Raw genomic sequence first — 122,098 nt, 5'->3', positions numbered from 1 at the left:
CCGCTTCGTCAGGAAATGTGGCTGAGTCACCTATATCATGCATCTTCTTCGCTGAATTCGATCCAAAGGTTGGACCAAAAATTACATTCCAGTATCCAGAGAACTATGTGCAAAAAGAAGCCTTTGATTTACTCAAATTGCGTTTTCGTAATATATAGAGAGCAATAATCGTTTCGTATATAATAAGAACTGTACAATTATTGTTAGGGTTGATAGGATAACAGTCAAACAGTTGAAGCCATTATCTTACCATGTGTGCTCGAACAATCTGCTCACCACAACTCTTCTTGTGACTTCATTAAAGCGAAACCTGTATTTGGCATACATCCAAATACGCCATCTGCATATATGTTTAGTAAGAACTATTTATTATTTACGATTAGCAATAAATAAGATGAAATTAACAAAGCCAAGGGTGCATTGAACTTCGTATATTTGCAGGCTATCGGTCATTCACAATCGATTTGTCTTTGTGTTGAATAATGCTAATAACCAGTATTGGCAACAATATTCGAAGGAGCTTTTAACGTAGACGATAACACATTTAAAACAGACTGCCCCAAAATGCGAACGACACATGAAAAAATATTATATAACAATGATATCTTTGTCGCTACGAAAATTAATAGCTAATTCCGATTTCTTGCAGATCGCCAGCAACTAAGACCCGACCTGTTGATCTCAGCTGTATGAACTAAAAACTAAGAGCTTTTGTTTCGCTGTGCAGAAATACTCAAGTTCAGCGTGAATATTTCGAAATAAAGATGATTGAAAACTCATCGATATTTTGATTGCTATTGTAATAAAAAGAAAAATATAATCTCGATAGACACTCACGTACACTATTTAATTCAGCATCTTCCTATTCAACTCAACACCAACGGGTGTTGGCTACTGTGGTGTTTGTTTGGGTTCTATTTTTCCGGCTACTTATGTTCTATAATTTAACGCCGGTATTTGTTTTTGTCGGGCTCTTTCTTTCAGAAGAAAGACTTAATGAATCACCACCACTACATTAGGATTTATTGTTAGTATCATTGTTATAACTAGTGTTATTATTCTCTGTTAATTAGATATTTTTTGAGAAATGTCGTTTGTATCTTTCTTTTACTCCCTCCCTAAATTACCGAGACATCACACTCAATACTACCTTGTGAGTGCATATGATCATTTTTAATTTTTTTTAAAAAAGGACGAGATTTCATATGCGTTTTTAGCATTAACTATCCAGAAGCATTCTTCAATTTGCTTGCCGTCGTTTGTTTGCTTAAGGATAAAAAGAAACGCGCGAAAAGATATCGAAGCATAAAATAGGAATCATCGGGAAAAACAGTTGTCCACTAATGTTTATATCAGTATGTACCTGCGTAAAACTTGAGATGTCAGAAGTAGTTACCAAGCCATAATAACCAGAAATCACATTTGACACGGCATTTCATCATACACATGTTTACGCCGGGCTTAGACACCAGAAATTTCCCTGACAAGGAAGCCTTCGTTGGGTAAATTTGTTTACCTTTACGCCATTCCAACTAAAATGTGAGATATTTCGTCATCTTTTTCTTGAATTATTGAGTCAAGCTGGTCAACTATTGTCCTTTATAATACGATATTTAGCTTGCCCTATTCCGGTCAAAAAAAAATTGGGACAGATTGGAGCCTTAATTTCGCACGTATATTCTTCATTTTTTTTCGATTGCCTTCATTTAAATCTAACATTTTAGCGATTTGAGTCTTCTTCATCACTTGCTTCTTTAGAAGTCTCCTGAATGCATATGTTTTTCATCTGCCCCTGTCTGAGTGGGTGTTTATGCAAATAGCTTCTCAGGTCCTTTTCTTTTTCTCCCTTGTTTTTCTTATTTTGAACATTTTCGCTCAGACTGGTATCATCATCATCAACATTAATAATTATATATCAGTCCATTTGTAGTAGGTTAATATTAGTTAAATTTATTATCGATTTTCGATTACTTTTGAGAAAAACCGTTTGTGCATGAGTTAGGTGTGTCCTTGTTTCGTTATATATATACTAACAGATAAAATCTAAAGGCATGGCAAGACAGTTCCGTTCCAGGGAGGGAACCGGAGCAAAGTGACCAATTCGGCTCTCTCTTACCACTACACACAGCAAGCGCCGTCCTAGACACTTACAATAGTGTATGCCTATTCACGCGTTTTCCCCTATAAAACGCCTACGCACCCCAGTTGCTGGTAATATTGTCAGTTTTCCTATCGTAGTTTAAAAAACACTTGCTTGTTTTCTTTTCACGAAAAGCATACATAGCATACACGACAGCGAAACACTTAGCCGGTACTTTTCCGTCAGGCGAGTGCGATTCGATCATGGGAACAGCAGGCGCATTTATAGAGAAGCTCTAATTGTTGTTGCTGCTGCTGTTGATTCCGCTGCTGCGATAAATTTTCAACCGAATGCATTCACCTGTACTGTGATCGCATTCTGTAAGATGACACCGAAGATCGATTTTGTGTGTGTTTTTGAACAGAGCTTGCTTTTCCATTGTGCTGCATCTACTTTCTCTTCTCCGCGCTGCTCGGATGACTGTACATGGCGGACTCAAGGTGATAAAGGTTCATCGAACAACTGGCGAACGCTGTGGGGCTTTGCTTTGTCTCCCGGTCGAACGGCTTACTGGAGCACAGTAGAGCGGCAATAGACCAGGCTGGCGGGCAACAGTGCCCGAGGATGATTGCCTCTTCCTGTATTTGTTTTTGTAATGGAATGTACCTGCCTCCGTCGTAGCAGTAAAGTTGGCTTTTGCAGTATGTGTGAAACCGCAAAATTTGTGAGTCTAGTCAAGGTAGAGTCACAAGCAAGGTCCAAGTAAATTCTACTGTTTCTGACGCTGCCAACGAACCGCTAATGGGTTCGTTATCATCATTATGGATTGATTTGCCAATGCTTCGAAGGCTAGGGGCAGATCATCATCAGAAATACGATTGTTTTTCTTCTATGCGAAGAACTTCACTCGCTGAACCCCGTCCCTTCTCGACACCCCGACCCCGTCTTGCCCGACCAGCTAGCAAGCTAGTCCAAAAGAGGTCAGAGGCGGAAGTCGTTTCAATCCACGATTGACAGCTGCGCGAAGCCCATTAAAGTTCGCTGGTCGGGGACAGGCATTGACTCCGAACCCGTTGTCTGCAATATGAACGGCACGAAAAAGTGAGTCTTCTTGTCGGAGCGATATATAGTTTAATTAATAATTGGCTAGTTAATCAGTTAGTCACGTTTCTCACGTTAAAAGCATCTAAGCTGAACCGTTTTCAAAACTAAAGACGCTTTCATCTGTTTTTTTTTGACGACAGCAGTAATATGTTAAGTAGTATGTATATGTAGTGGCCCTCGTTCGAAGTGGTACTTAGCAGGATCCTTGGGGATCATACAATATATACTCGTTTTTGTCCTTAGAGAATTGAGTGCTTACCTATCTCGTTATGCATTAGCTCTTTAATCACTTACCAGCGGGAAAATAAGCGACCTGACGTTAGCGGTTCCGTCTATGAGCTTCTGGAGATTGGCGGCCACAATGACCTTATCCCTTCCGTCCACGAGTCCCGCACCGACTAATTCGGCTGCAATACCTTCCGAGGTATCCTACAAGATAGAAGAAAAATAACAGAAAGCACATTATATATATATATATATATATAAAATATAATTTAGTCACAAATTATGTTCAACGATATAAAAGAAGCGGCAGTCTTATACATTTATTTATCTTATTACATCACCGTAAGAATAACAAATGAGCAAATTCGTCCGGCTAATCCGGCTAGTGTTGCAAGCAAATACATAGAAGAATGAACATTTCTAATTTTCAAACATTTCCTGCTTCGCTTACGCGTAACTATGGCTATTAAATTAACTTGGCGCATGCATATATATACGCACATACCTTATCCCTCGTGAATTCGAACTTAATATCGTTGAGTTCTTTCTTGCCGTTTCGTATTCTGAGCGCGAGCTCGACGACGGGAAGATGGGCTATCGAAGAGGAAGCTATGCCTTCTTGGGCCAAGGCGGCTGAGGGGAGGTTTGAATTTGCGCCCAGTAACGTCGCAGGTCCAGGGCCAGCGGGATTCTGCCATATAAGTTGATACCGACAACATGCAAAAAATAGTCACTAGTTTGAAATTATTTCGATATTAGACTCAACTCGCAAAGGAAAAATTTTTGATAAATACCTTAAGTTATGATTGTCAAATGGAGCAGTATATTTCAGCACTCATTTGACAATATATCAATTTATTCCCAAGGGATAAAGTCCGACAAACTTCACATATTGTCGCAAATTGACGCTTTACTTACGGATCCGTTAGTAGGTCCAAGAGTCGTCGATGACACGGGTTGTTGATTTGTGGGCAATTGGCTATTGAATTGCTGTGATTGCGTGAGTCCAGCTGTCATCTCTATACCGAGTGAAGGTGGGCCTGTCGTGCCCGAATCAGACGACGATGTACTTTGGTTGGCCCGAGAAATGGCCTCTTGTCGGGCAGCCAGCTCTTCGGCGGAGACACCTCCGACACTGCCGGTAGATGCCCCAGCTCGTCCACTGCCCGCGCCGCTCTCCAATTCCTCCCCACTGCTGCCCTCCTCCCCATCCGACCAAACCCAGTCTCCCGTCTCTGTTCTGAAAAACCGATCGTGAAAACCGATAATGATGTCAATTAGCGCCAGTTCCAGTTGAATTTGGCATAGCCATTTGATTCATGACAAATGCTATGGATAAGCAGTTCATAGACAAGAAAAATAAAAACAACTCAGAGATGACAGTGATTCGCAATATTACAAGCTTCGTATAGAAACGATGGAATTTTTTGTGCCTATTTCGATACTAATATTTTTAAGATTTTTAAGACTAATATTTTTGCTTATTGTTCATATTTTCAAATAACAATGTAGAAGAAAAAAATCACAAAAAAACAAACGTTTAACATAGCAGAGTACCACATAGAATAAAGAATATTTTTCTTAATATTCTGCTCTAAATATTAGCTGGCTAGTCATATGGCTAGAAATTAAATTATATAAAAAATCATCAACGTAGCATCAGGTAGAGTTTAGAAACAAAACCGTAATGATAAACTCCTGTCATGCATGGTATTTGATGTTAGTCGACAACATGGCTCAATGTGGACCTATGTCATATGTCTATTACACACTAGAAAACACTAAAAAAATTAACGTTAATTTTCTTTTATGTAATCGATCTTGAAGTAACTGAAATTACCTGAAAGTGACTCTAGAAAAATCAATGGTGAAAATCACATGTTGAGAAACAGGTTATTGAATACATTTACACTATTCTTGCAAACATTCTAGATGCTAGAAACGGAAATGCACCTCCAAGTTAACATGGTTTACATAACCTTCTACACATGGAACTGCGTCATGCACTACCAAAGGCACCTATTTCGCCGCTCTGAATACATGTGTCGCCGTTCGTCTTGCCGCTAAAAAAATTTTGACAAATTTGAACGAGGTGAGAACTAACGTTGATTCGCGCAAAGAGAGGTCTCAGAGTGAACTCGTCGGCGGTGGCCTTGAAAAAGAGCCATTGTACATACATCTGTTGAGGCCCAAAGCCCTTCGAATGACACTACTAATCAGCTTAAATGCACGACCAGTTAATCGTATACCTTTTAGAGCAGTCCTTTATACTATATAACGCACTCATAATACATAGCATGTCCGTACGCATACTGCTGCAAACTCTGAAGTAACGGAAAAGCTAGAAGATTTATTATAAAACTAAAAATGACAATTACTGCACCATCCGGAAGTACATTATAAGGCTAGGCTCGTAAATTCTGGCGAAAACCACGAGCCCTTGCTAAAACTGCCGGTAGTGGCCACATTAAAAATCGTTGCTTTTCCTAATATGCGTTACACTGCAGACGTAAGGGACCCATCGACATACTGGCCGGGGTCCGCACTTATAGACCCAGGGCAACTGAATAAGGCAACGGCAGGTCACCAGCAGACCCAGCGGAGTTCTCAAAAGGATATCTTCAGCGAAAAGCAGTAGCAGCTGAAGCTGTTGCAAGAAACCCGAAGAGAATAGACTGCAACTAAAAGCCATCAACTATGTGCGACAGCCAAGCTCGTCCACTGATGACGACAGATTCTGCTACGCTGATAAGATAGAGTGGCTTTAGGTGCAGAGCCGCTGTTCATCTGAGCTCTCATTTTGAACGGAATGCAGTACTCGTCAAAGAACCCTATACTCATACTGGTAGCAATAAATGCCGCAACGCATATGAAAACGTTTAATTGTTCTTCTTCTAATTCTGTACAATAAGAAACGATTTTACGCTTGACCCAATATTGCTTTTTCTTTCTCAGTAGATTGCTCTTCATTTCATACGGATGGTGCGCGAACCAATGCCAGGGCCTTAAGAGGCCACACGTTTCTTTAAAGTTATTAATCGCGATCGTGAACGGCCAAGGAGCGCAGTTCTGTCGATGCTTATGACCTCATAGGTAAACTAGCAGACAGCTAAGCTGTATCCCAGTAGCTTGTGACAGTCGTAAATAAACACCTGCGTATTTCTACAATTGTTTTTGATTAGCAGGATTTTAGGTTTACGGATAGTCAATTCGATTATCTGGTGGGCTAGTTCGCTTTTTTGAGAACCAGTTAGGACGGAAACGACTAACATCTCATCGGGACTTATCTTACTGAACGGTAATACACGTGCTTGCGCTCGTGGTCGAAGCGACTTACCTAGCTTTAACTTCTCAGAACAGACAAGCACTACATTCCGCCTGAGTAAGTGACGTTAAGGTTACTGGGTAGTGTGTGACTGCAGTGAAAAAACGACCACATATAACTGGTAATACAGACCCACAGATGTTAACATCTGTGGGTCTGTATTACAAACGCTGGCTGAGCGTCTAGATAGTGAGTTGATCATAGACAAAGAGCAGAACCTAAAGATAGCTCTACTACAGGAAAATAAGGGTAGATCAAAATAAGTAAAGGTGACGGGGCTAGACGACAGTTACAAGATGCGATCATTCCCTGCGAAGTGTTTTTAGAAACACAGGCACTCCCAGTGGGTTGACTATGAGTCGGCTGATGGTGTCTTGACTATGAATTTCATTCAACCTTTTCTATGAGACTAGAAACTATTGCTTGGCGAACTGAGTATTTGATGCCTATTGAGGAGTGAACTAAGTTTCTTATAATATAAATGAGTGAATTAAGATTCTTCCGCAGCAGGGTAGTCAACGGTATCGACTATCAGAACGAATACTCAAAGACATTTGTTTGTGTTTAATGCATTTGCATAGAGAACTTTCTCTTTTTTTTTTTTATAAAGTAACGGCACATGTATTTTTCGGAACGGCAGGACACCCGTTGCACATCTATTGCATGACAGTCTTCTTGGATAAGGGATACTTTTTCAGAGCGAATGGCATATTTTTGCCGGATTTAAGTTCAAAGAAACAAAGCGTGAAGCATATGACATACGACATTCACGTGAACAACCCTTGTGCAGGTTTCTAAACATGAAAAAGTCGTAGCTTAGAAACTTAGTGAAAGAGACTGAAAAGAGCAACAGCTGCTCAGGTATGTAGAACGCACAAGATAGGCGGGAAAATAACTACCTAATTAAGTAACTTATCTAGTGTATAAAATAAAGTGTGGAGAAGTCGCTCACGAAAAATCATGCTTGTGAAGAAAGGCCTCCATGCATAAGAACATTGTGCTATTCAGAAAAAAATGGGTGCAACGTGAGCTTACCTGAAAGACCCTACATGACTTTGTATAAACAATAAGCCGTATAATAAATATGGCACAAACCGCGGAATCTAACCTTCAATTTCACTATACTGAGACGGTATAAAATAATTGATCTAATATTATTAATAAAATGACCAAAACATCATCAACATTAAGATTTTTAAATGCAAATACCTGTGCAGTCTCCCTGAGGCTCCGGGGTTTCTTTTACTGTGCTTAAGTCGCTGTGCTCTGTGCTCTATCGTGGGTGCACACGACAATAGCGTTTGAACAAGGTAACGTTTATCTTTACTTTTACGGAAGAAGGGATGTTTTAATAACTCTGAGGCAGTTGGCCGTTTCGTAGGGTCTTTTTGCAGGCACTCCGAGACCATCTTCCTGATTGTCTTGCCATAAGCCTTGAAAAGAAGTAACTATTAGAGTTGAAAAGAACTTCTTGAATTAAAAAACAAAGCCAGAAATATCTCTACAAATTTTTATTTTAGTGAAATTCTCTAAAGGAAAATTCTACGCATTATGCAAATTTGTAACAAAACTGAGCCAATAAAATCATATTATCGTTTCTTTTTTCTCATAGGAGAGGAACAATACTGCTATCAAGATAAGAAGCATGCTAAAAAGCTAGTAAAAGGAAAAACTGTACCAGGAAATATGGCTTGGGTGGCACTTTAACGAAGTCAATGCGTACCTTGTATTGGTCCTTATCATCCCCAACAGTTTCAAGTGTTGGGGGGTCGTTCTGTAACGTCAGCATGAGAACTTTCATAGGAGGATACTTATGGTACGGCGCAGTTCCCGTAACAAGCTCCATCGCAGTAATACCTGTAGCAGCAAAAAAAGCATCTTCTTGGTTCAGCACTCGAAATATATGTCTATATTCTGTAGCCTTACGAAATTTCAATAATGACCCTGAAAGCTCGTGTCTTGTTGACTAACCAAAACTCCAAATGTCGGCTTTGAAGTCGTATCCGGTAATTTGTTCCATCACTTCCGGCGCCATCCAGCAGGGCGTTCCCACAAACGTGTGTCGGGATTTCTGTCGAGAAAGATCTCCGCCTGTTGCTAGCCACGAACTGACGCCAAAATCTGTGAACGACACATCCGCGCATATATTGGCACGTTTGTCAGCATCAGCTACAATTAATTCAACTTAATTATTACAACGAAAGCAAAGTAAGTGTCTACCATACTATAGCGCGCAACAGCCACAAGCGACTAAATGTAAAATGAGACATTTTCGATTTCGTAGCCTCGCTTCTGCTACTGTATACCATTCTGAGCAGATGTGTAACGATAATCACGCGACAAATGATAACTGCTAAATGTAGATAATGTATTGCTACGAACCTGCAATTTGTACGGTGCCATCTTCTCCAAGGAGGATGTTTCCGGCCTTTATATCCCTGTGGATTTGCCCGTTGTTATGGAAATATTCCAGTCCCTTAAGCACTTCCCGAAGCACCGTGGCAATTGTCGCTTCATCGAAAACACCCTGTCGGCAGTCTTCAGTCTTCATACGATGCTGTAAAAATAAAGCGATATTGTCAATTTGATAGCCAATATCCTGTAACATTTTTACGACAGTAACTATCAACAACAGACCAGTCCAGGTTCGATGATGAAACTAATGTATGTGTTTCGACTATCTGTTGTTTTTTTTGCAGACTTTGTCAGCCGTGCTATGAATAGAGAATGTTCTATTAAATTGTAAATAAATGTCAACGTTTTTATATCATCATCGAATTATTTACCTTAATTATGTCAAGCAGGCTTCCGCCAGCTAGAAGCCGTATGACGAGCCATAATTCGTCTTTGACCACAAATGAAGTGTAGTACGATACCACATTTTCGTGGTTGCAAGCCCGCATGGCCTGAATCTCTTTCTACAAAAATAAGAGAAAGGGTAAAAACGAGTCATGCAAGTGATCTATTTTTCCTTTGAATATACCATGATTACACGATTTCAAGGTTAATTCTTATCATAGAAAAATGCTAATACTCACGAGCAGCTCGTCCATAGAAGTATTCCATTTTTCGAGGTTGATTCGTTTGATGGCGCATCGTTCCCTGCGCGGAAGGCATAACGCAGCATGGACAATCGCGGTTGCGCCAACACCTAGCCAAACGGGACCATGTACGAAGACACTGTGTGAGAAAAAGGTACTTTTGGGCCAAAGAAATCAAATCTAAAGGCGAGGCAGGTCCTATGGACAAATCGCGTGACGGTTCCTATACGTGTTCGTAGAGCTGGTCGCTTTTCGACTGAGTGTCAGGTAGAGCTATGGCTGCTTGCGAGAAAAACCTGTATGATAGCATGTAATAGTAAATCCTGCTCGTCGGTTTTTCGAGGGTCTGACTACTTTCTTAGATCTGCTAAGGCTAATTAAGACAACTTGTTCAGAAACTGGTACACAACATATTTTAACCATGTAGCTAGAATCCCCGGTAGGCAACAAGAGGCCAGGCATTTGCATAACTTTTTGTTTAATAATATTTAAGGAGCTTCGTCACCTGCTTTTAACTGATACGTCCATTGACGTGAGTTTACACACTATAGCATTGTTTTTTAGTATTGTAAGAACATGTGTACTAAGAAAAAGGCTCAACAATACAATTTATGACGTATCAGCGTAATATCGACAAACACTTGATATTGCTGTGATTGTGTTGTTCAACCAGCCATACTAAAATCTTCATCTAAATTCGCTTTTGATCATATCTACGGGCAAATTTCTGTGCAGCTGTTTGTATAGCTCTCCACAACTCGTTTGTAGTATTCTGATACGCGGCTGGGTTTTGATAAACAGCTGTATAAAAAAAGCCTTGACAAGGCCATAGTGACGCTAGGATCGATAATTACACAACGATGAAGTAGTTACGCTATTGGGCGGATAAAGCTGAAAACAATGGGAATGTTTAAGAGAGAAAGTAAGCACAGCTGATACCTGTGTTAGAGTCGGGCTACCGAGATAAGGTAGAACTATGCCAAGAACATCAAAAACACACGTCATCTCGATCTGATTACAGATCTGAAGCTGATTAAGATATTGTGTGTAGACGTACCAGTAGTGAATACCAAGTAAAGACTGCACTAACATTGAAATAGGGATTCGCAATGTCGGTTTCGGTAGGCTCAGAAATGTAGATAGGCTAACAATTAGATCGATCAGTAAACAATTAGCTAACAATCATTATTATTGCTATGAAAATATGCATAACAGAATTTTATTAGACTTTTATCCAGATCATACACACAAGCCTTCAGGCAATTGTTCCACTGAATGCATCTGTTATATTGATGAATCCGAATAGAAAGAAATAGCTGCAAAAGCGAATGGCAACGACAACCCTTGACATTAGCATAGAGATACAATAGAAAGCCTTAAATATTTTTAGACTATGTATTGTAAATGGAGCTGACTGAGCTATGGAGGAGCGTCCATGTCAAAGTCAACAAAACCTATTTATTATTTTGTATCAGTTGCTAGAGACAATATGTAAATTCTAACGTACACCGCACCTGCCTTTTGTGGACGCGGAAGCTTAGGCCTAAATTTAATTTAAATTGCTTTAATTTATAATGAATATTTTATTTGCCACTACCAACGTCGCATCAGACCGTTTGAACGAATATCAATGACAGAACATATACTATTACGTAATAGAAATACTTGAGCAGAAACTTTCATGTCTGCGTCTCGGTGTTTTTCGTTTTTACATCCGGTTTGGCGAACCGGCTGGCTCTGAAGTCTGCCTATGGCCGGGTTTGAACCTGTCCCAAAGGTTAGCAGGTGAATACATTACTAACTAAGCTATCACGGGATGATCGCTCAGTCTACTACAAAGCACGTTAATTTGGAGTTTCTGTTTTTTTTGGAATTTTGTCCATATGCAGCATGCAGTGTATAAAAGCTGCATAATGTAAACCATTATCCTATACAAATTTTTTGCCATAGTAGTTATTTTGATTGTTAATGTAAATATAGTATAACATAAAGCTTACAGCTTTTGGGTTAGTATAGGCTATACAACGATTTTCGTTTCATTTCAATAATATTACACTCCTAGGAAATTGCCTAAATGTAAGCCCCAGAAAAAAAGCTCCCATGACGTGTATCAACGAAAGCACGACTTTTTTTTTCAAATCCTCACCACATTTCGTACGAACGAATATGTCTATTTTAACCTCTATTCACAATTAACATAGTCATAACATTGCCAACGTTCATTATTCACACAACTATGTGAATTAATTGTTTTAAAATGTTGCAGTAATGCACGTTGCAATGAACACAGCTGTGAGCATTACTATTAAGTTATAACCTGTAATATCCTAGAACAATGCTAATTAGACGTACGTGTGCAAAATAAAACGTTTGTTTTATTTGTTTATAAAGCGAAACCATAAGTAAAATTACGAACGGCACAAAAACGTATGATAGCACTTGACCGCTAACTGTATTAAAAAAAAAAGTCTTGAGCAGACACTTTAAAAAGCTCTTGCTGAAGTTGATTTCGTTTTTGAGCACAATGTTTGATGATGATGATGATGATTTATGCTGACCAAAATGCAAATGATACTGCAGCATAATCAATAGCATTGCATTCAACTTACTGCCAACTTCTGTAATCATAACAACAGTTACAAACCTTTTCAGATCTGTTCGAGATGATATGCTCACACACGAGTATTTCTCTAACAGCTACACGCTAACCCAGTGGAAGATTCGTATAAATGAAAACTCTGGAACCCCCACCCAATGCCCTGCAGCGACAATTATTTATCCAAATTTAATCCAAATAAGGCTTTACGACCTTAATATAGAATATACCTTCCTACACCTCAGAACAAATATGAGTACACCGCAGTTACCACCGCATTAGAAGGTTCAATACATTTCTTCTTTCTGCAGAGACCGAAACCTCTGTTGAAAGTTATTTCCGTCATGCCGTACGGTATTTGCCTATGTTACGTGCCGGAACACTGAATCAAAGCAGCATGGAGAAGTCAACTAGGATTTCGTAAACTAGATCACTATTTACTAACACGGGCGATTATCATTATATCTAGTAAATTATTTTGAAATAATATACGAAGATCAGAGGGGCGTCTCTACCGCATTCACTGCACATGTGCAGAATTTCCGGTTGTCTTACACAAAGCAACATTTGTGAAACAATTTATTTCGAGAAAGTCATGCCATTTGCTGACATAGTATCTAAAATACAAAAAAAAAATGTATTACCAATGTTTTTATTAAGTTCCAAGATAAGTATGCAATAACTTCCCTGACTCGCTTTGTTCTACGATATCTAGCTGAGCTGCATATTAAATCAGTTCTCACTGAAAACTTGCTTCCCCAGCATCCGAACATTACCTAATCAATATTTGTTGAGCCGCTGAGTTGACTTGGCAATTGTCAGTAGACTGTGCTCTTTCTACAAGGTCTACAGCATCTACACCTATTTCATTAGTATTGAGGTTGCCCGTCTCTGAAAATTACATCAAGGAATATACCCTATTCTTTTCGTAAATCAAATATCAACACAGGCAACAGCGTAGTGTTTACGTATGACTGTCTATATAGAGATCAATGAGCTTTTACGTCAGGTATGTACATACGAAGCCGCAGTCGGGGAGGCTTTCTAGCGAGATCAGGGCCAAGTAAGGCTAAGCCAAACTCAGCAGAGTATACTAGCAACGCTACACTGCAATTTCTCGCACGCAGAAGATGCTTTTGTTGGCAATAACAGCCTACAGACAAATTCTTACGAGGTTACCGTACACACATACCGGCGATAGCACGAAGTTTTGCTGTCACCTAAAAAATGTTCATAGCTCATAGAAGCCCTATGGAGGCTCCCACTGAAGACTGGCGATAGTCCGTCGTCGATTCTCCTATGCCAACCAAACCGGCGCTTCTGTGGCCTATTTATTTTTCCTCACGCTTATACAAAGTGGATAAATACACAAACACATATGTAATGACAGGATATATTTTGACCATATTTGACGAGCAGACTTGCCTCACAAAGAATCTCTTGCCTAGAAAAAATTAATTTTTGGAAGAGTATGCCAAAAATTCAAATGTCGTGCGCTAGTAAACAACCCACCCTGCTAAGCTGGGTAGATTTGTTTGACACCGGACAGCAAAATGACATTATAAAGTGGGGAATCAGCGCGATTACAAAATCGAATCTTCCTCGTTCCTTTCTAGAATAGACTGCTTCTGTAAGTTATCCTCATTGCAGATTTCGATAGCAAGTATATCTGAGTGTAAATACGTCCACCTAGGACATTTGCTCGTGCTGTGAGAAATATTTCTACACCCGGTAGATATACTATGGTGAGAGCAAATAGTTACATTTAGTAATAGGGTATTTATACGAGTGGCTCTATCCACTCAGTAGTAGTCACTAAAAGTGAATCTATTTACAATTGCGTCACATAATGAATGCTGCTAGTATAGCGAAAAGCTCTATTATTACATATGAAGAAGGCTGTCCTCGTTGAGTCCTACTCATCATTGTCCATGTTTCCATGGTGAAAAATATAATGCGTGTTTTTCGATCGCGTCACAGCAACTATTTTTAAAAGAAAGCGTTCTAATTTTTTTTCATACGCGCTTCTTTTAGATGAAGCTCGAGTTTCATTCATTGATACGTACACCAATACGAAGAGCTTAACATAGAGTTACTGAGCAAACATACAGCCAGACAATTGTAAAATATCAACAGGCCAGTAAAATAGTAATGAATTAATTTATATATTAACGAGTAGTGCGGTCAATAAATTAACCTCATTTTTTGACGGTTTCCTTTACAGTAACAGTGTGGTAGGGCTAAGAAAGCGTGTGCGGTATCTGTTCGATATAAAAGGTCGACACAATTCAGGTTGCACAGAGAAATGGTCTGAATGAGAAATGCGTTGCCATGACAACCATGAGTATGCCGCCCTGACTGGTTCAAAGTTGAGTATTATTTAGCAAATGGTTACCATGCTGTTTTATAGATGTGTTAGAGAAATCCTGAACAAATCTAGCAAGACCCACCCCGGCTAGACCACTAAATGCAGGCCTACACCGAATAGGTGACTTGTTTACGCAAAAGCCGAAACCGTTACAATAAAATAATCAGGCAACGCAGTCATCACCGGTTGCAAAATGGGTAAATGAAAAAAACGCAGACATATTCTATTTCAGCTTGGCTGCGCGAACAAACCAGATAGCACTTCATAGCATCTGTCGATCACTTTGTTCATCCCTGTACCTTGTACTACTCTCTCTTCAGTTATTGTATTGCTGTTTGCTGTATATCGTGACTCATGATTTTGCGCACTGGGCCTAAATGTACTTCCAGTAAAACGGCTTTATCTTCTGATCTGGGGTACGATCTGACCGCTTCGTTATTCGACAAACTATATGCCTGAACACAGATCGCTGCATCAGATCTTTGTTCTACTACTGAAAGAGCATCGCTTTGAGCCACGACCGATGGCTGGCCAGGCACAAAAAAAGGAAAAAGTGTAACCGTACTGGGCCTTTACGATTTTATCATTCCGAAACAAATTTAAACGTACAGACTACTTTTTAAAAAACCTTCCGGGCCATAATCACAACGAGGCCAGTACCTTTTGTTTGTACACCCAAACAATGATAGCCGCGTAACTATCATACTGTTTCATAGTTTTGACAAGTCCAGAAGGATCTTCCACGATTAAACTTCTAATTAAAGCAAGTTTTTGATGGCATACCTAAACGAAGTGACTCCAACAACTTGTTTACATAGAAAAAATATAGCTGAGTACGTCAAGAAGAAAAAACGAAAAACAAACAATACTTATTATGTCAACTCTCCCACTTGATAGATCCATTCAATCCCAATCAAATATGCTTTTTTTGCAGCGGCGACATCGGGGCAGACAAGGATGCTGAAATTTCTCAATCCGACCGACAATCTCATCAATGTCAGACTCAATTTACCTAGTGCATTCGGTGTTGATAGGTTAATAATGGCGTCATTGATGATTACACAGACTTGGCTGGCGTAATGGAGACTACTCGCGTTGTTCTTACTATCCTCAGCATCGTCATCAGTAGTGCCAAGTTAGGATGAGTGAGACTTCTCATTTCGTTAATGTCTGCGTACCTATAGTGCGCCTACACTGACGAAGGCCATTTCATTACTCGGTGCTTAGTCCGGCGATGCCGCCTCCATCATTAAAGCAATATCCCACGTTGGCTACGTACACATTTACGGACAACAACGCTAAATTACAATATAATCGTCCTTGGCCGGTGTACCCTATGGGCAGGCGCAAAGTATGCCGCTAGGTGCGAATTCATTTTTCGTGTATTCCCGTTGCACCCTTGTCCAGTATAGATACTGCTTGCAGACGAGTTTCTCTGAAGTAAGCACTGGCAAACTCGACCGAAGGTTTAGGAAAATGATCGATTGTTAATGACCCTTATACAATTTCTGTGGTGCACTCACATTCAGTTAAAGAACGATTTATCGACTGCTATTAAATCGGTCTGATAAATTATTTGAATTGAAAGCGAACAAATTCCGGTGCAGTCTTTATTCTCTGTGTATATATTGTAATAAGAGCCTGATACATTGCATAGACATTGTATGTGTTTTTAACTTGTTAAGCCAAAAGTGAAAACAAAACCTAAAGCTTGACCGAGCCATAAAAACGATGTTTTTACGTAGTTGCTAAATCGATGCTTTGTCTAACAATTCGTCCTGCTTTAGCTAATCTTTTAGTCAGGAAGGCCCTCTCAATCGACCGTAATACCAGTTCAATGTTACTAGTTTCCTTGATACTTTACAGATGAAAAAAATAGTGAGAGAGATACTCTTAGTCATTCGGGCAATGCCCTGGTAAAAAAAAACTTGACTGAAATGTTTGCGGCAGCTTAAGATACGGCACGTACTTATAAACACACTAAGGGATGGATCTAAACAGATTGGCACACACGCACGCAAAGATGCCACCCACCCAGAACTAAACAGGACGACCCTTACCGCAGTCGCTTAAGCACAAGGACGCAATACAGGCGTTACATATGCAGCAAAGCTCGACGTTACCAGTTATCCGTTCGATTGGTCATGTAACCACTACACTACGAACACCAATGTATAGACCCATACCGTAACGTTGTCGACCGGATAATAGCTCGTTGCATACTAATGGCTAGGGAACTATTATACAGAAACTAATCGTTCATAGAACAAATCATTTGGCATTCGAGAAGCAGTCAGCAAATCCGTATTTCAAACCTACTTGCCGGTTACTGTTGTTCTAGTAAAACTAGGTGGCGCTTTACCACCACCTTTTTTGTGTGTTTTGACCACCACTTCTAGGCCCTTCTGCTAATTAATTAGCTTTATGGTGAATCGGCAAATGACCATCCTTCCTAGAACCATCCTAGGAGTGCTATCACGTTTGCCTTCTTCGTTGGCAGCTGCCAGACAAATATTATTGCCCTTTACTTTGTATACACTGTTATAGTATGCAGGGGCAGAGCAAATCACACAAGTCTCAATGAGACTAAACGATTCCAATTGCGACGCTGTCGCCCGCCGGCACCCGCTGACTCCACTTGCGTCGCTTCCCTCACGAGGTGAGCATTACCATTTTTGTTGGGCACAACATCGTATTATAATATGATTTTACAACATTGGCGAATGGAATGAATGCTAAAGTCATCGTTACATTGCACTACAGTAAATAACGATTGCAGTTTGCACCGGAGCTCGCCCATAAGAGCCTTTGGCTGAGGCTGCCTGGTCATACCAACAATTAGAACGTGTCTAACGACATAGTGTCGGCCAAGATACGCCACATCATCATCATAGGCTTATGGTTGTTGCGACGCAAACGAGCCGAGTGGAACTGACACATAATGGCCATGTCCCGGTCGTGCAGCTGCTGCCGACGCCAGCGTATTAACGTGTTACCATCGCAGCTGGCACTGATCTCATCAAGCTATAGAAGCACCCAGTGCCGTCGCCAGCTACCGAGCACAATACTGCGTAACGAAACTCTAATACTATTAACCTATTTGAGAATAACACACGGTCATGGGTAACAGAGCGCGTTTACAACAAGTCTATCAGCATTAGAGAAAGGCTTGTTTGCTCTGTCAAGGTTTATAAAAAAAGTTGTAACTTTCATAAAGGTCAAGCGAAGATACAAAAGATATATCTATTTTTAGTGCACTTGAGAGTAAATGGCATAGCGATCCGGAAATATATTATCTAATCAGTAGCTATTCAAGGACATCGATCAGCTCGATAATTTACGCGAACCTACTTATCTACATAAGTGGTAACCGTTGCTAATGAACACAGCCTAAAGTAGAAGCTAGAATGTCGTGCAGAACGTATTTTGATTTGGGCGTAACCTTTAAAAAGTCCGGCGTAATAGGTCATGTGGAGCCTAAATGCCACAGATGGGCGGTACTCGATTCATTTTTAGGTATAACAATGTATCGGTAAATAGGGCGTTACTTGACGAAATCCTCGTCAATTTTCGACAAACAGTTTAGCGTCATTCAGGGCTTGCTAGTGCGGCCACACATGCGACAACAAGCTCCTCAATGCTACATGTGATACACAGAGTGAACCCGGGCAGCAAAAATGGAGTGGGGTAATCGAACAAGCGTCTCACACCGTTTCATCCTGTATATTTCGTTGTTAAGGTCCGTCTTAGTGTATCGGAAAAAAGCTAGCGCCTCCAACAAACTGCTACAATGCTATCCATTAGCGCGAGAATTGCAGGTTGTAATTAGTATTTTAATTACATGAAATCATATATCCAAGACGCGCGAGCCGAAGCCGATGGAGGACGACTACGCGCAGCATTCGGCTGATTGTTGTCGTTCTACTCCTGACGTAGAATACCACTTGGGAGTGCTACACATCGTTTTGTCTTGTGGACACTGACAATTAGAGGGAGAGACAAAATAAACAAGGGTTAAAATTGGACCGATTCTATTGTTTCACTACGACATCGTGTAAAACTGCCGTATATGAAGATCCTCGAAACATGGGTGTCTGTTTGTCCATTAGTTTTCACTAGCTCTTTCATTTTATCCTTTGCCGCACAGGGCTATCTAATCGTTCTATGAGCTACAAAGCGTTACAACACATACATTGAGGCGTCATTGAATGGCTGCTCGAACCGCGCATCGCTAACTGGTCCGGTCAGAACTGCCTGACTTCTACAGACCACTAATATTACTGTAAAGGCACTTAATCACAAACTATATCCGTTATTTTCCTACCAGGACCATAACGCTAATACTTACCGATTACCTCGCCCAGCTCATAATCGTCCTTTGATGCTGGCCACTTAACGGGCTGCTGTTTATCCTCGGTCATCTTCTGACCAGCCGCCACTGTTGCAAGCAAAGCTTGCTGCTGTTGTTGCTGCAACTGATGATGGTGCAGCAACAGTTGTTGTTGTTGTTGTTGATGCTGAGCCGTGCCGCTGTTAGTGACTGATCCGACGGCCGCAGCACCTCCACCACTCACTCCTCCACCCACACCACTAGATGACGGTAATCCGCTGGCGCCGTAATCCAATGAGCCGCGTGCCGCTCCCGCACAAATACTGCGACCACACAGACTGACAGCAGCACTAGCACATGCAGTGCCACTTACGGCGGCTACACCACCACTAATCTCGTGCGCAAGCAGATGTCCCTGCTGCTGCTGCTGCTGCTGCTGCTGTTGTTGTTGTTGTTGTTGTTGCTGCTGCTGCTGCTGCTGTTGTTGCTGTTGCTGCTGCTGTTGTAGTAAAGGATGATGTCCTCCTGCTGCTGCTGACTGAGATGAGGGTGCTACCGCTGCTCCCGTTGCTGCTGCTGCTGTTAGCGATGATGTCGTGTTCGAGTCGTCTGCTCCGTGTAGTAGAGCGGGCGCGGCCGCTGAACCAGCGATTGATATAGCCTGTTTGGCGCTACCTTTTCCTTTTTCCCTGCTACTGCAGCTGCTATTGTTTTGATGTTGCTGATGTGTTTGGTGATAATGGTGGTCAACGGCGCTTGGACCACCGGCCCCGACTCTCTCCTTTTCCGCTAGCGAGCCACTGCTGTGATGCGAGGACGAGCCACCCGGCTTGCCAATCAGTTTCACGTGCGAATTCAGCAGGGCAGCGGTAGCTGATAGACGACGCAGCATGGGATTGCCACCGCCGCCACTGCCGCCGCCCATGGGATTATCGTCGGATATGCGAACCTCACTGGAAGTCAAGAATACAGGAGACAAACAGGTTATATGGAAATTCGTAAAGAGAAAAAGTATTATAGGATTTATGCGCTTACTAAATAAATAATAAAGCTACTAGTACGATTTCTACACAACGAATCAAACAACGAGGGGGAATGTTGCGGCAGTTTGCAAGCCAGCTAGCTCATCATGTCATCTTCCTTTGTAGTACCAGTGATCCTACAGACAAAATCAATTAGATGGTTCTTGTTGTTGCTGCTTAATAATCTCATGCAGTACATGTTTTCTCGTGCTTTGCGTCCGGTACTTGATAAATGACTTAAAATGTTTTATGTGTAAAAATTTGGGTATTTGAATCGCCCGCGTCCACCCGATAAAATTAATCGAGCATCATTACTGCAGCCTTCCACGGGTTGCAAACAGGAGAAGGAGACACGATACGCGTTCGAAAATTCGGGGTAAGGGACAAACGTGAGAAGCTGTGCCGGGAGCGAAAGGGCAGGTTATCGCAAACGCTACAACATGGGCATAAAAAAGGGTGTTACCTAAAGGACGACGCAAACTAGACCCAGATGTAGAGAGCGATGTTTTTTAGTTACATCGTTGGTTTCTTGCAGTGCTTCGCGTTCTTGTTTGCGATTACGAGTGCGCGCGCGTCCAAATCAAACCAACGTTGCGGTGAGAGAGGGATTCGACGAGTTTTCTTTCTCAATGGGAAAGAACGAAAAATGGGGACTGCGCGCGAATTTTTGAATCTGAGATCGTGCCATCGAACTCACGTTTGCAGTAAAAGTTTCTGTTTGTTACTGCTAAGATAGCTTCTCAGTGATACAGTGTGAGTTAAGAAACATCGCATGTTACAGTAGGCCATTAGTAACACAGATCGTTCAAGCTAATCACGAGTTTGAATAAATGCACGTCTCGATCAGTTCGCGTAGATATGTTAGTTTGCGCCTAAAACACATGTACACGCTCTCAATTTTCTATCGCTACCGATTTGCCAGCGTTCTAAATAGTATCGGTTTGAAATCTAGATGGAATCTATTGAAATGGCTCACATTTATGCATCAGTATTATTTCTAACTAGATGATTTAACTTGCCACCGAGAAGTATGCTTAGTTATTACCCACCTTGCATCCTTGAGGCTGCCCCTTCTCTCGAAAAAAAGCTTTCCGACGTTCATATTTGATAGTCCTTCGTTGACACTCTTCTTTGTCCACACACGTTTATCACAGTGTAGATATCACAACAGTAGCAATATGTCTCGAAGTTCAATAAACTTTCTTAAAGTTCAACCTGGATTTCAGTGGGTCGGTTGTGTGTTTTCGTATGCACGACGACTTACTGGTTATGCCCAATCTCGTTCGTTCCGCTTCTCAACTGCAAAAAAAAAAAGGACCAAATTCACTAAACCTGCTGTTCGTCAAATACAGGGCCTGTTGTTTTGAATATTTTTAAAGTGCCTTATTGCCTGGCCTGAACGATCGGGCTTCTGATCGAAGGTGACGAGGGCCCTCGGCTTTGAATCGCGCAAATAACATCATACGCATATGACGCAGTTTGCAAGAACAGAGAAACTTATTGACTCATTCATGAAAATTAGCCTTATTACAGTAATCTCTGAATATTGCAGGGGTTAAACATAAAAATGTACTGCGGAAGCAGACGTAAATGACAACGACTCGTATAAAAGAAGATACAATCCAGTTTAACAAGTATTTACCTATAGCATTTAAAAAAAAAGGATCCGATATAAAAGAGTTTGAGGTTAGAAACAGTCCAATTTGCTTCACAGTTAAATGAGTTAAATAGATAATGAAATTTAATATCTATCAATTTGGAGCTTATTACAATACAGTTATAAAATCAGTGACTATCTAGATTACTAACTATATTATCGTTTCTGGATTCCAACCACAAGTACACTCCATATAATAACAAAATCTCAAGTTATTTATTAACAAAAAACACCAATTAAAACTAATTACATCTGCATCAAAGCAATTCCACACTGGATTCCTCAAGATAACCTCTGAACGATCCTTTCCTTTCATTTCATCAAAGCAGATTTCTATATGTACATAAAATCTGTATGTATGTATTTCAAGTGTTTGCATGTTATTTGACGAAGGCGAAGGAGTTTGATTAATTAAAAACGCAAAATGTATGGCGAATATAAAGTCACGAGGCATGAGGATTTCCTGCTGCACCTTTCAATGAAAACCATCACCTTTTCTGCATTTTCAACTTCGAACATAATAATGCACTCTTTGTACACGAAAAAGTAGTGGGCTAAACTTTCCGAATAACGGCTTTCAATCTGGGATTTGCAATCAAAGCAGTTTTAAGACAAAGTGTGAGGCCTATTTCTACAAATTCAGGACCACTCATATTTTAGGTCCCTAGTAATCACTGCTATGCTATGATGTAGTGTGTAAATGTGTTCCTTCCACCTGAAACTATTACCAATTCGCTGTTAGACGCCCGTTTATTTCACCCCGCTCCTGTGTTTACCTATCCACTCAAGTCTTATGCAGTAGTTAACCATAACCTTCCTTACTTTGTTATGGGGTCGCATTATGCTGCTGACACTTAATGCGATGCATATAAAAATGGCGAGACAAAATACTACTGTTTAGTCCTGGTACTCTTGTGTTTAATACTACTTATAAAGTATGCCACTAGTAACTATTTGAACATATTCAGAAAAGTGGTTTGTGGTTTTTGGCTAATAGTGAAACCATCTGTAGGCTAGTCACTACTGGACCTATGTGATAACAATAACGAAAGACTCGATGGCCCTGAGAGAGGCCGTGTATGGTGTTTTTCCTACCGCTTGGTGTGGTACGTTCCACGCCGCAAGAGTACCACGAGTCGTTAGTTTTGAGTATGAAAGTAAATTATTTTAGGCGTGGGGTTTTCTCGCAGGAACTCACCAAAATACGTGCAAAATAGCAACTGTGAGAATCCATCATGCTAATTTCATGTGCATTACATTTTTCTTGTGTAAATTTTACGCTCCAGGACAGGTGTGGCTAAATAAATGCAACACAAACTATATTCGCTTTAAATAAACGTAATATAATTATAAGATATATACATTCCTTATAAGTCAATTAGCGAAGTTGTTGTTCTTGGATTGTGTGCCACGTGAACTTATGACTGCAACAATTAAGTGGTCGAACTAGGAGATCCGATTGAACATTTCTTTAACTTCCTGGAACCTAACAGCATTAAACAAAAGCCGACACTTAAGTCGGAATTATTCATCGTTCCAAACTGAGGGTTGGGCAAAAAATAAGTCTACGGCCCAACTTAAAAGGGTTAATACTTTATGCTTTCAAAAACGCAATTCAAAGCCGGATTTAATATCCAATTACGACGCAACCACGAAATGGCGCGACCACCGCGAAAACACAGCTGAGTAAGATTTTCTTATGTTACTATTTATACCCGATAGAATTCGACGCAGAAATTAGATCCAGCTGTAGTTGCGCCTTGAAAAGCATCGTTGGACAATAGCATGTGCTTCAAGCTCGTAACATATCGTTATAAAGACAATATTATATTCAAACACGTGTTTATCCGAGATGCAGCACTTACTTGAATATACCTAAAAATTATACCTACCCAATGTGTCTGATTTGTATTCATCGTGGGAACTTCATTTCAAAATCTATCGGTAGCAATGAGCTGCGGTAATTAGATAATGAAGAAGACGTTACTTATGCAACACGAACATTGAATTATAGAACGACCTGAGTGCTGTAGACATCAGTGCAGGCTCCTTTTTAGCAAAATCCATTTAATCCATGTAGTCTTTGATGGCACTTCCCTACCATTCAGCATAGCCATACGTGAGAGGTTTTCAAAAACTTCGCTCACGAATTCAAGATGATTTTAGCACTCAAATAACTATTTTTTTTCACTGGCCTGAACTGAGTGATTAACGCATGCCTCTCGTTGCCATAAAACAGTACTTTGAAAAGCATTCATAGTTTTTTCTCTCATCAAACTCGCCTTATTACAGGTTATACAGAGCATGTTTTACAAAGCTCACGCAGTTTCATGTTTGACTTTTGCGTAACCAAGTATTGGCTGAACTTATGGGTATATCTATGTAACTCACGGCCTATCATCAATCGGAACTGGTCGCTTGCTTCTTTAAGACACTGTGTCACTGAATACATTTTTTTGCCTCAACATTGTACTTGTGCCGAGATGGAGACGCGTGGACAAATTACGGCTCTCTTTTCAAGTACTTTCACGTCTTTGTTATTTACTTTCTTGCTCCGGCTCCACTCAGGCTTGGCCAAAGTAAGGGTTTGCCCTGAGTCCTTGCCAACAGTAGGTAGATTCTACGATCTAGTAAGTCGAGCAGCAAGCTCATCAAAATACTTCATTCACAAGCATTGTTCCGGTTTTCTTACAGGAAAATGGCGGAGATATCTTGATCATAAACGGCGATGCCATAGGGGCGGTTGTATCAATATCGTTCTCAATATCGATCTAAATGACATCATCGAGATATTTTGTCCGTTGTTTTTTCTCGGGTAGCAAAAAATGAAATAACGATGTAGCTATGTTAATAGGACATTTTGACGCCAGTGCCATTAGTGGCAATGTTGCAAGAAGCATGTTGACGTCTGCTCCATCGGTCCGTAATATTGTAGGTCTTGTCTTATGGTTTGAAATAGGTTGTTTATTGTGAGAGTCGAATGATACTGTTGATAGCTACCGATTGTTATAGATCGTAGCGAATGCAAAGGTGCGTTTACATTAATCGAACACGAGAAAATTGCCTCTAAATTTCATAGACTTTTCAGGTTACGTTCTCGAATCGCTCTGTGTACCAGGCTTTCTGTAACGTAACACGCTCCCACGCGTGACGCGATAGCTAGCGGCCTGTGCATCATCAATCAGTGGGCATTGTAAATAGAGCTCTGGGTAGAAAACACAATCCAATTTATTGATGCCATAGTTCGTTTGAAAATTCACCCAAGCGTACCTAATTCTAGTAGTCCCAGGTTTTCGACATGACAGCAACGAAAATTAGTGAGTGATATATATTTTCTGTTGACTGCCACGTTTACTGAACAGACACAGTTCAGTGATTCATGATTACAGCGACTCGTGGCGTCGAGATAAGGAAATGAATCACGCCGATGTCGCTGCATATAAATTAAGACTTTTATGCTTTTTCCTTTGAGACTATCTAAACAAAGGCAGATATCTCAAGGATAGTGTTTGCGCGGAATCGGTGTGTGATTCTCGATCGTGACGATTATTTAATAGAATTAAAATTCAGCGCGATTACAGTTCCAATTCAAATCCTAGGCCGTTACAAAAATTATTTAATGTATTCCTTCCTTAATACGCAAGTGACTTTTTAGTAACAGTGTGTCAAGTGCTATTGGTAGGTTTAAGCTTGTGGAGAAGTCGCTTAAATGCTGCATGCAGTAATTTAAGCAGGATTAAGTTTTGAGTGGATAGCAGGGCAAAGGTCTCAAAAAAGCAAAAATCCAAAGCTGTCGATAAGTGTAACAGATGTAGAGGGTCTTAAACTGTATTTTTAGCGCTTCGCTGAACGATACAGGTAGTTATTAAGATTATCCTTTCTAAAGCGGCCATTAATTTTCGTATAAAAAGCCCAGATGTATTAGAAATCATTTTTCTAGCCATAATTTTGATGAGCTTTTCAAATCTAAATTCTATTGCAGATCTTAGGGTTTATCCTACGAAAATCTTAATCGGATTTTTCTCAAGCCGCCTGAAAACTAGCAATAGCGTACACCGTAGATAGTTTTTCATTTCGTTGACGGTTCATCAGGCGCGAACAGATTGGATGATGGCTTATCTTTGCTCGAATTGAGGAAATGAAATTCTGTTTTTCGCTATTACGGATGTCTTGTTTTGTTCCAGAAAAAAGATGCCCTTCGTCTGGTAACAGTAATGGATGAACGCAACCCTGTGCGTGCAGTTACGTACGCAAACACTGGCAAAGCGTTTTGTCAATGACTATACGATGCAATTTTGCACAGCCAAGGTTTTGTAGAGACGCGTCGATGAATATGCATCTCCGAGCGTTAAAGTATATAACAAATGTATACATAGGTACTACGCCCGATTCAGTTTGTTCTCACGCCAGTCTCTCGTCACCCAGTTCGTCATGCCTTCAACGGTAAGTGAAGTTCAGCGATAATATATTTTAGTACTCGCCTATGCGATGTGCTCTATGCCGCTTCATTATGTCCCCTTTTCCGATTGGATTCAATGACGATGCAATCCCGTGGATACAATTGCGTTGGGATCTAACTAGCTATTAATTTTATTGAAGTTCTACTCGATAACTTGCACCGAAAATAAAGGCGAAATTCCGTTATTGTTGAGTTGTCATGTTTCACAACTAATTAGTCTTTGCCATATGTTAAATGGATCACGCCAATTGGTAGATCGACCATAAGAATTTGCCATTGATATAACCTTATCTTGCATTGAAGTCTCGCATCTTTGGCCAGTGTACCGACACAGCGTCCGCATAGGCCAACTACAAATGAATAAGTTATCGCATCTACAGTCCGCGACCGTTTTCGTGTGAATGTGGAAAAATGTATATACGCCGCACGTAAAACAGATGCTTTGCGGCCATACCTATATGAGTATCTGCGTCTGAAAGAGCACAAAGTTTGAGAAAGCTAAATAGATATTTCCGAAAATTCGTATCGAGTGGAAATGATCAGGTATACACAACGAACTCTTTCAAACCTTACGAACGAACCCTGTTACAATAGGCGTTTCTTTGCTGTTTTCTGTTGTCTACTGCAATCTAGCTCCCTACTATTTTGAGGGATATAGTGTCCATTCGAATGACGTGTGAGGCGCTGTAATGCTGCAAACATTTGTTAATGTCCAATACGAAATCCTAATCTGTAGTTGTATTGCATAACATCAAGAAAGTCAGAGGTATTTTCGAAATGAATCGCGTACAGGCTCAACTTTGCAATATATATGAATCAAGATTTGTCATCAGTGGCAACTATGACCAATGAAGTAACGTGTTGATCCTATAAAGCGGGCTGTATTTGTTCAAAACCAACCGAATTATTCGAGCTCTTCATGAGCGAGGAACTTGGCAATTTGCGTTGGTTCTCAAATCATTTTCTCGTCTCTATGTAGTTTAACGCCGTTTAACCATTCATGAAGGTTAGAGCCATTACACGTAGGCACCTCCTACCAAAAAGTTACCAAAACTTTTGACAGTAGAACAACATACATGTGCCCATACTAAAACGAACTCGCGTTAGCAGGCAGTGTCAGGCCGAGAGCACACTTTAAGGACAAGCTAGCAATTGGTAAGACACCGCTCTGGCAATAACAGCATAAGACCTTTTGTTATACCGTGAAAGAGTTTGTATGTTAAATATAGTACAAAAACTCTCATAATGCCTGGCCCTCCCACCCACGAAATACCTAGCCATAATGCCAGCTATGAGTACCTTGAGCAAATAAGGCACGACTGAGTAGGCGTCGCCAACCAGATCAGACCATCTTGAAGAGGTTTTTATAGTAGAAGCAGTAACCGAGACAGTTGACTGATGGTGACGCAGTGGTGACGAGGACGCCACTTCAAACATGTTCCAGTGTTGCGCGCGGTGGCTATTTATATCGTAAGTGATTTAGTGACGATTGGTTGCATCAGAGACTTCAGTTATGATCGAGAGACTCGTCAAGAACCAGATAATAAAACGAGATATTTTGCTTGTACGAATTTCTATGTGGCTGTACTGAGCAGAAGTAACCATGGACCCAAATAACGCGAAAGGCTGACAGGGTACTGGAACAATTTACGAGGACCATTTGATAATAACGAGATAAACAATTCAATTGATAATAAGACTATAGCGAAGCCAGCCGCGCTCATTGCGTACGGAACAATATCCAATTATGTAAAGGCGCTGAGGATGACTTTTTATTAAATTAGTTAATTTGTCATTCCATTTAACAATATATCTGTGACTATAGGAGATTTGTACTTACAAATTGCTAGCCGTAATATATGACTCATGTGTCAATGTTTAAAGCTGTTATATCAGTAAAATGTAGGCGTTACGAGTGAAAAAAAAAAGTATAAATTGATAAAATCTAGAGCACAGAAAGAATCACACTTATTATTTAGGCACTGTTACCGACCGTCATCTCTGGTGACGATTTGTTGGAAGTATCTGGATGATATGCATACATTATCATCAAACTCATACTTCAGCCTATGCATTTTACAAAACTATGCCCATTAATTGAATAATAGCTATTTTATTTTTATTTGTTCTTGTAAAGCACACTTCTTTAAGAAGTGTGCTTTACAAGTCGTAGAATGTTTTACGATACTGTGACTATCCGTCTACGCATGTAACGTCTCGGGTTCTCGTCTTATAAACCCATTGACTGCGATACGCCACCAAATCTGATTCTAGGCCAATGTTTTGTCCAGTCAACAGTTCCATTGATTCCTGCTCCATCGCCCTTATCTATTATTAGCATAAAGATATGACTGCCAGTATACCATCTGCGCTAGCGCAACTATATCTTCTATTAAATGTCAGCGGAGCGTCGATTAATTCGTCGTCGAGTATGATACCAGTCACTATCCAATTAGTAGCTATTTCTACTTTGTCTATAGTACGAAACACGCAACCCTTATTAATTTGCTTGACGGACGAATCATTCGATGGTAGCCCTATGTGGTAAGATAGATCACAGGAAGAGACTGGTCTGCCAGGATTAATGGTGGAGCCGCCTGCCGGTGGCGGTAAACGTGGGTGCTTGGTTTAGGGTTAACAATACTTTGTAGCTGATATCCAAAGACAAAATTAAAAAAGCCCATTCAGAGCTCCCCGCAGGCCAACGAACACTGGCCTGATGATCGGAGAGAATGTTTTCTTAGGTGCCATGGATATTTATCGAAATATCCCGAGTAGGCAAACTGTGAATCGCGACCTTACTAGATCCTACCAAGATCGCAAACAGCTCACAGCGAGTACCAAGTTCTTATAGTATATTTGAATCTTTGAACTTGAATGATTTACTAGTGCTTGGAATCATGCACGTCTTCAACTGAATATAGCTTATAGATACTGCTATCCGATACAACAATATGAAAAGTCACGCTTGAAAAGTTCTATATGGATTGTTTTTACTTCGATTTCTGGCCTTGTTTTGTCGACTGACGTCAACGGCAATCATTCTCTAGCAACAAATACAATGACATTGCTCAAGCTCCCGTTACTCTAAAGGCAAGAATTCGTGAAATTTATAACTTTTAGTGTCCTAGGCCCTAATTGTAACGCTTACTGCTCTATTTTAAACGAAAGCGACTAGACACACGAGCGCTTCACTGACACAGGCCCCCAAAGGCGATCCTCGTCCGGGTCCTTGCAAAGCAGGCCGGAAACTAAAATCGCGTCACTGCAAAATTAGTTGCTCTACATCGAATGGTGCCACCGCCAATGGATTTCACGTGTGCTAAAACTGTATGTAATAATAGCTAATTCAAGCCTTTAGCGCAAGAAAAAAGTAATCTGCCAGCACCAGGGTGAGGCAGTGAGCAGACGTACTAAAAGATAGATTATCTCTGTATAAGGACTGGTTGAAAAGAGCCACTTTTTATGGTGATCCTGCTTTGTTCAATTAAACTACTGTTAAATAAAGGAAACATTTAAAAGGCTAGCTTTAGTCATTAACGATTGCATTTGAAGTCGCTTCTATTTTGTTGTAATTATCTGTTTGTACAAATTATCTTTAGACTGCTGACTTTGCTGGCTGTAGAAAGTTAGAGATAATTTTCCAGAACCTTTATGTTCTAGATCAGTTATATAGTACGAAGTTATGATTATTCTTTCTAAAACGATCGTTCATTGAAAACCCGTCTATTGGGTTGTTATAGTCTACTGATTTTGTTTTTTAATTCTTTGAAAAAATGTACGGGGTACGTAGAATATTTGTAAATACTGGTGACGAGTTGGCAGTTGGTTGGATGGTAGCGAAAGATTTATAACGAGATAGCGCCATATATTGTCTATGGACATCGTCAACACAAACAGTTCTGTAAAAGGAGCAGCCATAGAATTTTCCGAAAGGTATAGAAAATTTATAAGTAACTGACGTAACCTGACTAATAAAAGTTCTCTAGAAGAAATTCTAGAAAAGGATCGACGTTCTCTAATATGTTGTGTTTCTCTTTTTTTTCGTTTAGAATTACGATCTTACCGTCCCTATATAAACATTTATTTGCAGAGAAAATAAGGGAAAAATACCGTCGCACGTCTCTACATAGAGCGAATCTACAGAAAACATCTTTAATTTTTGGAAAGCGTTCACCCTGCCAGAACATTTAGCATACGTAAGCATAACTGTACCTCATATAGGATAATGAGATTCTCCCAATACGAACTTGGGATACGATATGTCTAGATCTTATGAAACTAAGAATTGACAACTAGAAACGATTATTACTTTAAGGCATTAATACCTACGAGAACCACAGTATTTTATGGAAAAAAAATTCCACTAACAGCTCACGCCATATTAAATTAGCACGAAAGTTTAGGAAATGACTGATAACGGCCAAATGTATGCTATATTTATTGAGCGCGCAACCTGGAAATGCGTAGCTTACCTTAGCTGAATTAAATACAAGTAACCTACCTTCTACGTAAATTTATTATAGACTCGAAGGTAGTCGTCGACCGTATAAGGCCTGATGCTATTTGTTTAGTATCTGTCGAAGTTCAGCGCACCGTTATGTTGACCTTTCAAAACAATGCCGAGTCAAGTTTCATTTAGTAAAGGAACATATGAGGTTAGGCTTTCAAATGAACCTGTTGTCAGCCTGGGCTCATGGGGTGACCCAGAGGGAGGCAGTCTCCTATCGGCAGAAAGGATAAGCTATACGAGTCTCGGTGATAGGTAGCCTGTGTCTATCACTGGGGTAGAATTTTTGTTGCGGCAGCACGAAATGTACTAGATGAACTGAGAACATGCTATACAGCGAGCGCAACGGAGTTATACAGTAAGGACTTTTCCCCTAAGATGAAGCAGAGTTCTCTCAGCACCGCTTGTTACCGTAAATGGTATCACAGAAACCCGGTTCGGTGACTTGCCATCAGTTAACACTGTTGTTGAACGCGCACGCCAAGGGTACGTTTACCTCTGTGATATTAATACTCCGGTTGCGTTAAGCTCATTTAAGAAAACTAGAAAAGGTGCACTGTTTTTTTGCCAGATGTCAAACCTGTAGGATATTAACATAAGACAGTGAAATGCTGGCATAGTGCGTTCTCTATTTATCTTCATGAAGCCGATTCGACTGCGAATCCGCGAAGGGGATCGAGCGACGAAATTACAGACTTACTCCATTCATTTTGACCTATTTATCCCAGCTAGCTAGTGTCACGTCATAGAAATAGACGCACTCACTAACGTAAATTCACCCTTGCCAATTATTTTGCGTATAGTTGTGTTCTGTAGCTTCTCGAAGAGACATGAAGAAAGTCGTACCGAAAAGACTACTCGAGGTACTCAAATGGAACACGATGCGACCCGGCGGACGTGTGACAATACGTGCCTCTTTCTTTCTAGGTTCGATTTCCGGTGCTTCTTGTACGAAGGAACATTTAATGTTTTGCCAGGAGTTAAGATGCCGTTTTTAACGGTATTAAACCGTATGGGATACAAGATTTAGGCCGTGATATGATAGCTAAACTCATGCTTGATGGAGCCGCGTTTTGAATTAGATAATCGCATAAAAAAATTAGCAGTGAAAATTAATTTTAGCCTTTTCTACACAGGGGTGGTACGTTCACCACATAGTGGCTATCATATATGCTACAGTGAAGTTCAGGTCAATCTAACAACAGGCGATCAATTGCACAGAGCAAGGCACGTTCTTCCAGACGGATGACTCATAGTTGCTATATAAGACAAACATTTGTGATCGTTCGTACTAATGCTTGAATCTTCGATGTTTAGGCCAACGTTAAACATGACTATAATGTTATGTGCCTCTACACGTAAAGATCTGAATCACAACAGATCTAATTAAGTAACGCGTTTTGTTTAAGGATTGGTGAACATGCCTAGGCAGACAGCATGGCGAGAAAGTTCTTTGCTACCAACCTGATTGCATCAGCTTAGAGAATTACAGCTGTATGTGAATGTACGTGCACACGTGCTTGCTCTATGGCTGTCTCGTACATTCGGCCCAGCTACAATAGAAATGTTGTCCAGTTATTATACTGAATGGAAGATTTGCATCGTTAGGGTGATTTAATCATGTTTATTGATTATCGCCTCGTACGAATACTGCCACAGACAGAAACTGGATGTCCGACTGCGGGTCAACGAGTTTTCAATAGATAAAGTAGTTGTGCTCTAGATCACTTACCGTGCGTTTTAGATACCCTTTTTACCATCTTTACGCTTTGTAAGAAACGGACTAAATATGGGTCGTCTATTGCAAGCACTATAGCGTATCGTGTCAATATATACGATAGGCAAATATACGTGCGAAATCGAGTGATAAAACACACAGGCTCCAAGAGCAACGTTCAGTCTCATAATCGTAAGTATTAGAACAAAGCCTTTTAGAAGAGTCTGGACTTACTGAGAGCTTTCCGTGAACTTCTAACAATCAACTGAGTTAGCTATCAAAATTTTTCCCATTCACATGTACGTGTAAACTTTATATTATGCTTGCAATTGTACGTTTTACATACAATACTCCGTGGATGCTTACACAGTCGCTATTCTGTCGGTCTTCGGTAGTAAAAGCCGGGAATAGACAAACAGCGTCCAGGAGAGTTTTCTGCCATAGTAGGACAATAGCTACTGGTGCTGCCGCAAACTAAAATCGTCAAAAACTTAATCATTATTACATAATAACAATTACTAATTATCAAACTATACGTGGACTGACAATATTCAGTGATCTATGAAACTCGTGCGGTCAGATTTATAATCCTATTGTACTGTAGCTATAACAGAGCAAAGCGTCGTTCGGAATAGACGATGTTGCTACCGATAAAATTCGCCGTGTCGTATCAGTGAACCCCATATTAATTGACCGCTAAGATTTGCTGATCCTTTCTCAGAAATATGACGATCGTAAACGGCCTTGAGTATTGTAGTACTTGAGCTGGGTACAAGATATTTCACTTTCGGAACATGCATGTTGGTGGTAAACATTTGTACGCTTTGCATGTATGTTTGCACGTAGACGAAATTAAAGCGCTTCTAGTAATCAGCAACATCCTGCTAAAGTAAAGCACGACAGAATTTTTTTCATACACGTTTAACTCGCCCATCGTATCGAGAACAGTTGAGCTGCACTTCGAACGACCTGGCTATTCCCAAATAGTCAAGAATAGGTCAATATTATAAATAAACTTACTTACAGAGTTTGTTGCTGCTCCTTCAGTTTAATTTGTCTAGAGATGAGAAACTCTGTTGATTCAGATCCGTTGCCATGTCGCATGTAAGGAACTAGGATTATATCTCAGTTCGGTTTGACTCATTTTTAAAACAAAGGGTCGTATATTATTCATGGAAAAAGTAGAAAGAAATCGCTTCGTTATTTATAACGCTTGTCACAAAGAATACGCACGAAGCAGTAGTAGTTCTTCACGTTACGAAGTGGTACATGCGTATATAGCTTTATTGACACTTTGTTCCGAAATGATAATAACTGCTCGACCAATATTGGGTACACCTATTTTACTTGACCGTATATTATCTAGCGCTTGTCAGTTAGCAACTTTGGAAAAACGTCAATCTTTTCAGTGAAGCCCCCATCTCGCCCCTGCCCGTCTACTTGCTGTGCGCTAATTGGTTGTGCCTTAATAAGGCCATCGTCTAACGGTGTGTTACTCCTTAGAGAAAGCACTAGTCTGCGTAATCGCCACGAAAAAATTACGCTACGAACGGGTAAAATCCCTATTATAGCGATGCTCGCTCTCTAAGGAGCATTAAACTCTAAACATGCCTCCTTCATGCAAAGAAGCTCGGACGCGATTAACGAACAATCGTAGTTGTAATGCCCTAGCTTCTTCATCTACTATAGTCTTTCTTTCCGAAAGCATTGTGCAACTGACATTTTGGAGTCTGATATGCGTCGCGTACGTGCTTGTAACTTGTAACTAGCAGGCCGAAGCTACAAGTGACAAATTTACGCGATTCAATGCTCCTCGGTTGTTTCGAATAACCATGTGATCCCTATGTCTTTAAAGCTACAAAGTGGAGCCGGAACTACTGATGTGTTTACTGTTATATAACAACATCGAACTCCTAGAGTATGTGACTTCTGGCAAGATCTTATCAAACGAGGCGCTCCGAAATCGAGGCAAGAGACGCCGCAAGGGTCCCGATCTGAGCACCTTTGTGATTGCTAATGCGCCTTTCCGTGCGTGGCACACGAATATCGTCTACGACATAACCGATATATTATCATTCTGTAGAGCTACAGAAATGAATGGATGTTACCGGACATCATAGTGTGCTAGAACAAGGTCTTGTATTATATAGCAGCACGTGAATATGTCACAGAGTGAAATACTGGTGTAGTTAATAGAAAGGAACCTTCTGAGTTGGCAGTTTCAAGCCAGTATTTTCGTGTCTTTACAAAATAAATAAAAATGCGTTTTGTAGCAACGTTTTATATACTGTAAATCTTCCGTGGATTCCCGTTGGAGTTTATATGGTAATATCGTGGTTCATCGAATTGCGCAGTTGCACTTTCGCATGCGCAGATCAGTATTGGCGCTGATTTGATGTTTACTAGAGGCTTGGACTAAGTTACTCGTGGCTGGTATCGACTCCGCTACTGTAAGATCTACGTGGTATGTATGTATTCAATAGAATTGATCAGGCGTCACGAAGGAAAGGACAAAATACTTTTGAAGCTTGCTTTTCCTGAAGGACTGTCGCGTTTCGCGTAGCGACTATGAGTGTAAAGATCATTACATTGCTTTTGTGAAGGCGAAAAGAGATTGGCTTAGATGAAAAGTGCTCCACATGTAAAAAGCGGTTCCTGTGCGGTACTCTAAACAAACTCCTTTAACCGCTTAGAACTTACACCCATAACATATTGAGTAACCATTTAGCCTTCAGTCATTACCGGAATAATCGGAATGTTGGCACTTTTCGAGCATCGTTACTGGAGATCGATTCCAATTAAATAGGATCTCAGCGGTAAATGGCTGGTCAGCGTCGTATGCCCCTAGCACCTGCGCATAAAGCATATAGGCAAGCATACTTCAACACAAATATCGTTACCTCAGCGTCATCACAATCAATCGGTGGATGTTTTATCAATTGACTATTTGATCTGACGACCCTAAAGCTGGCAAAACGTTATGGTGTTATGCGGATATGAATAAAAGTCCCCTGTGTATAACTACGGTTACGGTAGGAGGACGGTGGGACCCAGTGGTAATATTGATACCCTTAGAATCGAAGTTGCGTTTTCACGTCAAGACGATTAGGTGGTGCCAAGAAGCAGCCTAGTGTAACGTACTGAGCTAAACTGTTTATCGCTATACTGTTTTGAAACCCTTCTTCATATGAGAATTTCCATGTATGTACAGCTGAAATACTAAGTTGCATTGCCTCCGAAGGAAGTTGAAGCTCATCAACGTCACGTCATAGGATATAACGTGGTGCTGTTCTGAGGTTTACATGAAATTATTGTCAGCAGCCTGAACAAAACGTAGAAAATATGTCTCCACCGCATAAACTGATGACCCGAATCCATTATCAATGGGCAGATATTTTAAAATACTTTTCTAGTAGTAACGGGATGTCATCGAATAATAACTATTCTTAGATCATATCACTGCGTATGTGGGTTGACGTATTTTAACGAATATGTCAGCTCTGAAGAATGATGGAGCCATCAACTTATTAGTGATAAATAGCTGCTGGTATTTTATTAGCACCTTTTACTGGCATAATTTTTTTTATAATCAGAGATTCGTACATTTCGCAACGTTTAGTTGTCGGATCGGTTCAGTCCTCTGTAATGTTTTTAGTATTATTGTTGTACGGATATAATCGTATCCGGCACACGCCCACTGAAATGTGCCCATTGCCGCCCATCTAGCAAAACCGATTTTGAGCTATTGTGCTACAAAAGAATATGTTTTCATCAATATTAACTTGTTGACAAAATGTTTAATGCACGGTCGCAACTAGTCTAGCGAAGGATATATTAAAATCAGGCGGGAACCTTGTTATCGGCCAGTGATTGACTGACCGAGAAATAAAACTTTTTAATGCAACGGAGTCGATGAACGTAATCTGTTAGAGATATAAGATTACTACTGCTGTGACAAACGGACGCGTATGTCCAGGTTGAAACTCTCGTTGCGGTCTTTTCCCTAGCTTCGTGGGACATTTCCGAGAACAATCGACAGCCCGTCGTGAAACAAGCTTGTTGGTTGACAATGAGTTCTGGTTTTGCGAACGAACACAAATTCCATTGAAGTATTTACTTTTTTTTTTTATCGTATCTACTTTTACAGGCTATAGAACCAAGCCGATTCAGTCACACTCACACTAGCGGTCGTTGCTCGCCCACGTTAGCCAACGACAGCTGGCAGTTGCTTGTGGCTTTTATGTCACCAAAAACATTTAGAGAAACCTCTTGCTTAACTTGTATGAACTTACAGCAGCTAGAACATTCGATGAAAATTCTCGAGGAGTTGTTGCATAATAAAGACTTGTATTGAATGAACTGTCAAACAACGTAAGTGTTCTGAGTATATTTTGATAGGAACTTTCCATAATAGGAATTAGGAGTATCTGTGGACGCTGCTTCATGAAGCCTTGATGGCTAGAAAAATTACAAGGCACGGACAAGGCATTGAGCCTATCTCAAGTGGAAGAAAAATAACTCTCATTTATTACTCAAGTTTGGCTCTGTTCAAGGGCTGTACAAACCCATAAATGTTCAATGTAATTGACATAACCAAACTATTAAGAAGGATGTACCACCAGCCACCCGAAGAATTAAACTTTCCTCAGTGTAGATTCATCTATTCGCGTTATTCTACTATCGAGAATAGTAACGTAGGTAGGTAGTTGAGTGTAACGATTATTTGATTTACGGGAACACATACATATTTCATGTTTATTCGATAAGTTTTCACTTTAAACAAAGATAAATCTTCCAAATTGTATAACACTAACATGACAGAATAAGAACTGCTTTCGGCCTGCCTATCAAAGCTTAACAATATGATGCGTCAACGCGTCTGATTTACCACTGAAGGAACTCGGCAAAAAAATCCGAATGAACCTCGTCGTTGCACGAATCGTGCATTACCAATGTTACTGGAACACTTTCCAAGACAAACTGTCATTTGTCTGGACAAAATGGATAAATTTCCTTGATCGAGATCATGGCAATTATTGACCCCTCACTCGAATTAGGCCGAAGTTCTCGGAATTGATTATAAGCCATTATCTGACATGCAGAAGACAGCGACCCTTCTCGTGGAGTTGAAGTGGGAGTAAGATTGCGATCTAACCGTGTCTCGAAGTATTGTCCTGCTAGCAATGTTTCATTTAAGGTGACCACGTTATGAAAAAACTGACCCGAATAAGCCTCAGCACTTGATAGAAGCCTTATATTTGCCCCGGAAAGCCGCCAAAATTTAGTGGACGAATTGGATTTCACTCACACATTTAAGTTATCACATTTTTTGCTGCATCGATGTACCGATCGTATCTGGGGACATATTCATTGAACATGGAGCAGCGCCGTTCGGGAGGTATGGATTTATACAAGGTCTGCCACTTAACGCCTATATTTTCTTGCGCATACAACATGGAAATCGAATGTGACGGAATAGGGCCTTCGTATCGCTTAGCGAAGATATGGACTTCGATAATGTTGTTGATTGGACGGGTGAGAATGGCTAACGACACCGATGTACCCATAGATAGCAGTGTAATATAACAGCTACTGCAAAAGAAAAGTAATTTTCTTTCCACCACAACTACGAAAGGCAAGAGAGAGAGAGAGAGAGAGAGACAGATTTTGAAGAGGTGGGTAACATGTCTTCACGGTCGTCGGTTTTCGCTTTAATTCATCTCGTCAGGACTATTTTGTGCGACCGGTTCGGCCTGTTCAGTCTACCCAACGCTGGCAAAGTCGACTGTTGAAACATGACTAAGACGAAGGGCACTTTCTACGACATATGCTATCGCCCCTGTCTCCCATGATTATAGTGTCACAAACCAAACACGTTCTTCTCTTATCCTTTAGTACGCGACCTCCTTTTTTATCCGAAAAGTCGCTTGAGCGCCATTCTTATTCTATATTCCATATTAATACAATATTCACGTAATACTCACGAGCCGTTTTTGGCTTTGTGTGACCTAGTCACGTGTCTAGGAACTGCTTAGTATTATCAAAACATTTTTAGTTGCATGCACTATTTCTGTCTCTGTATGTCTAAATTTTTATCCATCTAAGTCTAACTTTAGTAGGCCGTTAAACAACAAGGTCGTCTAAACAGGTTGGCGAAATCCAAATCGTTTGCCCCTCAGTGCGATCTTGCTTATAGCGCCGACGGGGTGCTCAAACCACATCCTGTTGTTGTGTCATTGTTTACATAAGAATCTGCCATGTTCAGGAATAACGTTGAAAAAACACGCGTATCTATATCTATGGTACGTCAACCTCTAGCACCAAGTAGTTTGATTGGGTCTTGTTTCAAACTCTTTTCAGTCTTGCGTCTAGCTGCAGTCTAACGATTTAAACAGATTATGTTTGGATCGAAATCGAAAACTTACCTACTATACTATAGCGCATATAATACCGTCGAACGATCGAATAATGGCCCAGTTAATCCGTCACAGGACAGTGATGATAATAACACTAATTAATTACTTGGTGATACGAGAAACTAGCAGAGATATCAGAGATGCTCTGTGTTATATATGAAAGAGATCGATCGTACTAGCTCTTTTCATGGGCCCATTTAGCTTTAAAAGCATTAACGAAACGATGGTCTCCCCCACGTCTCAGTCGTTGTGCGACAGGTCAGGCGATGCTCCGATCGACGACTAGCCATTAACTTTAAGATACAATTTCTCAGTCACCCGCCCCATGCTTCCTCCATTCCAATGGCTACTCCCTCTATTCGAATGGCCGCAGTGAGTTCATCAGTGAATTCTTTAATCTGTAAGTCTGCCCATTCCGTCAGCCTCGAACAACAAACGACCAGTAATGAAAGATGATTTTCAGATGTGCTTAAAGTGCTAGTGACAGCAACACTCGTAACAGCAGCAGCAACAACAAGAACAACAACAGCCACAGCAGCAGCTTTTTAGTTATTTGATGGTTCGAGTCCCAAGTTTGGCTCCGCAGGTCGAACTCCGGTAAAAACCGTCAACGGCACGCGCGCAAACGAATGGTTGCGTCGACAAAGATCACAGCTGGCCTGATTTTACCCGTCCGCCGATGTCTGTGAAGGCATCGCTACGGCGCTGGCGAAATGAAACGCAATAGCAGGCACCCTCCAGCCGGTTGAAATATGGCCAAGCCAGCTGCATTTGTTGTAAGATAGTGAAACCTCTGTTGTTGCTTGCCATCCTCTGCCCGACAACAGACGGTAATATCCTTCGTATGGATTACTTGGGACACGTGTAGCTAGCTGCCTTTATATGCACGGAGGGACGTTGTATTCAGTGGTGTTGGTAATGATTCTTCGAAAAATCGCCGGAATCCCATCGCTATTGATAGGTTGGACAACGTTGCGCCTAGTTGTAGGTGGCCAAAAGGCACGAAGTCAGTGGCAGCAATTTACTTGCAACGTAAAGGCGAGTAAGACTTTAGCGAGAGTAGACAGGGTCTTGTCAGACGTGTCTAAAAATAAGATTGTAGTACTATTACCACCACGACTAGTTCTTTGGGACTATTACGGCAAGCCACTGTAGGAAACGGGTTTCGTATTATGCAGGGTCAAGCACACAGAGAACATTTGATCGCAACTAAACTATCTAGTGTGAGCGAATGGCTATGATCTAAAGAATAACGTTTGTCTCTGACGTTGATGTTTGTTGAGCACGTTTTAAGGTGATACGACCAGTATTTGTCTACATAATATCATACTCTTGTCGTGTCTAGCAATCTGAAATACTGTATTATGTGTACATGATAAGTGACTATAACTAATCAAAAAAAGATCTTGGACTTGTAAACATCAGGTATTGATGGCCAGTAGTTATAATCGTAAAGGAACATCATCTTAAAAATATTGAAACGGTTCAATGAAATCGAATCGAGCGCTTCTGATTGAATATTTCCCAGTGAAACCAATGAGTATTTATTATCCATATTCGAGGCAGGTAACACACAATACAATGCTATACTGCAATGATTGTACTAGGCCGCCATGATGGCCTAGTAAAGGGAAGGAGTACGTTTTCCTAAAAGTATTCAAGGGTTCTTGGATATCTCACTTCGGTGTGAGGGCCTTACTAATCCGTTTTTGCAAAAGTGGCCACAAAGCAAGCCCTGAACCTTGCAACATAAGCAAATACCGATTTCCTCGTAGCAATAGTACGCTAAAGGTAGCACCTTTTTACCAAATGATCTCCGCTGGGTATAAAGGTGCTGCCTCCAATTACGCATTAAGCATTTGATTTGAGTAACATCTTAAATAAAATAAGCGATCATTTGTCCGTTACACCTACATTAGATATTCGTCTGAACGACGCTCGTTTTCGATGGCTTTCTTTTTTCTGCTCATCGATTACACTCGTTTTCAGTTATTCCCATATTTAACCCGATCGGTGATCCTTATATCTACGATAACCAAGCCAAACTCATTATTACGAACGAGTTTTATGAATGATAAGCCAAGATGTCATATGTACGTTTTTTTTTTTATTCATTTTCATTTGGTACTCTTATCTTATTACGAAATCAAGATGGCAAGAGTAATACATCTTGATTTCGTACTTTGTGTGACCTCGTCGAAGGGCTGCACTAACTGCGTTATTTCCTTCGTTTACGGAAATACCGTTCTATTACGAGTTTAACAATAGTTAGTACGAACCGAATAAGCCGATTTGTTACGAAATAAGGTCACTACTGGATATGGTAACAGCTCGCGTAGTTTGAGGCGATCTGTATTCTTGACAAAGAGCAAATGACAAACAGCTACTTAGCTTTATAATTTGACTGAAGTTTCTTTTAAATATATATACGTATCGGACAAGAAAGCCGTAGGTGAACGTTCTGCCAAGTCAGTTTTTTGATGAAACCGGCTCAATCGGTAGAAGATCTTCACCAATGTACCTTATTAGGCACAGACAATGCGCGGAAGCAAGTTATTTGGGGGGGGGGGCAATAAAATTCCTAGCCCAACATCGCTATAATATCACTGTGTTGTCTACACAGCCATTTTAGCTATACGCCCCTGGTGTAACAGCTGCGAAATAAGGAAATATATATGTTCCTTTTTGATAAATTCACATGGTATTATGACCATATGTAGTAATAAGGTTCGTGTATGTCATTTCAGCGTGACCCGTACACATGTAATGAGCTAAAGTATCGGGTTGGTGTCGGGTTGTCATAGAATAGCGAACGGTGGTATCTATAGCGAAAACTAGCTTCCGGAACAGGCTATTTCTCTTAAACCTATTTATGGAGGATACAAGTTCGAAGGCGTTTTTCCATACCACATCCCGCTTATCGCCGAGACTTTCATCCACTGTACAAATTTCGTTCAGAGATGCCTAGAATGGCCGAAAAATCTTAACAAGCGATTGGCACCACACTAAAAACATCATGAACGACTTATATTTACGACTACAAGATTTGAAATATCTGGAAGCTATTTCCTTTTTTTTGGATAATTAAACACCTTTTGTCCATAGAATGCCTAAAATGTAAAAACCGATTGATGTAAAACCGAAGATACCCGTCCTGCTACCTAAGTAAAAACGAGAATGCTTAGAGTTTTTGCCACCAAATCCTCAAACCTCCTTCAAGAGATCTTGAAATTCAAACAGTACCGAAAAACAAATTATTATATATAATATGAAGCCGGTTTATACTTTAATTGACGAAGCCACTATTTCTGACGAAAGTGACTGACGAAATATTTTGTTGCTGAAACAGGTTGGCGACTGAGGGTGCCTTTTTTTCCCAGTCGCCGTCTCGCCCTGAAATATGCTATGCACCCAGCCACCTGTTTTCATTGTCACTTGCCAGCTCTTCCGAATTTTTCTCTACCAGATATTTTTTTATAAAAAAAAAAAAAAGAAAGAAGGGGGGGTGACCTCTCGGGAACTACTACCACTCTCAAGTGAATTTGTTCATTTCTTTCAATGTATTACGTTCAAAAGGTGTCTCGCCTTCTTGCCAGAATTGTCGTTGTAAAGGTTGTACCCGTTCTCCAATGCGGCTAGTGTCTTCCGCTTGCCGCGTTTTTGACGCATCCTTACCCTACTGACCTAGCCTAACTGATCCAGCTAATAATACTTGTTCAAGCGAGCTATATGCAGCTTAGTTTTGTATACATATATATATATATATATTTTTTATTATTATATTTATTATTATTATTATTTATAAGTCGAATTAATTTAGGTACGTTCATTCGACTACTATCGAGTGTAAACAAAGAACGAGCTTTTGACACTATCATTTTCGTCATTTGTTTCTATTGTGTAACGAATTACGAGCGACTGGATGTGGCACCAATGGAACTATGCAGGTTTCGGACGCGGATGCTGGAGATTGGCCGCTTCCTGCCTGCAGTACCTACCCGTCGGCATGATTGCCCCAATCTATATTACGAGGTCGGTCATGACCAATGCAATTAGCTGATTTTACTAGTATTATCGTCAAATATTGATTAGCCTTCCAATTTTGTTCAAGGTTTTTGCTCATGGCTATCGAGAGTTCAGACAAGTGTTTCTATGCAAACAATCAAATGCCTGCATTAATTAGCTGCAACCAAGTTGCCATACCCAGTTCAGACTAGATGTCCGAAAATGTCCAGTTGCTCTTGTGGCCTTGAGAGAAGCGTCACATATCTCATACCGGTCATATGGTTGGCCGATGAACCCGTCAAAACTAATAGAATATCGAACATTAGCCGGTGGCCTATGTATCGTTATAACCACTGTCTATTTTGCCCGTTTGCTGTCAACGACGCACCTTACGGCAACAATTTTTTCGAACAAAATAGAGCGAGCAAGTCATCAAATATTTGAACAACGCCGGAATATCAATGGCATTTACGGGTAGAGCCCGCTGCAATGATCCTCTCAAATTGCCTAGAATGTTCAAGCCACGCCATTGGTTCTGTTCTTCTTCTCTACGAAGCAATAGAGCTAAAAAGAGGAAATCTCTATGTACTGGTGTACCTAGGATACGTTGGTACGTTAAAATATGACGTCCAACAAACGGAGGTCTTAAATGATAGGCTTCACGGTATGTTGGACAAGAAGCAATTAATCCTATTGTAGCATATATTGTGCTATTTAGACGAAGCGGATAAAGAGAATTTTAGATACTGGATGGACTTGATTGCTTCATTGGGAGTTGAAGCCTAAATCATTATTATGGGTGACAGCAGCCAGACACAAACAGGATTAAAACTTAATATGATCCTTCGCGGAGCCTGCGTGCTATGGCCGGAGCGCGTGTTATTGCATAGGTAATACAACCTCCGAATAAACTCCAGCCTAGCTTATTTCTTTTGTAAACAAGATATTCGTCATACTCGTTTGGAGGGGAATAGAAGAGGTTCCAGCCAACCATCACACTGTTTGGTTCTTTTATTTAATTGCTGCTTCTGTATCGACAATGAACATGTACCATAAATCTAGCCTGACTTAAACCTTACTTCCATTTCCTCTACGTAAGCTCGTTTCCTCTAAGAGCATGACACGTGCTGTCAGGCTTTCATGCAACAAGTGGCATACATTTTTCTTTCCTTCTTCTGTGCCCCTCGCCCTCTATTGCAAAGCGGATCAATCTGGCGTTGCTGTCAGCCGCGCCTCCCAGTTCGACCTAACATTCATTTTGTCTGGCCTGTTGTAGCTAACAGAGGGCATTAGCAAAAGACTTCATTTCCCTAGGCTGCTTCCAGACACGGCTAGACAGAATATGCGGGAAGGACTAGTCGTCTTCTTGCTTCATACTAAACAGCTGCTTTCCTCCACAGTTTTTTTCTTAAGCTAGCGGCTAGCATTGCCATATTACAAACCACAATATCCCAACTCTGCTTAAGCGATTTTACGAAGTACTCAGCATTAATGCTCCATGCCATGTTTAGGGTCATCTTTTGCTGACTACCGGCGCTTGTTGACATGTCCTACATTTTTAACGAAGTTGGCCACCAGCAAGGTAAAGTGACCGCGGGTCCGATGTTCCATTAAAAAGTCCAAACTAATAGGTAGCGGTTTCCCGCTAAGACGACCTTTACTCAGCCGTATAATTTAGAATAGAGCCGATGTTATAAAGATCGATGGCCATTGTGAGCGATTTGTTGTGCTAACACAATACTAGCAGTGGGCCTTGACAAAAGTTAATGCCGTAGACGTGCAGTACGACTTCCATAAACGTGTTGATTTCAGAGATGATGAGCAATAAAAAGAACATCTTTTTACTATTATATCTGTTGTAACAAAACAGGCTTGAGATGATACACTTAGTCCTTGAATTTCATGGCAAAAGGCAATCCTTAGAGACTTTGCCAGCACTCCATAGTCATGTAAATACGACTCGATTTTGTAGGTGTCATAAGAAATGCAACGTCTTTTTATAACAATAGGCCGAAAACTGCATACTAAAGGAAAGGTGTATTTTAGTCCTAACGGAACCCAGGAAAGTGTCTATGACCCCGATATGACAATGAATTGCACAGTTGTTACCTGTTAAAAAAAGGGCAAATAAAATAACACGTTTCTACGAATACGAAAAAACTGACACTTTGCCTATAGAATTTTTAATTGCTTCCAAATAACTATACTTAGGTGAAAGCGAACGAAATCTTTCGAACAATTCAAATTCACACATGGGGACCGCTGGCAGCCAAAGTAAAACAAATTGGAAAAAAGAAGTAATTTTTGCAAATGAGCGACCAAAATCGTACGCTGAGTGCTCATTCAATGGACAACGCGTTCGTGCTTATGCTATTTTATTTTCAGATTTTACGTATAATATAATGTGTACATTGGCGGCCATAATCTTCGGCGACATAGGAAACGACACCTCTAGTCCCCAATAATCGAAATGGCACAAACGATTCTTAAACAGGTATCAAAAGTAGGTAAAAAATTCCTTCTTATCAAAACAATTTTGATAAGAGGGAATCTACGGGTATATTATTCACTCAACTTTTGGACTAGAATGCGATAGAGTAGTGGAAGTTAGTCGACCAGTTAAAGATATTTAAAGTAACCTGTACATTAATCACTTTATGGATGTCACCTGGCAAACCCGAGCGTAGCAATAATGTCAGAACCATTCTTGTAACTCGCTCGTTACCTCGACCACTTCGAAAGCTTCTATATACATCGTACGATTTTCATAAATAAATGCACGTACAATCGCTCGAGTCGTTGTTACAGTGTCTTCTGTCTATCCCTGGATGAGTTTGTTCGGGTTGGCGATTTTTTCCAATGTCACTACGTGGGGATTGCACTTGGGACGCACTTCGACGATGAATCGCACAAGGAAACGACTGCAAATAGTAGATTATCGATTCATACTGGCTCTACTTCCGCCAGCAAACAATTCTCTGACATTGGTCGACTTATAAATAGGACTAGCAGGACACAAGACTACTCAAATCACTTTTGGTGGCAGGGAATAACGGTTCGGAACATCACTACGTAAATAGAGATATTCGTCCATTGAAGGCGCTCGTCGCAGTCACAGTTCAGGTATGGCCAATTCCAATAACGTTATTAGTTATCGTTTCCCGCAGTTACCACTAACGAAATAAGGGAAAATTGTCACAAATGCCTCAAGTCTTTCCTGGCTTTGTCCAATTGTCAGCGTTCCAATTGTTTTTGCTTTAAACGCCAAAGGTCTATGACCTTCTGATGGTTCAGCAGTTGAAATTGAAATTTTCTTTTTTTTGTAAGAGTGCTTTGGTTAGAAGCAAACTTCTTGCAACTATATGATGGTCCAATATGCGTCACGCATGTTTTGAGCAGTATATTTTTCCCATTCAACCCTAACCACTAACGCTGCGCTGTCTTGCGTTAATGATTAATGACACCGTAGTCGGCAAACAACTTACTCCCCTCTGTTTTGTTCGTAACGACTCCTCATAAAGATGGAACGAAGAAACCAGCTGCGACCAACCGGCTACTACCTGCAGGAGAAGCGAATTAATGCAGGGAACAGCAGCAGGAACAGGAAGAACAGCAGCGGAGTTGTAGAAATCACTTCCACCTGCAATAGTAACGGCAGATGCAACTTCTGCCTTCTACAGCAGCGCTGTCGATAACACTTACTGCAATAATAATAATAGCGACAGCAGTAATTTCGACAACTTGTTGCAGCCGTGACTGCCTTAGTGGACTGCTTTCCAATGCTGGCGTTATCGTTGATTTTCGCTTGTTGTTAGGTGGCAGCTGACGCTTTATGCTCTCATCGGCTTCTCCTAACCACGACACTCGTAACAGTAGAAACACGTATCACTGCAGTGTTGTTTAAGCACTAGTATTGCTCGAAGTGGGTGTTGTTCACGAAAGAAAAGTGGGTGCGACGGCGAGCTTGCCAGTACTCGTCGGTTCGTCAGACAGAATCAAGTGATTGGTGGCGACACAGCCGCCGGGCTTAGTCCGCCGACCTGTTGCCGCTATACCGGTCCCGCAATTCAGTCTACCCCCCGCCTTAATACAACGGATGAAGCATAAACAACGAACTATGACCGACAACGACGACAACAGCGGCTGTCAACGGATAATACTCCATCTTCACCCCTTGCAGTCGCTGCTACACCGTGAGCAGAGTCGCGCCGTTTCTCGAGTAAAGCGCCGGCAGCGCCGCTATAGCCCAACCTGTCTTTGGCGCTGCTGCAGAAGAGACGGCGGTAGTCATCTCGTGGAAACTTTGGCCACCAGACGGCGCCAGATTCGGGCGAGCGGCAACGGTCCCTTGCTTGGTTCAGACAGATCAGGCGGAACGACAAGGTGGTAAAGAGTTAGACTGATTCTATCGATTCAGGGGCACCAGGTTTTGAAACAGAGAAAACTGGTCACAAATAAACTGAACTAAAGCATATACTTTTATACTGTATAGTTGTTACAAGCGAAATGAACGGACTGGTAGCAGCGTATTGCTATTGAGCGTCGACGATCTACGGATCGATCCGAACCGATGAAAGTTGGTGGCGAACCGCCGTCAGCGTCTGTGATGTTGCAAAGGCTTTCGACGGGGTGAAGCAGCCGATGGCGTTCGAGTGACGAAATACAATTAAGGGAATGGGGAGAAGCCGGCCAGTCCGATATCAGAGGCTAATCTGGGAATTCTTAGAAACCATTAATGATATTTGCACAGTATGACTAACCTCTTCGATTCTATCTGACTTTAGCAATCAGTGATCGATGTGCAGCCGCTGAGTAAACTTTGTGCTGCGGACGAGCGGACGGTTGGGCTGATGGAAGGATTTATTTTGGTGATTACACTTTGATGGTTGGAGCATCACCATCGAAGTATAATCAATAAGTATCACTATGTTTAGCGCTGTGGTACTTATTCTTAGTCGCAATTGCCCTATGAAAGTAGTACATATGGATGACTACCTTTACTTAATAAACGTTAAGAGTTTTACGAGTCGTTTTCACCTAACTAAAATCTAAATTATCCTTCTTTGTGTACGAGAAATTCATATTCTTTTTCAGAAAGCAAATTTTCTAAAAAAAAAAAATGTAGAATAAGAGATACTTTAATAATGAGAGAAATGCGACTTCTTAGGCTTCAGCCTTAAAGTTGCGCTGAAAAATAAACAGTTTACGAAAGGGTGTTCTATTGCGGCTGAGATTTAAAACGCTGCCATTGATCTGTGGTTTGGATTTACTGTAATATTTTGAAGTCTGTTGCAAATAAGGCTGATGAAGAAGCCTGAGGATTGACATCTAGAAAATTGTGCGTTACAAACTTGCTTTTTGTATACTGTTGTGTCATGTTTGATTAAATAATCTCATTATATTCATTAACTAAGTTTCAACTCCGCGGAAATCATATATTGTTTTTACAATGATTTCTATGCAATATGTTGCTATTAATAACACACATGAAGGCATGTATATATCCGACTAGAAAATATGGGACCGTGCACAGTCGGTAGATAGATTCTTGCCTTGAAAGCTCCGACGGCGAAATGACTTGTTAAACTTTTCTGTCAGTAAAATTCTAAAGGTAGGAACACGATGACAGCGGCGCCTTTATACGACCATTTAACAGCGCTTAAAAGCTACTCTCCCAAGGGAAGCAAATATCTTTCGAAGATGAAGCTGTAACTGTGAGAGCTCAGCTAGCGTTAGGGAAGAAAATCCTGATGACAACTGCTCGTATGACGGTCCAGGCAAGACCGCCAGTAATTGCTTCCGTGGTTAGTACCCATAGCGTGTTGATAATTCAAAGTCACTTCCATCTGCAACTGTTGAAAACTGAATAATATATCATTCCCATGAATCAATGGTTAAGTCTAGACACTGTATCATTGTCAAATTCGTTGTAAATCATACCGAAGTGATAAGCAAGAGGCTAAATAATGAGCGTTCTGTGTTCCTTTCCAACTAACTACGATACTTGGATAATGTCGACTATTCATCACGATCCACTCACGAATGAAGTTTAACTTAGGTTAAGAGCAACAAAGTGGCTAGACTTTTGTTGTCGTATTGGTTCCATCATATTTTATATAAGTAAATCTCGTGTTTTGACAGTATCATAAAGCGCAACTGCGTTTCACAAGAAGGAATACGCGTCTACCATACTTTTCTTACGGACTTTCAAAAATATATTTATTTCTATTATTAGGATCTGTCCTTCTTAGAAGCGTCTAAGGCTCATAGCGACAATGCTATTGATTGTTGACGTCTAAAAAATTTTCTACTTTGGACAATTTGCCATTAAGCCTTAAGTGGAAGCGGTGGACACCCATCAAATGATGCTTTCGTAGTCACTCTAATTTTGGCTTTTTTGAACTAGTGTTGCAACGATCGGAAAATGACCATTGAGCACAGAATTGTTGCATTTATTACGGCTATTATAGAAAAATAAGGGATGTGAACGAATAAATGTGAATTAATCTAGTACCTAAATGTCGACGAGTCAAAGAGTGTCCATGAGCTAAACAGAGAACGGCATAAGGCAATCAATGTATGTCCATGATGTACAGTTTATAAATTGCTCAGTTCATCGAAGGCACTCTACTCATCCTTAGCTAGTGATAAGTTTAAGTAAACCATCTGATGTTTGTAGCGCATGTGCTAAACTTGCTCTCCACATTCAATTATTAAACGTTATTACCAAAGTGATTGCCATCTTCAATGGGCAAGGCTAGCGCTGCAGCACGTTTTGAAGTGCTGTTTTATATATACGTTCTTTCTATGAGTTTGCTTTTAAAAGCAACTGATATTGGTACACGCTGTTATTGTTATTATTTTTTCGAACAGCGAAAGCACAGAGGCCTCGAACCAGTGAAAATTAGTAGATTTTTTTAGCACGCTCCTATGCGCTAGCCTCTTCCCCTGTTTAACGAAACAATGACTTTATTCTAGTTCCATAAATGGAAATTAACAGTACTAGCTCGAATAATCTAACACTAAGTACTACCGTTTGTCAAGTTCGAGCTGAACTGCTATGCATTGTTAACCGATGGAATCGGACTCTGGTTGAGTGAAAAAATATCTCTATGCTGAGCCTTGAAGCAGCGGGCTGTTTAATTGACCGTATGAAAGCGATTCAGCGAAAAGCATAGATAGATAAGGAGATGGATTTTGATGCATAGGCGAAAGTAGAAACGATCAATTGGCAGTAAAACAAAGCCACTGGAAAAATCGACGCTTGTTTTACCTAATTATAAACGCGGACTCCACTATAGAGCAAATCGAATTCACAAGGGAATGTATTATGATATCGCTATCTCCCTAGGAATTTGCTCACCGTTCGCAGCCAACGCACTCGTATGCTAGTAGTAGGAAGATGAATAGATTTACCTGAGTACCTTCTAAATGAGATTCTTACAATAATGGGATAAACGATACTTCAAGGTACTGATGACCATCATTGCTTTAGAAGCAGATAGCATCTCCTCGAATTCCTCAGGGTCTTCAAAGTTCAATAAACAAACGTTTACTGGAAGTTCCATATATGTCCTGCAAGAGGTTCCTGTAACATTCGGTTAACACCGATGCGAGTATAATGAAAGGTGAGCCTACCGTTGCTGCACGTGAACTCTCCCTCCTTGTACAGGCGACATCTGCAAACTATACAGCGTCGATATTCTTATAACCAGTGTGTAAAATGAACGGAAACCGTATGTCTTCAGTGCAATGTATGTTCAGGAGAATTAGAAGAAAGATTTCGTATGCATATGAGATTAGCGTGGTGCATGTTACGTTTGTAGAATCGTAAAATCTCCATCATCCTATATTTAGGATGGCAATGACATTTGATTGCAGCCGTTGTGAAGAAATCCGACAATGGCTGCTCGTATCTTCTTTGACTCACTTGATATATTTTTGACAAATTATCAGAACTCCCTTAAATAGTTATTTCTGTTCTGGACTAGGACTAGAAATATTTAGTACGGAAATCGATTGATAAATCAATAGAGTTCAGTCGAATAATATATGCGTAGATGGGGCAGTCTGAACTTACCCGCTCATAGCGGTTTATGAACATCCTGAATTGTTACAACTTTTCTTCTATTCCACCGTAAGCCTAGTAGGCAAGTCTGTCTAAAACCATTTGTGGTACTGTCACTGCATTTCTAACTCTAATAGTATTTTCAACTTGTTTCAAAAGTCAATCTTGGTCCATTATTTCCAATTTAAAATACCCCGAAAAGAAAAAAAGAACGCTTATAAAAAAAAAATGTATATTCTGTTAAACAAAGCTCGTTTAACAGAATATACATTTTTTAGTACATATAGATTATATATAGGCATGACTGGTTTTTATGCTCAAATTAGCACGAGCTAGATGTTTTATTTTGTACTAGGTTTTTATATTTGAATTTCTTGCTTTGTCCCATGAAAAAATTGTCGTTAATAATAATTGACTGTATTATTATTGCAGCTATTGTTATCGTTACTAAATATGTTAGCTAAGGTAAAATGAGCTCTCCTCAATATACTTAGAATACATATTTTATTTTTTCCGAGAGAAAAACATCTTGGATGCAGCCGGTCAGTGCTTTTTGTCCGTTCCATATATCCTGCGTCTCTTGCGGAACGTTTTTTGTGAGTGTACTTAACTGACATCATTTACGGTAGCAACTTTTAAATAACAGTAAAATTGAGGGAATGTGACCAGCGAAAACCAAATATTAAAGCAGTCGCATTGTTGACAATTACCGTCGACGTTTATCTGGTTTATATAGGATGCCGTTACGTGTTTTTTTTCGTATCTTATCAAAGTAACGTACGCATTTTCTAAATCTTACAGTTAATTAGAAAGGGTCATCGTCATTATTTCGTTACCATCTGCAGGCTTGGCTCGAAACATTTAAACTGATCTTTGCTTTTGGTCAAAGCTAGAATTTAACTACGTTGATCCTGCGTTTGTTAGTCGTACGTTTCTTTTTTTACGTTTTATAAATTAATCTCATATGTACAGGTCATGTTATACTTACCTCATTTCAAAAGCTCGTCAAAATAACCTAATTTTCGTCATTTTTCATATTCATTTTGGATTATTAGTTATTCGTCACATTGTTTCATAGCAGAACGATTTTTTCTTTATATAGATGTATCTCTTATCGTTCATTCTAGCTGCATGCTGATCAGTTGTACAACTTTCGCACACACGGATCTTTTCGGGATATTCGGTGTTAATGGAAAACAAAAAATGGAAAGCTGGCCTTGTTTCCGACCTACGCCTGCTTTCGCATAATTTAGCCGATATATTGCTTATTTTTAGCAGGAAAAAAGTCAGATTGACTTGGCGACAAAAATTACACAGAGTCATTATAAAGCGCACAATCCACGTTAGGCAGAATGACATACCTATCCATAAGGTGAGTTAGTATTGCTTTGGAACCACATTCATTCGTTATGCAAACAAAAAACTGGATAGAGAAATACATCCATAACACAGAAACGCAAAAAAGTACGATATTAGGTATGCATTGTGTCGGAGTTTTGCTATCAACTCAGAATGGTGTTTCGACTCTTGCATTTTAAATACAGGAAGAGAAAATACGGTACAAAGTGTATATATATATATATTTTAAGGAAAAAGATTTATTCCTCTAGTAAACTTTCGCTAAAATGCTAGCTTTAAAAAGGATTCCTGTTCTATGCAGCGCTTTAAGGTACACTCGGGATCTAGGTTCAAAGTTCTAACTGGTAGTGTGTCATACCTCCCGGTCATCGTCATAATGAATCCAGTTAAACTATGTACACATAATGTTCCGATAAGGGGCGATATGCCTCGTTGGCCTATAAAATTACTTCGAACCCGCAAAGTGTTGAGAATCGATTGTGTCTAAAACCACAACCCCCCATCACTTTACTTGAGCTGAGATAGATGAAATATAGTCGTTCGGGAGAGGTTATGACAATCTTGCTCCATCATGCTTATTTTTATAACTAGAACTGGATAGTTTAAACAAGTTTTCACCTGTCATGCCTATATAAAGTTCAGTATGTAAATTAGGCTTCCTATTACTTTTTGGGTATTTGTTTCTGTACAATTTTTTTCACAGATCATGTACATAGTTCCTTTATTCTTTTGCATAACTTTATACACTTCATGTCCTACAATCATCATTTAAAAAACTACTACAGACGTTAACCAAAAATTGCATCACTTCATAAATGACCTCGTTTCTTCTTTTGTCGTTATCGCAATACTATGGTGAATTTTGCGGTTTGAGTCCAGTGTGTTCTCAAAACCCTAACCCATTTGATGGTCACTGGTACCATTCAACTTTAAAGTATTTAGGGTAACATACAATATTAATATCTTAGGTCTCGTTCACATTATTCAGCCAACTGCCCTTGCCCCTCACTGCTTAATGGAGTTAGGCCTGTGCAGTCTTATTGTCTGCACACTTTTGTGTGCAGGTTTATATACATCCACTACATTCGCACGTACAACATCCGGTGATCGACCCACGTCGTCACAGATGTTCGCCGATTTTTTTGTAACATGACTAACTTCGTGATATTTTGGCCTGTGGTTTGTACACAATATGTCATACACGCAGACTCCCCATTTTACATTTCATTTTCTGTGGCTTTATTCCTCGGAATCGAGGTCAACTTCAGTTTCCATTGGAGTTAACGGAAACATTTTCTCCAACACCCCGATGCCACGGGTACCGTTTCGGTGAAATACGAGTCTCGTGCCTGGACTGATGCACTCAGGCTGTTTCACAAATCGGAACCAAATGTGTCCTGTATCATTTTGCCGCATCTCGGTCCTACCTTCAACGCTTCCTGCTACCACCGCACTCTGCTGGACGTTACCCACTTGAACTGTGGCATGGAATCCGACTCGTATGGGCTCATCGCCGTCACAGCTAAGTACCTGCACGTGTGCCTAAATGAATACGTCAACGAGCCGAAGATAGCAACAGCGAAATATACTCAGTTCACGGGTTTCCTTGAAAAAAGCCTGGATGCTTTACAATTTGTACCACAACTTGGTGCACCAGCCTTTCAGTTAATTGGGTTCGAAAAATTGAATCTATCAAACGTCAAATACGTATATACATTTATACTAATGTGCATTCAAAGCTTACCTGAAACAACCTCCCGGCCACAGGCTTAGCGCTTGGTGCGCAAAGCACTGTTCCTTTACGAATGGCCTGTGGCCGCTCTACATCCAGAGCAAGGGTGGCGCTTTCTCCCGCGCGAACTACACTGCATGCGACGCGATTCCAATGCAGGGATGCGACCCTAACCCGTTGGAATTCCCCTGTATGATCAGGACCAGCTAGAAGGACGTCGCTCTCTCGAATAAGACCTTTTGTTAGAAGGCCAGCTGCGACTAGGCCGACATCCGGCACGTCGAAGGTCTCATCGATCTTAGAAGAGACAGACAAACGAAAACGCCAGAGAACATACATAGTGGTTAATAATATTATGTTACTTTTACAAATCACTAGAAATGATAGCAGTATACAAATCTATCATGAACAATATACATTGGCTGACTTTATAGCCTGGTGCGATTCATTGTTCTGAGAAGAAACCAATATTTGCATAGGCCTGGGTATAGGCGTTTATATGTCGAGCAGTCTGGCGGTCCGAAAATATTAAAATCTACAGCTGCTTTGTAGAGCTGTTTTATAATTTATATTATCTACCTTTTGCCTACGACGGTGTTCATTTTACAGATCTTTTCTAGCTTTCCTCACCTGAAAAAATGTGGACAATTGCATGAGGTCCTCACGTTCCTCTACGGTGTACCTGGCTGGTAAAACATTAAGAAATGCGTACAGCAGGTTCAGTCTGGTTCCATTCACGCAGCTGACCATAAAGAGTGGGCACACTCGATCTGAACCGAGCTGCTGTACCGCGGGAAGGATATCGTCCTCTTCCAGAATTTCGATGGGTTGTTTTCCGCATTTGTGAAGCATTTCCTCAACCTGCGCCAGAGTGTTTAGTAGGGTGTCGGTACTAACCGCGTCGACCTTGTTAATTACGACGAGAATGGGAACCTATAAAGCGTGAAGTGCTTGTTACAATGGTGAGACTGTAACAAGTTATGCGAAAATTGCAGACACCAGTGTCCTTACGCCTAGGCCGCGTAAAGCAGGACGACGGATTTATTTGCGACCAGCTCAACTAACCTTCAAAGCCATAAGAAGAAGCAGATGGTCTTGTGCGGTGCCGATGAGCCCGCATACAGCCGAAACGACTAATAGAGCATAATGTGGTGAGTGACCCGTCAGACCAAAAAGCGTTGTTTTCAGGAATTTTTGATGACCGGCAAGATCGATAAACGTGATGACCTTTAACAAAGTAATGTGGATTAGAGGTAAGAATAAAATCGTCCCAAACACCTCTATCCCCACAAATGTAATCCACCAAACTGTCCGATCGTTGAACTTCCGCTGTCTGTTACGAGTTGATGTTACAAGTAGAATGTTTGAAAAAACTGGCATAACTCATCATTAATGTTCCTGGATTAATGCTACTATGTAAGACATCCCGGCCTTTTTAGGGTGCTCTCAGTTTTTACCTCTGTATTAAACCATTCTTTCAGTGAGGCTTTCGACCGTTAGAAAAAGTGATGAATATAAATGAGTACAATCCTATGTAGTCTACTCAAATTTCCATACCTTTGACGAGTTATCGCATATCTCCTCGGCTGTTCGATATTGCCCGTATGTTAGTGGCTTTCCACCCGAATCAAAGCCGAGTATTTCCCTCGATATACTTGACGTATGTCCCGTTTGAATCTCGTGCAGGTGACGAAACAGGTTTAGGCGTGCCAACCCTCGACCACTATCTAGTTCACCTTGAGTCAGTACCCCAAGTAGGGTCGATTTGCCCGCATGAACGTGACCAAGGACAGCAACTCGAAGCTCAATCGTACGCTGGTTCTCAGGTACTTTTCTAATGCGAACCTCAACCGATTTTCTTTCCCCCATTATTACACGCTCGTCGGCAATACTCACTGCCGCATTCAGTTTGGCCGCCATCCGATAGAGGGTACTTAGAGAAGCCTGCAGTTCGGTAGGACTTAGACCGACCACTAATCCACCATCTTCAACACCTATTCGACCCCAATAACAGATCAGAGAGACAAAAGCACATTGTGTCTGAGTCAAGTCAGTGACATGTAAAGCACATTTATTAAAAGAAGGAGACGCGTGTTGAACATCTTGTGGAGAAAGCAGCTACTCACGGAGAGCTATTAAAGTTAATGAGTGAGAGCCACTCGCTTTATCTATCGTATAGATAAATCTCAATAACGGCAAACCTTTCTCGAAGCGAAAATTTTGGCTACTACCCATAAGCCTGTCGGCAATTATCTAATGGTAAGTAGTGAACTATCACGCTAAACCTTTTAAGAATAGCACATATGACAGCGGTTAACCAGCAGCTACGGCAGCAGAAGCAAGCTTGATTAGCTTTACACATTAAATCGTGTTCATGAGTATAGAAACAACTTTCACCGTAGCACATCTATCGTTAATTGTCCAAGCCACAAGCAATTACGTATACCGGTTAGCGAATGACTCCGAGTCACATAAACGGTCAGCGGTGCCACGATGCGTGTGCTTAAGTGCAATAATACCATCCCAGTAACTATAGGGTGTTTAGAGGTACAACAATCATTGAAACTTTCTAGTTAAATAGATGTAGATAACAGTATCACATTCGATGTCTGATCTCTTAAGTGAGAAATCACGATTACGTGCTTACTGCCCACGTAACTAAGTGAACCGAGTAAGCCAGGTAAAACATGTACTTACCAGAAATCTAAATAGACAGATAAGACTAATGGTAACGAATCAAAAATAATGATGTGGAAGGTTATTGTTGTGCACGTCCACTCTAAGCATGTGATGCTATCTAAGATCGCTTCCTATTTGATCTACACTAATGTATTTGTATTTCAGCCGCTTGTTCTACCTGTTTTTTGTTGCTTAACTCAACTAAACTAAATGACCAACTTAGTGATGTCCATTTAAACGAAGCGAATCTGCTATTTATCACACATATGCACACCAATATAAACTCTAATATATGCCAAAATATCCTTTGTATATAATATTATTATAAAAATTATACAGTTCATACAGTAAATATTGAATGTACCAATTTCGTAGATAGCTTCACCCTGGCCTTCGCGTAGACGCCACTTCATTTGCGTTACCAGATGCTCGAAGCGACTTTCCGATGGCTCGACTAGTTTAAGTTTATACTCAACATTGCCGTCAGACGGCTCCGGGATCAGGTAACGCTCTTTTGAATTGGTCGTTGCGTCCACGATCATATGCTGGTGTTGCCGAAGTAGTTTCTGTTTATGGTTCTGGTCAGCCATTTCTTGCATCTGAGACATCCGATTCTTAATGCCTGCGAGGTGATGTCTTCCGTGATGCCCTGATGACGGCGGTGTACACGGAGGCGATCCAGATGATGATGATGAGGCGGAGGAACCCCCGCTGTAAACTTCGTCTGAGTCGGAGCACGATGAGTTGCTGTCGTCATCACCACCTCCAAAGAAACTAACAATATCGTTTTCCATGACCGTTTTATGTGACATCGTACTGTTCACTTTTGCTTGCTGCGTGAAGTTACTACTTCTCCTGAAGGACAAAAATTGAGTTATGTACGTTAGGCTTCAGTTGTTTCTAAGTGCAATAATAATTATATAAAAACTGTTTACTATCGCAACAATTGGAAAAATTAAACACCATTGAAGCTAAAATTGAATAATGTCGTTTTAATCTTAGTTGATAGTGCTCATCTAGACATGCTTCTGAACGGGAACGTTACGATGGAAGATGTTTGCCAAGAATACATAGCGCTGGTCATCGAGTCCGCCCGTGACCTGTCTAATCACAGACACTTTTGAGTAGAATAAGAAGTTCTAATTGTATCGCCTTTCATATCACTTGGATGTTTATTGGAGGATTTAAGATTATCTACGGAATTCGAACCTAAACCGCCCCTCTATCCTTTCAAAGAGTCTTAAGGCAAACTCATTGTAACTGCACAATTGCGCATATAGAAAGTTTTTGTTCTTATTTTGAAAATTTACTCGGTTTTGATGTTTGTTTGCTAACAGAAATATGTTTGAAATTTTAAAAAAATTAAGTACACTTTATTTGAGCATTTCAGTGCTTATAGAAGTTATAGGGGTCGGGATATTGTGTTTAGCTATCCAATCTTTAAATAAATAGATGAAAAGTAACTTTATAGTTCTGCATAGACAATCCAGTTATCACAGAAGGTTGTCCACTGCTCAAATTGGAACTTATAATAAAAGCTCTAGATAACGAGGAGGAATTAGTTGTTACTACAAAACAAACTTACTAGTGCCTATGCCAGTTCGATGAAACATGGTCAGTCAGTAGAAGGCTGCCTGACAGAGTCAAGTGGTCTCAATCACTGATGTTAGCTTTTCTTAGGTTTATCTGCGAAAACAAGTTTGTTATGCTGACTAAGCGAAATTGTTGCATCAGCCGCTTGGTTAGCCTATGTCAAGATTAAACAGTCTAAGGCAGTCATCGTCCTCTTCCGGCCAAACAGAACCACTTCCCTTTCTCTATGGACTGGGACAATTGAAATCCACTCTCCCCTGATCATCGCAAACGTGATCTACCAAATGCATCCATACCACATAAGGCAATACAGGTTAACACATACAAAGCCTATGGTTGACTCAGTAGTGCCGGCGAATGAGGCTAGTAGACCGACTTTCACTATTTTTTCTAGAAAGAGCACGTCCTGAAGCAAGCAAAATGGATGATCTATTGGCCAATAGTAACCCCCTGAAATTTACGGGGCAGATAGTCACTGAACTGCTAGAAGCAACGATCAACCGGTGGTTAGAAGACAAGTCCAGAAATGGCTTAGAAAGTATTATAATGCAATAGAACTGCCCGAGGGTAGCATGCTCGCGAAGTCTCGCTCATCTCCCGCATTTATCGCGCGGCTGAAAATAATGACGCGACCAAGGGGTTGCACCAGAAACAGCTGACGACTGTACAAGCGTCTGCAGCAGTTTTGCTCATTATAAACAGCAAGCGCTTTCTCTCTACAATACAAAAAAAGAAGATTGTATATCCGCTACATGAAAAATGGAGAATGGAAAAATGGATTAAGATGGAAACAAACGCGAAAAAATTCTAATTAGATATTGATAGACTTTTTATTAACTAAAATTAAACTTTATTTTAAAACAAAATATCCAACGCTTTTATACCAAGCTCATATTTATATATATTTCAGGACTATAAGCCAAAGGTGGCACTGTTAAAATGGGTCCTTTATTGAGCTCATTTTCATGTTTGGGTTCATCACGAAATATCTGAATGTAGTTTTCGACATAATTTGCACGAAATATTGACAGTAAATTTGGACAAAACTAAGGTCGCTTGTTTGTATACTGCTTCTAAAAGAAAATAAAGAACTGGATGAATCTTTTAAATATGCCGACTGAGACATTCCTGATAGAAGTGATAACTTAGTATTTACTAAATGTTAATATAATTCATCTTATTCATGGTTTACATGGTTAAGTCACTCGCAAGTCATTTTCGAAAATTTGCTCGATGAAATCGCAGAAGAAATGAACCATTAATGAAATTATATTTAAGCGGTAAGACTTCGTTGAAGTCTCGTTCGCGAACGTTACACTCAGAAATCTTTACATAGGTTTACATTGGACCAAAATCAAAAATATAAGGGACCAGAAAGCTCAACGTTATACTTTATATGACCGACCCTTGAAACGATAGGTAATCTTATCTTAAAGGTAGCCCGTAATATCTCCATGAAAATTCTTGGACAGACACTATCTTATGGTCCTTTTGATTAGTTTTGTGTCCATTCTATTTAGTCCTTATTGTGGATTTTTTATATTAGCATATAAAAATCCTTCCAAAGTCGGCGAGGAAATTGACCGTTTATTTTTTAGTTAGCTTTTAGCCATGATGGAAATTCGTTCGGCGAAGAGACATTGAACAATAGCTAATCTTCACTCTTGTTCTAAATAACTCTCCGCTACGATGAGTTTTTAATTTCATTGTTTAGTTTTCTTGGAGCTACTTAACCACTCAAAGAATTTGAATAGCATTTTAACTGTACGCTTCTAGAAGGCTAAATTTAGTAAATATTAACGTGAAGCCCTTGATTATGCATGACTATATATATGATAGAATCACCTTAGGGAAGAAAATTTTAAAAACGATAGGCCAAGGCTTCGTTTAGTGTCTAAGTTTCTGTTTCTCAAAGTTGGGGGCGCCGGTAGAATTCGATTATCTTCAGAATTAACAGTTTATTACCAATGCATACATGTCTTGAGAATGAAAATTGGATGGCTGAAGATCAAAAAGCAGGTGACTATACCTCGAGATCTTAGACGGGCGAACGAATTGCTGTGATTACGGAAGCGTTTGAACAAATCAGAGCATGCCAAGATGTGTCGAACAGGTAAGAGAGCAACATCAGTAACATTTAATAAATTCGGACGTAAGAGGTTGCATGTCATTTTAAGAAAACCAGGAGCATTTGGTAGCACACCGTGTGGTTACTCAATGGGAACACACGATTTCATAATCGTACTTTAATCACAACTTACACCGAAAAAAACATAATCGAGCAATGGCCTCTGCCTTGTATGTTCTCCTCATAAATCCTTGCGAATTTGATTGCTTTGATGTATCAAAGAAAATAATAAATACGATAGTATAGCCTGCTGTCGATTCTGTTAGACAAGCTGTCGATAATGGAAAAAACGGTTAAGTCAATCATAAGCACATAACTATTGAAAAGTAGACGATAAACAGGAAGACATCTATAATCTGCCAATACAATACTTCATATGGTTTATAAGCTTCAAATTGTTTAAAAATGTTATGTTACTAGAAAATTTAGTCGAGTTAATTAAACTGAACACAACTAAGCCTAGTGCCGATAATATAAATGCTAACTCTGTAAAAAGCTTATGTGTCCAAGCGATTATTTGTGACGGTCGAAAATCAAGCGTCCAATGTGCATTGGAGTGGTACTCCTGGTCAATGGAGGCCACATTTTGCAAAGTATGACCTCTCAACAAAGAACCAAAATAAAGATATGACTGAGAATATATTGAGATGGTACTACTGAGAATCGCACATGATGCCCTAGCAAGCAGGTTCTGTTAAAATACCATTAATCATAAAGAGACCATTAGAGATCCCAATAAAGCGAACAGTTCATCATTAAGAAAGCAACTTTCACAAGAAAAGTGCAGGATGTTTGTAGATATTGTACAGGTATCCACATATTAGCGAAACATATGAAACCAGTAAACGTCTAGCATTTAGAGAGGCAGTTAATACATTTCATTCTGGGATAGGACCAGCACACGAAGTTACACTTGGTACGACCACATAATAAAATTGAGGTGCCTAAAATATGCCTATCATAACTTAAAAATAATTTGCTGCTTAGAAAAAAGATTTCTTCTAAATCATTTTTGAGATCTTAGCCAAAGTGCAAGATTCAAATCAGCATAAAGCGGATTTAGTGAGAATGGTATAGGCAAATAGATAATGCGTTACGAGGCACCGTATGTATAGGATAGCCACATTAGTCAGATCTGTCAACAGAATACATATCAATTATTGTCCCCGGTAGCGGACGATACCTCTCAGCACAATATTAGATCACCGCCATAGTTCGCCCTTAAAGAGGATACCTGTAATGAACGTAGAGATCATAAATCTCAATCTCTCTCACACACTGTATTATCTCTTCTCAAAAAGAAGACTCTAAGTCACCCGATACGATCAAATATATCGACTACTAGTTAAACTTCAGGCAAAACACGCTGTGAAAACAATGCAGGCAGAAGTCGAAGAACCAAACAAAGCTTAACTTTTTAAGTCACTGTCACCGTAATCGAGAGTCACAAACCGAGAAACTGAATTCTACTGCGCTGTTGTACGCAAAGTATTGCACATTGCGGCCCAAAGTACAACCCAGATGGGTATATCCCGCCTACTGTTGCGTTATTTACAGGCTGTACATGTTGGGCATGTAGAGAGGCGCTAGAGCGCTTTAAGTGGCTTCACCTCGGTAGGTACCGCTGGGCGAAAGGGCTAAGACCTTGATCACGGTACAACAGTGTGGGACACTACCATCTAACATTAACATGTATAGTAAGTAAAAGGCGCGCGGACATGCATGGTTAAGTATATAAGTTCATTTATATACACAATTAGTATATAAATTATATGAATAATTTAATGTATATGAATACAATATCACATCACTGATACGATACACAGCAGCACACTGATTATCCATTATTGCTCAATGGATATTACGCTGTACATAGTGCTTCTGGACAAAAAGGTTTACGCATTGCTAGTAAAGTATCAGAGGATAGCATATACATCGAGGTCTGACCAGTATACCTGCCTATTGTTACACACCATGGAGTAAAACCCACAGATAAAAGTCACCTGTGGCCGAAACTCGAAATGACTGCATCTGCCACTGTACGCGATGTACTTAGTGCAAACGTAATTGACGAACCGGACTGAAGCGAGACCATTTGCATAATTTTACACACTATCGACCGTTGTAAACCTGTATCGCCTCTACAAGAAGCAGTTTGCCAACGGTGCGACATCAATCTCGTGTATTATCATACTAGATTATCATGGCTGTCTTTCTATCCTGTCTTGGTTTCACGGTTTATCCTATGCCGGCAGCATAGAGCCTAACTAAATAATAATGCATGCCGTCAGCGCTACAATAGCAAAAACATAATATAGAACTTGACAGGTAGCGAACACCGATGCTTGCGCTGGCAGTGGCGCGGGCTTTCTTTGTTGAGTGATGTCACGTTACTATAGTGACCATAATTGTAAAATCGTAGAAGACACAAAAACGACAGTCAATTATTTAATTGCACCGTTCCTGCGGTAAAATGCCCCGAAGCAACCAACATTGTTACAGGTACCATTTATTGGTATTAGCTGACACAGGTTCGGACCTTAGGAGCTAAAATGCTTTAACAGCGATATAGCAGCAATCGTCAAATACCTCAGTTCCGTCTAGCATTCAGAGAAAACAACAACGATAAAAACAACAAAATAATCCTATTAAATTAGAGACAACGATTTTATAATTTCCACTTGTAGACCTCCGGCCGTGTTGTAATAAGGATTTACGACAGAAAAAAAAATGGTAAACAGTATATGCAGTCTAGCTGTTGACCAAACATTGCGTATGATTAGTGGGAAAACACGTTTTTGTACGCTTGAACCATTGTGTCATTATCTGGATATACGTTGACGCTACGCAATGGACGTTTTTCGGCAAGACAGTATAAGCTTCTCCCTAAACCTATTTATCGTCGACGTATCGCCGTTTAATTGTGATAACTATCGTTTAACTGCAATACTTTCAGGGAACAGTGACATTGTAACCATCGGCCGGAAGTACCACCTACAAATAGTTTGGTTACGGAAAAGCTGCCAAAACTAGATTTGTTTTAGTGAGATCCCGTAATCTACAGGCGAAGATGAGCTATCTACAAGCGGATCAAAAATCAATGATACTTTAGGTTAGCCACAAAGCTTCGTTGCTGTTTGCCATTTCAGGGTAACCCACATTAAAAAAAAAATACAAGAAATACAGACATTTAGTTCGGTTCTGTAACACGACCTCATGAAACGCGATTCAATCCCACATGGAGACTTACTGCAATTCCTATATCCTATACGTGTGCCACAACATATATAAGGTAAAAATTTGGCAACAACCATTTTTAATAAGCATTACACGATTTTGTTGTGACAGATATATGATGATGCAAGCATATCGATTACTATTTTTATGAAATCGTTAGTAGGAAAAACGATGCAATATGCGATCTGTGTTGCTGTAACGAGCTGTTAAAAACGTATCTTAGTCCTTCTCGCATGCGGAACTACTCTATGCAATTGATACATGTTAGCACGATAGTTGAATTTCGAACGCACTGTCATCCCGGTAGCAGCGTGTATATGTGTTCGAAATTAGCCCAGTTTGTAAGCAGTACTTCTCAGTATTGGTATTACTGTGTGTAGGTGTCACCCGCAGTTCGATGCAGCATTTTCAATCGATTCAGGACCCTGTAGTATCGGTCGAGATCTAGGTAAAGATCATCGTGAGGTATGGAACCCAATTTTGTTTTATCCTATTGGTGTTGTAAGCCACGGCTAAATTCGATAGAATATCAGACAGGATTCCGCGCCTACATGTAGTGCTGAACACATTCACCTAAGGACCTTGGAAACATGAACCTACCAGCACTTCAAATGTTAGCATATTAGAACAAGCAAAACATAACTTGCTATACAAGGGCTTTTTAACTCTGCACACGCCATTAACGTACATTTTGTTTTTTTTAATTTTTTTTTACATTACATGTTACATCGGATTAGATGTATTGAGTCGGGTGCTATCACCTGGGTGTGAAGCGTCGATTTTTCAGGAAACCACCATACTAAATTAAAAAGAGTTGGAATGCTGAAATTGATTGGCGAGGCAGTAACGACAAGATCATAAGACACTACGGGTGTACAGTTCTACTCGCACAAACAGTCTTCAGACTTGGATTGTGTGTAACGCCTTATACCGATCACTTTATTTTGACTTAAAGACGATTCGACAAAGTATCTTTCGTTTAGTAATCTGTTATTCACTATTAGTACGAAAGGGCTTATTATATAATAAGTCCTTTCGTACTAATGTCGAAGACTGCTAGCAGCATATAGTCTTCATGAGACTTTCCATACTATTCACTGCTCTTATCAACGCTATAAAACTGATATTAATACTATATACGCTGACGCTTGCCTGTTTGTCGTTGTTTTGACATCGGAGTTCTTTCAGGCGATTGCCTGGATGTGTCCATCGAATCACGATTCGAAATATGTTTCGTTTCGTTTTGTCTTGTTGGGTTGCAACACATTGAAGATAATGCCTGTCTGATTCAACTTGGCCCCGGCCGGCGATACGAAAAGGCTTTTTTGCTTCTACTTCAGATATAATTAACTAGCGTCTCCTAAATCAAGCATGACAAAGACTAGATAAACGATCAGCGTTCTGCTATTAAAAAAGGAAACAACTAAAAAGGATGGTAGAAGAATCAGGTTGAATATAGGTAAGGTTGTCGTCACGCCAAAGGTAAAATGGGAAGTTAGCAGCTGAAGAACGCGAACGCATAAGAGTAGATGGCATAGTAGCGGTTTAGTTCTCTTTAGCGTCGGGCCTTTTACTAACGTACATAAAAGATGGTGTTGGGAAATCTTTCCTTCGACGATTGTCGTCAGTCCGCGCGAGTAGCATTTATTTCAGTTGTCATCTACTAGATGCTGTAGAGCCGGAGGTGGCTGCTCTGTTGGGCCGACGACTGAGGACAGTAGCCTACGAAGTGAGAAGTGATTCAATGCGCGATAAGTAGCGAAAAAACGTTGGAGACCACTCGGGCGTTCCCACTCAGTAGCAGCCGCTCAACAGCCGTCATCGGCTAATTATGAAATAAAAAAGATCGATATGTAATTATCAATATTTCTTTTTCGTAATTTGGTGACACAACGTACGTTATGTGTCACATATACCATGCGTATTCCTGTGCGAAACAAATGAGAAGTCATAAGTGGTTCAAATATTTTCTATAGGAAAAACACAAATCAGTTGTCGTTCGGTGGGGCGTATGCACGATCCCCACAAAGCATATTTTCTTAAGGACAACGGGATATAAAATCCGCGATCAGCTTGATTTAACAAATAAGACGTTATTACATGAGTAGCAATTACGACAAGTTGATACTGTAATAATAACACTTACAGACTAAAATTGACATACCTTAAAATGATACATTCATTGGCATACACTCATTATTAATAATAGGTTATGACTCTCCGAATAAAATGAACCTCGCTTTCTTTAAACGAACTAAACAGATTGAAAGATGTTTAATCGACTGAACTGCGAAATTGCTCGTATAAGTCAGCAGCAGAGCGATACAACAGAAACTCTTATTAGCGACAGGTGCGGCTAGCGGACTCTTACTAGACGTCCATCGAGACTGAAACTGTAGACTATCAATAACATTCTCCTATATGCCCCGTTTTTCAAGATATGGTAAGTGAAGATTACAATAGCTGAACCTTCAACACCTGGATTAATTCATTCGATTTCTATGAAACAAGTAAAAACACTACAAAACTACAGCTCTGGTTGTCACGGTGTAAGTAAGTACACTCGATTAAATACGATTAAATCCATCATAGATCCACTGACGATGCTAATCGTCTTTATTTTCGTCGACCAGCATTTTGTCCACACGTCTGTATAACAACCGTATTACAGATCATAGCTGCTTTCCTTCGATCCTAAGCAAAATTAGTGCTGGCTTATTATATTGTCAATTGATTAACTGATGGAGCAATTACAGACTCACACAAACAGAGCGCAAACGTCAGACGAATTCGTCTATCGAAAGTCCAATCATCTTAGAATCCTTGAGCAAATGCTTCTTCATGGTTGTGTTCGCTTTATGATGGTGAGGGGACCAAGCTGTTTCTGCTTAACGCAACGATTCTAACAAGGTAAACACACAAGCCTATAAGTGAACAGTAACGACGACGTTCTCTGCAATGTCGCCTGCGACTCCAAACAGCTGGCCACGATCAGCTGACAATGATAACTAGCCTAAGGATGTGGAGGTTGGGGTTTGATGCTAACCATCAGCCAGAGCAACCGATATCCTTAATCAACGTTTTCTTTCGCCACTGTGGCTACTAACCTAAACCACCTATCGACAACAAGTTATCCAAGTTGTGTGAGTGTGTTTGCAGCGTACGCGAATGAGAAGAGGAGCCCTAGAATCCTAATAGTTTTGAGAATTCACTGGGACAACACTGATTGTGGCACTGAACTATGTGGGCCCAAAGTCCCCAGCTCGGCATTTTCATTTAACGAGAATATATCCGCATTTGAGGAATACGCTCACTTGAATTGTTTCTTCTGTCCGTTATATTGAACTGCTCGATTGGCCTTCGTAACCGTAATAACATTGCAACACAATGGGCTATCGGTAATAGTCAACCGCACAGTCGTACAAGCGAAAGTAGTAGCACTAACACTGAATGGCTGTTTTAGCAGTCGCAGCAACTAGACAGTGCTTTATTGGCTGGGCTTGTCCGTGTTGCCGTTCAAGGCCACCCATCCAGACGGATGCTTGCCACAGATTAGCATACGTTCAGTGGAACACCTCAGATGCGCTATTCCTATTTCGAAATTTTAGCGGAACAAACGTATCTCCAATTTAACTGATGCAAAGAACGAGAGGAACATGTACAAGTCACCATAGACGGATTCAATTACACAGAAGTCCTGAGCGATACCCTCATCGTCACCGGTAGCCCAGTAGGGAAAAGCTTGTGGAGTTGTTGAGACACCAACCAGTTTTGCGGCCAAACGATGGAGGAGAAGCTTCGTTTTAGCTATTGACACTGATTTCTTCAGCTTATTCGGCAAACTTGCAAGGTTACTTTAGGTTTAAATAAGGATATTCAAAGCGCTATTACTAGTGTACGAACTATATGTTCAGAACTAGATAGGAAGTACATAATACCGGCGGGTAAAATCAGCGCGGGTCGTTTCAGCAAGTTAAGTTTCTATGTTAAGAGAAACGAGTTGGCGCGCAGCCCTGGAGAAATCTACCGTGCGCGTAAAGAGCTAACCGAAGATAAAAAACTTCTGTAAATGTTGCTATTGTTTATTAAGCATTATGGAACTTTTCGACGAGGAATAAGAAGATTTTGAATTTGACAGAATTTAAAAAGGTTATATTTTGAATATTTCTCGACACTGTAGCATTAGCATTTTTCAGTTCATTTCGTTCGTAGCATTCTGGTAACACTTCAAGGAAGGCTTGCAAACCCTTTCATTGTGTCATATGATCTGCAAATTGATTTTTCAAAGAATAGACAACTAACTACCAACTAAACAGCAATTCGGTTTGTTACTGAGATCCGTTGATTCTCGAACGGGATTTTAAATCTTTAATTCCAATTTTCAGATCGAATTTTTATCAGGTCAAAAAGCCTTTGATTCAATATGGTTTTGTATTTCTATAGTTGTTATAGAAAACCATTCTAGGAAATTCCTTGGTTTTTTAGTGGGTTTTTAGTGAAGGCTTCGCCAAAAGTATTTCTGCAGTAACTTATAATATGAAGACTGTGCGACATTTCATTCAGAGTAAGGAAACCGAGTGTGGAGTTGGAGAGCGTACTATACGTCAGTACAGTATAAAACCTCATGTGTTTGCTTGAAAAAAAGCTCATTATAGGACGTACGGAGGCCATTTTGGTTCGGTTGAATATCAAGATACGAAAGTCAGATATGATGCAATGATCACTTCAGAGTTTAGGGTGCCCATGTTTTACAGGCCAATTTAACTGGAAAAAAAAATGCTAATGAGACGGCGATGCCTTTAGGATTCGTAAGCTTTGCAGATTGGAACGTCTTGTGAAGCCTCGTTGTACTATAAGTAGCACCAGATGCCTATAAAAATTCAATAGCGTCTCCGCAGACAGTGATCAATCTATATCTTCTTTTAAAATTCAAAGCAGATTAAACTGCTTTCTTCTATTTTGTCCATATGAAACATTATGCTTCCGTAACGAATTCACGTTTCCGACACATCATTTTTCTATTGAACTCGTGGAGCTAAGAGGTAGTTGCTGTTAGTTGAAACATTCAAAGCGCTGCAATAATTAAATCTTTTACTAAATGAGAATCAATCTAGGGTCTGACCTATCTATTTACATATCTACCGTGCGGCCAGATCTCGCCAACGAGCTCTATGATAGTTATTTGTATGAAACTGCTAACCTCTTTTGGCGTCTTGCTCTTTATGGGACATGCAAACAGATGTATGAAGCAGTTATTGTTGATTTCACATCATCATATATCTAAAAAGAAGAAAGCTTTTTTTTTTGTTTACAAGCTTCTATACAAGAAAGTTTAAATATGATATATAATAATATATAATAACAAATACGTGTCTCGCGGTGAAATATTAGCTCCTAGTTTCAAACCCGTTTTCTGTATTAGATACCCGTCAATCTGTAATTTCCTCCACGAACTGTTGTTTCTCGCTGCGTGTCTTAGCTATACATTAATAGGTATGCCGCCGGCGAGCAAAAATATATATACTACAATTTTCATAATTACAATTATTATTAGCGTATAATTTACGCGCTTATAGTTTTATTCATGCATCTGCGATCCAAAAATTCTGTCTCACAAACAAAAATTGTTTTCAAGCACATCTATTGCGTGTCGCTTTTGTGCCCGCCGGAGCAACGACTCAGCTAGTCCAGTCTCGTGTACAGGCAAAGATAATCATTGTCTATCTGTAAAGCACTATCTATCTGCTGCCGTCGCTGATAAGCGAATCAGTATTTAGCGGTAGTCCACCTATTAACCGCTGCTACTACGTGTATTTATTTCTGATCGTAACTGACAATACCTTTGGCGGGTAGTCAGATCGTATTCAAAACCGCGACAACAAAGTTAAATCTCAATGACTACGAAGTCGACTGTATGTATGTGTTCGGCATCGGTGTGCCCCTATCTATTCGCGCTCTGTTGTAGTTGTGTCTGCTGTGGTGCTGACGCCCTCGGTGTTTTCTATTCGTGCCATTTTCCTTGAACGTTGTTATTGTATTGCGTGCGCTGATCGTCTGCTTATCATTCGTCATAACTGGTGTTCGGCGACGAGACAATTGCGGTTGCACCGTTCGGCGACTTGGCCGTCCGTGTCTAGTGTTGCCGTGGAAGTTTGGCGGGTCGCTTCTTTCTTTTCGATTATTCCCGTACGAAAGCAGACGCAGCTTGTAGAGGCAAACACTGCGTTGTCGTCGCCACTGACAACGATAGCAGCAGCAACCAAGTCGTTCTGTTGGCTGGTGTTCGTGCCTGCCGCCGTCGGTAGTGGTACGATATACGAACGAAAGGGGACGGCTACGACAGCCGTAGTGGCGACTGTTGAGCGGCTTCCCACAAGGAAAAGGTGCTGTGGCTAGAACAGGCTGTCGCTGTTACGGCCAGGACAGCGGTAAAGGCTGAACGGATACCACGGACCATCGGTTGCAAAAAAATATTAGGCCAAAAGCAGTCGAAGTTGCGAATTAGACCAAACGGCGTTTTGCAGTACAGGTTAAGGCCGATACTGCGCACTACGTACGACCAGATGAGGTGAGTGTTGTTGTTGTGTTGCTACGAACTTGTGGGCTTATTGCTTCTGCTATTGCTACTATTGCTGATGTTGTTACAGCAGCAGCAGTAGTAGTAGTAGTTCATCGTTTGCATTGTCGTTTCGGCTGTTGATGTTTGGCGTGTCAACTGGCGAATAGTTTACTTAGAACATCCAACAGGAATGTCTGATGTTTATCTTGACTTCGGACTGTGGTTTAGTCTGATACAACGAATCAGAGAATCAATCACCGGTTATTAGGGGAATAGTGACTTCTGGGTTACCTTCCTGGTTCTTCGTTCTTTACGTGTGTTTGCTACATTTTCTCTGATCGTATATCCGTGATGGTCTGTGTGTATGGCTGTGTGTATTGCACGTGTGTCGTCTGCTGGCGCCACGTATTTTCAGCCCATTCCAATGCGGTACGATGGATCGAACAGTCCTATTCTGTCGGAACCTACGACAGCCACCGATAATAATACCGCTATCAATGTACATCTAAAATAGATTGCGAACCAGATAATAAAGAGTAAATGTCGTTTATCATTCTTTGATTCAATACATGGTGGTAGTCGCTGCCAGCTCGCAGTTGATCTCGGTCTACGATAGTGTATTCGGTGAATTGTAAATCGATGAGTGGTACGTATCACTACTTCTGCGTTTAGCAACGATAAGCAGAAGCTTCAGACACAAGCCTGAGTGTCACAACACATAGACGCATCGAAATGCATCCGTTGTGTGTGCAACAGGAGTAATAGCCCTGAAATCACTATTTGTCGATGCCTGCTTGGTTGAAGTAGCAAGAACTGAACTGTCCAGACATCTCCTTATCGGCTTCCTTTAGTCGCTACGCATAAAGACTAGCATAAAGAAAAGGACAAAATCCAGGCTATAGTTTGCCTGGGGAGAGTATGCTACAGGCTTTCCATTGCTATCTTTGCTGGCCGAGGCAGGTGATCGACTCTGATATCCCGACTTCAAAGACAGGAGCAACACACAAGCAATTCGAAGGCTGCAAAAAACATTGGATATCAATTTTTCTTTCCTCCAAAACTTTCCTCTGTATTGTTGCTTGCCGGCTACAGATTGCGAACAAGAAAAGCTGCCTGTAACAATAAGTATTATGAGTTAGTTGTAGGTATTCAATCTTTTCATTAGGACATTAATATTATTTTGTTTCGACCCCTCTCAGTTAAGATAGACTATAGCTGTCAGCAGTATATTACTCATCAGGGTATATTATTAACAGTCTGATTGTAGTGTCGAAATGTTGACACTACTTCCGTTTGTCAGTTGTTTATGTCGTCAGTTTGAAAACAGGTTCGCGTCCTTGTGGCAATGATTTTTTGTGGTTTCGTTTGTACGCAATCGACTGCCTGTTCGCCTGCTTTTGATTATTATTCTTTCGTAAATGAAAATATTATTATATATATCTATATGTATATATATATGTGTGTCGTGGAGTACCGCCATTGTTTCTCTTCGGGTATCTTTGGATCTTAAACGTCTAAAACATTGGCATACAAGACAAGTAGTGTATTTACGAATATCGAGACATAATGTAACGCATATCGGCCGATTTGAACCGTTGTTGCGTCCCGTTACGTAGCTTGCTTGAATTTCTGTCGAACGGGTGTCTCTATTATTAGCTGTAACTCTATTATGATTTCTGCTACCATTATATTTGCATGTGTTTATGACTAAGGGGCTATATCTTCTTTTGTTGGTGGCATGTGCACCATCATTGTGACAAATGCAATACATTTGGCAATGCGCACTTGCTATTACGTCTTGCCATTCTTCACAATAGCTGTGCTTTCTATTCATTGACAGTGTCAGCAATTCGCTATCTGTAATTAACGACGATAACAACCACAGCTCTTGAAGACAAGGTCATTGCTGACCCGTAGGGTCAATGTAAAATGTGCAACTTTGTAAATTTCTTTGCTTACTTTCGGTAGCAGAGGAGGCTTTCTCATTGGCCTTAGTAATACTAGCCGCGATTAGAAATATGCCTACCGGCTTGCCTGACCTGCAAGAGACATCATAGACACCCGTCGTCGCCTTAGGTTCGAAAATAGACAAACGTGAGTTCATCCTGCTGTTGGCTTTTTCTGATAAACTTAGTCAGGTTTTGCAGTTCGTTTTTTGCTCCTCCAGTAGTAGCGTCTACATAGGGGTCTCTGATGCAGAGCAATAGTTAGCCATGCAGAGAGTCTAAAGGCGATCGCACTCCGGCAGCGGATGTGGCCGCGAAATAATTAGATAAGTCATAATTTTCAGCGACGTGCTGTACCCGTTCTTTCGTTGTGTTGCCTCCCTTCGGGATGACAATGGTGTAGGCAATTGCAGACTAAACAGCAAAAACCTGTAGCCAAACAATTACCCAGAATAGAATTACCCAGTTTTGTTTGCCCACAAGAGTGCAGTACAAACGGAAAATATTTCAATTCAGTCGTAACGTCAACACAAGTATATTGTTTAAACAAGTACAACCCAAGTCAACAAAAGTTCGAATCCGTATGGCGATGAAATAAATTATCGTTTGGTTTAAAAACCATTAATGTTTGATAGGCAGTGGAAAAATGGACTGATTTCGTTTTCGTTGCTTGCATCTATAATTATTGTTCGAAAAAACACTTGTTCTTGCTGTTATGCTACGGCTTGCCTCGACTGGTGACAACGTTTGTAGTTACCACATAAATATGCTTATTTCCAATAAAAAAGACTTCCTGGTTGTCTGTCTATAGCAATTATTACAGTATTATTACTTGAAGTCATTGGTTAGGGGAAGTTATATCGTTCCGGGTAACAGGGAAGGATGACAGAACTGCGGAACTGGATTACATTGTGAAGACACGTATGAGCCAATTCCTATGGATGAATTTCCAGCCGACTTCGTCAACTCAGGCAGAATACCCTCAAATACGTGCAGCATTGATAGCGTAGTGGATTAATTCGTCCGTTGGTCGTTGGACCGACAACTGGAAATGAATGTCCCCTCACCACAATTGGCTGGGAGTACACACGCCTCATCTTCTCTCGTTTTCTCTGTATTGGCTCTGCCACCACAACACATATAAGTGTGCATGTATGTGTGTTATAAATATTTTCGTGCGTCAGACTCATAATTCATCATATATTGAATTATATATCCGTTACTACTTTAGTAAGGTGGTATCAACAGCAGCAAGAATTCGGTACCTAGTTCGTGTCTGAGTGTCGTTACATCCCACTATGACTACGAAGGCGTTTAGTGTGATGGCAGTAGTAGAATTGCTAGTTGATGACAGACCAACTACCATTTATTTTATTGAAGAGTGACATCGTCGTGGTTATTGGGTCCCTAGAGTAGTATTCCTAGTATGAATTATAGTTGTGGTGGGCTTATTGCTTGGAGTAGGTTTTTCAAAAATAACTAAACAGTTTTGTGGTTAATAACAGTTCTATTTACTAACAGATGAGCATGAACTGTAACAGGCGACTCTGCTAAATTTTAGTGATATGAGTGATGCATTTAGCAATGACTAAATTTAATAAAGCATGATTTCTATGCGACGAATCCTTAATACCAATGTCAATTGAACTCCATTTCTATCTGGTGTTTCCCGTTAATTCTTCTTTGCCACAACAACGTATTATAACTGACCTTCAATATTACGCACACCGATAGCAAAACGAAAAACGATAAACAGTGCTGTTGCTGGTAACCCTGTTGATAACCCTGTAACCCTTTTGCGAATTTTTGAATTGGCATCTTCAAGCAGTTTGTCCACATAGACGAAGAGCAGCTCAAGCTGTCGATGTAACTCGCGCAATATTGGTGGTAAACATTGCCAATCTCCGCGTACCGGTGTCGTTCATGCGGTCGGCGATAGTCAACCGCAAATCAGTGTCGGGACACGGGGTCTTCCTATGCAATTTTACAGTAGCGCGAGAGGGCGACAGAGCATAAATTGGTCACAGTCAAATGAAACCGAGAAAAGGCAAATCTTCGTTCGAGGTTTGGTTCGTGCTTCGCGCGAGTCTCCGGCCATTACGGTGAGGAGGACCGGCGGCTGCGACTACCGTCTGAGACACTCTTGTGTCGCCGTGGCCGCCGCCGCAGCTGACGACGGACGGCTGTTTCGGGGTGGCACTTGTGTGTAATACTATTTATATTAGTAGCCACAAAAAAGCAGAAACTGAGATGTTCCTATAGTGATGTAATGAAGCTGGTGTTACCGCGAAGACCACTAGACAAGCGCATGCCACAGAGTTGTCTACCGCACCTACCTGCTTCATCTGAAAGGACTAACACTCGGTCGCCAGCTCCTAGCGTACACCTAGCTAAGGTTCAAACCTACGTGTCGGTACATTTGGTTTCATTCTAGGAGCCAGCTGTCTGATGGACGTACAACCGAAAACATCTTAGCAAAAATCCATCTGACTAGTTAAAACTAGATAGTAGCCGAGTATATGCCTCTAGCGTTGGACTTTTCGTCGCGGTAGATAGAATTGTTGTTGAGGCTCATGTGTGAATGTCTGCTAGATTCCGTGGCATCGTGGAACCTTCCTAAGCATGTGTGAGGCAAGTGGGATTGCACAACGAGGAACTACCTTCACAACAAAAGCGATTGCTGATATCCGATTTAGTGATAGTGCATTGAGTTTATTCTGCTTAGATAGCTGCATTGGGTAACACTGTATAGCGTTTGCAATAACGTTAGAGCTTTTCATTCCAATACATTTGCAAGTTCATTAACCATTCGCGAACTTTGGATACACATATCACATGTCAGTGAGGGGGCAATGGTCAGGATAGAAAGCTTATGCGGTTCAATTTATTCATTCGGACGATATCTACCGTTGCAACAGTAGAAACATACATTTCATTCGATCTGCATTGAGCATTGTAGAGCTTCATGGGGACCTTGGAAGGTCGGCGGCAACCGTTTCTAAACAGAGCCGCTGCATTTTCTTTTGAATAAATGTAGAAGAGCTTATTTTGCCTTGTTGAACTAATCAGCAATTCTCTGAGGCAGCTATCCTCTCCCGTTACTCTTTGTTAAATAGATGATAGCGGCATTTTTTAATACCTTCGAAGGTATAATATCCGATTTTGTTGTCCTTTGGGTCTTCTCACTAATTGTTTTTTTACAAATAATTTCATGCTAACAAGCACACATTCTCAATGAAATATTAAGCTTCGCTTACATTGTTCACGACCTTCAAAGTGTTAGCGTTCTGCATCCGAGTTTTCTGCTTAACCAAACGTTACATTTTACAGTGTTAAAATAGGATTCAGTCGCGTCACGAGCTCGGTCGTAAGACAGTATGGCGAAATCCGTGATTTTCTTAAGTATTTTTCACCGCGGGATTTCTCTCAATCTCATTTGTCATATGAATGCTTCAATCCCCGCCGATTACCCTATTGATTGTTTTATTGCCCTACTACGTCGTAAAAAGCTGCTACTTTCAGGGTTCATTTTATGGTAAAAGAGTCCTCTAGAAGTTAATATTTTTATTTTCGGCAACATTTGATCTGGTGAAGCAGTTCCAGGAAAGTTGTAAATTGTAATTTTTTGCCTTACGTTGTGTTTTTTTGGCCGTTTGATTCTCTTATGTAATTTAGTTGATCTTTTTACACCACGATCCCGGCTCTACTAAAATCAATACATAAGTATTGTATGAAGACTAACAAGCCCAGCTGTATTAGCAACGTCATACTCCAAACATTTGTTTGGCACTGGAACCGATGGCATATATATAACAGTTCATCGACGGCGTATCGATTACGTCACGGCCAGAAACATTAGAGAATCGACACAAGACGATCCTGCGTATGTTTTCGTAATGCAAAAATCCATGGGAAACTGTATAGCAAGTGGCCAGGGAGTCGATAGAGCGGCAAATATTTCATAGCAAATTTTTTGCAGCTCGAAATCATACGGTGAACCGATGTATACGTGGAACTTAAACGGCACGTATCGCTAACAGTGTTCCCGTAAACGAAGTTCTTCTGTTTGATGTTCTATTGTTAATAATTATATGTAACAAAGAATAACTGGCAATCTTCGTCAACAAGAACACTGTCAGCGATACGAGTCGCTTCCAAACATACATCCGTTCAGCATATGATTTCAGTTCCAAAAAATTTGCTATGAAATCTTTGCCGCACTATCGGCTCTCTGGCAACTGAGTAAATTTTCCATGAATTTCCGCAATAGCGAACACACACGCAAGATCGTCCTGTGTCGATTCACTGGTGTTTCTGGTCGTGATGTCAACACATTGTCGATTCTTTGTTCATTCGTTTTTGTTAAAGCGCACCAGCAATAGTCGACAGCGTCGCGTAATTGGTGCTAGAAATGAGCTCTTTGTAGTGTTGGAGAGATCACAAATCAGGTGGAGTTTGGTACGGCGACTGGCTGAAACGCACCAGAAATTCGACTTGCAATTGGTATTGGTTATAGTAATCAAATGAACCAGAAATCAACAATGTGCTTATCTGGGTACAAATCTATTAACTAGACGATGGATTACTGTGGTATAGGTTCTTAGCAATCGACCGGTGAGATGTGCTCAACCCACAGAACATTTTTAGCCAAAGGTTGCATAACATTCACGGTTAAAATGGCAGTTTTTTGATTGGCAGTTTTAATGATTAACATTCAGGAAGGTTTAGTGGGATGTGAAAAAATGGAGGAGTGAACAGTTCGCTAATATTCCATGTAGTTATTGATCTTGCCTGTCCTCCCTTTCTTAGTATATGGTCTAGTCGAGCATACCTTTGCAGCAAGTGTCGAGGGTGTGAAAAATAACGTATTACAAACAATTACGATTTGAGCAAAAAATAATCAGTTTTCTCGGTTCTTTTTCCATTCGGTCTCTTACCAGCGTTGAACCATTTTACGTTACTGTAAAGTGAACTCCTGGGCCGGTAACGACCGAGAGGGTACGGAATTTCATATCCATATTTAGTCGAATCTGTCTGAAATTGCCTAGGATGATGACGAGTTCGTTTGTTGAGATCACTAAGAAGACGCTACATTTCTTCTAAAAGCGTTCAACTTCGTTTTTCGATAATGCTTGATCCAATAATACGGCTGGGTCCTGCGGGTTACCGGTTATGCGACGTCTAAACCTACTGTGTTTTTCCTAGTCACAGCTGCCGTTGCAAATTGATCTGATACAGTTTAAGCCATATGAGGACAGCATCTTTGATATCTAGCGGGTTAATTTATAAAATTATAGATAAAATTATCTGCAACGTTTTTGTACACGTGCAGTGATTTCAAGCACAGTTTGAGGTACGTCTTTGTTAAAAACTCATGATAGATCATTCTTTGATTTATATTGGTCGTTACTTACTGTTCTTCAAGTTCTTGTGTCACTTATGTCAATTAAACTAACATAAATGTCGTTTTCTAATATGACCCTACATGCAGTAAACATTCGCGCATACGTCGCCAGAACATAAAATAGGACCAGTACGTCTGTTTAAACGTGTGATTGGCGTGCGTTTTCGCGCTCGCAATACGCGCGTAAAAGATGCCTGAATTGTATCATAACGACATCAGCAACATTCCGCGTTCAGATCGTCGAATAGGAAGTGACCCTGGCCCTGTTGAACAGCCGATACAGATCCTCACAGCCAGTGATGACCATACATTTATTCTGAACGATATTGAACTCACAAAGCTCCTTTTACGCGAGGACATTAAAGACCTCAAGGTTGTCGTTGTGTCAGTTGCTGGCGCCTTTCGAAAAGGGAAAAGTTTTCTACTTGATTTCTTCCTGAGGTATGTGTATTGATTATTTTTATCACGTGTAATTATACGGTTTTAATATTCCAGCATGGTAATTGGTGACGAATTTATAGTCATGGTGTTATGTCACAACAATTCACAACAATCTGAATTTGATTTAGGTGAAATTATAGTAGCTAACAAGTTCGTTAAGTTGGCTTGTTTTTATAGGGCTTGATACTGGCGTCGTTAATGACATGTATGATGTTTGTCATAAATAATAATTCTTCGTACTATCATATTTATATATATTTTATATACGTCCGATAATATAAAAATATAAAGGTGACTAACGATTAAATCTGTTTCAAATTCTTACCAGATATATGCGGGCAAATGGTTCGACTCAATGGCTGGGCGACGAAGATACCCCGCTGCAGGGCTTCAGCTGGAAGGGTGGGTGTGAGCGAGATACGACCGGCATCCTACTTTGGAACGAAGTCTTCAAGGTTGGTTTCGTTGCGTCATCCCCTAGCCGATCCGTTTTTCACGCTTCTTTAGACAGTGTCCCCTCCTAAAAGGTTACTACTTTAATTAAGTAGTGGAAGAATAGACTAATCTGGCGTTGACCTAGTTCAGTGACCCCCGATAATTTTTCGATTGTGTTAAAACATAGGACGCACTGAAAAGAATCCTCGAAAGAAAGACAAAGAGGGACAAAGTGAAGAAAGATCAAATGTGCATTATCAAAATGCGGGGGGACTTCTGCACTTACTACTCAACAAAAATACCACATTGTGTCTGTATGCACGCTGGCGACCTAGGTGAAGATGCCGTCAGGAGAAAAAGTGGCTGTTCTGTTTATGGACACGCAGGGCTCGTTCGACTCACACTCGACAGTGAAGGACTGTGCAACAATCTTTGCACTTTCAACGATGACCTCCTCTATCCAGGTGTACAACTTATCCCAGGTAATTAGTGGTAATATGAAATTAAGGAGCGATTGTTGGGCGTTGAAAGTATATATTTCAAAATCTTGTATATCAGGAGTAACTTGTTTGAACTAAAAATTACACGAGAATTATTGTCTGACGTAAGAACAATTAGTTAAAGAGAGTAATCTGTCCCCTTTAATCTAACAGTGCACTAAAACTTAATCAAGCCAAGCATAAGTTCACTTACAATTTCAATTCCATAGGCAAATATTGGGGCAAAACCGTATTCAATTCGTCGTAAACCTGTCGATTCATATGCGCTTATCCCCAATGTTACAGTTCTGACAGCCATTTATCACTTGTATTTTTTGGTTCTCATTTGCTCGCAATAGAACATTCAAGAAGACGATCTTCAGCACCTTCAGCTGTTTACAGAGTACGGCCGCTTGGCCTCGGAAGCTGGTACCCACGATTGCGCACCTTTCCAGAAGCTTCTGTTTCTTGTACGCGATTGGAGCTATCCGTATGACGCTCCTTATGGGCCTGAGGGTGGAAAGGAAATCCTTGAAAGGAGACTTGAAATCAGCGAGAAACAACATCCGGAACTACAGCAACTTCGAAGACACATTCGGTCATGCTTCTCGTCGATAACCTGTTTCCTTTTGCCTCATCCCGGACTGAAGGTTGCCACTTCACCGCATTTCGATGGGCGGAACCGCGATATCGAAAAAGAGTTCAAAACGCAGCTTTCTGACTTGGTGCCGTCGTTGTTGGCGCCAAAAAATCTCGTCAAGAAACAGATCGATGGCAGAGATGTTACATGTCAGGAGCTGCTCGAGTATTTTCGCGCATACGTTAATGTGTTTGGCGGGAACGAACTGCCTGAACCGAAAACAATGTTGGAAGCGACCGCTGAAGCCAATAATCTCGCGGCGGTTGCCGTCGCTCGTGACTTTTATACACGAGAAATGGAGAAGCTGTGCGGAGGTGATCAGCCTTACGTTTCGCCGCGCGAACTTCAGACTCACCATGTACGCTTCAAGGATCTGGTTAGTAGTTGTGAACTACGCAACGCACTCATTGCAGTTATCATTTTAATTCGCATACATAAAAAACGGAGCTTGTGGTAGTACAAAAATGTCTATATATTTTACAGCGCTGAAAAGTCATGGGCTTAGCTTATTACCTAAGCAGAACCTAACTGTACCTGGTGTCGTAGCAATTTTGTAACGAACAGCACTCCTTGTTTAAATCGTAAACAGGCTCGACACCAGTTCGAGAATACGCGAAAAATGGGTGGCAACGAATTCTGTCTTCGCTACCTGCACCGGCTACTGACAGAACTCGATGAAATGTTCGCGAACTTCCAAAAGCACAACGAGAGCAAGAACATTTTCCAGGCCGCGCGAACGCCAGCGTGCCTTTTTAGTGTTGTTATATTCTTTTACATCTCCTCAGGAATCTTCGCGTTGTTTGGAATTTATCCACTAGCAAATATATGCAATCTTTTCATGGGTGAGTGTTTTCGAGTTAAAGAGACCTTCCGACTGGTATCGTAAATGAAAGCTCCAATGAAACTTCTGATTGTGTATAATACTTATGATGTCGTGTACTTCGAACTTAAATATCTTCTAACATTAGAACGATCTTTAAGAACAGCTCGTTTGGTAACAAATTCGATGTAATTTTTCGATTTTTATATTCTTTGCAACCCTACCTTTTTGAAGGTCGTCGTATAATTGGTGTTCTATGATCATTTTCAAAAAAGTCAGCACTCTAACATTATATCGCGGTTTCTTTTCATTTCATTAGGACATTGCCATCTAATTTTACTTATCTGTCTAAGCATGATTGGACTACAAGTTCTTTTATTATTTGCTCATTATAAATATTTGGGCGTTTTATATTTTCCATAGGTTTGGTCCTGTTGGCCTTGGTAGGCTGGATTTACATCCAATACAGTGGCGAGATGCGCGAGATTGGGCACCAGATCGATATTGTGGCTAGTCAGCTCTGGACGCACGTAAGTATACTGTTCAAAAAATTGTTTCAAATTAAGATTTACTTATTCCATTGGATATTATGGTGTTGTCAACCGTAATAGATAATTATAGTGGAATTATCTATTTTATTTGTTATTATTATTGCGTTTATTAAGCTTATAAGGAAGAAAGCGGTTCATATATTTTTGCCTACACTAGCTTTACAGCAAAGACGTAATTTTTATCGATTCGTTCTTCGGGTATTACAGGTATTAAAACCTCTTTATAAGATGGCAACCCAGGATCGACTGGCGGTCAATCCCACGGCAAACTTGCCTTCAGATGATTCTAACGGAATGACCACAACACTAACATCCAGCTTCAAGAATACAGGTACACAGGAGACAACATACAGATATCGTCCCACTGCGAGGAAGGTCAACTAGTAAAACAGAAGTGAATAGAAATACGAGCGCACATAGTGAATGAAGAGACATAAACTAGGCACTGAAACGAGAGGGCGGCAGCAAGCAGAAATTAATGGAAACTAGCGACAGACCGACCACGATGATATTGGACAGTGAAATATTTGATCGCACATCCGACGCCGCGTGTCCGCGCTGATCATTTTTCAGTTCTTTTAAACAGCTACTCATTTTTCTCTGCCACACTTTTGTTTCAAGGCAGTTGGATAGATTATTGGTTGTTCGTAAAGTTTCGACAAACGAGAAAAATCTAAACAAAGAAAATGGACCACATGGAATTTCGCCGAATCTTTAGCTGGCGGTATCGCCGCTAACACTGACGAATGGTCTATTGAGTCGTTTTTACATGCATATCCAACAATATACTCGACAACAAGTACGTTTAAATTACGTGGAATAAACAAAAAAAACATGGGAATTAATTTGTTTCAGTTTTTTTTGTATCTTCAGTTGTATTGTTGAAGGTTATTGCAAGGAAGAAAACAAGCGAATGTTAAAGCGTCATTGCTGAAATGAAACTGGAAGGGGAATTGCAGCAGTTTTATTCATCCTTATCACACGATTAACGTTTTTTGGCGTTCTACCTTCTCTTACATGTAAACTATTCTAATGAGATGCGTGCATAAAAATATGCATAGATCACATTTTTACGTAAAAACATTTTCATTATTAACAAAGTATAACGTTCGTTATAATAATGAACACATATGTGACCTTTGAGGTTGTACATCTCCAGAGATACAGCATATGAAAAGAAATTGGAAAGGAGGTGTGGTCAGATATATAAGTGGTGGTTTGTCGTGACACATATCCTTTGAGATGGCCTAAAAACGAAATACGGGCGCAATCCACACGATTTATGTGAATAATAAGAGTAACCTAATTCTAAACCTAAAGTGACAAAAATTCAACTCGTCTTTGCTGTCGTTTTTGTCAAGAGGCAGCGTTATACCACGACAGAAAAAGGCAGGTCGATACACGCCTTAGATGCTACAGTGCACGAGTTGACGTGCCACTTTGATATATACTCCTACAGCAATATAGTCTACCATATAGACCTGCAAAGCGCAATAGTAATACGTGTGCCGGAAATGTAAGAAAAGCAAGTTTGAAAAATAAGATAGATGCGAATACAACAAACAAGCACACAGATACTGCTAGCTGCGTAGCATGAAGCTGGAAGTTTTAGTGATGACAGAACTATGCTATTGATACATTGGTATATATATATATATATATATATATATATATATAAGCATACGGGACGGAATAAACATGGTCATGGGCAATGCAAGATGAACTATAGGACTATTCATGTGGCTTAGAAATGTAAGCAGTGAACGCGGCGTAGCATAAATGACACGAAACAATTTGACCTAAAGCCATATTTGAGTAAAGCAGTTCGCGTGTTCTTGGACCGGGTTTAATCGTTATGATTGCTTTCAGTATGCTCGCACACATATGTAAGTCAGTATGTTTTTCAACACTCCACTGACGTTCAACGTTGCAGTTTAATGGGTATAGAGAACAATCAATAAACTGGAAATATTTACAATGTAATTTAACTATTTCGAAACATGTTAGGAGGAAAACGTTCCAAAACGAATGTGACACTGAGGCTGGCAGTGTTCGATCGAAACTGCTATTCTGAGTCAGCTGAAGTTGGTGTTTCGAGAGATTGAAACTTCAATGAGATTAAAATCTGTTTTTGCTCTGTTCATGTTAGCAGCGTGTAATTAAGCAATTCGCGATTCATAAAGAATGTTTGGCATGGTTTTACGCAGTACTCATTGTTACCTAATAAATAACGGAAAATTATCACAAAAATATTACTAACACGGATAGCAATTAGTAATAACGACGCATGCTAAGTGAGAAAATAAAAAAGCATCGAGATTGCCTTGAAACTCACGAAAAGGTGTGAAAGGCAAATGTAGTGGTGATACGGTGATAAATGGGAAATTTCATAATCATTTTTCGAGCTCGTTCAAGAGACAGGCTTAATATACGGCAGAATACTGTACAGTATTCCGCCGCATTCTTTGTGCAAAGAGCAAAAAGAACATTCGATTGATTGATTGACTACAGTGATCGGAACTTTGAACAGCCGGATATACTCAGTACGGGATTTAAGCAGCTAATGAGATCTATGAGAATAACCGTTACGGACTATAAATAACGAGCGTTTTTGGTACCATATGGCACCCAGTTTGATAAATGGTCGGAACATATGCATGAAAAAAGGACAGATGAGTAAATCGATAAATGTGCATAACATATTTTTTTAAAGGACGAAATCTCCGGTTTTTTTTTTATTAAAGTTTTAGCTGGGTAGAGGCGTGTCGCAATACGAGAAATCTGACGATAAATCAGAGGCACTGCATGACCACCTACGCGAATAGCTGTACATTACTATAATGACCATTCTAACTACGGGTGTTATCAATGCATAAGAATATACTAAAAAGCCATGAGATTATACAACTAATGAGGATGATTTTTCGGCAGATTTTCAATCGCGCGAAAGTTCACGTCCCTCGTCAACACCGAACGAACTGCCTGTAGAGCTATACATTTTGTCTTTCTTGAAAGCGCAGTTAGTCCTAACGAGGCTTTCCAGGCACGAATAATGGCTTTCGTGCAAATTGGGCAAATTTAGTTGTTGAGCTGTTAAAAAGAATTGGCGGCAATTCTGAAAGCTGGCGTTGTAGGCTGCTAGATGCAAGTGAGTGGAATTTCATTGTATAATAACTGTGTTTGCCTACGCGGCTATTTGATGTCGACAAACGAATTGTTAACGAAACTTTTCGTTGAGAAGTTCCGATGGAATACATAGTACTTTCTATTGATATGACGAACGAAAAGCGGCATCTCGTATCTTAATAAAGAGTAGTGAACATCCAACGATTGCTTACGAGCGCAATGAAAGAAAAATTGAGCAGTTAAGAACCTGAATTAAAAAAAAAATTAGGACTTTCAGCTCACTTAAGCTCACCTACGCGATCGTTGGCAGCTTTTACAAAGCGTTATTTGAGAATGCCTTACGGCGAATCTGCGAAGGGACAACCGGAGTAACCGTTAAATAAAGTATAATTTACAATGAACTGCACTACGTCGAATTTTGGCTTAGGTATCTGTTAGATACTGCGTGTTGGCAGTCCTGTGGCGTGTAATTGGACATTTACGAAAACGTTCTGCGGAATACGTTCACGTATACGCGCACTCTAGGCCGGACCTGCTAAGGCGCATGGTACTAGGTGAACGTTTTAGGTTAGGTCCCTTGTTTCATTAATTGCCGATTGAATACGAGAGTGATGACGAATATTTGCAGCAATTCCAGCAAAGCCAAATGTTGAATAATTCTCCCCATTTTCACCCAAGATACCTATTGAAAATAAGTTATTTGTAGATAATTTGTTGACCATTTAACTTTGCATAACGCAATACATATAAAGATAGTTTGTCTCAAACGATTGTGAATAGTGATAGTGCCTTCCCTTAGAATACACAGGTAGTTCAAGATTAAATCAATGCAAAGATCGGCAGAAAAATTCGCAGAAAGCTGAACGTATATATATATACATATATACACGTATACGCTACTTGTGTATGTACCCTACTCTTCTCGCTGTCGTGAATTCATATGACGACGGCAAAGTCAGCGACAGAAATAGCAGCAACAGCAGCTTTTGATTTGATTTCGTTTTCTTTCTGCTTCTGATCTGTCTTGTACTTTTCACCACCACCACTGCTCTAGTTGCCGTCACTGTCGATGTTGTTGTGGGTATCAGCGTCGCCCTCGTAAACTCGTTAATAGGTCACGACGATTCGTTTTTCTTTGCAAATGATATGCCGGTTGAAATCGCTATTTCTGCTGCTGATGCCACTGCCGTAACGAAGGGGCTTGCTGCTGCTAATGTTGTTCCTGTTCGACGCTGGCATGTCCTGCCACCGCCGAAACTTTGCGGGTGAAAATAGATTGAACTGAATATGATTGGCCAGCGGCTGCGATGAGTGCCGATGCCACAGGTTACAAATGTCCATGCAAATCCCCACCAGCGACCGCAGCTACCGTTTCGGTCACCGCCAATCGGCAATTAGCTGTTGGCAGTCAGCCACACTGCCGTTCATCTTAACGTTTTCTTAATCGAACTGCCGCTGCTGGAGTCGCGCAACAACCACGTTTTCGAACGGGGTTGTGACTGACTGATCAGAGGGGACCTGGCGCGAAACCACGCCACGGGCCGAGTTCCAACGTTGTCTGTGCGTAGTAAAAAAAAAAACGTATTGCTATCTATCTATACGAGCGAATGAACGAACGAACAACAACAACAGCAGCAGTAGTAACAATAACAACAACAAATCTCGGATTGTTCTGTAATACTGTCATTTTTGTCATCGGTCTCCATTTGATTATTCAGGATAACAAACGGATAGTCTCGCTTTTAGCATGCGATAAAAAAAAATTGCAATCGTTCTATTTAACGCTGTACCGCTGCAGCATGTTCGTACGGTATTAATCTGTATTTTTCTACCTATTGAATGCGTTTGCAAAATGAAAATGTAAAAGCCACTCGAAAAGACGAATGCTCTGATTGAAAATACAACCAGGCAGTCTTCATATGTATGTTACATATATTTTTGTTCTTTGTGTGGATGCCAATGCAGCTTACTTTAATGATACTAATGAAGGTTACGTTATTCGACGAATATAATCCGTTCTAAAAATGTTTATCGAGATCAACAGAAGAAAATACGAATTTCGTTTTTAGAGAGCACAAATAATGTTCGATTTTGAGATATCATCATATGGATACCGTTTTTACATGCAACAAGAATTATTTATGAGCCTTTGGTCTTTAGGGAACCGATTCAACGGCGCTCGTAGTTCCGAGTCTGCGGAGCGGATTTACCCTAAAAACGACTCGAGAACGAAGTCCAGAAGTTAATCAGAGTTATGAGATTATAATCGCAACCCAACCTCACAGTACAATGCGGTCATCACCAGCGTCAGCACAATAAGACAATGTAGTCTAGATAATTATGGTAGACAGACCTTCTGCGGCAGTTAACGCAGTCACTGTTATTATTTATTTTTATACGGTTATTGAACGTTAGAGAATCAAGACCAGTTTGCTGTTGCCCATGCGCCTCTGTGCCCGCGCACGTTCTTCTGCAGCAGCGTCTGTCGTGTTTCGCCCCTGTGGCTCTGTTCTAAATCCAGATACGGAAGAAGCGGGTTAGCGTGTCAATGGCGACCACTAGAATAGTGAATCATTTAGTAACAGTGGACGGGTTCCGCGAACTGATAGCGAATCTTAGGCAAACCTAGGCCATAGACCCATCCTCACGGTCTCGTTAGCGCATTTACTATTATTGCTATCCATAATGATTGTGGTATAATATTACTATACTACTATATAAAGCTCCACGTGCTAGATCTTGTATATATACCGGGATTGCTGCAGCTGGCAAAAAGCATGTAGGTTTGTCCACAAGTTTATCGTTTGTCATCGATCGATGAATCTGCAATTATAGGAGTCAATTAGCATGGAACTAATGACTGTTATATGTCTGTAGGAAAAACTGTACACTCAGGAAAAGAGCCATTAGAAGAGGCTGACGTCTAACGGTTTGAAGAACAATGAGGTAGTAGTAGCAGTTCGACATTTTAGGTAAAGAGTCCGGTTTTACTTTCGTTGCTAATCGATACGCGATGTAATTTTGCTAAATATTCCACAATTCTAATCACCACCGAAGAATATCCTGGCGTCATGGACGCTAAAATGAATAACGGAGGCGGACGTTCTTCTAAAACGAGGTGGCCGTAAAGTACAGTTGGAGTCTTATCAGCGTGGTGACGAATAACTGTACATCTCGAGCACTGTGACTGCATCGTGATCTGCCGCAGACACCGATGGAAGTTGAACGGCAAGGATCGTCAACAGATACGCGCTACCGGAAATCGCGAACGTGAAAAACCCCAGCAAACTCTATCCTATAGGATGGTTTCGATTAGTTACCAGGCCAGACCAGACCATTCGCTCAATTAAATGCGTTAAATCCACTGGCGTCGTTTTCAGGACGACAGACAGTCACATAGCACTGGACCGTTCGATGGAGAGAAAGCGAAAAAGATACGACGGAATTGCGTGGACAATATTCTGACAACGTTTTTTTTCTTTGTTTCGGAGATGATGTAATAACTTTTTCTTTTGGGCTTTTAGCGACGAGTCGTTTGCGCAGCGAATGCTGTCTGGGTCGATGTTGTCTAATATCTGCAGTGGCAGTCCTTAAGTCAATACTCGTATTTTAGTCTGTTGCGCGTCTTTACGTCTCGCAGAACGACCTACTTTATTTGTTACCAGGCGTGTCAGATATGAGCTGGAACCTTCGCTCTTTGTGCTCACATATGTAATTCCATATGATTTCACCTAAACAGCGTACCGGAGCAAGCGCTCCAGTATAATCATACCTTGCATCATCTAGTGATGAACATGCTGTCAGGACAAACTCTGAATATGAGAAAGCGTTAATCGATAATCCTTTATTTTACGGACATGAAATACGGATATGAAACAAGGCCAATAATTTAGCTACGCTTTAGAGGGGGACCAGAATCTTGACAACACCAATTATTGTATTTCAACAAATACATATAAGTTGAGCAGTTATTGTGGTAGAAACAACATTAATATACATTTTAAACAAATGATATTGTAGCCATGCTGGGAAATCGTTTTCACAGAACTGGCGGTAGACTGAGCATTTGTGAATGAGATTTAATAATGAAAAGTCAGCATTCTGCCGTTTTTTCAAAGGAAGAAGATGGTTACCTTGAACACACTGTTGTTGATAAAAACATATTTACTTATCAAATTTTAGGGACGAGTATATTTGAAATCGCTTTGCTTGCGGTGAGATAGCGACATCTATTCATCAAGAACTGTCCTTGCGATAGCACTATGGGTAACGTGTCTACATGCTAAAATAATGGACACGTAATCGTTTAGGTTACATAATGATATGTGCTGCAAACTACTCGTCTGAGGTAATGCCTTAAGCACAAAAAAAATCGTTTTTTGCATCGCCGTCGTATCGTGTGCTTAAAGGAATGCAATGGGGGTATGTATTATCGTCATCATCAAATAACCATACTGTATGCTATCTATAGCCGCACCGCGCACGTTTTCCAGGAATCCAAGATGTCATGCAGCATTAATTAGTAAAAAAAGTAGAGCAGGTATATGCATCAGCTTTCGCCTAAATCTGCTGGTTTCGCCACCGAAATCACGTTCTCTTTTGTTCGGCGCCATCTTCTCGAACGATCATTCTGCTGTGGGTGGCATAGACGAAACTCTGTCTTGTATATATGGCTATAGTGCGCTCGAGATGGGCTCTTTTGTTAGTAATAGTTGTACGACTTCTTTCTAGAACATACCGTACGCATTTCGCTCCACTCTAGATCTAGAGGCAAAACTCGTTTTTTGCTTTTTTTTCTGCATTTCCACTGTTTTCTCTACAAGTTCATAATACATACTTCGAAGATTTCTATATTTACCCAATTCATTGTTCATTCGCTGTTTGACTCAAAAGCTTCAGTTTAGAAGTTGATGACGGCAGTTCGTTCAAGGTCGTAAATTGTTGTCACTTTCCTTGTGGTTTTCAACTACCTAATCAATCAGCATGGAGTTGCATATATTTCGTGTACTAATAGGACATAGGTCGAGAATTATTTAAATTTTTAGATCTACCAAGTAGTTCCGGACAAGTTCTATATAATAACTTATGAACGTTGTCTTTATAAAATACTTTTTCCATCCCTGCTAGGATATATGTACATAGTGTGTATGCTCATACCGGAGTAAATTTTCTGGCGTTGCTTTTGTAAGAAAGTTCTTTCCGATCGGTGGCTCTAGTACGTCGAAGGATGTTATAGAACAGTTGTATCAGCGGCAGGTTGTTGTCGCAGCCAAGCACCGATTGCATTGATCGACTTGTGGACGGGTTACCTGACGCACAGACTCATACAGGCCCTTGCACTTACATTCAACTAAATACCATTAATCTCTTGCCGTCTTAATGACGACGCCGCTGAATTTTTGCCAGTGGTCCTCTCTTGTCGTCCGCAGCCCATGCATACATTGTCGAAACGAAATGCTGATGTAACGGGTCATTTTGCAGCAAGTTCGTACATGTAGTTGTAACCTATGTGTTCAACTGTGCGTGCTCAGTTTCGCACTTGACTCGCAAGCGGCGACAGTCGCAATTCTGTTTGGTATTCGGACATGAATACCATTGCTACGGCTCTACCGCTGTTGCAACAGCTTTAACATTGTCGACGCTTTTCTTCCTGTTACTGCTGTTGTTATTGTAGTAAAGAGGCACGTTTAGGGCTCGCGCGACCCGCGTTTCTTCCTCAGGCGTATTGTCTTTCTCTCTCTATTTATTTTCTATTCGCCTATTTTCCAGGGCTAGCATCGTTTCATTTATTGCCGTGCGGCTGCCGTTGGTGGTAAACGTAAGGACTGTGTGTGTAAAGTAGCTGGCTGCTTAAAATGCCCGCGCGAGGTGGCCATTGCCACCGTCCATGCTGATCTTGTTCCTGTTATTCTTCCCGGAGGCGACACAGCTGGGTCATGCAGCTTTCGCAGTTGCTGCGGTTTGATGTTATCGTAGCTTTACAAAAATCGGCATGTGCCGACGGCACGATAGAAGTCAACGACATAGGTGAGCATCGGAAAGGATCGAAAGCGAGAACGCCAAGAAATCACGGGGACAGAACGCCAGTTGTCTTGTCGCTTGAAACAAGGGAATCCGCAGAGCTTACCGCTGTCTGCTGCTATCTGTTCCTGCAGCTTATGTGGCTCTCCCTGCTGTGTCGCGTTTTCCGATTTGCTCAATAATAGGCATGATATATTTATATACGTTTACGCCAATTCTGCAGGAACTTACTGTTGTTGTCTTTATGGCTGTGGACCCGCGCCCGCAACCGACCGCTTGCCGACTCATGTCTTGCCAGTCGCTTTGACCAACGTCGTCTTTATAGCGGTCGCCTGCTTTAGTCGACATACAGTAAATATTTAGCCGCATCGAGTTTCTCGTCTATCTTTGTTTTTTCCAGATCTACAGAAGCTGTCACTTGGGAGGGCGGAGCGTGAAAGATATAGAAACTCAGTGAAAGCAAAGGCAGGCGGAAGGAGAGCAGCTAACGACACAATGAAAGAACATTCTCTGGAAGGATTTGCTAGCAATAAGATAGTGAACCATTCTGTTCTCCTGACGCGCTTTGTCGGGCGCGCACACACACGTTCCTACTGCAATGGCACCACGAACCCGATCACGTCAAGATCGTACTAGGAGCATTGATAGCCCTGGCAGCTGCAGCAATCATCGTATCATCATCGCCAAAACGCTGAAGCACCCCGTTTGGTGGCTCAGAAACATGTCTGATGTCGGTCGTTAGTTTATAACGTTATTCGGAACCGCCGCCGCACAGATACATCGCGTCGACACAAGGCAAGCTAGAGTAGCAGCAGACAACACCGTATACTTAGTTGCACACACATTATGCCGACCAATAAGCCGATATATGTTGCAAACAACGACAACGACGCACAAAAAGTGCAGGCGATAACGGAAGTGGTGTGGCGGCGATGGTGGTCCCGTAAGCTTGGGGATGACTGATTCCTTCTCGGTGGCTGGGCTCGTCGGCTGAATCCCTTGAGCTCTGGATACCTGAATGAATCCCTTCCTGTGTTCCAGTCCGTGGGAGCTAGTCACAAGACGCCGTCGACCAGCACCGGCAGCAAAAATGTGCTTAGCACCACAAACATTCTACCGTAAAGTATATACACATATTCTTCAGAATAGTAGTGAATAGCCGGTGAACAGTGTGTTCCGAATGGCGGCATCTGCTGTGCTCTGCCAGTAAGTGAGCTATATATTAGTGGCAAAGCAGCAGGGAACAACAACAAGCCTTCGAATATCATTTTAACTCATCGGCTGCAGGCACGGCGATGGCTACCTGTGATAACAAGCACCCCTAGCAGCTCTACTATTACTACAACTACAATGCTGATATTAATTATACTATATTGATACTATATATTCTTAGATGTTAAACGGACAGCCCACACACGATACGCTATTTTCATACTTTACTCTCATTGTTTGGGGAACGGCTAGGCAAATCCGGGACCGATTGCTGGTTAATCTCATTTCAAATCTTTGGACAGCAGGCGCACTAGAAGGAGACCAGACAGGTGAAATTCCTCAGTCCCGCGGTTATCCGTTAACTGTTGTGGCGATGGCAGCGCCAACAACGGGAAAGCGCCACCTCATTTCCCAACTTTTGTCGCTTCGTCTCGACTGACACGCCGGCGTCAACATGTCCTTCTTCTACAGATGGAACTGCATGCTAATGTTAGGACGGCTGCGCGGACTACGAACAGTGAGAAAAGTCAAGTTGAAGACAATTGTTTGACAAAAAGAAGAACAAAGTGCGAGCTGTCCATTGTTACAGAAGTTTTTCTACTAGTTTGACTACTTAATTTTTTAATATGTATCTCCCGTATAGATATATAATGGATTACGTAGATGAAAAAAAGTACTTCGCAAACTTACGAGGATTAGTTTCTTGTGAAGAAGTATCTTTTGCCTTTGCCCATAGATAATGCTAATAAAATAGCAAAGTTTGACCTTGGTTTTCTGAGAGCATGTTAAAGCAACGGCATATGTTCACGAACCAACACCTCATAACGCATCACTATTAAGCAAGCAAAGAGGGGCAGGGGCTTCAGAAGCAAAGGCAATCGAAGACGAAAAAGACTTTAAATAGATTTGGATTAAGCAAAAATGTGTATTTTAGCTTCAACATATGAGAATCTGCTAAATGGTGCATGTTGCTAAACGTTGGCCCATATTCCGCCTCAAGAGGTTATAGCGTCTAAGCTGTGTGTGACATTTTGCTGTTTAACTACATTTGAATTGAATTATAATAAAATAATATATAATAAATATTATTAAAAAGGAACTATATTTCATTATAATCGGAGACGATCAGCGTCACCTCGATGTTATAGTTTTCCATATGCTATATATAACTTTGACTCGACTGCTCATCGATCGACTTCTTGTGATTCTTGTGGCAATTCGTTCATTGTAAATTATATATCCACTTCTTTTAACTGTAGAATAGGCCATAATAGGTTAAAGTAACAATAAGTTCCTATTCTTCATCTTGTATAGGACGACTTTAGAGATATATTATCGCTAGAGACGTCTACCCTGTTCATATCTTTTCGACTCTATAAAATGACAGCTATATTTGTTTTTTAATAATGTGCTCTGTACTGTTCTAATAGTTAGCGATACTTAAGCGATGGATTACCACACGAATGTTGTATAATGTATAGATGGGACAAGGTGACTACTTCAGTACCAACATATCTCATTTCTTCAGGCTTCGCTCAACGTCTGCCACTTATTTGCTATTTTTCGTGACATTTTCTACTAAAAGGCAACTTTCTCTCACAGACTATTCCCAGCGTACTGGTAGAGGTTTAAGAGTTTCGGGCAATCCTGGAATGTAATCTTTTCATGTGGTCTGGCCATTTAGGCTCAGGAAGAATCGCCATCCACAATTAGTAAAAGTTAACGCTAGGATTAACAAGACTTTCGTTAAGCCCCGTCGCGGAATCCCTGAGTGAGCACCATCTAAGTGAAGTTAATAAAGCAGATGATAATAAACATGACACTAGTTGGACATTAAAGACGAAACTATTGTTATTTCTCGTGGACGTAATATTTTCTCTAACTACGAAAACAGCTCTAGAACGTCGCTATCGTTAAAAAGTGCGGCTGTGTTGTTAGCGGTGTTACATAGCGAGCAGCGTGTAGAATCAGAAACTCATCCGGTCTACTGATTACGCACTCGCCGTGACTCTGGCTAGTTTTTCTTTAGCGATATAAAGCTACTTACACTCTGAGTCCTGAAGCCCTGATGAACAAGTTCGGTCAAGATCATCTGATCTTACATTGGGCCTCGAGACAAGAAAACTTCAACGTCTTCAGCTTTCTAATCTTTAAGGCTTGGCTTAACGTTGAGCTAAACGAAGCTCGTCTTTTTTTTTTTCTATTTTTCCGACAGCCACTAGTGGATTGTTTGTGGCGATCGTTTGCCCACAGAAACAAAATCATAATCTTGTCAGGCAGATAGACGCAGCAAGGCCTTTGGTGGTCTTTTCTGTAATAGTAACATATAATACGACCGGATAACTATCTCTAGCCATTCTACAAGTTATGTTGAAAACATGCTTAGTCATGTGCGGGACGAACGTCGATCTGGTTCACTCGGAATAGAAAAACTTACAATTACTGCGGACAGTTGAAGTTAGTTGAATGATATTTATATAACTGATACACATTTTTTCTATTGCGTATTCGATTTCTTTGTGATCATTAATGCTTTCCTGCACGTTCCGATCGCGCTATACACCATAGGCCAGGCCACGGATAGGCCGCATACGACGACTAGTTTTTCGCTAGATTCGTTAGATTTGATCGCATCGGCACGTTAAGCCATCGTCATGGCACAGTCTTGCGATCTTGCAGCCGCTATAGGTTTCGATTATGTAGACGATCACTATTTTATAGTTTACTTAATGAACTCATGAGGTGTATATGTTCAGTCACTGTCTCATAGATACGTCGACAATAAAACACTGGTTGACCATTAGAGGACGGCACCGACGGCTTGCTGGTTCTAGCTAGCTGATTTTGTTATCCACGAAAAAACGCCATCGACAGTAACAAATCTGTATCGAAAATGGACACGCTTGTGGGTACCGACTGATGCTATTTTTTTTACGTACATTGTTTGTTCGCGGATTATGCTCACACTTCCGGTGTATTGTGATCATACGGTGGCTGATAATTACGTTTGGAGTTTTAACGTCAAGCATGTGGATCATATGCGCGAATTTTAGGTTTCCTTTTCGAAATAAAAGCGATTTATCTGAGTATATATATATATATATATATATATATATATATATATATATATATATGTACCTGTTAGAATAATAAACGTTAAGCTGAAATCTAGGAAAAGTCACACTACATAATCGCGCCTATGTTGGGCTTTTCGTTGCAGTAACCAATGTAAAATAATACCTGCAGGAACTGGCCCAGACAAACGGATCAGGTTATCCAGTAGACACTTCAAAAAGAACTACAGAAGAATTATATCAGCGAGCTTACTAAAATCAGTGCTGCTATGACATCACTTCGGCTGTGGAGTGAAAGTTAGCGAAAAATATTCATTGTGTTAATAGATACATACTTAATCATGAACGTGAAAAACGTTTTCTGTCATAAATTTTCTGACAGACTTAATTGAGCGCATTGAATTTATGTAGAGAGCAAATCGTATAATTACTTAATTCATTCTTGAACTCTAGGAGTATTCTCGGACTGTCGCTGAACTCGAGAATCAAAGGGTTAGATTTATATTCATTCGGTTCACTTGAACCCAATTTAGACCCAGCCAAGCACGTCTTCCATAATTTATTTTACAATGAAACAGAAGAAGAGTATTCTTCTATTATCAAAAAAAGCCGCTATATATCTTTGTCGCATTCTCCTTTAATGTGCCGAGACAAAATTTTTAAGTCAATTAAGGGTTAAACTTTTCTGAATTTCGCTCTGCATTGACGAAACGAAGATGCTTCGGAGCAACTTTTAGTGCAGACTTCGACTGACTCTCTGTTACACATACACGCGTTCATTTCCACAAGCTGATGTGATAATGTGAGGTAAGTTAATTGGTCGAATGAGCTCATTAAACTAAAAAACTATCTATATAACCCAACTTCAAATCTTAGCTCAACTAGCATATTTAACCCTCTGCATAATGGCAAGATATTGATTTATCGTTCACACCTGTGCACCTCGGTACCTTAACGCTAAGAACTGAAGCACTGTGAAAAAAGTTATGCTAATATCTATCGATTTCAAAAGCGTTACTTATATTGCTAGATATTAGGCACAACATTGGTAAGTTGCTGGAAGTTTTGACTCCGCATCTTCCGAGGATTGAAAGTTCCTAGATTACATTTAATCAGATTAGGCATTTAATCAAAATAATAGTTTCATGCATTTATACATTCTTTTACTTCATAAATAATATTGAGAAATTTCAGGTGACAATTAGAACGTCGAAACAGTCCCTGTGGAGAGCCTTATAGACAGGACATTCTTACCTTCGACCTTAGAAACGTTTAAATGAAACGCATCGTTGTCGGTTTGTTCGGTCGGTTTTATTCAATGAACTAACTGATCTTGTTATTAGAAACGCCTAGATGTTTACTGGCATACGTATTCACGCATCATGTCTCGCCCTTTTCACGAAGCGATTGCAGGTACTGTGCTCTTCAATAAATTGTAGTTTTTTGTCTTAGTGATTAGCTAGTTCGGTTGAGGTGCAGGGTAAACACCCTCCGTGATAGAATGGTAGTGAGGCTGAGGGACAATCGATCTGGCGAAATAGCGATAATGATTCTTTTTTTGCCAGTTAGTTCTTTTTTAGTGCATCATTGTGACAAAGCACGTTTCTTCTTGCCCTCTCAGATCCTATTTGACTCTGACAAAAATAGGCCTGGCCATAGAGAACTTGTATTCGAAGTTATGTCCAAAGGTTTTTCTGGTTAGATTTACTCGGTATTGATTAATAATAGGCTTAGAGGGACGCTGCTGCGAGCAGACACAAGCTGAAACAATATGGAATTAACACAACGTTTTAAGGGACACTGCATACTTCAGTCTATATTGACTGAACGAAGACCTGGTTGGGTATTTGGCTATCGAAATGCGCCAATAGGCTAAACCAACCCTTGATCACTTAACGTGCGTCTCTAACGTATAAATGGATGATAAATTGATGCATTGTGGACTTTCGGAGCTTACGTGGCGGTAACGACACCGCAAGAATCATACGGTTATGCTTTGCCGTTCAGACGATATACTGCAGATACAACTGTAATGCTAGAAGATATCTTACGGTAGATATCCTGTAGCAGATGGCCAACGAAGTGTTATAAAAATGTTAGTAATGCATCTTTTATATGATACCATAGCTCTGAGTATTAACAGCCAGCTCCTTGTCGAAAAACGAAAGTGCCTTACAACTGCACGCCTTCCTATTTCATTCTTTGATCAAGCGTGAACCTTCATACGGACCTCCTTGTAACAGCCGTAGTGCTTAGCAATTAGTCGTATACACGTACGCTCGAATACCGATATGGGCACATATCAACATCGACAAATTGCGACCCCCTGTCCATCGAACATCGTCGTGTGTCCGTGCGGTGATCGTACTTCATTTTTGAGATACCCCGCGGGACGAAACGAAGTGTTTTTTTTTCTTTTAGTTCACGCACGGTAGATGCGACGACAGCAAGAATGGCACCAAGGCAACATGAATGCCTGGTGCTTTTTTCCCGTGGGACAGCATGTAGTCGCGCTGTCTGCCGCACCATCCTTGCATACGCACGATAGAGCATGGAGTAACGATCGGCGCTAGTCTAGCCAAAGAACCGGACCGTTCCATCTAGGACCAGTCGTTCCTCGATAATCGGAACGGTGGCGGCGCGCCGTCTCAAGGATCATTTGTATACATGCCTTAAGCACTTTTGCGCCAGTTGTGAATTAAACGTTGTAAGTGCACACGGACGCTGGTGCAGGTTGTAAGCCGCTGCTGAAGATGCTCCGTTTGGCGTGCTATGCGCGAGTAACTACTACGTCTGCGATGCGCTACAACAGAGAATAGGCGACCAGCGTTGAGCCGTAGGGACACCGTAACTGTCTCATGAAAACATGCATACCCATCGATATTCGATCATGTTAAGGAATAGCACCAACGGGATTGGTCGTCGCTGAATCACCATCGGCTCGGCTTGATCCAGTGGCGGTGCATGTGCGTTATACATGAATCTTCTTAGAATACTGACGAATATATAATTGAAGTTTGGGTCTTATCGTCAGAAGTCGCGGTTTTTCTTACCAGATTAATTGAAGCTTTAATTAACGTGAAGAAAGCAAAAACGAAAGCAGGGACGTGTCCAACATCGACTGAGTCACCTGAAACTCCTCCAGCGTATTTCTTGCTCATCCGATTCGCGTTTAGAATATTCCATATATTAGTTATTATTGCAGACATTGCATTTCAGATATATATAAACGCTATGCTACTATAACATAGTATTTTAGGAATATAGGCAAAGCGTTAGGTATCTCATTTACAAGTCGGTTGCACAGCTAAATCAGCTTTTCATTGGAATAACTTGTGCACTTTTTGCTACTTTAATAAGTGTCAAATAGAAAGTCCAATTGCTTTTGGCTCACTATATATACATCGTTACGTTCCCGCTGGGTTTTAGTCTCGAGCCCGACCGAGTCTCGTGCCACGTGCGCATCATGTTATGTTTTCTAGCTACGTAGTCATTTACTGCTATCGCTGTCGTTGGTGGCCGCCACTAGACAGTGTCAAGGCCTTTGGCGCGAGTCGACCCGACAAACGTGGCTGCACTGACGTGCTATTTCGGCATGAACGCGCAATGACCACTAGACAAGATGAGAGTGGCGTAGCCTGATCCTGATTTTGTTGGTCATGGTGCTTTCGTTATCGCTACTACTGTTGCTTTTGCCGAAGATCCTGATCGCTGAAACGCTGACCATGACGACGGTGATACGGTTTTGTCTCTTTCCAGGGAACGCGAAGCGGCCAGTTGAACGAGCAAACAAGCGCTATATGTGCATCGCAGGCCTGTGGGTTGTCGCACGGACTTCTTTTTCGCTTCTCCTTCTACCGTTCACCCGTTCGGTGTGGCCATCTGCTACGGCGGGAAGCGTAACCTCTTCCAGAAAGGGTTTGCTTCCTGCTTGCTCCGGCGGCAGGCGTTCGTCGTCGACGGAATGAGAACGGGTTGGGGTACTGTGTGCGACATCTTCACAGGCGGCGGCGGCGGCGACGAGTCAACGTCGACTCATTTCATTACTTTTGGCGCATGTGCTTATTTCGGTTGCACACCCAATCAGCGGAACCCATCGTCGTTCATCTGAGTGCTTATCATCAATAGTTTTTCACGTTCGACCCAGTGAAGGAGTGCTGGTGCCGGCGAACTCGCCTAAACCGCTAGTGAACTTTACGACGCGAGCGGCAACAAGCAAAGTTAGCCATAGTAATTTCGACTTCCAGCAGCGACACGATCATCTACTTAACAGCTTGTCACAAACTAAATAACTCCAACGACAGCACTGAGGCGTCGGCAGTTAGGTAAGTTTGTCTACGTATACGCAACGATCACCAAGGAATAAGTTACACAGTGAAGCAGTTTAACGGTCTTGTACGTCATTTTCTGAGACATCCTGTGTGCACACGTCTCTTTCCTTTTGAAAAGTAATAGTGGTAATAACAACAACTTGATTAACTCAGTAGTAGCAGTTCACTTTCGGTTCTCGTCGCCCAATGGACCATGCGTTAGGTCATGGACTCGATCGTTTTTTTCCGAGTAGCCCGTCAAAGCCCTGAGCTCTTTGCTAATTGGACTGAATCAGTCGCTTGCTGTAGGGGCAATTTACGGTGGCCCCACCGGCGACACGCCGACCAGCTATATCGCGTGGACTTGTCGCATCTACCTTTTTTCCTAAAAACCCTACTATAGTGCGGAAAATGCTTTGTGTTGAATTTTTTTCTGTGTACTTAAGAACACCTGTACAACACCTTTTTTTTTATTGAAAATTGCGTGTCATTATATTTGACTAGTACCTGCCTAATTTTAGCGTTTGAGAGTAGAATATCTACACTCTACCGATCAAGACAGACTTTTCACTTACATGTCACTTGTAGTATAGCTTATAACTCGCATCGGGTCTACAATATATTTGATTTCAAAAATGTTCTATAGATTATCGAATCACTCGCGCCTTACCTAGATGTGCAATTTACATGGCTAAATAACAATTAATATTTAAGGACAATGCTTCCCCAGTTGGCGAAGTGGTAATGTATGTGTTTACTAAAGGGCGGAAAGGGAGAAGGTCCATATTCGAAACTCGGCGTGGGCACGTTTCATTTTGTGCTGAGGCCCACTGTCCAGAGCGATGTAGGACCCGAAACACTTGAGAACAGTACTCAATTTCACTCAGTTATCATGTTCTCTCGTTATGCTTTCTTTCTCGCCCCCTCTCTCTCTCTCTCTCTCCCTGTTTCTTGCTCTCTTTCTCTCTTATTCGCTCCCTAAGATTTGAAAAAAATTGAAAGCGTATGAGCACTTCAGTAGTCTCCATTGGGGTAGATCCATGATCTTTGCGTCTTTGTACAGTCCCTCTTACCCCTCCTTTCTCTATATCTCTCTCCGTTTCTTGTCATTGTTGTCTCTTCGTTCACTTTTGGACGGAAACAACATACTAGCACTCGTTTGTATCATTTTTACCCCCCCCCCCCCGCGTTCCCTCAAAGAGTTCGGCTGGCTCGGTGACGGTAAAATCTGTCGAGTCTTGATTTCGACTTGGCCCTTTCCTAAACTGACCCACATCATTCGATAGCAGTAATGCTAGTCGTAGTAGCAATGCTAGTCGATGCCAACGCTGCGGCAGCTAGATCCCGGCAGCGTTTCGTGTCGACAACTGCGATGAGTCTGGCCGGCCGGCCGGCTGACTGACTGGGTTACTGACTTATGTGAAGAAGCGCTTGGTAGAACCCGGCGTCAGCAGTGGGCCGCAGCGCGCAGCCCTACTCGGCTTGGAGCATTGGTACAGGAGGGAGAGAGAGAAAGGAGTCTGGGAGGAGCATCTGAAGTCACCGCGACACACGGCAGCACGGTACGGCTCAGTAGCAGCGGTGATGGTAGCAGCAGCAGCGGCGGCGACAGCTTTTTGGCGTTTTTGGTGCTCCGGGCGTTCGTTCTTTCGCCGGTTCTTTGGCTGATGTGTCTGTCTGTCTGTGAGTCCGTATCTCGCGTATCTTCGCGGCTCAACTGGGCGCTCATTCGGGCTCACAACCAAAGCGGCCCTCGGCCACGAAGCATTCACATCAATAGTAGCGTAGACTGCTACCGGTCGATAGTCGTTCTTGTTGCCGTACAACGCTCAAGGATAGGAGGACAGACGGAGAAACCGGAGAGACACGTCGTTGCAATTTCCATCAAGGTGTGGCGCTATAGTAGAGATAGATTGCCTTTGGTGACAGGTACTCGTGCTCTTTGCCACCTTCCGGCGACCTCGAAATCCGCGAGGACCTGTACAGCTAGATATAAGCCCAGCGTGTATGTGCCCACCGCAATAAGAATCGTTATTTGACGAATATTGGCTTAACACCGCATATCAAAGATCTGCTATTTCAACATCAGCTTTTAGGCGTTCCTCTGAAAGGGGCACTTTGATTAGCTCAGTTAGAGTGACTCAAGTGCCGCCCCGTGAACCACGATCGAGATCAGTCACTCTACTGAGATATTTCCTGTTAGGTGCCACTTGTTGAAGTAGTCACCGACATGTGTATTATCATTATTCTCTGTCGAAGCTCAGCGCTCATCGATGCGTTGCCGGTTTTTGTTGTACGTTCTCCTTGTCCTGTTGATTGCAGATCGTCGCCTACTGCTGCTGAGGATGAAGGTGCTCGTGTGCTACTTGCTAGCGGTTGCTTCGGCGGCTGCCGCAGCCTCATCGACAGCTTCCGGTCAGGCGGTATCATCGCAAGGATCGTCATCGACCGGGGGCTCCGCTTCGAGCCCCAACGCCGGTGCCAGCTCCTCGGGACCTTCACAGGTAGCCAACAAACGTGGAGATACCGTTGCAGACTTCGCGACCTCTGCCTCGCAGCAGCAACCCGTCTATTCACCGAGTATTTCGAGTCTGTCGTCGCAGCAGCAAAACAATGTTGTCCATTCCCAGAGCCCGTGAGTAGTCGATAACATTTAGAGTTACATGATTGGTATCTATTGCTGTGATTTCTTAGCGAGTTGCTGTTTATTTCTGGGGTGTATAAGCAGCAATATTGGTGTTCATGATCGAAATGTTATGTAGCCTGCAAAGAGCTTAATATACGAAATGCACGTTTCTACAGTCCGAGTGCGAACCCTTCTGACTCGTGCGCCGGGTTATTTCATGTGCAGAATCACGTAGAGGTTAATCTATATAGAACGTTTTCGACACTGAGGATGTTAGCGCATAGAAATAACACTGATTTAATCGTAGCTACCGTCAATACGTTACTAGAAAGTCGTTATTTTTTTTTATTTGTTTTTCCACTAGTAGCCGTCTAATCAGTAATTGCTAACTAATATGGCATTTATGTCACTGTTCAACCGGTGTCGTACGACAGTGTGAGTCGGATGTAATCAGTGTACGATTGTCTTACTTTGTTAAGCGACCCCCTTCTTCGTGAAGAGCTCGTCGGATCGTTAAAGCTACAATGTCAAAAACGTAATCAAAAATGTGCTTGCAAAACCTGATAGATATCTTCCCAAGGTTCGGTTTTAGAGCCTGGCTTACTTACTGCCCACTGCCGTTTGTTTAGATTAGGGCTTCTGCGTTATCGAAACCATTTATAGTTATCACGCGATAAGCTTGGATATTGGCTTTTTGCCAAATCCGATTCGTTGACTAAGAACTCATGCTTTGCTTTTACTGTTTTCACTGCGTCTTCTGTCCATTGCTGACAGCAAGCATCGGATCGTCGGTACATTTGAGTTAACCGACGTCCAGTCGCCAGCGACTGCTAGCTAATCCCGGAGGCGCCTCTAACTGCGTGTTACGAGGGGCACCTCGACCCACGGCTATTCCTTTCCTGCCAGGTACCAACCCACTCGGATGGCACAACTCGGTTCGGCCCCTGAAGGCTTGGAGCGGCCCCTGAAGGCTTGGAGCGGCCCCCCACGGGTCAACCACCTCGACATTCTCGTGTTGTGTTTTTTCTTACTGTCAGCATCGGTGTTATTAATGAACGCGAAAAGCAAGCAAGCAACTGTCTAACGGCGGCTTGGACAATCCGCTCGCTAGGCTGAGCCTTAACGGCGGAGGAGCTCATAAGGTGTTCGTCAGTCATCCCTGGTTTTATCCGGTTTGACAAGCGGTTCGCGATTACAGACCAACGCTGGGTTGGATTGTGAGACCGAGGTCCGTGAGGGAAGTCTCGACAGCATCAATTTTTTCATGATAGCTTGCGAATAATCGTTGAATAATAAGAACATCTTTAACATGGAGAAGTTACCCAGTGAAGCGATTTCGCTTCATCGAGCTTTCGTTGATCTTCCCTGCTTCGTGTACCCCTTAAGAATTGAATGCCCGCATCGGTGTCAACATGGGCAAAGAATAATGGTCAACTACAAAATATCTCAGGGAGAGAGAAAACAGAAATCTGGGCATCGATTTTAACACTGTCAAGAACAAAGCGGATGAGCAAGATGCTATACGTACCACGCTGTCACAGTGAAGCTGCTGTAGCAGAACCCATTTCCGAAATCACCGATCGCCTTGCCACTTTTCCTATCGAAGAAATCCATTCATTCTATCGCTTTTCCTTACCTCACTTCATACTGTCGACCGTGTAGTTCTCTTGGGTGCGGATTCGTGACCTCGTCCAATTGCGTTCGCCTGTCTGTGTTGATTCGCAGTCGCCGCTTGATTGTCGTAGTAGCATAGCTGTCCTCGTCCGAACTTCAGTACATTACGCAGCCAGTTTTCCTGTTGCTTTTGCACGTAACATAACATCGCCATCATGAAACGTTCTGTCTAGCCAGCCTCCTTGTTACTATATCCCTGTCGCCTTGGGTCTTCAAAGGAAGTGCCGCTGTTTCTTTCAGTTGACGTGTAGCCAACACGGCTGGACCATGTCGGCTATTACGTTGCAGGGCCAGAAAGTAACGGGTTATCCACGGCCGCGACGATCCTACTAACGGCCTCCTGTACGGTCACTGCCATCGGTGACGAATCTAGCTGGTCTTCGTTAGCCAACCTCCTATCTTTCGGCTCTTCGACCTTTCGATGAATCGCGATGGATATCATCCCGTCGTCCGGGGAATGAACTTAGCCACCGTTGCCGCTTGTTCTTCCACACGCTTCCTTCCGTTTTGCGCTGCAGGTTCGCCTCTTTAGTATTTGGGCTCTCCCTGCGCGTCTTCAGCAAGACTCATTCTTCCACGAATCTTCGATTTGTGTCTGTAATGTATCGCTTGTTCGGAGAGGCGACATTAGTCCGCCCATATCTTGTCGTCGCACCGTAGCCATATCGCAGTAGCGACAGTCTTCTCTCAGCAGTGGAACCAGCAGGTACCCCGCGTTACGCCACGGTCAACGACGTCAGTATTATGGGTTGTTTGCCTTCTTTCAGAGCTCGTTGCTTGCTTGTCAAGCAGCTACCCGTTAGTGGCTCGACAGAGCTTCTCGTTCCATTTGCCTGCCCCGCTATTTACTTGCTTTCCTTGTGTCTGCACCATCCCGGGTCGGCGCGTTTTAATTACGGGCATGTACTTTCAAAACGGACGTAGACGCTGCGATAACTGTGCCATCCTCGGCAGGCTACCGGCGAACGGTTCTCGTCCATTCCCGCCATTCTAGCCTACCCTCTACGGTGATTGACTATACAGTCAGTAATCGACGATGGCGGTAGAGGGGATGGCGCTGACGGAGGCAGTGGACGACTAAGAAAGAAGCACAACGCTGATTTGCACCGGAACGAGATGCGACATGATGTTCGTATTGGAAAAATCTAGATTCAGGAACATATTCAAGCAGATTAGCAACTTCATCACTTGGAGGTAAAGGACGGACCATTAGACAAACGCCATCGAGTGACTTTTGCATTCGTCATATTGGCTGGTCGTGCAGATAGATCATCGATTGATTCTACATTCTGCACGGACAAGTTATACAGGACTCGTTTTTCTGCGTGAACTAAGTATTTATTTACATGCGCGGATGTCCTAAACAAGTTCACTCTTGCTCAAGCGATGTACACTCAGCTGGTGTCTAGCTTGTGCTTGTCAATATTGGGATTAGCAGAACATTCGCGCGTCGATCGAGAAGCTGTAAAGAATGAGTCTCATGATGCTGATGACGCTGAAATGGGCGAATCTAGCCCATGCCTGGCGTTTCTTAGGCCGAATTATTGTGAAACTACTCGAACGGCCTGCATTAATTGGTTATCATAGGAATATTATTATAACGCTACCCCAAGCTATCTCTATGTTTAGAGTTTTACGTTCGGTATCGCCATTAGACATTCCATCAGACGGCTGGCTCCCAGCGCGAAACAAAGTCTCTCCATGTCCGGGTTTGAACCTAGACCACAACGTACTGTTCCCTCGTGATAGCTTACGGGGTAACATGTTTGTCTGCCAATCTTTGGGGCACATTATGCTCTAGGTTCGAACCCAGGTATAGACAGACTTTATTTCGTGTTGGGAGTCAGCCGTTTGATATAATGAATAACGGACATACCGGACGTAAAGCTCGAAACAAAGATTGCCCTTAGCTATCTATCATAGACAGACTTTCCGGCGTCGTTGGCAGGATTGTTAGCCATCGATTGCTATCATCGCTAAACCATAACCGCTACTTAAATGGCCGATAAAGCAATCACAGTTGATATACGTAATAAGACATTTGGCTATTAACGAGCTAGCTATAGAATACGTGGTAGCCAGCCATCATTACGTAGTCGAAACGCTAATTTCAACTGAGACGGCGCAGGTAGTGACGGAAGAACTTCCGTCTCGCTGCTATTTGGCAATGGTCGAGCGGGCGTCTGTGGCTTTCGGGCCCTTCTCGACCTCTTTCCCTTTCGCATTGTGTCTATTTTTTTTCGTTTTTTTATTCGTACAGCATTTTCTCGCCGTTTTGCCTTTCTCTTTGCGAGTGAAAGTTTCTTGTTATCTGGTAGCGGTTAAATGTGGACCGTTGGGGGGTCTGCTGACTTCTGGTGGGCCTTTACCGAGCCACCGCTGCTAACACCAGTCCACCCACGACCGCCATCGGGACGCGGTGCCCTATCAGCAGCAAAATTTCGATACCCGGTCAAAAAACTCTAACGATTCTCATTTTTTATTGTTTTTATTTTCGTTTTCGATTTACTTCTGTCTTTTACCGCCTATCCTAGGGGTTTAACGACGTTTGGGGTGCTAGGGTACACTCTGTGTGACTATGCTCTATTCGGATTGTCAGTAGCGCCTGCTATGTTAGTGTCTATATGCGATGAATCCATGGGTCAACGAGACGCTCCGTAAGCGTCGTGCAGTTGGCAGTAATTGTGTGCACCATAACAATCTAGATGTAGCCATCTATAGCAAATGTAGGTAAAGCCGCACGTTTCGAGGCGAGCCGTTGCCTGGTGGAACCAAGCATCAACGGCAACCGACACTAACGGGGTATGCTGATGGTTGTGACGATGGCAACGGGGGCGCTGGCGTTTCCCACTCAAACATCGAGAGCTTAAATGCCAAGCTACTTTCGGCATAAGTCCCGTAGACGAGTAAACGGGAGACGCAGCTAGACTCACTAGTATCCTGATACATCTAGAAGGGGTTCCCTATGCAATCTTTATTTTTAGTAGTAGGCCGTGTTTCTTCATTTTAAAGTCTCTTTTATTTTGAAATATTTGATCGCTACTCAACATCGTCTCCACTTCTGAAGACTGCCGTAGTGGCTACTACCGGCGTACCAGTAGCTTCGTTGCCAACTTTCTTCACGTGTTTTTCCCTTCACCTACAAAATTTCCACCCAGCTTATTTGCAGCACCGGTGCGTCGGTGCTGCCACTAATAGCGACCTAGCGAATTTCTTTCGACCCAGAAAAATAAAAGAAAGCGGGGTGCCATCATCTTTAACGGCGGCAACCACCGTCGATGTACTAACAACTGTGATGTGCGTGCGCAACAGCTATAGCGAGGTCCAGAGAATCATCCCCCAGTGACAACTGCGGCAGTCGCGTTTATCTAGAACGGGCAGACGCGATATAGCTTGAATGCTCCATCAATGGAATGAATCATTCGATAGATGACAGTTAGTAAGAAGTGTTACTCCCTTACTGTTATTTCTATCACTGCTGCAAGTTTTCCAGTTATTATTTCGGTTTTTGCGGTAAGTCCTTTCCGTCTATTCACAGATTTGTTCGTGACGGCCGTAGCATACTGCTCAAACAGAGTAACAGCTATTGCAGTGACAGGAAATTCAAGTATGAGACGACAATTATCCATCATCATCATTTCTATGAAAATTTCTTAATAGTGACACGGGTAAACAATTAGTAAAGCTCTGCGGAGAGACAGAAATTGCTCGGCCAAATCGCCAGAGGTCTACAGATCGTCGCAGTGAATCAGATGTACGCTGGCCCACCCGTTCCGTCGATTTTCGTAGGGTTTACGTATTGCGTCATGTGGTGACTGTTTATAGTGAAGTATTTTCTCGCTTACCGTAATCGTTTGTCTATTCATAGTAGCGAGACCGTACGGAGCGATATTGTTGCTTCCGGATCACGTTAACGCTACCGTATACGCTCATGAATCATATCGGTTGGCGAAAGGTCTTCCCCATTTATTCGGAGAACAGGTTTCCTTATTTACGGAGTTGTCGCCTATTTATGTCCAATCAAAAATAATTCAGAAAGATACATAATTCACTGGGTTTCATGCGAATACGACTAGATACGTGTAGACGGTTATATAATTATAACCCCACTCAATTGATTATCTCTTGCGCTGTAATTGTAGTTCACGCATCGTTTATCGCTACTGTTTGTGTGGACCCGCTGTATTCATGAAATCCCTGATTTGCAGGGTGCAAAAGGAAAGTGTGATAAAAAATTGCCTCGAATGCAATAGTTCCCCCGCCAGCAAAAGTGGAAAACGGCCCCAGAAGCCGATACGAATATTGACAATTGCCATCGTTGAAGCGTAAACGTCACATACTGATTTGTAGCGTATAACATACTGTGAATGTATGTGACAGGCGGACGATTCCCTCTCGTCAAGCCGCTGAAATGATCCCGATTTCTAATTTGATATAGTTTTTTTTTGGGAACATTTTTTTTTTGCTCTGTTTCTATTACCCGAATGGGTTAGTGATCGTTGAGTTGTTGATTATGGACGATGATAGACTACTTTGCTTATCACGTTAGGCAACAACACAGATAAGAAAAGCGGAAAAAAAGATGACGATACTTCCATTTATGACAGATCAAAATATCGATACGTGACGAGTCTGACGGCAAGCGAGCCCATACGGCAACCACTGGCTCGATGCGTCAAACGACGGGGCCATAATGAGCCGCCGGCTGAGTAACCAACTCACGAAATATGCTTGTTGAAACACGTTCGTTGTTGCCGCAGCGGGCTCGGCGTCGGCCGCAGCTTCTGTCTCTCTGTCTCGTTGAAACCGAAGAAGGCCAAGAGCCAATGGAACTAGAATAACTAATACCACAAACCGAATACGGTAGCGACGATAGCGCGCACCTTTCACTACGAGAACAATGAGACGAAGACGAAAGCGCGCGCCGAAGAGAAAACGTTCCGAGGACGGTTGAACGGCGTCCATTGCTACGGGATTACCAACGCCACGGGCAGCGGAAGCTGTGGCCGCACCAACATTTCCTTATCAACATTGCATTAATAGCAGTAGAGAGGGAGCCACTTCTCTCCAGTTTTGTCATTATCGAAGAATGAAAATATACGTTCATGTGTAGGCAGCGCTTGTTGTCGCCAGAGCAGCAACAGCAACGGGTTCCAAATCGGACGTCTACTGCTAACGATTCTACGGCGGATGGTCCTGTGGCCGCTGCCGCCCTTGGCAAACTTTAGGCCGTGGTCAGCGCGAAACGGCTTCGTGCGCTTGTCTTATCAACCTGTCAATCGCTCTGTACGAGACGCCCTTTTCTGATCCCTCTCGACCGCCTTGTTTGAAAAATATTGTAGATATCACCAGTCGACTGCAATCTATTGCTGCTACCACCAGTGCTGTGTCAGTGACTGTGAGACATGGGCTGGGAACGGCATCTTAATTGCTTTCGCAAAACGTTCCCAAGTGGTGTCGTATCAGCGTAAGACTGCGGCAAAATCAACAGCGCAAAACCACGGCCCCCGGGTCGACTTTTAACAAGCTGAAAATAAACGCAGTAGAGTGATGCGCTGGATACAGTTACATGTTAAGTATCGTATTTTAGGCCAGACAGCAAATGTGGCCTGTTGAAATTGGTCTAATTCGGTGGTAGATTGTAATTGTGTCCCAACTGCATTGCACGATTATTCATTGAACCGTCACTTCCTGCACAATGCCAAATTCGAGGCCAACTAGTGTGCCTGCTATGAGTATGCGTAAAAGTAAAGCTTAAAATCGATCTATACGTATTCGGTGTATGTATTGCTTTCGACACCTAAGACATTCTTGCTAGCTGCCTGACACAACGACACAGAATGGCTGTGTCGGCCGTTCGTACCACTACTATACGTACGTCTTGCTGTCTCTTCCTCGTCATGTTTCGGTAGACAGATTGTTTAACTAGACGGGCAGGCAGGCGGGCGGGCGGGCGGGCGTTCGTGCAGTCAGCCACCCAGATTTCGCAGAATAACTTGAAAAATACTTTTTTGCGGCGTCAGCCACTCACGACGCGGATCGGCCAACAACATCGGCTTGTTCTTTCGTTTCGTCGTCATCGAAAAATTGGTCCTGTCTAGACTGTAGCAGCTATCATCGCAATAGTCCTCGACTTCGCTCGATCCTTCATTGCTTGCGGCGCTCCTCGCATCATTGCCATCACCAACGTCTATTAACATATCTGGGTCACTTTGACAGACGGCGAAAATGAAGGCGATGACACCAACAGAAAATAAAGATCGGTCAGGGAGCGAGAAACTACTGGGTGACCAGTCAGGCGCTCAGGTCGTTGCGGGAATAATGGACAGAGGCAAATTGAACTGAATCATCCGACAGTAAAGGGACGACCGAGGAATATAGTAGATTCCAAGAGGACGAAACACGAGCAGGAGCAGCAGTAGAGGCAACGGAAGCAGAATTAAATACCAGCGGCGACGCTGAGTCTGATCGGTGCCCAGGTTCTCTCCGCTTGCTATCTCGTATGGCTAGGTCTTTATCTCATCCTGCTTTTCAACAAGGAATCGCCGGTAGAAACAGTACAACACAGCTGTAAGCTGGAGCGGAGGAGCGGAAGTAGCGGTCGCGTTGATCAGATTAACTGCAAGCCTATGACGTATTGAAGTCTAAACAGAAAAGCTGGCTGATTTAGAAAAACGCAAGCTTTGGTATTACTTCGTCAGTAATACCTAATTAGGTTCAGGCAAGGATGCAGAGCGAAATGACAATGGTGAAGAAATCGAGCAGGAATGAAATTAGTGGAGTGCTGACAGCAGTCAGAGATAGAAACGATTTATTCCACGTGTGGTGAAACTACATATGTGTTCAGAGTGTACCTGATAAACTAAGACGCGTATCAGCGGGGACACGTAGTAGGAACTGTAGCAGACGTTTGTAGATCATTTAATACTATCAAGCCTAAAAGAAGGTAATTTCTTCTAGCAACTTGGCCATGGTAGTGACAGTAGTTCTGTTTTTTGTGATAATGACCAAAAATAAGGTTTCATTGAGTGACTCTGCATCGGATGAGCTTCTAGCAAGCTGCAATCTTTATATATATATACTCTGAAACCGCGCTCTTTGTTCCGCTTCATGATAATCTGTATAGTACTGTGCGACGATAAGGCTGTTTCAACAACTGAAAAAAACGTCTGAAGCGTTGCGTCTGATACTGGACTTGAACACCGGATCAAAGAGAAAGCTGAACTTCTGCGCTAAACAAATTGCGTTCGCCTTTAATCTTAAATCCGGATTTCGTCACATATATTTCAAACATTTGTTTCATGTATTTATATGATTACAAATTTAGCTGTCTGAGAGTTGGGCGACAACGACAACATTAATAGCTACCTAACACAAGCTTGATTGATTTCAAGTCCTGTTTTCTAGTAATCGTCATATCCGAATATAACCTTTCTAGGCCAAAATTTATGCCGAATATCTGACGTGTACTTTGTGGACGAACGGAACAATATTCAACTCACAAAATCAACGCGCGTATCAGTGTACTCGTAAAAAAAGTGTTAGTTATACCTTGTAGCTATAGTTATCGTTGCTTCGACTGGGCTTTCACATCTCGGTCACGTCAAAAACATTGGTCTGGGGAGGATTCGAGGAAGTTTTTCCTCGGCAATAAAGACAGTGGAGGTTGATTTTTGGTTGGAAAGCCATTTAGCGGCCTGATTTTTGCCACCACAAAAAATTTGTACCCGTGTGGTTCTTTTGCGTTGATTGTTTCGACTGCATGTATAGATAAGTATTTTAGTAATGGATGAATTTTTTTTGCTTGCATGGCCGTTTGAAAAACAACGTATGAGCCGTAAGCGCGCTGTACATACACGTCAGCGTGTAAAAGCCATTCCACCCATAGTCGTTCGGCGAATTTGTTGGTCGAGATACATTGAATGTGAATTGGTAATTGGGTGCTGCGTGTCTCATCGGCCCGACCAGGAAAACGCAGCAGTTCTCGTTAGCAGTAATGACAAAGGAAGACTAGATTGGTAGAAGAAGCTTCTAACAGTAGTCTAATAGATTTTACGACCTTCTGTCTTCATACTGCCTTACTTGCACTTGCTCATTTTTCGAATTGGTATGTTTATCGAGATCTGACGTAGGTGTTTCCATTTACCGACACTAACATGTCTATCGGCGTCCGATCCGTGGTTGACTGGAAAGATGAAATTTTGAGAAACAGCTTGGTATAGATATAGCATTGCTCGCAGCCGGAGTAGTCTTAGGCTGACGATTAAATTAATAGCAGCAGGTACAGGTTATTCTCCTTTAAATTGCTATGGTTGTCACTGCCGTGTGCTTCTCCTTTTTAACGTCGCTGGCAGCCACCGAACGACCTTTTTCGCTTCGAATCTTGTTGGTTTGATGCGTAATTCTCGGCCCGCTCCTGCTGGTTATTGGTTAGGCTCCAATCGGAAACACCGTCATGGCAATCAGACCGGTGGTTCTCAGCACTCAAGCGTTTCACTGTTCGATCTAGGCATATATATCGAACGGCGAAAGCAACTAGAAGTAATGGCTGAATGATGCGGCTTTCGTCTGTGTCAGTTAGATATGCATGTCCTTGCTGCGTGCTAGGGTTGAAGCCAGCATATAATATCGATGCTGAGTGGTCTGATCTCCTCTACCATAAACGCTTCTAAGAGAAACGAATGCGGTGGGGCAGGCTGGATCTGCGAGTTCAACAGTTTTGCTCAGAACCACAGTTGAGTCACAATGCACACGCAAATGGTCGTTATTACCGTCTGCTGTTATCACGCCCACACTCACCGTGCGGTATAGCTGTTACAACAAAACAAACTATATAGTACTTTGCTAATTTATATATAGGAAGTGACAGGATGTTAACTAGACGATTGTACATATAGAGCTATTAAAGGACACTTAATATTGCTGAAATATTCGTTTTGGATAGTTGGAATGTCCTGTTTTATATAATTTTAGATCATAAAATGGGTAACGGTTGGTCATTTAATCGTCGGCAGGTACTTCACGCGGATAGCGGATTTAACAACTTCGTAGAACTGAAAAAAAGTTTTAGAATATCAAGCCCTAAGACACAACATGATGTTTTCACCGTTCATGTTTTGACCTTAAAACTTAGATGTGTATTAGCGGTGTCACAGTTGCCACACTGAGTTTTTGGTCGCTTTTTACACGCCAAAATACTTCTCCTTAGGAGTAAATATATGTACTGCAGTATATAAAAATAACGCTTCTCGATGCTTTGTGGTTTCTGTCAGAATTTTTTTGCGATAATATTTTGTACTATCTGTTTGTAGAAATCTACTTGAAATATCGTTCGAAACGATCGCTCGAAAGTGGCTTTCGTCCCACTTACAACGGACCCGCTTCAGTTACCCTGCTCAACATGTCTCATCCTCCTGATAACATATTATGGCAGTCTTGCTGTCACACTGCAGTTTTCTGATCAGTCTTTTCCACTATTTGATTCGTGTGGCACGTAATCCTTAACGTATGCATCCTGTTTTCCCGTTTCAATAAATCCAGCCACCCGAAAAAAGTTTTCGTCATGTAGAAAAACCTGAACCATATATGCCAAAATGGTTTACATATTATCAACCTATCTGTAATAGAAACAAATTAACATCACACATCCTATAAAAAAAAGAAACTGCCTCTCGGAAAAAACGCAAAAATTTCTGCTTATATGTAATCAATTATAAACCCTTTCGGCAAAACTCATCACTCGACGACTGAACCGTAAAAATGTAGATAATCGTTCGCAAAGTTTAACTTGAAGCCCAGTTTAGAAAGTTTAAAAAGTAGCTGTCCAATTTAAGCTCTTCATAAAATGTTAATGGTTATGAAGCAAATTGCCGAAAAGTATCATTTCCTCCAAATTAACACAACACTATATGGACAAAGGAGAAGTGTAACCCTTTACGGTAAAGAGTAATTATATGGTCGGCTATATATCAGGCGAATTAATTTTTCACGGTGAAACTCCGCCAAAAAGGTACTTAATCCGACTACCTTATGGGCCTGAATTAAACAAACAAACAGCCAACTACAGAGTTTCAGTCGTATATATATATATATATATATATATATATGTTTTTTATGTTAGGCTTCAGCACCGATATTTCATTCCCTCAGCTGAAATGTATACTATCCAATTGCCTTTTTTTAGTTCACCGAACGACTACCAGACTTCAGCTTCCAACAGCAACCTCTATTACTACTATTATCCTGCTGGTGGTCAACATGGTGCTGGTAAGTCAGAATCATCGCCGGCCGATCCCTACCAAACATCGGCGGCTTCATCTTACCCGAGCTACGCAGCCGAAGGCTCATCGCACGGCCACTCTCCTCAGCATTCATCGGCCTTTGACGGTTCAGACGGCAGCTCCTCGTACCCAGGCTCAGCGGCCTACCAGAGTCAGCTGCAGCAGGCTTACGCAGCTGCCGCTGCTGCCCATCACGCCCACCAGGGTCAGCAAGGATACGGCCAATACAGCCCGTCACTGGTTGGAGCCGCGTCGCAGGTGAACACGCAGTACGCAAACGCTCCTGCTCCCACTGCTTACCAAGGGCAGTCTAGTTATGGTGGGCAGGGACCCTACCCTGCAGCATCAAACTTCCAGACATCATACGCCCCCGCTAGCGCTGATTCGAAGAGCCGCTTCTACGGTCTAGGCTCCGTCATTATGCCCCTCGTCGGACTTGGTGCCCTCGCTTTTCTCCTGCCCTCGGTGACCAACCTCGGTGGCAAGAAAAAAACTAAACGTTCCGCTGATCTCATTGAGCCATCCAAGTAAGTCTAATAACACATTGTTCTCCACTTTGTCAATCGTTTTTGCTATAGATAGCATCATAGAGATCCGCTGAATCAACACGAGCATTTTACTGGAACTTTCATTATATGATACCTGTATAAATTAATATATAACAGATAAAAGACAGATAAATTAATCCGAATGTCTGAAATTTGTCGACTGAGTTCCTGTCAAAGACACAAGCAAATTAAATATTTGTGATTCGATTCCTTGTACATTGTAGGGCCAATGGCGTAGCTGAATATGCCGAACGTCTGGAGAAATACTTTAAGATCTATCGCGCTGCTGTCGAAAGCGATGATTGTATGAACCGTATCGTGTGTGAGATCGGCGACTCCGTATCCACCGTTCGTGGAAAGGCCGCTCTTCTCGCGTAAGTATCCGACCTGCAAATATTGTGGAACTGTTGCTGATTCAGCCATGCAAACGTTCGCTTGATAAATATCTAATTTTTGTCAAGAAGCCTGATTTTCTATGCCCTCCACAAGACTAACATGAGCCGCTTTCTGTATTCGATTTTTCTTTTTCTGTCTTGCCCCCCAGTCTGTTCGAGAAAGTCGCTCCGCAGTGGATGACGAACAAAATGGGTGTATTCAAATTTGGCGCTCTCAACGAAAAGACGGCCAAATGCGCTCGCTACAAATGCTGAAGAGGAGAAATTACCCGCTAAGTGCTCCAAAAGTGGACCAGTGCTTGTGGCACTCCAGGCAGCACTGTTATCGAGCAAGCACTCTAAAAACACTAAACAAACTCAAGCAGGCGCACACGAGCTCAATAGAACCACCGATCGATCAACCATCAACTCAATTAATCAATCAACTCAGTTACAAATCCCACATCCTGTAGTTATTTATTTCGGTTCAAACGTAATGTGGGCTTCTTTAGACATTAGCCGATAACAATAACCTGTTGTGAGCCTGGTTTTGCGAACTATTCTGATTTCTTTCGAAAATTAAAAATAAACATTCGATCGAGTCGGAAACGTCAAGCTACCCCAAGATATTCTATCAGCATTATGTAGAGAGCCTACTTTTCGTTTGAATCCATGGTCATCTTCATCAATTCATAGAGAAACCTTCGCGTCCAGCCAACAGTGCTTAGTTCCGCGGTCCGGAGGTGCAGTCTAAAAATGCATCTAGAGTCGTTTTTCCCCTTGCTTAGGCCTCCACTAGTGAACTCAATAAGACTCGAGTTGGCCTGAGGAGACAAAGCATTTATCTTCCTACGCCCCCATACCTCGGAACGTATGGTACTGTCGAGGAGCTCGCGACCTCTACTATTCACAACAACAATGAGTCAGATCGACTGCCCAACGGCTGTTTTTTGGTCGATCTATTTTTCATACTTCCTAGTTCTCTATATATCAGTAGTAGCTGTTATATGTTTCATTCACGCTTGCCTTCTGCCGCCCTTGCTGCCCCATCGCCTTCAAGCATTAATGGCAACTCCTATAACAAACATATTGAGATTAATAATAATACTTTAAGAAGAAGGAACGTATGTCGAGCAGTACTGGCAGAACTAGTGGATTTTGCCTTGGTCGTAACACGTAACATAGAACACGTCCTATTTTTTCTATGGTCTTTGCTGTCGTCGTGGTGCGATCAATCGTAACCCAATCAGCCAATTAAAAAAACGTCAAATCATTTTCCCGTAATTTATTTAATTTTCCTATATACACCACCATTCAGCCTAATCGTCCAGACTAGCAGCAGCACCTAGATTTACTACTGAACATTGAATGAAGAATTGATAAGCGAAGTGTACGGCACGTACATGACAGATGATTATTTTTGCTCGTATTATGACTCGCAGCGGTCTGGATAACCAGAAACTGACCTTTTTCTTAACTTGATAAAGATTCGCCACCATGAGGTGCGCTCTTGCATTGGTCCACCGTTACTATATTAAGATAGTTTCATGATCCTTACGTTGTAGTAATGACGTCTAGGTGTCTTCAGTGTAATCGGTGGACCTTCGCAAGGTGGACCTTGAGCGTGCATGATCGAACATCAAAAAATAAAAGGAACAACAATGCGATTATAGAAAACCACTATACATTGCGTAGATTGTGAACAAATCCCGTGCAACGAAACATAGCGAGAAAGACGAAAAACAAGTGGATACATTTGTAAAGCTAGAAAACTAGTGACACACGTGCAAACATGACGAGGAAGAGATTGTCCACGCCAGATGTGCTTAGCTAAGAGTCTCGTCTACGACTTCTCGGCGGTACCTAGTTTCGGCCCGCTTTCGAGCCTTAACGCAAACAAGGTCACATTGAGTGAATATCGGCCAACAGCATCTAGTAAGCCAATGTCCGTTGGCTTTCATCGATCCGCGTTGGTGGGCTAGGGTCCCACATCGGTTTCTTGCTTGTCAAGAGAAGTGAAAGCGAGCCGAAAAGTAGTGCTCGAACCGAAACAAACCGCAAACATGAGCAGATAGATATGAGAAAAACGGACATGAATGATTGAATAGGCCGCGAGCAGGAAGCTAAACTTACGGACCGAGCGTTTACCTGCCGTTGCAGACTTGAGCGATTTCCTCCGTGCGGCAACTTTCATCGAGAGCTTCATTTAAGTCAATGAAGCATTTCGATGAAATGCATCGAACCACTTTAGAATTATTTAATAAACATTTGATGGGTACTTCTTATCTGACACGAAAAAATGGTCACACGATCGAGCGGAAAAGTAAACAAATAACAAAAAATAGAACAGGGTCGAAAGCCCCGCCGGAGGAAGCCTGCAGCCTTTGCCACGTGTCAAACTCAAACGACGACTGTCAACTGCAGCGGTAGGGTAAAAGAAAAATGGCAAAAGCAAAAAATATATAATGAACATTAGACGAGACGGACATGCCCTGTGTCGACATCCCTCTGTAGCTAAAAACTCGACATTTCTCTCCGTATGTAATTATTATAAATAATTAATTAAATATTGATAACATGGAATTATAAGAACCAATAAAACAAAAAATCCAATGTTGAATATTTCCACTGCCCCGTTCTTCTTAGTTAGATTGATTGCCGCTGTAACTTTTTTTTGAACATCAAGAATTCTGCCTGACTTAAGCTATGCAGGCGAGGAACAAGTAGCTAACTTATAGCTGAGACTGTTTCACATATATGCCAAGCATTTGAGTGAAGTTTATTAACAAAACGGTGCTTTTTAAAATAGTTCATGCTCAGGGGGGGCGAGGGGGTTGGCTCACTTCTGCTAACGGACGTTTGCGAATTTGCTTCGCCAACACTGGGTTCTTGCCTTTTGCGTGATCTGACCTTCACTAACTATCGCTTCTCGGAGCATTTTAACCAGTTTTTCTCTTAAAAGGGATGTGCAAAGGATAATTAGATATCCCTACGGTGTCTCTATGTCCCTCTTGATCATTGATGACCGAATAATGTATCTCCTTTTATTGCAAAGGAACTCTTGTATTTAAACGTTACTTTTCCGTATTTATACAGTAAATCGACGAACTCTCGAAAATGAACAATCGCGTATAGTATATAAAATTGTACGAGTTCTTCCGAGATCAACTCAAAATAAGCGTAATTTTTCTAACGTCAACAACTTTTGTCTAATCGATTATACTTCGGTCAACTTCGCCTCTAAGTACACGTTTTTTACCGCAAACGAAACTTAGGTGCGTCTTTTTCTAAACAGCACGAGCCATCATGGAAAATGATAACGTTTGTAGACAAGATTCGTAAAGTCATCGAAAACATTGTTAGCCACTTACCTATTTCAGTAAGTTATAGCGCCATATATAAGTTGCGACTGTATTGAACATTTTTACGCATGTATAACAAATATACTTGACCCAATCTTCACCAGACAGTATTCAGATGTATTTTTCACGGCTATCGAATACAGGGTATTTTCGAGGTAAACGATGGCTCGACGCTGATGAAGAAGTGCATACCTTTACGAATTGGCCTTAGACACAAAGAAATTCTTGAATTTATCTATGCAAAACCTTTGACTAGAACTATTTTAATACATAATAATAATTACATTTCACTACTACGGTGAATGTTGTGCAGAAGTGTGAACTTTTTGTACCATTAAATAAGTTCTTACAAAAAACCCAGCTAGTGTTTCCGGCAAACCAATGCAAATGCTCACTAGTACTGTTAGATTTAACTAAATGAACAGCAAGGAAAGAAATAAAAGGGTGAGCCAAGAGAAACGGCACGATACAGTCTGCCGGTCCGAGACAAAATAGGCACGTTCGGTTCTGTTAGGAAACGGTAGTCGCACAAGATGGTGACTGAAGTTAGAACCGAAAGTTTATTCTGTAGTGAGAGCTGACGGTACCGAATACTGATGGTCGAATGCCTCGAGTGCCGCACGTAAGACACGCAAAACATTCTAGCATGGAGCTGTGCCGTTTAATAAAGTAAGTAAGTAAATAAAATAAAGAGACATACCACGGATGTGGACAAAGATACGCTAGCTAACTGGCCGTTCCATTGAAGCATCTAAACAGGGCAATTACTCGGCAAAAGTTAACAATATGCCCCTTATATGGTGTAATAGAAAAATATGATCAAAGCAATAATGCGAATTATATGGATAGTACGAATGAGTGTTATAGTACCAAAAGCATAAATGACATACATATAAAAATGTAGCTAATCAGAGCTACAAGTGAAATACTTCCCTAAGAGTACGGTTATCGAATGCTAGAGGTAAGTAAGTCATACTGTTTTAATGAAGCTCACTATGCTTGTCGAAGGAATCAGATATAGTTATTTTGAACCTCGTGTTGGGAACTGTATGTGCCTGTCGTTTATTTAAGACAGGGCGATGGTTGGTTTTTGCTGCCGTGTACACAATTATCTAAAATCATCGGATAAATAAGATTCCGAAGAGTGAAGAAACAACGATGTTTTTGAGGAATTACTTGATAAACATATTTGACGAATATGTGCCGAAATAAGTTTATACGAAAATAATTATCTAACTCCGTAGAAACAGTTTTAATTTGGTTATTACCTATATTTGTGCAAACCTATTTAGCGTTAGATAATAGGATATAGCACAATACTTGTATGTTTAGTTAGGCATCCTGGATATGGGCATCTAGCTTGCCTTTTTTGCAAGTAGGCCTGGCTCATAGTCTTTGTTACCCACTGCTGGCAAAATCCTCGTTCTTTCCAATGCAAAACAGATGTGGTATTAAGGCCTCTTTTATTTATTAATCGCTATCATTCGACGCAGGTATATGTTATCTGGTTCTTACGATGATTTTTCGTTACTAATGCTACCATAAAATATTAGCCGACAATTGGACTGGGTGGATTTTTTTGTGAGACAAGTTAGCATCTTTCGCCGCTTTTCTGCTGAAAAATTCTGATTCGGTCGATACGGTCGCATGGGTGATAACAGATAGGCGGCGGTGGTCACATCTTGTGACTATCGTCGCCTTTTTGTCACAATGACAGTTAGTTGGAAGCATCGTCATTGAGCTTGCCTTTCAAGCAAACTTTTAATCCTCCCAGGGCCGAATGCTTAGCCAAAAGCAGGCTGCCATTCGTCGTTAGATGCCTCTGGTTATACGTGTGTGTGGATCTAAATATCATCAGCGGCGTGAAAGTGGTCTAGCATTGTTGGGTGGTTGAAACAACAATCTACCTCTGGATCTGAGGCAGTTCTTATTCAAAGTTTCGTCATGGGTTTATGGTTCCGCAGCGAGCCGATGGCCATGTGTCAAGTAATTCTTCAAGCGGATACGACTTACCAGTGCATTGCTGAACTCGGAAAATTAGGCGTGGCCCAGTTTGTCGACTTGAACGCCAAGGTGGGTTTCAAAATGAACTATATAAAGGAGTTTGATTATGGAGTAAACTGCAATTGGTAAGCGGCCTCTTGAAAACTGAAAAACCATTTAACTAACTAGCTAGCTAGCTGGCTGGCTGGCTGGCTGGCTGGCTGCACACATATGAAATAAAAACTAAATCATGCTTTACAATTTATTTCTCCAAGGAAACAGACCTCAATTTTTGTTTCCTTTTTAAACAAAAATCTTAGCTTAAGTAAATGTACAAGAACTACCTAGAAAGGGTAACATTATATGCACGTCATAGAATATTGTGATTGGTCAGATAGAAGGCCATCACTGAATCACCCAGCTGGGACGTAATCGACGCACAAATGAATAGCTGGAATGATCGAACCCTTAAAGACAGAGTATCAAGTATGTATGATTCTTGTCTAAGCATCGATCTGAACCCGATTACAGATTCTCTATATTGTAAGAATCGACTTCTATTGTTTACGGTTAAACATGAGCGAATACTTGGAGAGGCAGGCATGTACGCTCCAATCTTTCTGGCGAGCACCACTCACCGTATTAGTATTGTGCCTACGAAATAAGCAGGCATCATAAAATAAGTCATAGATAGATCATCGCTATTTAATTAGCCATCCTGTAGCAGGCTGGCTTGAGCTAGCTCTACCAGTGAATAGGTTCAGTAGAGTGACTCATAGGACTATCTGTGCAATTAAAATATTGTATAATTGTTATATACGTGAATCATGACAAAATGTTTCCCTATCAGGCCCAGTTATTTCGAACAAGCTTACGCGCTATCAAGCCAGCTGCTGAGATTGCTTTGGCCTGGCATTGTCAGATAGAGCGATTGTTTCTGCAGGATATTCAATGAGCGATCCATTTAATCGTGCACCACTGTCAATTTGATTTCAAAGCGTTCGAGTAAAGACTAACGTAAGTTTTGTTCTGTAAAAGCGTTAAAAAATATATTTTTCGGATGGGTTGACGTTCCGTTGATGTTAATATTCGCATGCTGGCTTTAGGGAGTATTACAACTCTGGGGTGTGTTGTTGTTTGAAGGAAGCGTGTACGTTTCACTGACAACAACGTACCAAAAATGCACGTACGGATAATACGTAGAACTGTGTAGATGTGTAAGCGGGAAAAGAGCTAATCAGCAATTTTACTATTGTTTTTTTACCGCACTCTAGCCGAGAACAAACTACACAGTGTTCAAATATCATATTTGCCTACAGCTAGAGACGCGTTCTACCCAATAGAGTACCTAATCTTGAGGCAGGTCTTCACTATATCAAGGTATTTTGAGTATTGCTCATTGGTTGTATCTATTCTACATTGAACCATGCCTTCGAAGTGTGCGTTATCCGTTAAGTGGGCGGGAACGTGTCATTCATTTTGGCAGGTGAATACATTTCAAAGGAAATTTGTCAACGATGTCAGGCGATGTGACGAAATGCAACGTGTTCTGCGCTTCGTCGAAGAGGAGATCAAAAAGGAAGGCATCCAGGTTCTTCCAGAAGACTCGATAGTGGATACACCACTACCCAAAGACATGATCGACATGGAGGTGCTGTACCAGAAAATGGAAGCAGAACTCAGTCAGGTAGAGTTTAGATAGAGATTTTTTTCTTCATCAGCTTCTATGAGTCTTAAACCTATTTCACTAACGGTTTGTAGACCATGAATTAACGATATTGGAGAGTAAGTTATTTTACGACTAACCTTCAAAATAAGAAATCGTTTTTATAATCGCACACAAATTTTCTAAACTTTCTTTCCGTAATTCACAGTTATGCATTATGATATCGATACAGCAGTACTTCCATCAACTATCTCGATAAGACATTTAACAATCAAGCAAACGTAGATTTCGGGCAGGTCAGGCCGCAATGCAGTATTACGTTCTGTTTTTGTGATCAGGTAACTGGGAACATTGCCGAAATGAACCAGATTTACGTTCAGCTTGTGGAGTGCAAACAGGTCCTTTGCTGTGTTGATGAGTTCTTCGAGACGCGTCAAGAGACTGAGGTATACCCCAAGTCCAGCCATATGAATAGCGCGCTTAAATTGTCTGCCAAAGAAGTACGTCTTTCATAATTCCGATTGTATCAAAATAAGAAATCAATATTTGATCCAATTGAATGAAGCTGCAAAAAAATAGTCAAGATATCCTAATTATTGCAGTCTGCTGGATTTTACCATCATTTATTTTTAATCTTCTCATTAAATCCAGGCAAATTATGTTCGGAAAGATGTGTTTTTGCTGACAAAACGATGCTTAATTCTATTTCTATTCGTGTGCGCACTGGAAGTACTGTTTCATGCAACTCAGTCGTAAGGTAAACTTGCTTGAAGGACTTTAAAAGCAATTACAATGCGTTAACCTGAAATCTCTCAATGCCCATAATGTAGTCACGAACTTACGGGGAAAATGGCGACTTTTGTTTTATATTGGACTATCAACGTTATTAATTAAATATTTAATTTGGGAAAATGAC

At 41.3% G+C, this 122,098-nt stretch overlaps 5 protein-coding genes and 2 long non-coding RNA genes across 19 annotated transcripts in view; 5 read left to right on the top strand and 2 right to left on the bottom strand.

Moving 5' to 3' along the window:
• Positions 1-416: 416 nt before the first annotated feature.
• Positions 417-45,730, bottom strand: LOC111262464 (serine/threonine-protein kinase OSR1). Of its 4 annotated transcripts, none has more exons than XM_022836754.2 (13): positions 45,641-45,730; positions 21,141-21,390; positions 19,088-20,022; positions 9,773-9,885; positions 9,521-9,652; positions 9,117-9,291; positions 8,706-8,855; positions 8,458-8,591; positions 7,944-8,167; positions 4,328-4,649; positions 3,915-4,100; positions 3,479-3,613; positions 417-3,157 (listed from the first exon to the last, which is right to left on the bottom strand). In XM_022836754.2, the coding sequence occupies exons 2-13, from the start codon at positions 21,191-21,193 to the stop codon at positions 3,080-3,082; spliced, it is 2,637 nt and encodes an 878-aa protein (XP_022692489.1). In that variant the 5' UTR covers positions 21,194-21,390; positions 45,641-45,730; the 3' UTR covers positions 417-3,079. The 4 variants fall into 4 exon arrangements, with proteins under 4 accessions (XP_022692489.1, XP_022692490.1, XP_086825261.1 ...); XM_022836755.2 differs by lacking the exon at positions 45,641-45,730 and adding an exon at positions 24,140-24,258; XM_086969135.1 differs by lacking the exon at positions 45,641-45,730 and adding an exon at positions 23,751-23,864.
• Positions 24,400-51,539, top strand: LOC111262467 (uncharacterized). 2 transcript variants are annotated; one of them, XR_015311919.1, is made up of 4 exons: positions 24,400-24,667; positions 25,933-26,191; positions 45,241-45,978; positions 46,377-51,539. It is a non-coding gene; the product is annotated as an uncharacterized LOC111262467 (long non-coding RNA). The 2 variants fall into 2 exon arrangements; XR_015311918.1 differs by lacking the exon at positions 24,400-24,667 and adding an exon at positions 24,695-24,778.
• Positions 51,411-67,853, bottom strand: LOC111262465 (GTP-binding protein 2). 6 transcript variants are annotated; one of them, XM_022836761.2, is made up of 8 exons: positions 66,414-67,853; positions 64,804-65,476; positions 57,058-57,548; positions 55,572-56,008; positions 55,080-55,241; positions 54,645-54,947; positions 54,027-54,311; positions 51,411-53,824 (listed from the first exon to the last, which is right to left on the bottom strand). In XM_022836761.2, the coding sequence occupies exons 3-8, from the start codon at positions 57,503-57,505 to the stop codon at positions 53,522-53,524; spliced, it is 1,938 nt and encodes a 645-aa protein (XP_022692496.1). In that variant the 5' UTR covers positions 57,506-57,548; positions 64,804-65,476; positions 66,414-67,853; the 3' UTR covers positions 51,411-53,521. The 6 variants fall into 6 exon arrangements, with proteins under 6 accessions (XP_022692496.1, XP_022692497.1, XP_022692498.1 ...); XM_022836762.2 differs by lacking the exon at positions 64,804-65,476 and adding an exon at positions 58,279-58,379 and having other exon boundaries at positions 66,759-67,853; XM_022836763.2 differs by lacking the exon at positions 64,804-65,476 and having other exon boundaries at positions 66,759-67,853.
• Positions 67,854-69,646: 1,793 nt separating this feature from the next.
• Positions 69,647-84,458, top strand: atl (atlastin GTPase). The gene is made up of 8 exons (XM_022836746.2): positions 69,647-70,219; positions 77,648-78,001; positions 78,330-78,456; positions 78,772-78,918; positions 79,275-79,931; positions 80,145-80,397; positions 80,799-80,905; positions 81,134-84,458. The coding sequence occupies exons 2-8, from the start codon at positions 77,751-77,753 to the stop codon at positions 81,308-81,310; spliced, it is 1,719 nt and encodes a 572-aa protein (XP_022692481.1). The 5' UTR covers positions 69,647-70,219; positions 77,648-77,750; the 3' UTR covers positions 81,311-84,458.
• Positions 84,459-86,677: 2,219 nt separating this feature from the next.
• LOC147753196 (uncharacterized) lies at positions 86,678-92,380 on the top strand. Its single transcript, XR_015311921.1, has 2 exons — positions 86,678-90,079; positions 90,474-92,380. It is a non-coding gene; the product is annotated as an uncharacterized LOC147753196 (long non-coding RNA).
• A 6,013-nt stretch (positions 92,381-98,393) lies between these two features.
• On the top strand, positions 98,394-116,793 carry LOC111262463 (uncharacterized). Of its 2 annotated transcripts, none has more exons than XM_022836753.2 (5): positions 98,394-98,684; positions 100,992-101,304; positions 113,153-113,776; positions 114,022-114,171; positions 114,342-116,793. In XM_022836753.2, the coding sequence occupies exons 2-5, from the start codon at positions 101,015-101,017 to the stop codon at positions 114,445-114,447; spliced, it is 1,170 nt and encodes a 389-aa protein (XP_022692488.1). In that variant the 5' UTR covers positions 98,394-98,684; positions 100,992-101,014; the 3' UTR covers positions 114,448-116,793. The 2 variants fall into 2 exon arrangements, with proteins under 2 accessions (XP_022692488.1, XP_022692487.1); XM_022836752.2 differs by lacking the exon at positions 98,394-98,684 and adding an exon at positions 100,250-100,558.
• A 2,531-nt stretch (positions 116,794-119,324) lies between these two features.
• The window catches only part of LOC111262462 (V-type proton ATPase 116 kDa subunit a 1), a 7,042-nt gene continuing 4,268 nt past the window's right edge, over positions 119,325-122,098 (top strand). Inside the window, exons 1-3 of one of the 3 annotated variants that reach the window (XM_022836747.2) lie at positions 119,325-119,606; positions 121,003-121,203; positions 121,521-121,682. In XM_022836747.2, coding sequence (XP_022692482.1) covers positions 119,478-119,606; positions 121,003-121,203; positions 121,521-121,682 — 492 coding nt within the window. In that variant the 5' untranslated portion in view covers positions 119,325-119,477. Of the gene's footprint in view, positions 119,607-120,758; positions 120,897-121,002; positions 121,204-121,520; positions 121,683-122,098 lie in introns of those variants that run through there. The other 2 variants (XM_022836748.2, XM_022836749.2) reach the window with 2 other exon arrangements.

Source organism: Varroa jacobsoni, unplaced genomic scaffold (assembly GCF_002532875.2).
Source record: "Varroa jacobsoni isolate VJ856 unplaced genomic scaffold, vjacob_1.0 scaffold_664, whole genome shotgun sequence".
In the NCBI taxonomy this organism is placed as follows: Eukaryota; Metazoa; Arthropoda; class Arachnida; order Mesostigmata; family Varroidae; genus Varroa; species Varroa jacobsoni.
This window is presented reverse-complemented; position numbering and strand designations above follow the sequence as displayed.

Coding starts and splice junctions, on each gene's coding strand:
- LOC111262464 (XM_022836754.2), bottom strand. CDS start 21,193: ATGAACGTCGGAAAGCTTTTTTTCGAGAGAAGGGGCAGCCTCAAGGAT. Junction 8,168..8,457: donor ATGATAAGGACCAATACAAG/GTACGCATTGAC, acceptor CTTCTTTTCAAG/GCTTATGGCAAGACAATCAG. Junction 3,158..3,478: donor GGTCGCTTATTTTCCCGCTG/GTAAGTGATTAA, acceptor TTCATATTGCAG/ACAACGGGTTCGGAGTCAAT.
- LOC111262463 (XM_022836753.2), top strand. CDS start 101,015: ATGAAGGTGCTCGTGTGCTACTTGCTAGCGGTTGCTTCGGCGGCTGCC. Junction 101,305..113,152: donor GTTGTCCATTCCCAGAGCCC/GTGAGTAGTCGA, acceptor GCCTTTTTTTAG/TTCACCGAACGACTACCAGA. Junction 113,777..114,021: donor GATCTCATTGAGCCATCCAA/GTAAGTCTAATA, acceptor TGTACATTGTAG/GGCCAATGGCGTAGCTGAAT.
- LOC111262465 (XM_022836761.2), bottom strand. CDS start 57,505: ATGTCACATAAAACGGTCATGGAAAACGATATTGTTAGTTTCTTTGGA. Junction 54,948..55,079: donor TTCTTCTTATGGCTTTGAAG/GTTAGTTGAGCT, acceptor CACGCTTTATAG/GTTCCCATTCTCGTCGTAAT. Junction 54,312..54,644: donor AATTGTCCACATTTTTTCAG/GTGAGGAAAGCT, acceptor GTCTCTTCTAAG/ATCGATGAGACCTTCGACGT.
- atl (XM_022836746.2), top strand. CDS start 77,751: ATGCCTGAATTGTATCATAACGACATCAGCAACATTCCGCGTTCAGAT. Junction 78,919..79,274: donor AGGTGTACAACTTATCCCAG/GTAATTAGTGGT, acceptor TGCTCGCAATAG/AACATTCAAGAAGACGATCT. Junction 80,906..81,133: donor CTAGTCAGCTCTGGACGCAC/GTAAGTATACTG, acceptor CGGGTATTACAG/GTATTAAAACCTCTTTATAA.